The sequence below is a fragment of the Heterodontus francisci genome, unplaced genomic scaffold (assembly GCF_036365525.1).
Source record: "Heterodontus francisci isolate sHetFra1 unplaced genomic scaffold, sHetFra1.hap1 HAP1_SCAFFOLD_237, whole genome shotgun sequence".
Lineage (NCBI taxonomy): Eukaryota > Metazoa > Chordata > Chondrichthyes > Heterodontiformes > Heterodontidae > Heterodontus > Heterodontus francisci.
This window is the reverse complement of record NW_027141318.1, coordinates 290,838-435,016: the sequence shown is the minus strand read 5'-3', so window position 1 is coordinate 435,016 and position 144,179 is coordinate 290,838. Positions and strand designations below refer to the sequence as shown.

General features: G+C 48.9%; 1 pseudogene; it reads left to right on the top strand.

The window, feature by feature from the left end:
* The first annotated feature begins 28,890 nt into the window (after window positions 1–28,890).
* On the top strand, window positions 28,891–122,282 carry LOC137362772 (mitochondrial-processing peptidase subunit beta-like; annotated as a pseudogene).
* Window positions 122,283–144,179: the final 21,897 nt, after the last annotated feature.

The following is a 144,179-nucleotide window of genomic DNA, read 5'->3' as shown; positions in this document are numbered from 1 at the left end:
TGCAGACCGTAACCCAACAGGGGGAGAGTATGCTCCCAATGTTGCACAGACCGTAACCCAACAGGACGAGAGTTTTCTCTCAATATTGTTTAGATCGTAACCAACAGGGGGAGAGTTCACTCTTCATGTTCTGCACAATTTAACCTAACAGGACGAGAGTGTGTCCGTCAATGTTGTACAGAGTATTACAGCGGCAGAAAGGACGTTTGAGGACTCGTCTACTGAGGTAATATGGGCTGAGGTTAGAAACAGGAGAGGAAGGTCACCCTGTTGGGAGTTTTCTATAGGCCTCCGAATAGTTCCAGAGATGTAGAGGAAAGGATTGCGAAGATGATTCTCGACAGGAGCGAGAGTAACAGGGTAGTGATTATGGGGACTTTAACTTTCCAAATATTGACTGGAAATACTATAGTTCGAGTACTTTAGATGGGTCTGTTTTTGTCCAGTGTGTGCAGGAGGGTTTTCTGACACAGTATGTGGACAGGCCAACCAGGGGCGATGCCACATTGGATTTGGAACTGGGTAATGAACCCGGCCAGGTGTTCGATTTAGATGTCGGTGAGCACTTTGGCGATAGTTATCACAATTCGGTTAGGTTTACCTTAGCGATGGGCAGGGACAGGTATATACCGCAGGGCAAGAATTATAGCTGGGGGAAAGGAAATTATGACGCAATTAGGCAAGATTTAGGATGGGGAGGGAAACGGCAGGGGATGGGCACAAACGAAATGTGGAGCTTATTCAAGGAGCAGCTAATGCGTGTCCTTGATAAGTATGTACCTGTCAGGCAGGGAGGAAGTTGTCGAGCGAGGGAGCCGTGGTTTACTAAAGAAGTTGAAGCGCTTGTCAAGAGGAAGAGGGCGGCTGATGTTAGGATGAGACGTGAAGGCTCAGTTAGGGCGCTTGAGAGTTACAAGCTAGCCAGGAAGGATCTAAAGGGAGGGCTAAGAAGAGCAAGGAGAGGACACGAGAAGTCATTGGCGGATAGGATCAAAGAAAACCCTAAGTCTTTCTATAGGTATATCAGGAATAAACGAATGATAAGTGTTAGAACAGGGCCAATCAAGGATAGTAGTGGGAAGTTGTGTGTGGAATCAGAGGAGATAGGGGAAGCGTTAAATGAATATTTTTCGTCAGTATTTACAGTAGAAAAAGAAAATGTTGCCGAGGAGATTACTGAGCCCTCCTAGGCTAGATGGGATTGAGATTCACAAGGAGGAGGTGTTAGCAATTTTGGAAAGAGTGAAAATAGATAAGTCCCCTGGGCCAGATGGGATTGATCCGAGGATTCTCTGGGAAGCCAGGGCGGAGATTGCAGAGCCGTTGTTGTTGATCTTTATGTCGTCATTGTCGGCAGGAGTAGTGCTGGAGGACTGGAGGATAGCAAATGTTGTCCCCTTGTTCAAGAAGGGCAGTAGAGACAGCCCTGGTAATTATAGACCTGTGAGCCTTACTTCGGTTGTGGGTAAAATGTTGGAAAAGGTTATAAGAGATAGGATTTATAATCATCTTGAAAAGAATAAGTTCATTTGCGATAGTCAGCACGGTTTAGTGAAAGGTAGGTCGTGCCTCACAAACCTTATTGAGTTTTTCGAGAATGTGACCAAACAGGTGGATGAGGGTAAAGCCGTGGATGTGGTGTATATGGATTTCAGTAAGGCGTTTGATAAGGTTCCCCACGGTAGGCTATTGCAGAAAATACGGAAGTATGGCGTTGAAGGTGATTTAGAGCTTTGGATCAGAAATTGGCTAGCTGAAAGAAGACAGAGGGTGGTGGTTGATGGCAAATGTTCATCCTGGAGTTTAGTTACTAGTGGTGTACCGCAAGGTTCTGTTTTGGGGCCACTGCTGTTTGTCATTTTTATAAACGACCTGGATGAGGGTGTAGAAGGGTGGGTTAGTAAATTTGCGGATGACACGAAGGTCGGTGGAGTTGTGGATAGTGTCGAAGGGTGTTGTAGGGTACAGAGGGACATAGATAGGCTGCAGAGCTGGGCTGAGAGATGGTAAATGGAGTTTAATGCGGAGAAGTGTGAGGTGATTCACTTTGGAAGGAGTAACAGCAATGCAGAGTACTGGGCTAATGGGAAGATTCTTGGTAGTGTAGATGAGCAGAGATTTCTTGGTATCCAGGTACATAAATCCCTGAAAGTTGCTACCCAGGTTAATAGGGCTGTTAAGAAGGCATATGGTGTGTTAGCTTTTATTAGTAGGGGGATCGAGTTTCGGAGCCACGAGGTCATGATGCAGCTGTACAAAACTCTGGTGAGGCCGCACCTTGAGTATTGCGTGCAGTTCTGGTCACCACATTATAGGAAGGATGTGGAAGCTTTGGAAAGGGTGCAGAGGAGATTTACTCGGATGTTGCCTGGTATGGAAGGAAGGTCTTCAGAGGAAAGGCTGAGGGACTTGGGGTTGTTTTCGTTAGAGAGAAGGAGGAGGAGAGGTGACTTAATAGAGACATGCAAGACAATCAGAGGGTTAGATAGGGTGGATAGTGAGAGTCTTTTTCCTCGGATGAGGATGGCAAACACGAGGGGACATAGCTTTAAGTTGAGGGGTGAAAGATATAGGACAGATGTCAGAGGCAGTTTCTTTACGCAGAGAGTAGTAGGGGCGTGGAACGCCCTGCCTGCAACAGTAGTAGACTCGCCAACTTTAAGGGCATTTAAGTGGTCATTGGATAGACATATGGATGTAAATGGAATAGTGTAGGTCAGATGATCGGTGCAACATCGAGGGCCGAAAGGCCTGTACTGCGCTGTAATATTCTAATTCTAATTCTAAGACCGTAACCTAACAGCTCGAGAGCATGCTCTCCATGTTGCACAGAAAATAACCCAACAGCGGGAGAGTGCACTCTCCATGTTGTACAGACGAAAGCCCAAAAAGGGGAGAGTACAATCTCCATGTTGTACAGCCTATAAAACAACAGGGTGAGAGTGTGCTCTCCAATTTGTACAGACCATCACGCAACAGGATGAGAGTGTACTCTCCAAGTTGTGCAGACCATAACCCAACAAGGGTACATTCTCCATGTTGCACAGACGACAGCCGGACAGGATGAGAGTGCGCTCTCGATGTTGTACGGACCGCAACCCAACAGGACGAGAGTGTGGTCTGCATGTTTTACAGACCATAACCTAACAGAAAGAGAGTGTGTTCTCCATGTTGGACAGACGATAACCCAACAGGATGAGAGTCTGCTTTCCATGTTGTACAGACCAGAACACAACAGGAAGAGAGTGTGATCTCCATGTTGTACAGACCGTAACCCAACAGCGGATGAGTGTGCTCTCCATGTTGTACGGACAGCAACCCAACAGGATGAGAGTGCACTCTCCATGTTGGACAGACCGTAACCCAAGAGCATGAGAGTGCACTCTCCATGTTGTACAGACCGTAACCCAACAGGATGAGAGTGCTCTCTCCATGTTGTGCAGACTGGAACCCAACTAGCCGAGAGAGCACTCTCCATGTTATGCAAATCGTTACCCAACAGGGGGAGAGAGTGCTCACCATGTTGCACAGACCCCAACCTGACAGGACGAGAGTGTGCTCTCCATGTTGTACACAACGTAACCCAACAGGACGAGCGTGTGCTCTCCATGTTGCACAGACCGTAACACAACAGGGTGAGAGTGTGCTCTCCATGTTGTGCAGACCATAACCCAACAGGGGGAGAGAGTGCTCACCATGTTGTTCAGACCAGAACCGAACAGGACGAGAGTGTGCTCTCCATGTTGTACAGACCGTAACCCAACTGGAAGAGAGTGTGCTCTCCATGTTGCACAGACCATAACCTAACAGGAAGAGAGAGTGCTCTCCATGTCGTACAGACTATAACCCAAAAGGATGAGAGTCTGCTCTCCATGTTGTGCAGACCAGAACCCAAAAGGAAGAGTGTGTGCTCTCAATGTTGTTCAGACCGTAACCCAACACGGGGAGAGTGCACTCTCCATGTTGTGCAGACTATAAACTAACAGGACGAAAGTGTGCTCTCCATGTTGTACAGACTATAACCCAACAGGATGAGAGGCTGCTCAGCATGTTGTGCAGACAGTTACCCAACAGTGGGAGAGAGTGCGCACCATGTTGTCCAGACCGTAACCCAACAGGACGAGAGTGGGCTCTCCATGTTGTACAGACCGTGACCTAACAGGGAGAGAGCGCACTCTCCATTTTCTACAGAATATAAGCCAGCAGGGGGAGAGTGCAATCTCCATTTTGTGCAGACCACAACCTAACAGGAAGAGAGTGTGCTCTCCATGTTGGACAGAACGTAATCCAAAAGGATGATAGTGCACTCGCCAGGTTGTGCAGACCGCAACCCAACTGGGCGAGAGTGCACTCTCCATGTTGTACAGACCATAACCTAACAGAACGATAGTGTGCTCTCCATGTTGTACAGACCGTAACCCAACAGGATGAGAGCGCGCTCTCCATGTTGCACAGACCGTAACCCAACTGGACGAGAGTGTGCTCTCCATGTTGTACAGACCGTTACACAACAGGGGGAGAGAGCGCTCACCATGTTGGACAGACCATAACCTAACAGGACGAGAGTGTGCTCTCCATTTTTACAGACCATAACCCAACAGGACGAGAGTGTGCTCTCCATGTTGTACAGACCGTAACCCAACAGGACGACAGTGTGCTCTCCATGTTGTACAGACCGTAACCCAACAGGATGAGAGTGCGCTCTCCATGTTGCACAGACCGTAACCCAACTGGACGAGAGTGTGCTCTTCATGTTGTACAGACCGTTACACAACAGGGGGAGGGAGCGCTCACCATGTTGGACAGACCACAACCTAATAGGACGAGAGTGTGATCTCCATGTTTTACAGACCATAACCCAACAGGATGAGAGTGTGCTCTCCAGGTTGTACAGACTATAACCCAACTGGACGAGAGTGTGCTTTTCATGTTGTGCAGACCGGAACCCAACTGGCGGAGAGTGGGCTCTTCATGTTGTACAGGCCGTAACCCAACAGGAGGAGAGTTCAATCTCCATGTTGTGCAGCCGAGAACCCAACAAGGTGAGAGTGTGCTCTCCGTGATGTGCAGACGATAACCCAACAGTATGAGAGTGCATTCTCCACGTTGAACAGACCATAACCGAACAGGGGGAGAGTGCCCTCTCCATGTTGTGCAGACTATAACCTAACAGGACGAGAGTGTGATCTCTATGCTGCACAAACTATAACCTAACAGGACGTGAGTGTGATATCCATGTTGCACAGACCATAACATAACAGGACGAGACTGCACTCTCCATTTTGCACAGAATATAACCCAACAGGGGGTGAGAGCACTCTCCAAATTGTGTTGACTACAACCTAACAGGACGAGAGTGTGCTCTCCATGTTGTACAGACCGTAATCCAACAGGCTGTGAGTGCGCTGTCCATCTTGTACGGACCGTAACACAAGAGGATGAGAGTGCACTCTCAATGTTGTACACACCGTGACCCAACAGGACGAGAGTGCAGTCACCATGTTGTACAGACCGTAACCCAACTGGGCGAGAGTGCACTCCCCATGTTGTACAGACCATAACCTAACAGGACGACAGTGTGCTCTCCATGTTGTACAGACCGTAACCCAGCAGGATGAGAGTGTGCTCTCCATGTTGCACAGACTATAACCGAACAGGGAGAGACTTTGCTCTCCATGTTGTACAGACCATAACCAAACAGGATGAGAGTGTGCTCTCCATGTTGTACAGACCATAACCCAACAGGGGGAGAGTGTGCTCTCCATGTTGTGCAGACCACAACCCAACAGGATGAGAGTTTTCTCTCAATGTTGTTCAGAACGTATCCCAACAAGGGGAAAGTGCACGCTTCATGTTGTACGGAGGAAAACCCAACATGGGGAGAGTGCTCTCTCCATGTTGTGCAGACTATAACCGAACAGGACGAGAGTTTGCTCTCCATGCTGCACAAACTAAAACCATACAGGACGAGAGTGTTCTCTCCATGTTGTACAGACTATAACCCATCAGGACGAGAGTGGGCTCGCCATGTTGGACAGACGATAACCCAACAGGATGAGAGTGTGCTCTCCATGTTGTCTAGACAGTAACCTAACATGGGGAGAGTGCACTCTCCATTTTGTACAGAATTTAACCCAACAGGAAGAAGAGTGCACTCTCCATTTTGTACAGACTAAAACCTAACAGGACGAGAGTGTGCTCTCCATGTTGTACAGAATGTAATTCAACTGGATGACAGTGTGTTCTCCATGTTGTATGGACTGTAATCCAACAGAATGAGAGTGCACTCGCCATGTTGCACAGACCGTAACCTAACTGGACGAGAGTGCACTCTCCATGTTGCACAGACCATAACCTAACAGTACGACAGTGTGCTCTCCATGTTGCACAGACCGTAACCCAACAGGATGAGAGTGTGCTCTCCATGTTGTCCAAACTATTACCTGACAGGGCGAGAGTGTGCTCTCCATGTTGTACAGACCGTAACCCAAAAGGAAGAGAGTGCGCTCTCCATGTCGTTCAGACCGGAACCCAACAGGGTGAGATTGCACTCTCCATGTTGTACAGACAGTTACCCAACAGGGGGAAAGAGGGCTCACCATGTTGTGCAGACCAAAACCTAACAGGACGAGAGTGTGATCTCCATGTTATCCAGACCGTAACCCAACACGGGGAGAGTGCACACTTCATGTTGTGCAGACGAAAACCCAACAGGGGGAGAGCGCACTCACCATGTTGTACAGCCTAATGCCCAACAGGGGGAGAGAGCAATCTCCATGTTCGACAGCCGACAACCCAACAGGGGAAGAGTGCTCTCTCCATGTTGTACAGACTTTAACCTAACAGGACGAGAGTGCGCTCTCCATGCTGTACAAACTATCACCTAACAGGACGAGAGTCTGCTCTCCATGTTGTACAGACTATAACATAACAGGAAGAGAGTGTGCTCTCCATGTTGTGCAGACTATAAAACAACAGGATGAGAGTGCGCTTTCCATGTTTTACGGACCGTAACCCAAGCGGATGAGAGTGCAATCTCAATGTTGTACAGACCGTAACCCCACAGGACGAGAGTGCACTCACATGTTGTACAAACAGTAACCCAACTGGGCGAGAGTGCACTCTCCATGTTGTGCAGACCGCAACCCAACAGGACGAGAGTTTGCTCTCAATGTTGTTCAGACCGTAACCCAACAGGGGGAGAGAGCGCTCTCCATGTTGCATAGACGAAAACCAAACATGGGGAGAGTGCACTCTCCATGTTGCACAGACGGAAGCCCAATAGGGGGAGAGTGCAATCTCCATGTTGTCCAGCCAAAAACCCAACAGAATGAGAGTGCATTCTCCATGTTGTACAGACCATCACCCAACAGGGGGAGAGAGCACTCTCCATGTTGCACAAACTCTAACCGAACAGGACGAGAGTCTGCTCTCCATTTTGTACAGACTAAAACCTAACAGGGCGAGATTGTGCTCTCCATGTTGTACAGAATGTAATTCAACTGGATGAGAGTGTGCTCTCTATGTTGTACGGACCGTAACCAACAAGATGAGAGTGCACTCTCCATGTTGCACAGACCGTAACCCAAGAGGATGTGACTGCACTCCGCATGTTGTACAGACCGGAACCCAACTGGGCGAGAGTGCACTCTCCATGTTGTACAGACCATAACCTAAAAGGACGACAGTGTGCTCTCCATGTTATACAGAATGTAACCAAAACAGGATGAGAGTGTGCACTCCATGTTGTAGAAAGTATAACCTAACACGGCGAGAGCGTGCTCTCCATTTTGTACAGACCGTAACCCAACAGGAGGAGAGAACGCTCTCCATGTTGTGCAGACCGTTACCCAACAGGGGGAAAGAGCGCTCACCATGTTGTACAGACCATAACCTAACAGGACGACAGTGTGCTCTCCATGTTGTACAGACCGTAACCCAACAGCATGAGAGTGTACTCTCCCTGTTGCTCAAACTACAACTTAACAGGACGACAGTGTGCTCTCCATGTTGTACAGACCATAACACAACAGGATGAGAGTGTGCTCACCATGTTGTTCAGACCGCAACCCAACAGGGTGAGAGTGCACGCACCATGTTGTACAGACCGCAACCCAACTGGGGGCGAGTGCACTCTCCATGTTGTACAGACCATAACCTAACAGGACGACAGTGTGCTCTCCATGTTGTACAGACCATAACCCAACAGCATGAGAGTGTGCTCTCCATGTTGCACAAACAATAACTTAACAGGACGACAGTGTGCTCTCCATGTTGTGCAGACCATAACACAACAGGATGAGAGTGTTTTCACCATGTTGTCCAGACCATAACCTAACAGGACGTGAGTGTGCTCTCCATGTTGTACAGACCGTTACCCAACAGAGGGAGAGAGCGCTCTCCATGGTGTTCAGACCATAACCGAACAGGACGAGAGTGTGCTCTCCATGTTGCACAGACCGTAACCCAACAGGGTGAGAGAGCGCTCCGCATGTTGCACAGAATGTAACCTAACAGGACGAGAGGGTGCTCTACATGTTCTACAGACCGTAACCCAACAGGACGAGAGTGTGCTCTCCATGTTGTACAAACTATAACCTAACAGGGCGAGAGTGTGCTCTCCATGTTGTACAGACCGTAACCCAACAGGATGAGAGTGCGCTCTCGATTTTGTACAGACCATAACCGAGCAGGACGAGAGTGTGCTCCCCATGTTGTGCAGACCGTAACCCAACTGGACGAGAGTGTGCTCTCCATGTTGTACAGACCATTAACCAACAGGGGGAGAGAGCGCTCTCCATGTTGTCCAGACCTTAACCTAACAGGACGAGACTGTGCCCTCCATGTTGCACAGACCGTAAAACAACAGGACGAGAGTGTGCTCTCCATGTTGTACAGACCGTAACCCAACAGGCGGAGAGTGTGCTCTCCATGTTGGACAGACCGCAACCCAACAGAACGAGAGTGTGCTCTCCATGTTGTGCAGACGATAACCGAACAGGACGAGAGTGTGCTCTGCATGTTGTACAGACCGTTAACCAACAGGGGGAGAGAGCGCTCTCCATGTTGTCCAGACCTTAACCTAACAGGAAGAGAGTGTGTTCTCCATGTTGTACAGACCGGTGCCCAACTGGACGAGAGTGTGCTCTCCATGTTGTCCAGACCTTAACCTAACAGGAAGAGAGTGTGCTCTCCATGTTGTACAGACCGTAACCCAACAGGGGGAGAGAGTGCTCTCCATGTTGTGCAGACCGTAACTCAAAAGAACGAGAGTGTGCTCTCCATGTTGTGCAGACGAAAACCCAACAGGGGGAGAGTGTGCTCTGCATGTTGTACAGACCGTGACACAACAGGGGGAATGAGTGCTCTCCATGTTGTTCAGACCGCAACCCAACAGGACGAGAGTGTGCTCTCCATGTTGGACAGACCAGAACCCAACTGGAAGAGAGTGTGCTCTCCATGTTGTACAGACCGATACCCAACAGGGGGAGAGAGCGCTCTGCATGTTGTACAGACCAAAACCAAACAGGACGAGAGTGTGCTCCCCATGTTGTACAGAATATAACCCAACAGGTTGAAGAGCGCACTCTCCATTTTGTACAGACTACAAGCTAACAGCACGAGAGTGTGCTCTCCATGTTGTACAGACCGTAACCCAACAGCATGAAAGTGTGCACTCCATGTAGCACAAACTATAACTTAACAGGACGACAGTGCGCTTTCCATGTTCTACGGACCGTAACCCAACAGGATGAGAGTGCACGCACCATGTTGTACAGATCACAACCCAACTTGGCGAGAGTGCACTCTCCATGTTGTACAGACCATAACCTAACAGGACGACAGTGTGCACTCCATGTTGTACAGACCGTAACCCAACAGCATGAAAGTGTGCACTCCATGTAGCACAAACTATAACTTAACAGGACGACAGTGTGCTCTCCATGTTGTGCAGAACGTAACCCAACAGGATGAGAGTGTGCTCACCATGTTGGACAGACTATAACCTAACAGGACGAGAATGTGCTCTCCATGTTGTGCAGACCGTAACGCAACTGGACGAGAGTGTGCTCTCCATGTTGTACAGACCGTTACCCAACAGGACGAGAGTGTGCTCTCCATGTTGCACAGACCGTAACCCAGCAGGACGAGAGTGTGCTCTCCATGTTGTACAGACCGTAACCCAACAGGGGGAGAGTGTGCTCTCCATGTTGGACAGACCGCAACCCAACAGGACGAGAGTGTGCTCTGCATGTTGTACAGACGATAACCCAACAGGACGAGAGTGTGCTCTGCATGTTGTACAGACCATAACCTAACAGGAAGAGAGTATGTTCTCCATGTTGAACAGAGCGGAACCCAACTGGACGAGAGTGTGCTCTCCATGTTGTACAGACTGTAACCCAACAGGGGGAGAGTGTGCTCTCCATGTTGTGCAGACCGTAACCCAACAGGGGGAGCGTGCACACTCCATGTTGTGCAGACGAAAACCCAACAGGGGGAGAGTGCGCACTCCATGTTGTACAGACGAATGCCCAACAGGGTGAGACTGAGCTCTCCATGTTGGACAGACGATAACCCAACAGGATGAGAATGCATTCTCCATGTTGAACAGACCATAACCCAACAGGGGGAGAGTGCACTCTCCATGTTCTACAGAATATAACATGACAGGACGAGAGTGTGCTCTACATGTTGTACAGACCGTAATTCAACAGGATGAGAGTGTGATCTCCATGTTGTCCGGACCGTAACCCAAAAGGATGAGAGTGCACGCACCATGTTGTACAGACCGCAACCCAACTGGGCGAGAGTGCACTCTCCATGTTGTGCAGACCATAACCTAACAGGGCGAGAGTGTTCTTACCATGTTGTACAAACTATAACCTAACAGGGCGAGAGTGTTCTTACCATGTTATACAGACCGTAACCCAACAGGACGAGAGTGTGCTCTCCATGTTGTGCAGACCGTCACCCAACTGGACGAGAGTGTGCTCTCCATGTTGGACAGACCGTTAGCCAACAGGGGGAGAGAGCGCTCTCCATGTTGCACAGACCATAACCTAACAGGACGAGAGTGTGCTCTCCATGTTGTGCAGACCATAACCCAACAGGGTGAGAGAGTGCTCTCCATGTTGTGCAGATCATAACCTAACAGGACGAGAGTGTGCTCTCCATGTTCGACACACAGAAACCCAACAGGACGAGAGTGTGCTCTCCATGTTGTACAGACCGTAACCCAACAAGGGGAGAGTGTGCTCTCCATGTTGTACAGACCACAACCCAACAGGTCGACATTGTGCTCTCCTTGTTGTTCAGACCGTAACCCAACAGGGGCAGAGTGTGCTGTCCAGGTTGTACAGACTATATCCCAAAAGGATGAGAGTCTGCTCTCCATGTTCTACAGACCGTAAACCAACAGGAGGAGAGTGCACACACAATGTTGTGCAGACGAAAACCCAACAGGGGGAGAGTGCAATCTCCATGTTGTACAGCCGATAACCCAACAGGTTGAGAGTGTGCTCTCCATGTTGTACAGACCAAAACCCAACAGGGGGAGAGTGCATTCTCCATGTTGTACAGACTATAACCCAACAGTATTAGAGAGTGCTCTCCATGTTGTACGTACTGTAACCTAACAGGGGGAGAGTGCACTCTCCATGTTCTACAGAATATAACCCAACAGGTTGAAGAGTGCACTCTCCATTTTGTACAGACTACAACCTATCAGGACGAGAGTGTGCTCTCCATGTTGTACAGACCGTAATTCAACAGGATGAGAGTGCGCTCTCCATGTTGTTCGGACTGTAACCCAACAGGATGAGAGTGCACGCGACCTTGTTGTACAGACCGCAACCCAATTGGGCGAGAGTGCACTCTCCATGTTTTACAGACCATAACCTAACAGGACGGCAGTGTGCTCTCCATGTTGTCCAGACCGTTACCCAACAGGATGAGAGTGTGCTCTCCATGATGTGCAAACTGTAACCGAACAGGGCGAGAGTGCGCTCTCCATGTTGTACAGACCGTAACCCAACAGGATGAGAGTGCGCTCTCCATGTTGTACAGAACATAACCTAACAGGACGAGAGTGTGCTCTCCATGTTGTCCAGACCGTAACCCAACTGGACGAGATTGCGCTCTCCATGTTGTACAGACCGTTGCCCAACAGGGGGAGAGAGTGATCACAATGTTGTCCAGACCATAACCTAAGAGGACGAGAGTGTGCTCTCCATGTTGTACAGATCGGAACCCAACAGGTTGAGAGAGCGCTCTCCATGTTGTACAGGCCATAACCTAACAGGACGAGAGTGTGCTCTCCATGTTCGACAGACCGTAACCCAACAGGACCAGAGTGTGCTCTCCATGTTGTGCAGACCATAACCCGAAAGGGGGAGAGTGTGCTCTCCATGTTGTGCAGACGAGAACCCAACAGGACGAGAGTGTGTTCTCCATGTTGTACAGACCGTAACTGAACAGGAGGAAGAGTGTACTCTCCATGTTGTGCAGACCGTAAACCAACAGGGGAAGAGTGTGCTCTCAATGTTGAACGGACCATAACCCAACAGGGGGAGATTGCACTCTCCATGTTGTACAGATGACTGCCCAACAGGGGGAAAGTGCATCTCCATGTTGTACAGCCTGTAACACAACAGGGTGAGAATGCATTCTCCATGTTGAACAGACCATAACCCAACAGGGGGAGAGTGCACTCTCCATGTTGTACTGACTATAACCTAACAGGACGAGAGTGTGCTCTCCATGTTGAACAGACCGTAATTCAACAGTGTGAGAGTGCACTCTCCATGTTGTACAGACCGTTACCCAACAGAGGGAAAGAGTGCTCACCATGTTGTCCAGACCATAACCTAACAGGACGAGAGTGTGCACTCCATGTTGGATAGATCGTAACCCAACTGGACGAGAATGTGCTCTCCATGTTGTACAGACCGTTACCCAACAGGGGAAGAGAGCGCTCTCCATGTTGTCCCGACAATAACCAAACAGGACGAGAGTGTGCTCTCCATGTTGAACATACTGTAACCCAACAGGATGAGAGCCTGCTCTCCATCTTGTTCAGACAGGAACCAAACAGGACGAGAGTGTGCTCTCCATGTTGAACAGACCGTAACACAACAGGGGGAGAGTGTGCTATCCATGTTGCACAGACCAAACCCAACAGGGGGAGAGTCTGCTCTCCATGTTGTACAGACCGTAACCCAACAGGGGGAGAGTATGCTCCCAATGTTGCACAGACCGTAGCCCAACAGGACGAGAGTTTGCTCTCAATGTTGTTGAGATCGTAACCCAACAGGACGAGAGTGCGCTCTCCATGCTGTGCAAACTATAACGTAACAGAACCAGAGAGTGCTCTCCATGTTGTACGGACCATAACCCAACAGGAGGAAGAGTGTACTCTCCATGTTGTACAGATTGTAACCCAACAGGAGGAGAGTATGCTCCCAATGTTGCACAGACCGGAACTCAAGAGGACGAGAATTTGCTCTCAATGTTGTTCAGACCGTAACCCAACAGGGGGAGAGTGCACTCTCCATGTCGTGCACAATATAACCTAACAGGACGAGAGTGTTTCCGTCCATGTTGTACAGACCGTAACCGAAAAGCTCGAGAGTGTGCTCTCCATGTTGTACAGACTATAACCGAACAGGACGAGAGTGTTCTCTCCATGTTGTCCGGACCGTAACCCAATAGGATGAGAGTGCATTCTCCATGTTGTCCAGACCGTAACCCAAGAAGATGAGAGGGCACTCTGCATGTTGTTCAGACCGAAACCCAACAGGATGAGAGTGCACTCTCCATGTTGTCCAGACTGTAACCCAACTGGCCGAGAGGACACTCTCCATGTTTTACAGATCTTTACCCAACAGGGGGAGAGAGTGCTCACCAGTTTGTGCGGAACATAACTCAACAGGACGAGAGTGTGCTCTCCATGTCGTACAGACCGTAACCCAACAGGACGAGAGTGTGCTCTCCATGTTGTACAGACCTTAACCCAACAGGGTGAGAGTGTGCTCTCCATGTTGGACAGTCTATAACCCAACAGGATGAGAGTCTGCACTCCATGTTGTCCAGACCGTAACCCAAAAGGGGGAGAGTATGCTCCCAATGTTGCACAGACAGGACGAGAGTTTGCTCTCCATGTTGTTCACACCGTAACCCAACAGGGGGGGAGTGCACTCTCCATGTTGTGCACAACAGAACCGAACTGGACGAGAGTGTTTCCGTCCATGTTGTGCAGACCGCAACCTAAAAGCTCGAGAGTGTGCTCTCCATGCTGTACAGAATGTAACCCAAAAGGGGGAGAGTGCAGTCTCCATGTTGAACAGACGAAAGCCCAACAGGGGGAGATTGCAATCTCCATGATGTACAGCCAGAAAACAACAGGGTAAGAGTCTGCTCTCCATGTTGTGCAGACCATCAACCAACAGGATGAGAGTGCACTCTCCATGTTGTCCAGACTGCAACCTAACAGGACGAGAATGGGCTCTCCATGCTGGACAGACCGTAATTCAACAGGATGAGAGAGCGCTCTCCATGTTGTACGGCCCGTAACCCAACAGGATGAGAGTACACTCTCCATGTTGTACAGACCGTAACCCAAGAGGATGAGAGAACACTCGCCATGTTGTACAGACCGTAATCCAACTGGGCGAGAGGGCACTCTCCATGTTGTACAGACCATAACCTAACTGGATGAGAGTGCTCTCTTCATGTTGGACAGACTATAACCTAACGGGATGAGAGTGTGCTGTCCATGTTGTACAGACCGTAACCCAACAGGATGAGAGTGTGCTCTCCATGTTGTACAATCTATAAACTAAAAGGGCGACAGTGTGCCTTCCATGTTGATCAGACCGGAACCCAACAGGGTGAGTGTTCACTCTCCATGTTGCACAGACTGTTACCCAACAGGGGGAAAGAGTGTTCACCATGTTGTGCAGACCATAACCTGACAGGGGGAGAGTGTGCTCTCCATGTTGTACAGACCTTAACCCAACTGGGGGCAAGTGTGCTCGCCATGTTGGACAGACTATAACCCAACAGGGCGAGAGTTTTCTCTCAATGTTGTTCAGACCGTAACCCAACACGGGGAGAGTGCACTCTCTTTGTTGTGCAGAATATAACCTCACAGAACGAGAGTGTGCTCTCCTTGTTGTCCAGACCGTAACCGAACAGCTCGAGAGTGTGCTCTCCCTGTTGTTCAGACCGTAACCCAACTGGTCGAGATTGTGCTCTCCATGTTGTACAGACCGTTACCCAACAGGTGGAGATAGCGCTCTCCATGTTGTACAGACCATAACCTAACAGGGTGAGAGAGTGCTTTCCATGTTGTACATACCTTAACCTAACAGGACTAGAGAGTGCTCTCCATGTTGTGCAGACCATAACCCAACGGGTGAGAGAGCGCTCTCCATGTTGTACAGACCATAACCTAACAGGACGAGAGTGTCCTCTCCATGCTGTGCAGACCGTAACCCAACAGGGGTAGAGTGTGGTCTCCATGTTGTCCAGACCGCAATCCAACAGGACGAGAGTGTGCTCTCCATGTTGTCCAGACTGGAACCCAACAGGATGAGAGTCTGCTCTCCATGTTGTACAGACCGCAACCCAACAGGGGGCAAGTGTGCTCGCCATGTTGGACAGACTATAACCCAACAGGGCGAGAGTTTTCTCTCAATGTTGTTCAGACCGTAACCCAACACGGGGAGAGTGCACTCTCTTTTTTGCGCAGAATATAACCTCACAGAACGAGAGTGTGCTCTCCTTGTTGTACAGACCGTAACCGAACAGCTCGAGAGTGTGCTCTCCATGTTGTACAGACCGTAACCCAACTGGTCGAGATTGTGCTCTCCATGTTGTACAGACCGTTGCCCAACAGGGGGAGAGAGCGCTCTCCATGTTGTACATACCTTAACCTAACAGGACTAGAGTGTGCTCTCCATGTTGTGCAGACCATAACCTAACAGGACGAGAGTGTGCTCTCCATGTTCCACAGACCGTAACCCAACAGGACGACAGTGTCCTCTCCATGCTGAACAGACCGTAACCCAACAGGGGTAGAGTGTGTTCTCCATGTTGTCCAGACCGCAAGCCAACAGGACGAGAGTGTGCTCTCCATGTTGTGCAGACTATAACCCAACAGGACGAGAGCGTGCTCTGCCTGTTGTACAGACCATAACCTAATAGGAAGAGAGTGTGCTCTCCATGTTGCACAGACTGGAACCCAACAGGATTAGAGTCTGCTCTCCATGTTGTACAGACCGTAACCCAACAGGGGGAGAGTGTGCTCTCCATGTTGCACAGACCGTAAACCAACAGTGTGAGAGTCTGCTCTCCATGTTGTACAGACCGTAACCCAACAGGGGGAGAGTGTGCTCTCCATGTTGCACAGACCGTAAACCAACAGGGGGAGAATGTGCTCTCCATGTTGTCCAGACTGGAACCCAACAGTGTGAGAGACTGCTCTCCATGTTGTACAAACCGTAACCCAACAGGGGGAGAGTGTGTTCTTCATGTTGCACAGACCGTAACCCAACAGGTCGAGAGTGTGCTCTCCATGTTGTACAGACTATAACCCAACAGGACGAGAGTCTGCTCTCCATATTGCACAGACCGTAACCCAACAGGGGGAGAGTGTGCTCTCCATGTTGTACAGACCGTAACCCAACAGGGGGAGAGTATGCTCCCAATGTTGCACAGACCGTAAACCAAAAGGGGGAGAGTGTGCTCTCCATGATGTCCTGACTGGAACCCAACAGCATGAGAGTCTGCTCTCCATGTTGTACAGACTGTAACCCAACAGGGGGAGAGTGTGCTCTTCATGTTGCACAGACCGTAACCCAACAGGAGGAGAGTGTGCTCTCCATGTTGCACAGACCGGAACACAACAGGGGGAGAGTGTGCTCATCATGTTGCACAGACCGTAACCCAACAGGGGGAGAGTGTGCTCTCCATGTTGTACGGACCGTCACCCAACAGGGGGAGAGTATGCTCCCAATGTTGCACAGTCCATAACCCAACAGGGGGAGAGTGCACTCTCCATGTTGTGCACAGTATAACCTAACAGGACGAGAGTGTTTCAGTCCATGTTGTGCAGACCGTAACCTAACAGCTCGAGAGTGTGCTCTCCATGCTGTACAGAAAATAACCAAACAGCGGGAGAGTGCACTCTCCATGTTGTTCAGACGATACCCCAACAGGGTGAGAGTGCAATCTCCATGTTGCACAGCCTATAAAACAACAGGGTGAGAGTGTGCTCTCCATGTTGTACAGACCATCACCCAACAGGATGAGAGTGCACACTCGATGTTGTACAGACCATAACCCAATAGCGGGTGAGTGCATTCTCCATGTTGTTCAGACTATAACCTAACAGGACGAGAGTGCGCTCTCCATGCTGCACAAACTATAACGTAACAGAACCAGAGAGTGCTCTCCATGTTGTACGGACCATAACCCAACAGGATGAGAGTGCACTCTCCATGTTGCACAGACCGTAACGCAGCAGGTGGAGAGTGTGCTCTCCATGTTGTATGGATCGTACCCCAACAGGACGAGAGTTTGCTCTCAATGTTGTTCAGACCGTAACCCAACAGGGGGAGAGTGCACTCTCCATGTCGTGCACAGTGTCACCTAACAGGACGTGAGTGTTTCCGTCCATGTTGTACAGACCGTAACCTAACAGCTCGAGAGTGTGCTCTCCATGTTGTACAGACTATAACCTAACAGGACGAGAGTGTTCTCTCCATGTTGTCCGGACTGTAACCCAACAGGATGAGAGTGCATTCTCCATGTTGTCCAGACCGTAACCCAAGAAGATGAGAGGGCACTCTGCATGTTGTTCAGACCGCAACCCAACAGGATGAGAGTGCACTCTCCAAGTTGCCCAGACTGCAACCCAACTGGCCGAGAGGGCACTCTCCATGTTGTACAGATCGTTACCCAACAGGGGGAGAGAGTGCTCACCATTTTGTACGGACCATCACCTCACAGGACGAGAGCGTGCTCTCCATGTAGTACAGACCATAACCCAACAGGACGAGAGAGTGCTCTCCATGTTGTACAGACCTTAACCCAACAGGGTGAGATTGTGCACTCCATGTTGTCCAGACCGTAACCCAACAGGACTAGAGTGTGCTCTCCATGTTGTACAGACCGTAACCCAACAGGAGGAGAATGTGCTCTCCATGTTGTGCAGACGAAAACCCAACAGGATGAGACTGTGCTCTCCATCTAGTACAGACCGTAGCCCAACAGGCCGAGAGAGAGCTCTCCATGTTGCACAGACCTTAACACAACAGGGTGAGAGTGTGCTCTCCATGTTGTCCAGACCGTAATCCAACAGGACGAGAGTGCACTCTCCATGTTGTGCAGACCATCACCCAACAGGGAGAGAGTGCACTCTCCATGTTGTACAGAATATAAACTAACAGGACGAGAGTGTGCTCTCCATGTAGTACAGACTATAACCCAACAGGATGAGAAAGTGCTCTCCATGTTGCACAGACCGTAACCTAACAGGGGTAGAGTGCACTCTCCATTTTCTACAAAATATAACACAACAGGGGCAAGAATGCACTCTCCATTTTGTACAGACGACAACCTAACAGGACGAGAGTGTGCTCTCCATGTTGTACAGACCGTAATGCAACAGTGTGAGAGTGCACTCTCCATGTTGTACAGACCGTTACCCAACAGAGGGAAAGAGTGCTCACCATGTTGTCCAGACCATAGCCTAACAGGACGAGAGTGTGCTCTCCATGTTGGACAGACCGGAACCCAACTGGACGAGAGTATGCTCCCAATGTTGCACAGACCGTAACCCAACAGGACGAGAGTTTGCTCTCAATGTTGTTGAGATCGTAACCCAACAGGACGAGATTGTGCTCTCCATGTTGCACAGACTACAACCGAACAGGATGAGAGTACGCTCTCGATGTTGTACGGACTGCAACCCAACAGGATGAGAGTGCACTCTCCATGTTGGACAGACCGTAACCCAAGAGGATGAGAGTGCTCTCTCCATGTTGGACAGACCGTAACCCAAGAGGATGAGAGTGCTCTCTCCATGTTGTGCAGGCTGTAACCCAACTGGCCGAGAGAGCACTCTCCATGTTGTACAAATCGTTACCCAACAGGTGGAGAGAGTGCTCACCATGTTTCACAGACCACAACCTGACAGGACGAGAGTGTGCTCTCCATGTTGTACACAACGTAACCCAACAATACGAGAGTGTGCTCTCCATGTTGCACAGACCGTAACACAAAAGGTGAGAGTGTGCTCTCCATGTTGTTCAGACCAGAAGCGAACAGAACGAGAGTGGGCTCTCCATGTTGTACAGACCGTAACCCAACTGGAAGAGAGTGTGCTCTCCATGTTGCACAGACCATAACCTAACAGGAAGCGAGAGTGCTCTCCATGTCGGCAGACTATAACCCAAAAGGATGAGAGTCTGCTCTTCATGTTGTACAGACCAGAACCTAAAAGGAAGAGTGTGTGCTCTCAATGTTGTTCAGACCGTACCCCAACACGGGGAGAGTGCACTCTCCATGTTGTGCAGAATATAACCTAACAGGACGAGAGTGTGCTCTCCATGATGTACAGACATTAACCAAACAGCTGGAGAGTGCACTCTCCATGTTGCACAGACGAAAGCCCAACAGTGGGAGCGTGCATCTCCATGCTGCAAAGCCTATAACCCAACAGGGTGAGAGTGTGCTCTCCATGTTGTCCAGACCATCACACAACAGGATGATGGTGCACTCTCCATGTTGTACTAACCATATCCCAACAGGGGGAATGTGCATTTTCCATGTTGTACAGACGATAACCTAACAGGTCAACAGTGTGCTATCCATGTTGTACAAACTGTAACCTAACAGGACGAGAGTGTGCTCCCCATGTTGTACAGACGATAAACTAACAGGATGAGAGGGTGCTCTCCATGTTGTGCAGACAGTTACCCAACAGTGGGAGAGATTGCGCACCATGTTGTCTAGTCCATAACCTGACAGACGAGAGTGTGCTCTCCATGTTGTACAGACCGTAACCTAACAGGACCAGAGTGGGCTCTCCATGTTGTACAGACCGTGACCTAACAGTGAGAGAGCGCACTCTCCATTTTCTACAGAATATAAGCCAGTAGGGGGAGAGTGCAATCTCCATGTTGTCCAGACCGCAATCCAACAGGACGAGAGTGTGCTCTCCATGCTGTACAAACTATAACCTAACAGGACGAGAGTGTGCTCTCTATGTTGTACGGACCGTAACCCAACAGGATGAGAGTGCATTCTCCATGTTGTGCAGTCGAAAGCCCAACAGGGGGAGAGTGCAATCTCCGTGTTGTGCAGACGAAAGCCCAACAGGGGGAGAGTGCAATCTCCGTGTTGGACAGACCATCACCCAACAGAGGGAGAGTGCATTCTCCATGTTGTACAGACGATAACCTAACAGGACGAGATTGCGCTCTCCATGCTGCACAAACTATAACCTAACAGGACGAGAGTGTGCTCTCTATGTTGTACGGACCGTAACCCAACAGGATGAGAGTGCATTCTCCATGTTGTACAGACCGTAACCCAAGAAGATGAGAGGGCACTCTCCATGTTGTACAGACCGTAACACAACAGGATGAGAGTGCACACTCCATGTTGTCCAGAATGTAACCCAACTGGCCGAGAGTGAATTCTCCATGTTGTACAGGTCGTTACACAACAGGACGAGAGTGTGCTCTCCATGTTGCAGAGACAGTAACCCAACAGGACGAGAGTGTGCGCTCCATGTTGTACAGACCGTAACCCAACAGAGGGAAGAATGTGCTCTCCATGTGGTACAGACCGTAACCCAAAAGTGGGAGTTTGTGCTCTCCATGTTGTGCAGACCGCAACCCAACAGGACGAGAGTTTGCTTTCAATGTTGTTCAGACCGTAACCCAACAGGGGGATATTGCACTCTCTATGTTGTGCAGAATATAACCTAACAGGACGAGAATGTTTCCTTCCATGTTCTGCAGACCGGAACATGACAACTCGAAAGTGTGCTCTCCATGTTGTACAGAATATAACCCAACAGGCGGGGAGTGCAATCCCCATGTTGTGCAGACGAAAACACAACAGGGGGAGAGTGCACTCTCCATGTTGTACAGACCGTAACCCAAGAGGATGAGAGTGCACTCTCCTTGTTGTGCAGACTGGAACCCAACTGGCCGAGAGTGCACTCTCCATGTTGTACAGACCGTTACCCAAGAGGGGGAGAGAGTGCTCACCATGTTGTGCAAACTATAACCTAACAGGACGAGAGTGTGCTCTCTATGTTGTACAGACCGTAACCTATCAGGGAGAGAGTGCACTCTCCATTTTGAGCAGAATATAACCCAGCAGGGTGAAGAGTGCACTCTGCATTTTGTACAGACTACAGCCCAACAGGACGAGAGTGTGCTCTCCATGTTGTACAGACGGTAACCCAACAGGGGGAGAGTGTGCTCTCCATGTTGCACAGACCACAACGCAACAGGGGGAGAGTGCTTTCTCCATGTTGTACAGACTATCACCGAACAGCACGAGAGTGTGCTCTCCATGCTGTCCAAACTATAACCGAAGATGACGAGAGTCTGCTCTCCATGTTGTCCAGACTATAACCCAAAAGGATGAGAGTCTGCTCTCCATGCTGTGCAAACTATAACCTAACAGGACGAGACTGTGCTCTCTATGTTGTTCAGACCGTAACCTATCAGGGAGAGAGTGCACTCTCCATTTTGAGCAGAATATAACCCAACAGGGTGAAGAGTGCACTCTGCATTTTGTACAGACTACAGCCTAACAGGACGACAGTGTGCTCTCCATGTTGTACAGACCTTAACCCAACAGGATGAGAGTGCGCTCTCCATGTTGTAGAAACTAAAACCGAACAGGGCGAGAGTGCACTCTCCATGTTGTACAGACCGTTACCCAACAGGGGGAAAGAGTGTTCACCATGTTGTACAGACCAGAACCTAACAGGACGAGAGTGTGCTCTCCATGTTGTCCAGACGGTAACCCAACTGGACGAGATTGTGCTCTCCATGCTGGACAGACCGAAACCCAACAAGGGGAGAGTGTGCTCTCCATGTTGTGCTGAACGTAACCCCACAAGGGGAGAGTGTGCTCTCCATGCTGCACAAACTATAACCTAACAGAACGAGTGTGTGCCCTCCATCTTGTACAGACTATAACCTAACAGGATGAGAGTGTACTCTCCATGTTGCACAGACCGTAACCTGACAGGATGAGAGTGCGCTCTCCATGTTGGATGGACCGTAAACCAACAGGATGAGAGTGCACTCTCCATGTTGTACAGACGATAAACTAACCGGACGAGAGTGTGCTCACCATGTTGTACAGACTATAACCTAACAGAATGAGAGTGTGCTCTCCATGTTGTGCAGACCGTAACTTAACAGGACGAGAGTGTGCTCTCCATGCTGTACAGACCGTAATCCAACAGGATGAGAGTGCGCTCTCCATGTTGTACTGACCGTTACCCAACAGGATGAAAGTGCACTCTCCATGTTGCACAGACCGGAACCCAACAGGGGGAGAGTGTGCTCTCCATGTTGTACAGACCGTAACCAAACAGGGGGAGATTATGCTCCCAATGTTGCACAGATGGTAACCCAACAGGACGAGAGTTTGCTCTCAATGTTGTTCAGACCGTAACCCAACAGGTGGAGAGTGCACTCTCCATTTCGTGCACAATATAACCTAACAGGACGAGAGTGTTTCCGCCCATGTTGTACAGACCGTAACCCAGCAGCTCGAGTGTGTGCTCTCCATGTTGTACAGACTACAACCTAACAGGACGAGAGTGCGCTCTCCATGCCGTACAAACTATAACCTAACAGGACCAGACTGTGCTCTCCATGTTGTACAGACGATAACCTAACAGGACGAGAGTGTGCTCTCCATGTTGTACAGACTATAAAACAACAGTGTGAGAGTGTGCTCTCCATGTGGTACAGACCATCACCCAACAGGATGAGAGTGTCCTCTCCATGTTGTACATACCATAACCCAACAGGGGGAGAGTGCATTCTCCATGTTGTACAGACGATAACCTAACAGGACGAGAGTGCGCTCTCCATGCCGTACAAACTATAACCTAACAGGACCAGAGTGTGCTCTCCATGTTGGACAGACAATAACCCAACAGGATGAGAGTGTGCTCTCCATGTTGTACAGACCGTAATCAAACAGGGGAGAGTGCACTCTCCATTTTCTACAGAATATAAGCCAACAGGGGGAGAGTGCACTCTCCATTTTGTACAGACTTCACCCTAACAGGACGAGAATGTGCTCTCCATGTTTTACAGACCGTAATCCAACAGGATGAGAGTGCGCTCTCGATGTTGTACGGACCGGAACCCAACAGGATGAGAGTGCACTCTCCATGTTGTGCAGACCGTAACCCAAGAGGATGAGATTGCACTCTCCATGTTGCACAGACCGTAACCCAACAGGATGAGAGTGCACTCTCCATGTTGCGCAGACCGTCACCCAACTGCCCGTGAGTACACTCTCCATGTTGTACAAACCGTTAAACAACAGGGGGAGAGAGTGATCACCATGTTGTCCAGACCAGAACCTAACAGGACGAGAATGTGCTCTCCATGTTGTACAAACCATAACCTAACAGGACGAGACTGTGCTCTCCATGTTCTGCAGACCGTAACCCAACAGGACGAGAGTGTGCTCTCCATGCTGTACAGACCGTAACCCAACAGGGGGAGAGTGTGCTCTCCATGTTGTCCAGACCGCAATCCAACAGGACGAGAGTGTGCTCTCCATGTTGTCCAGACCGCAATCCAACAGGACGAGAGTGTGCTCTCCATGTTGTGCAGACCGTAACCCAACAGGGTGAGAGAGCGCTCTCCATGTTGGACAGACCATAACCTAACAGGACGAGAATGTGCTCTCCATGTTGGGCAGACCTTAACCCAACAGGGTGAGAGAGCGCTCTCCATGTTGGACAGACCATAACCTAACAGGACGAGAGTGTGCTCTCCATGTTCTGCAGACCGTAACCCAACAGGACGAGAGTGTGCTCTCCATGCTGTACAGACCGTTACCCAAGAGGGGGAGAGAGTGCTCACCATGTTGCACAGACCACAACGCAACAGGGGGAGAGTGCTTTCTCCATGTTGTACAGACTATCACCGAACAGCACGAGAGTGTGCTCTCCATGCTGTCCAAACTATAACCGAAGATGACGAGAGTGTGCTCTCCATGTTGTCCAGACTATAACCTAACAGGACGAGAGTCTGCTCTCCATGTTGTCCAGACTATAACCCAAAAGGATGAGAGAGTGCTCTCCATGCTGTACTAACTATAACCTAACAGGACGAGACTGTGCTCTCTATGTTGTACAGACCATAACCTATCAGGGGGAGAGTGACTCTCCATTCTGTGCAGAATATAACCCAACAGGGTGAAGAGTGCACTCTGCATTTTGTACAGACTACAGCCTAACAGGACGACAGTGTGCTCTCCATGTTGTACAGACCTTAACCCAACAGGATGAGAGTGCGCTCTCCATGTTGTAGAAACTAAAACCGAACAGGGCGAGAGTGCACTCTCCATGTTGTCCAGACCGTTACCCAACTGGACGAGATTGTGCTCTCCATGCTGTACAGACCGAAACCCAACAGGGGGAGAGTGTGTTCTCCATGTTGTGCTGACCGGAACCCCACAAGGGGAGAGTGTGCTTTCTATGTTGTCCAGACCGTAAACCAACAGGGGGAGACTGCAAGCTCCATGTTGTAAAGCCGATAACCCAACATGGTGAGAGTGGGCTCTCCATGTTGTGCAGACAATCACCCAACAGGATGAGAGTGCACTCTTCATGTTGGAAAGACAAAAACCCAACAAGGTGGAGAGTGCATTCTCCATGTTGTGCAGATCATAACCTAACAGGAATAGAGTGTGCTCTCCATGCGGCACAAACTATAACCTAACAGAACGAGAGTGTGCCCTCCATCTTGTACAGACAATAACGTAACAGGATGAGAGTGGACTCTCCATGTTGTACAGACCGCAACCTAACAGGGAGAGAGTGCACTCTCCATTTTCTACAGAATATAAGCCAACAGGGGGTAAGTGCACTCTCCATTTTGTACAGACTACAACCGAACAGGACGAGAGTGTGCTCTCCATGTTGTACAGACCGTAATCCAACAGGATGAGAGTGCTCTCTCCATGTTGGATGGACCGTAAACCAACAGGATGAGAGTGCACTCTCCATGTTGTACAGACGATAACCTAACCGGATGAGAGTGTGCTCTCCATGTTGTGCAGACCGTAACCCAACAGGATGAAAGTGCACTCTCCATGTTGCACAGACCGGAACCCAACAGGGGGAGAGAGTGCTCACCATGTTGTACAGACCATAACCTAACAGGACGAGAGTGTGCTCTCCATGTTGTACGGACCGTAACCCAACAGGAGGAAATTGCACTCTCCATGTTGCACAAACCGGAACCCAACAGGGGTAGAGTGTTCTCTCCATGTTGTACAGACCATAACCTAACAGGACGTGAGTGTGCTCTCCATGTTGTACGGACCGTAACCCAACAGGAGGAAATTGCACTCTCCATGTTGCACAAACCGTAACCCAACAGGGGGAGAGTATGCTCCCAATGTTGCACAGATGGTAACCCAACAGGACGAGAGTTTGCTCTCAATATTGTTCAGACCGTAACCCAACAGGTGGAGAGTGCACTCTCCATGTCGTGCACAACATAACCTAACAGGACGAGAGTGTTTCCGCCCATGTTGTACAGACCGTAACCCAGCAGCTCGAGAGTGTGCTCTCCATGTTGTACAGACGATAACCTAACAGGACGAGAGTGCGCTCTCCATGCCGTACAAACTATAACCTAACAGGACCAGACTGTGCTCTCCATGTTGTACAGACGATAACCTAACAGGACGAGAGTGTGCTCTCCATGTTGTACAGACTATAAAACAACAGTGTGAGAGTGTGCTCTCCATGTTGTACAGACCATCACCCAACAGGATGAGAGTGTACTCTCCATGTTGGACAGACCATAACCCAACAGGGCGAGAGTGCATTCTCCATGTTGTACAGACTATAACCTAACAGGACGAGAGTGCGCTCTCCATGCCGTACAAACTATAACCTAACAGGACCAGAGTGAGCTCTCCATGTTGGACAGACAATAACCTAACAGGACGAGAGTGCGCTCTCCATGCCGTACAAACTATAACCTAACAGGACCAGAGTGAGCTCTCCATGTTGTACAGACTATAACCTAACAGGACGAGAGTGCGCTCTCCATGCCGTACAAACTATAACCTAACAGGACCAGAGTGAGCTCTCCATGTTGGACAGACAATAACCTAACAGGATGAGAGTGTGCTCTCCATGTAGTACAGACCGTAATCTAACAGGGGGAGAGTGCACTCACCATTTTCTACAGAATATAAGCCAACAGGGGGGGAGTGCACTCTCCATTTTGTACAGACTTCAACCTAACAGGACGAGAGTTTGCTCTCCATGTTTTACAGACCGTAATCCAACAGGATGAGAGTGCGCTCTCGATGTTGTACGGACCGAAACCCAACAGGATGAGAGTGCACTCTCCATGTTGTACAGACCGTAACCCAACAGGTTGAGAGTGGGCTCTCCATGTTGGACAGAGCGTAACCCAACAGGACGAGATTGTGCTCTCCATGTTGTACAGACTATAACCAAACAGGACGAGAGTGTGCTCTGCATGTTGTACAGACCATAACCCAACAGGGGGAGAGTGCATTCTCCATGTTGTACAGACTATCACCTAACAGGACGAGAGTGCGCTCTCCATGCCGTACAAACTATAACCTAACAGGACCAGAGTGAGCTCTCCATGTTTTACAGACCGGAACCCAACAGGGGCAGCGTGTGCTCTCCATGTTGTACAGACCGTAACCCAACAGGGGGCAAGTGTGCTCTCCATGTTGGACAGACCGGAACCAAACAGGACGAGACTTTGCTCTCAATGTTGTTCAGACCGTAACCCAACACGGGGAGAGTGCACTCTCCATGTTGTGCAGAATATAACCTCACAGGACGAGAGTGAGCTCTCCATGTTGTCCAGACCGTTACCTGACAGCTCGAGAGTGTGCTCTCCATGTTGCACAGAATATAGCCCAACAGGGGGAGATTGCACTCTCCATGTTGTACAGACGAAAACCCAACAGGGGGAGAGTGCATTCTCCATGTTGTACAGCCGAAAGCCCAACAAAGGGAGAGTGCAATCTCCATGCTGAACAGCCGATAACCCAACAGGGTGTGAGTGTGCTCTCCATGTTGTTCAGAACATCACCCAACAGGATGATGTTGCCATCTCCATGTCGTACAGACTATAACCTAACAGGACGAGAGTGTGCTCTCCATGTTGTACAAAATATAAGCTAACAGGACGAGAGTGTGCTCTCCATGTTGTTCAGAGTATAACCTATCAGGACGAGCGTGTGCTCTCCATGTTGCACAGACCGTAACGCAACAGGATGAGAGTATGCTCACCATGTTGTACAGACTGTTACGCAACAGGATGAGAGTCTGCTCTCCATGTTGTACAGACTATAACCCAAAAGGATGAGAGTCTGCTCTCCATGTTGTACAGACCGGAACACAATTGGAAGAGAGTGTGATCTCCATGTTGTACAGACCGTAGCCCAACAGGGGGTGAGTGTGCTCTCCATGTTGTGCAGACCAAAACCCAAAATGGGGAGAGTGCACTCTCCATGTTGTGCAGAATATAACCCAACAGGGGGAGACTTCACTCTCCATTTTGTACAGATGAAAACCCAACAGGGGGCGAGTGCACTCTCCGTGTTGTGCAGACGAAAGCCCAACAGGGGGAGCGTGCAATCTCCATGCTGTACAGCCTGTAGCCCAACAGGGTGAGAGTGTGCTCTCCATGTTGTGCAGACCGCAACCCAACAGCTCGAGAGTATGCTCTCCATGTTGTACAGAATATAACCCAACAGGGGGAGAGCTCACTCTCCATTTTGTACAGATGAAAACCCAACAGGGGGCGAGTGCACTCTCCGTGTTGTGCAGACGAAAGCCCAACAGGGGGAGCGTGCAATCTCCATGCTGTACAGCCTGAAGCCCAACAGGGTGAGAGTGTGCTCTCCATGTTGTGCAGACCATCACCCAACAGGATGATGGTGCACTCTCCATGTTGTGCAGACCATAACCCAACAGGGGCAGAGTGCATTATCCATGTTGTACAGACTATAACCTAACAAGTCGAGAGTGTGCTATCCATGCTGTTCAAAATATAACCCAACAGGACGAGAGTGTGCTCTCCATGTTGTACAGACTATAAACTAACAGGACGAAAGTGTACTCTACATGTTGTACAGACTATAACCCAACAGGATGAGACTGTGCTCACCATGTTGGTCAGACCGTTACCCAACAGGAAGAGAGTGTGATCTCCATGTTGTGCAGTCTATAACCCAACAGGGCGACAGTGTGCTCTCCATGTTGTACAGAACTTAACCCAACAGGATGAGAGTGTGTTCTTCATGTTGCACAGACTATAACCTAACAGGGAGAGACTTTGCTCTTCTGTTGTACAGACCATAACCCAACAGAACGAGAGTTTGCTCTCAATGTTGTTCAGACCGTAACCCAACTGGGCGTGAGTGCGCTCTCCATGTTGGACAGACGAAAACCCAACATGGGGAGAGTGGAATCTCCATGTTGCACAGCCTATAACCCAACAGGGTGAGAGTGTGCTCTCCATATTGTATAGACAATAACCTAAAAGGACGAGAGTGTGCTCTCCATGCTGTACAAACTATAACTTAACAGGACGAATGTGTGCTCTCAATGTTGTGCAGACTGTAACCCAACAGGATGAGAGTGTGCAGAGCGTAACCTAACAGGGCGAGAGTGCACTCGCCATGTTGTACAGACCGCAAACCAACTGGGCGAGAGTGCACTCTCCATGTTGTACAGACCATAACCTAACAGATCGATAGTGTGCTCTCCATGTTGTACAGACCGTAACCCAACAGGATGAGAGTGTGCTCTCCATGTTGTACAAACTATAACCTAACAGGGCGAGAGTGTGCTCTCCATGTTGTACAGACCGGAACCCAACAGGATGAGAGTGCGCTCTCCATGTTGCATAGACCATAACCCAACTGGACGAGATTGTGCTCTCCATGTTGTACAGACCGTTACACAACAGGGGGAGACAGCGCTCACCCTGTTGGACAGACCATAACCCAACAGAACGAGAGTGTGCTTTTCATGTTGTACAGACCATAACCTAAATTGAAGAGAATGTGCTCTCCATGATGTGCAGACTATAACCCAACAGGATGTGAGTCTGCTCTCCATGTTGTACAGACCAGAACCCAACAAGACGAGAGTGTGCTCTCCGTGTTGTGCAGACCGGAACCCAACTGGCGGAGAGTGGGCTCTCCATGTTGTACAGGCCATAACCCAACAGGAGGAGCGTGCACACTCCGTGTTGTGCAGCCGAGAACCCAACAAGGTGAGAGTGTGCTCTCCGTGATGTGCAGACGATAACCCAACAGGATGAGAGTGCATTCTCCATGTTGAACAGACCATAACCCAACAGGGGAAGAGTGCCCTCTCCATGTTGTACAGACTATAACCTAACAGGACGAGAGTGTGATCTCCATGCTGTACAAACTATAACCTAACAGGACGAGAGTGTGCTCTCCATGTTGCACAGACCATAACATAACAGGACGAGAGTGCACTCTCCATTTTGTACAGAATATAACCCAACAGGGGTGAGAGCACTCTCCAATTTGTACTGACTACAACCTAACAGGACGAGAGTGTTCTCTCCATGTTGTACAGACCGTAATCCAACAGGCTGTGAGTGCGCTGTCCATGTTGTACGGACCGTAACCCAAGAGGATGAGAGTGCACTCTCAATGTTGTCCAGACCGTGACCCAACAGGACGAGAGTGCACTCTCCATGTTGTACAGACCGTAACCAAACTGGGCGAGAGTGCACTCCCCATGTTGTACAGACCATAACCTAACAGGACGACAGTGTGCTCTGCATGTTGTACAGACCAAAACCAAACAGGATGAGAGTTTGCTCTCCATGTTGCACAGACCATAACCCAACAGGGGGAGAGTGTGCTCTCCATGTTGTGCAGACCGCAACCCAACAGGATGAGAGTTTTCTCTCAATGTTGTTCAGAACGTATCCCAACAGGGGGAAAGTGCACGCTCCATGTTGTACGGAGGAAAACCCAACATGGGGAGAGTGCTCTCTCCAAGTTGTGCAGACAGTATCCGAACAGGACGAGAGTGTGCTCTCCATGTTGTACAGACTATAACCCATCAGGACGAGAGTGGGCTCGCCATGTTGGACAGACGATAACCCAACAGGATGAGAGTGTGCTCTCCATGTTGTATAGACAGTAACCTAACATGGGGAGAGTGCACTCTCCATTTTGTACAGAATATAACCCAACAGGAGGAAGAGTGCACTCTCCATTTTGTACAGACTAAAACCTAACAGGACGAGAGTGTGTTCTCCATGTTGTACAGAATGTAATTCAACTGGATGACAGTGTGTTCTCCTTGTTGTATGGACTGTAATCCAACAGAATGAGAGTGCACTCGCCATGTTGCACAGAACGTAACCTAACTGGGCGAGAGTGCAGTCTCCATGTTGCACAGACCATAACCTAACAGTACGACAGTGTGCTCTCCATGTTGTACAGACCGTAACCCAACAGGCTGAGAGTGTGCTCTCCATGTTGTCCAAACTATAACCTGACAGGGCGAGAGTGTGCTCTCCATGTTGTTCAGACCATAACCCAACAGGGTGAGAGTGCACTCTCCATGTTGTACAGACCGTTACCCAACAGGGGGAAAGAGGGCTCACCATGTTGTGCAGACCAAAACCTAACAGGACGAGAGTGTGATCTCCATGTTATCCAGACAGCAACCCAACAGGGGGAGAGTGCACGCTTCATGTTCTGCAGACGAAAACCCAACAGGGGGAGAGCGCACTCTCCATGTTGCACAGCCGAATGCCCAACAGGGGGAGAGAGCAATCTCCATGTTCGACAGCCGACAACCCAACAGGGTGAGACTGCATTCTCCATGTTGAACAGACCATAACACAACAGGGGAAGAGTGCACTCTCCATGTTGTACAGACTTTAACCTAACAGGACGAGAGTGCGCTCTCCATGCTGTACAAACTATCACCAAACAGGACGAGGGTCTGCTCTCCATGTTGCACAGACTATGACATAACAGGAAGAGAGTGTGCTCTCCATGTTGTACAGACTATAAAACAACAGGATGAGAGTGCGCTCTCCATGTTTTACGGACCGTAACCCAAGAGGATGATAGTGCAATCTCAATGTTCTACAGACCGTAACCCCACAGGAGGAGAGTGCACTCACATGTTGTACAAACAGTAACCCAACTGGGCGAGAGTGCACTCTCCATGTTGCACAGACTATAACCGAACAGGGAGAGACTTTTCTCTCCATGTTGTGCAGACCATAACCCAACAGGATGAGAGTGTGCTCTGAATGTTGTTCAGACCGTAACCCAACAGGGGGAGAGTGCGCTCTCCATGTTGCATAGACGAAATCCCAACATGGGGAGAGTGCACTCTCCATGTTGCACAGACGAAAACCCAACAGGGGGAGAGTGCAATCTCCATGTTGTATAGACAATAACCTAAAAGGACGAGAGTGTGCTCTCCATGCTGTACAAACTATAACCTAACAGGACGAATGTGTGCTCTCCATGTTGTGCAGACTGTAACCCAACAGGATGAGAGTGTGCTCTCCATGTTGTACAGAGCGTAACCTAACATGGCGAGAGTGCACTCGCCATGTTGTACAGACCGCAACCCAACTGGGCGAGAGTGCACTCTCCATGTTGTACAGACCATAAGCTAACAGATCGATAGTGTGCTCTCCATGTTGTACAGACCGTAACCCAACAGGATGAGAGTGTGCTCTCCATGTTGTACAAACTATAACCTAACAGGGCGAGAGTGTGCTCTCCATGTTGTATGGACCGGAACCCATCAGGATGAGAGTGCGCTCTCCATGTTGCACAGACCATAACCCAACTGGACGAGAGTGTGCTCTCCATGTTGTACAGACCGGAACCCAACAGGACGAGAGTGTGCTCTCCGTGTTGTGCAGACCGGAACCCAACTGGCGGAGAGTGGGCTCTCCATGTTGTACAGGCCATAACCCAACAGGGGGAGCGTGCACACTCCATTTGTGCAGCCGAGAACCCAACAAGGTGAGAGTGTGCTCTCCGTGATGTGCAGACGCTAACCCAACAGGATGAGAGTGCATTCTCCATGTTGAACAGACCATAACCCAACAGGGGGAGAGTGCCCTCTCCATGTTGTACAGACTATAACCTAACAGGACGAGAGTGTGATCTCTATGCTGCACAAACTATAACCTAACAGGACGAGAGTGTGCTCTCCATGTTGCACAGAACATAACATAACAGGACGAGAGTGTGATCTCCATGCTGCTCAAACTATAACCTAACAGGACGAGAGTGTGCTCTCCATGTTGCACAGACCATAACCCAACAGGGGGAGAGTGTGCTCTCCATGTTGTGCAGACCGCAACCCAACAGGATGAGAGTTTTCTCTCAATGTTGTTCAGAACGTATCCCAACAGGGGGAAAGTGCACGCTCCATGTTGTACGGAGGAAAACCCAACATGGGGAGAGTGCTCTCTCCAAGTTGTGCAGACTGTATCCGAACAGGACGAGAGTGTGCTCTCCATGCTGCACAAACTAAAACCATTCAGGACGAGAGTGTTCTCTCCATGTTGTACAGACTATAACCCATCAGGACGAGAGTGGGCTCGCCATGTTGGACAGACGATAACCCAACAGGATGAGAGTGTGCTCTCCATGTTGTATAGACAGTAACCTAACATGGGGAGAGTGCACTCTCCATTTTGTACAGAATATAACCCAACAGGAGGAAGAGTGCACTCTCCATCTTGTACAGACTAAAACCTAACAGGACGAGAGTGTGTTCTCCATGTTGTACAGAATGTAATTCAACTGGATGACAGTGTGTTCTCCATGTTGTATGGACTGTAATCCAACAGAATGAGAGTGCACTCGCCATGTTGCACAGAACGTAACCCAACTGGGCGAGAGTGCAGTCTCCATGTTGTCCAAACTATAACCTGACAGGGCGAGAGTGTGCTCTCCATGTTGTTCAGACCATAACCCAACAGGGTGAGAGTGCACTCTCCATGTTGTACAGACAGTTACCCAACAGGGGGAAAGAGGGCTCACCATGTTGTGCAGACCAAAACCGAACAGGACGAGAGTGTGATCTCCATGTTATCCAGACAGCAACCCAACAGGGGGAGAGTGCACACTTCATGTTGTGCAGACGAAAACCCAACAGGGGGAGAGCGCACTCTCCATGTTGCACAGCCGAATGCCCAACAGGGGGAGAGAGCAATCTCCATGTTCGACAGCCGACAACCCAACAGGGTGAGACTGCATTCTCCATGTTGAACAGACCATAACACAACAGGGGAAGAGTGCACTCTCCATGTTGTACAGACTTTAACCTAACAGGACGAGAGTGCGCTCTCCATGCTGTACAAACTATCACCAAACAGGACGAGGGTCTGCTCTCCATGTTGCACAGACTATGACATAACAGGAAGAGAGTGTGCTCTCCATGTTGTACAGACTATAAAACAACAGGATGAGAGTGCGCTCTCCATGTTTTACGGACCGTAACCCAAGAGGATGATAGTGCAATCTCAATGTTCTACAGACCGTAACCCCACAGGACGAGAGTGCACTCACATGTTGTACAAACAGTAACCCAACTGGGCGAGAGTGCACTCTCCATGTTGCACAGACTATAACCGAACAGGGAGAGACTTTTCTCTCCATGTTGTGCAGACCATAACCCAACAGGATGAGAGTGTGCTCTCCATGTTGTACAGACCGTAACTCAACAGGGGGAGAGTGTGCTCTCCATGTTGTGCAGACCGCAACCCAACAGGACGAGAGTTTGCTCTGAATGTTGTTCAGACCGTAACCCAACAGGGGGAGAGTGCGCTCTCCATGTTGCATAGACGAAATCCCAACATGGGGAGAGTGCACTCTCCATGTTGCACAGACGAAAGCCCAACAGGGGGAGAGTGCAATCTCCATGTTGTATAGACAATAACCTGAAAGGACGAGAGTGTGCTCTCCATGCTGTACAAACTATAACCTAACAGGACGAATGTGTGCTCTCCATGTTGTGCAGACTGTAACCCAACAGGATGAGAGTGTGCTCTCCATGTTGTCCAAACTATAACCTGACAGGGCGAGAGTGTGCTCTCCATGTTGTTCAGACCATAACCCAACAGGGTGAGAGTGCAATCTCCATGTTGTGCAGACAGTTACCCAACAGGGGGAAAGAGGGCTCACCATATTGTGCAGACCAAAACCTAACAGGACGAGAGTGTGATCTCCAAGGTATCCAGACAGCAACCCAACAGGGGGAGAGTGCACACTTCATGTTGTGCAGACGAAAACCCAACAGGGGGAGAGCGCACTCTCCATGTTGCACAGCCGAATGCCCAACAGGGGGAGAGAGCAATCTCCATGTTCGACAGCCGACAACCCAACAGGGTGAGACTGCATTCTCCATGTTGAACAGACCATAACACAACAGGGGAAAAGTGCACTCTCCATGTTGTACAGACTTTAACCTAACAGGACGAGAGTGCGCTCTCCATGCTGTACAAACTATCACCTAACAGGACGTGAGTCTGATCTCCATGTTGTACAGACTATGACATAACAGGAAGAGAGTGTGCACTCCATGTTGTACAGACTATAAAACAACAGGATGAGAGTGCGCTCTCCATGTTTTACGGACCGTAACCCAAGAGGATGATAGTGCAATCTCAATGTTCTACAGACCGTAACCCCACAGGACGAGAGTGCACTCACATGTTGTACAAACAGTAACCCAACTGGGCGAGAGTGCACTCTCCATGTTGCACAGACTATAACCGAACAGGGAGAGACTTTGCTCTCCATGTTGTGCAGACCATAACCCAACAGGATGAGAGTGTGCTCTCCATGTTGTACAGACCGTAACTCAACAGGGGGAGAGTGTGCTCTCCATGTTGTGCAGACCGCAACCCAACAGGACGAGAGTTTGCTCTGAATGTTGTTCAGACCGTAACCCAACAGGGGGAGAGTGCGCTCTCCATGTTGCATAGACGAAAACCCAACATGGGGAGAGTGCACTCTCCATGTTGTACAGCCTCTAACCCAACAGGGTGAGAGTGCACTCTCCATGTTGTACAGACCATCACCCAACAGGGGGAGAGAGCACTCTCCATGTTGCACAAACTATAACCGAACATGACGAGAGTCTGCTCTCCATGTTGTACAGACTATAACCTAACAGGACGAGAGTGTGCTCTCCATTTTGTACAGAATATAACCCAACAGGGGGAAGAGTGCACTCTCCATTTTGTACTGACTAAATCCTAACAGGGCGAGATTGTGCTCTCCATGTTGTACAGAAGGTAATTCAACTGGATGAGAGTGCGCTCTCTATGTTGTACGGACCGGAACCAACAAGATGAGAGTGTGCACTCCATGTTGTACAAAGTATAACCTAACACGGCGAGAGTGTGCTCTCCATGTTGTTCAGACCGTAACCCAACAGGGTGAGAGTGCACTCTCCATGTTGTGCAGACCGTTACCCAACAAGGGGAAAGAGCGCTCACCATGTTGGACAGACCATAACCTAACAGGACGAGAGTGTGCTCTCGATGTTGTCCAGACCGCAATCCAACTGGATGAGAGTGTGCTCTCCATGTTCTACAGACCGTTATCCAACAGGTGGAGAGAGCATTCTCTATGTTGTACAGACCATAACCTAACAGGACGGGAGTGTGCTCTCCATGTCGTACAGGCCGTAACCCAACAGGGTGAGAGTGCGCTCTCCATGTTGTACAGACCATAACCTAACAGGACGAGAGTGTGCTCTCCAAGTTCGACAGAGCTTGACCCAACAGGACGAGAGTGTGCTCTCCATGCTGTACAGACCGTAACCCAACAGGGGGAGAGTGTGCTCTCCATGTTGTCCAGACCGCAACCCAACAGGACGAGAGTGTGCTCTCCATTTCGCACAGACCATAACCCAACAGGATGAGAGTCTGCACTCCATGCAGCACAGACCGGAACCCAAAAGGAAGAGAGAGTGCTCTCCATGTTGTAAGACCGTAGCCCAACAGGGGGAGAATGTGCTCTCCGTGTTGTACAAACCGTAAACCAACAGGGGGAGAGTGTGCTCTCCGTGTTGCACAGACCGTAACCCAACAGGGGGAGAGTGTGCTCTCCATTGTGTGCAGAATATAACCCAACAGTGGGAAGAGCGCACTCTCTTTTTTTGTGCAGATTATAACCCAACAGGGGGAAGAGTGCACTTTCCATTTTGTACAGACGAAAACCCAACATGGGGAGAGTGCAATCTCCATATTGTACAGACTATAACCTAACAGGAAGAGAGAGTGCTCTCCATGCTGTACACACAATAACCTAACAGGAGGAGAGTGTGCTCTCCATGTTGTGCAGACTATAACCTAACAGGACGAGAGTGTTCTCTCCATTTTGAACAGAATATAATCCATCAGTGGGAAGAGTGCACTCTCCATTTTGTACAGACTACAACCTAACAGGACGAGAGTGCGCTGTCCATGTTGTACAGACCGTAATTCAACAGGATGAGAGTGCACTCTCCATGTTGTACGTACCGTAACCCAACAGGATAAGAGTGCACTCTCCATGTTGTACGGACCGTAACCCTGGAGGATGAGAGTGCACGCGCCATGTTGTACAGACCGCAACCCAACTGGGGGCGAGTGCACTCTCCATGTTGTACAGACCATAACCTAACAGGACGACAGTGTGCTCTCCATGTTGTACATACCGTAACCCAACAGGAAGAGAGTGTGCTCTCCATTTTGTACAAACCATAACCTGACAGGGCGAGAGTGTGCTCTCCATGTTGTACAGACAGTAACCCAACAGGACGAGAGGGTGCTCTCCATGTTGTACAGATCTTAAACCAACTGGACCAGAGTGTGCTCTCCATGTTGTACAGACCATCACCCAACAGGGTGAGAGAGCACTCTCCATGTTGTGCAGACGAGAACCTAACAGGACGAGAGTGTGCTCTCCATGCTGCACAAGCTATAACCAAACAGGACGAGAGTGGGCTCTCCATGTTGTACAGACTATAACCCAACAGGATGAGAGCGTGCTTTCCATGTTGTACAGACCGGAACCAAACAGGGGGAGAGTGCACACTCCATGTTGTGCAGACGAATACCCAACAGGGTGAGAGTGTGCTCTCCATGTTGTGCAGACGATAACCCAACAGGATGAGAGTGCATTCTCCATGTTGAACAGACCACAACCCAACTGGGGGAGAGTGCACTCTCCATGTTGTACAGACTATAACCCAACAGGATGAGAGAGTGTTCTCCATGTTGTACAGACCGTAACCTAACAGGGGGAGAGTGCACTCTCCATTTTGTACAGAATATAACCCAACAGGTTCAAAAGTGCACTCTCCATTTTGTGCAGACTACAACCTAACAGGACGAGAGTGTTCTCTCCATGTTGTACAGACCGTAATTCAACAGAATGAGAGTGCGCTCTCCATGTTGTTCGGACCGTAACCCAACAGGATGAGAGTGCACTCTCCATGATATACAGACCATCACCCAACAGGGGGAGAGAGCACTCTCCTTGTTGGACAGACGATAACCTAACAGGACGAGAGTGTGCTCTCCATGCTGCACAAACTAGAACCAAACCGAACGAGAGTGTGCTGTCCATGTTGTAAAGACTATAACGTAACAGGACGAGAGTGCGCTCTCCATGTTGTACAGACCGTAACCCAACAGGATGAGAGTGTGCTCTCCATGTTGTACAGACTATAACCCAACAGGATGAGAGTGTACTCTCCATGTTGTACAGACGGTAACCGAACAGGGAGAGAGTGCACTCTCCATTTTCTACAGAATTTAAGCCAACAGGGGGAGAGTGCACTCCCGATTTTGTACAGACGACAACCTAACAGGGCGAGAGTGTGCTTTCCATGTTGTCCAGACCGTAATCCAACAGGATGAGAGTGCGCTCTCCATGTTGTACGGACCGTAACCCAACAGGATGAGAGTGCATTCTCCATGTTGTACAGACCGTAACTAAAGAGGATGAAATTGAACTCTCCATGTTGGACAGACCGTAACCCAACAGGAAGGAGTGCACTCTCCTTGTTCTGCAGACTGTAACCCAACTGGCCGTGAGTGCACTCTGCATGTTGAACAGACCGTTACCCAACAGGGGGAGAGAGTACTCACTATGTTGTACAGAATATAACCCAACAGGGGGAGAGTGCACTCTCCATGTTGCACAGATGAAAACCCAACAGCTCGAGAGTGTGCTCTCCAAGTTGTACAGAATATAACCCAACAGGGGGAGAGTGCACTCTCCATGTTGCACAGATGAAAACCCAACAGGGGGAGAGTGCACTCTCCATGTTGTGCAGACGAAAGCCCAACAGGGAGAGCGTGCATCTCCATGCTGTACAGCCTATAACCCAACAGGGTGAGAGTGTGCTCTCCATGTTGTGCAGACCATCACCCAACAGGATGATGGTGCACTCTCCATGTTCTACAGAACATAACCCAACAGGGTGAGAGTGCATTTTCCATGTTGTACAGACGAAAGCCCAACAGGGGGAGAGTGCAATCTCCATGTTGTACAGACGGTAACCCAGCAGGGGGAAGAGTATGCTCTCCATGTTGCACAGATGAAAACCCAACAGGGGGAGAGTTCACTCTCCATGTTGTTCATTCGAAAGCCCAACAGTGGGAGATTGCAATCTCCATGTTGTAGAGCCTATAACCCAACAGGGTGAGAGTGTGCTTTTCATGTTGTACAGACCATCACCCAACAGGATGAGAGTGCACTCTCCATGTTGTACAGACCATAACACAACATGGGGAGGGTGCATTCTCCATGTTGTGCAGACCATAACCTAACAGGATGAGAGTGTGCTCTCCATGTTGTACAGACTATAACCCAACAGGATGACAGTATACTCTCCATGTTGTACAGACGGTAACCGAACAGGGAGAGAGTGCACTGTCCATTTTCTACAGAATATAAGCCAACAGGGGGAGAGTGCACTCCCGATTTTGTGCAGACGACAACCGAACAGGGCGAGAGTGTGCTTTCCATGTTGTACAGACCGTAATCCAACAGGATGAGAGTGCACTCTCCATGTTGTACGGACCGTAACCCAACAGGATGAGAGTGCACTCTCCATGTTGTACAGACCGTAACTAAAGAGGATGAAATTGAACTCTCCATGTTGGACAGACCGGAACCCAACAGGAAGGAGTGCACTCTCCTTGTTCTGCAGACTGTAACCCAACTGGCCGTGAGTGCACTCTGCATGTTGAACAGACCGTTACCCAACAGGGGGAGAGAGTGCTCACCATGTTGTACAGAATATAACCCAACAGGGGGAGAGTGCACTCTCCATGTTGCACAGATGAAAACCCAACAGCTCGAGAGTGTGCTCTCCAAGTTGTACAGAATATAACCCAACAGGGGGAGAGTGCACTCTCCATGTTGCACAGATGAAAACCCAACAGGGGGAGAGTGCACTCTCCATGTTGTGCAGACGAAAGCCCAACAGGGAGAGCGTGCATCTCCATGCTGTACAGCCTATAACCCAACAGGGTGAGAGTGTGCTCTCCATGTTGTACAGACCATCACCCAACAGGATGATGGTGCACTCTCCATGTTGCACAGAACATAACCCAACAGGGTGAGAGTGCATTTTCCATGCTGTACAGACGAAAGCCCAACAGGGGGAGAGTGCAATCTCCATGTTGTACAGACGGTAACCCAGCAGGGGGAGAGTATGCTCTCCATGTTGCACAGATGAAAACCCAACAGGGGGAGAGTGCACTCTCCATGTTGTTCATTCGAAAGCCCAACAGTGGGAGATTGCAATCTCCATGTTGTAGAGCCTATAACCCAACAGGGTGAGAGTGTGCTTTTCATGTTGTACAGACCATCACCCAACAGGATGAGAGTGCACTCTCCATGTTGTACAGACCATAACCCAACATGGGGAGGGTGCATTCTCCATGTTGTGCAGACCATAACCTAACAGGATGAGAGTGTGCTCTCCATGTTGTACAGAATATAACCCAACAGGGGGAGAGTGCACTCTCCATGTTGCACAGATGAAAACCCAACAGCTCGAGAGTGTGCTCTCCAAGTTGTACAGAATATAACCCAACAGGGGGAGAGTGCACTCTCCATGTTGCACAGATGAAAACCCAACAGGGGGAGAGTGCACTCTCCATGTTGTGCAGACGAAAGCCCAACAGGGAGAGCGTGCATCTCCATGCTGTACAGCCTATAACCCAACAGGGTGAGAGTGTGCTCTCCATGTTGTGCAGACCATCACCCAACAGGATGATGGTGCACTCTCCATGTTGCACAGAACATAACCCAACAGGGTGAGAGTGCATTTTCCATGCTGTACAGACGAAAGCCCAACAGGGGGAGAGTGCAATCTCCATGTTGTACAGACGGTAACCCAGCAGGGGGAGAGTATGCTCTCCATGTTGCACAGATGAAAACCCAACAGGGGGAGAGTGCACTCTCCATGTTGTTCATTCGAAAGCCCAACAGTGGGAGATTGCAATCTCCATGTTGTAGAGCCTATAACCCAACGGGGTGAGAGTGTGCTTTTCATGTTGTACAGACCATCACCCAACAGGATGAGAGTGCACTCTCCATGTTGTACAGACCATAACCCAACATGGGGAGGGTGCATTCTCCATGTTGTGCAGACCATAACCTAACAGGATGAGAGAGTGCTCTCCATGTTGTACAGACTATAACCCAACAGGATGACCGTATACTCTCCATGTTGTACAGACGGTAACCGAACAGGGAGAGAGTGCACTGTCCATTTTCTACAGAATTTAAGCCAACAGGGGGAGAGTGCACTCCCGATTTTGTGCAGACGACAACCTAACAGGGCGAGAGTGTGCTTTCCATGTTGTACAGACCGTAATCCAACAGGATGAGAGTGCGCTCTCCATGTTGTACGGACCGTAACCCAACAGGATGAGAGTGCACTCTCCATGTTGTACAGACCGTAACTAAAGAGGATGAAATTGAACTCTCCATGTTGGACAGACCGGAACCCAACAGGAAGGAGTGCACTCTCCTTGTTCTGCAGACTGTAACCCAACTGGCCGTGAGTGCACTCTGCATGTTGAACAGACCGTTACCCAACAGGGGGAGAGAGTGCTCACCATGTTGTACAGAATATAACCCAACAGGGGGAGAGTGCACTCTCCATGTTGCACAGATGAAAACCCAACAGCTCGAGAGTGTGCTCTCCAAGTTGTACAGAATATAACCCAACAGGGGGAGAGTGCACTCTCCATGTTGCACAGATGAAAACCCAACAGGGGGAGAGTGCACTCTCCATGTTGCACAGACGAAAGCCCAACAGGGAGAGCGTGCATCTCCATGCTGTACAGCCTATAACCCAACAGGGTGAGAGTGTGCTCTCCATGTTGTGCAGACCATCACCCAACAGGATGATGGTGCACTCTCCATGTTCTACAGAACATAACCCAACAGGGGGAGAGTGCATTCTCCATGTTGTACAGACGATAACCTAACAGGTCTACAGTGTGCTATCCATGCTGTACAAACGGTAACCTAAAAGGACGCGAGTGTGCTCTCCATGCTGTACAGACTATAACCGAACAGCATGAGAGGGTGCTCACCATGTTGTACGCAAATTTACCCAACAGGGGGAGAGAGTGCGCACTATGTTGTCCAGACCGTAACCGAACAGGACGAGAGTGTGCTCTCCATGTTGTGCAGACCGCAACCCAACAGGACGAGAGTGTGCTCTCCATGTTGTACAGACCGTGACCTAACAGGGAGAGAGTGCACTCTCCATTTTGTACAGACTACAACCTAACAGTTCGAGAGAGTGCTCTCCATGTTTTACAGACCGTAATCCAACAGGATGAGAGTGCACTCTCTTTGTTTTGCAGACTGTAACACAACTGGGCGAGTGTGCACTCTCCATGTTGTACAGACAGTAACCCAACAGGACGAGAATGTGCTCTCCATATTGTACAGACCGTAACCCAACAGGGTGAGAGTGTGCTCTCCATGTTGTACTGACCGTAACCCAGCAGGACGAGAGTGTGCTCTCCATGTTTTACAGACGGTAACCCAACAGGCGGAGAGTATGCTCTCCATGTTGTGCAGACCGCAAACGAACAGGACGACAGTTTGCTCTCCATGTTGTACAGACTATAACCCAACAGGACAAGATTGTGGTCTGCATGTTGTACAGACCATAAACTAACAGGAAGAAAGTGTGCTCTCCATGTTGTACAGACTATAACCCAATAGGATGAGAGTCTGCTCTCCATGTTGTGCAGACCGCAACACAACAGGAAGAGAGTGTGATCTCCATGTTGTACAGACCGTAACCCAACAGGGGGAGAGTGTGCTCTCCATGTTGTACAGATCGTAACCCAACAGGGGGAGTTTGTGCTCTCCATGTTGCACAGACCATAACACAACATGGGGAGAGTGTGCTCTCCATGTTGCCCAGAACGTAACCCAACAGGACGAGAGCTTGCTTTCAATGTTGTTCAGACCGTAACCCAACACGGAGAGAGTGCACTCTCCATGTTGTGCAGAATATAACCTTACAAGACGAGAGTGTGCTCTCCATGTTATACAGACCGGAACCTAAAAGCAAGAGAGTGTGCTCTCCATGTTGTACAGAATATAACACAACAGGGGGAGAGTGCACTCTCCATGTTGCACAGATGAAAACCCAACAGGGGGAGAGTGCACTCTCCGAGTTGGACAGACGACAGCCCAAGAGGGTGAGCGTGCAATCTCCATGCTCTACAGCCTATAACCCAACAGGGTGAGGGTGTGCTCTCCATGTTGTACAGACCATCAGCCAACAGGATGATGGTGCACTCTCCATGTTGTACAGACGATAACCCAACAGGGGGAGAGTGTATTCTCCATGTTGCACAGACTATAACCTAACAGGTCGAGAGTGTGCTATCCATGCTGTACAAACTATAACCTAAAAGGACGAGAGTGTGCACTACATCTTGTACAGACGATAAACTAACTGGACGAGAGTGTGCTCTCCATGTTGCACATACCAAACCTAACAGGAAGAGAGAGCACTCTCCATGTCGTACAGACTATTACCCAACAGGATGAGAGTCTGCTCTTCATGTTGTGGAGACCAGAACCCAACAGGGGGAGAGTGTGCTCTCCATGTTGTACAGACCGTGCCCCAACAGGGGGAAAAGTGTGCTCTCCATGTTGTACAGACCTTAACCCAACAGGGGGAGTGTGTGCTCTCCATGTTGTACAGGCCGTAACCCAACAGGGCGAGTGTATGCACTCCATGTGGCACAGACCGGAACCCAACAGGACGAGAGTTTGCTCTCAATGATGTTCAGACTGTAACCCAACAGGGGGATATTGCACTCTCCATGTTGTTCAGAATATAACCTAACAGGACGTGAGTGTTTCCTTCCATGTTGGACAGACCATAACCGAACAGCTCGAGAGTGTGCTCTCCATGTTGTACAGAATATAACCCAACAGGATGAGAGTATAGTCTCCATGTTGTTCAGACGGTAACCGAACAGGGAGAGAGTGCACTCTCCATTTTCTACAGAATTTAAGCCAACAGGGGGAGAGTGCACTCCCAATTTTGTACAGACGACAACCTAACATTGCGAGAGTGTGCTTTCCATGTTGGACACACCGTAACTAAAGAGGATGAAATTGAACTCTCCATGTTGTACAGACCGTAACCCAACAGGAAGAAGTGCACTCTCCTTGTTCTGCAGACTGTAACCCAACTGGCCGTGAGTGCACTCTGCATGTTCTACAGACCGTTACCCAACCGGGGGAGAGAGTGCTCACCATGTTGGACAGACCGTAACCTAACAGGACGAGAGTGTGCTCTCCATGTTGCACAGACCGTAACCCAACAGGGGGAAGAGTTTGCTCGCCATGTTGCACAGACCGTAACGCAACAGGGGAAGAGTGTGCTCTCTATGTTGTACAGACCTTAAACCCACAGGACGAAAGTGTGCTCTCCATGTTGTACAGACCGTAACCCAACAGGACGAGAGTGTGCTCTCCATGATGTGCAGACAGTAACACAACAGGGGGTGTGTGTGCTCTCCAGGTTGGACAGACCGCAACCGAACAGGAGGAGAGTGTGCTCTCCATGCTGCACAGACCGTAACCCAACAGGACGAGAGTGTGCTCTCCATGTTGTACAGAATATAACCGAACAGGGGGAGAGTGTGATCTCCATGTTGGACAGACCATAACCCAACAGGACGAGAGTGTGCTATCCATGCTGCACAGACCGTAACCTAACAGGACGAGAGTGTGCACTACATGTTGTACAGACGATAAACTAACTGGACGAGAGTGTGCTCTCCATGTTGTACAGACCATAACCTAACAGGAAGAGAGAGCACTCTCCATGTCGTACAGACTATTACCCAAAAGGAAGCGAGTGTGCTCTTCATGTTGCCCAGACCGTAACCCAACAGGACGAGAGTTTGCTCTCAATGATGTTCAGACCGTAACCCAACAGGGGGATATTGCACTCTCCATGTTGTTCAGAATATAACCTAACAGGACGTGAGTGTTTCCTTCCATGTTGGACAGACCATAACCTGACAGCTCGAGAGTGTGCTCTCCATGTTGCACAGAATATAACACAACAGGGGGAGTGTGCACTCTCCATGTTGTACATTCGAAAGCCCAACAGGGGGAGATTGCAATCTCCATGTAGTACAGCCTGTAACCCAACAGGGTGAGAGTGTGCTCTTCATGTTGAACAGACCATTACCCAACAGGATGAGAGTGCACTCTCCATGTTGTACAGACCATAACCCAACATGGGGAGAGTGCATTCTCCATGTTGTACAGACGATAACCTAACAGGACGAGAGTGTGCTCTCCATGCTGTACAAACTATAACCTAACAGGACCAGAGTGTGCTCCCCATGTTGTGCAGACTATAACCTAACAGGACGAGAGTGTGCTCTCCATGTTGTACAGACTATAACCCAACAGGATGAGATTCTGCTCTTCATGTTGTCCAGACCAGAAGCCAAAAGGAAGCGATTGTGCTCTCCATGTTGTACAGACCATAGCCCAACAGGGGGAAGAGTGTGCTCTCCATGTTGTACAGACCGTAACCCAACAGGGGGAAGAGTGTGCTCTCCATGTTGGACATACCGTAACCCAACAGGGGGAGAGTGTGCTCTCCATGTTGTATAGGCCGTAACCCAACAGGGGGAGTGTATGCACTCCATGTGGCACAGACCGGAACCCGACAGAACGAGAGTTTGCTCTCAATGATGTTCAGACCGTAACCCAACAAGGGGATATTGCACTCTCCATGTTGTTCAGAATATAACCTAACAGGACGTGAGTGTTTCCTTCCATGTTGGACAGACCATAACCTAACAGCTCGAGAGTGTGCTCTCCATGTTGCACTAGATATAACACAACTGGGGGAGAGTGCACTCTCCATGTTGTACATTCGAAAGCCCAACAGTGGGAGATTGCAATCTCCATGCAGTACAGCCTATAACCCAACAGGGTGAGAGTGTGCTCTTCATGTTGTACAGACCATCACCCAACAGGATGAGAGTGCACTCTCCATGTTGTACAGACCATTACCCAACATGGGGAGAGTGCATTCCCCATGTTGTACTGACGATAACCTAACAGGACGAGAGTGTGCTCTCCATGCTGTACAAACTATAACCGAACAGGACCAGAGTGTGCTCCCCATGTTGTGCAGACTATAACCTAACAGTACGAGTGTGTGCTCTCCATGTTGTGCAGACTATAACCCAACAGGATGAGAGTGTGCTCTGCATGTTGTACAGACTATAACCCAACAGGAAGAGAGTGTACTCTCCATGTTGTACAGATGGTAACCGAACAGGGAGAGAGTGCACGCTCCATTTTCTACAGAATATAAGCCAACAGGGGGAGAGTGCACTCTCCATTTTGTACAGACTACAACCTAAATGGGCAAGAGTGTGCTCTCCATGTTGGACAGACCGTTACCCAGCAAGACTAGAGTTTGCTCTCAATGTTGCACAGCCGATAACCCAACAGGGGGAGAGTGCATTCTCCATGTTGTGCAGAATATCACCTCACAGGACGAGAGTGTCCTCTCCATGTTGCAAAGACCGGAACCGACCAGCTTGAGATTGTGCTCTCCATGTTGTTCAGAATATAGCCCAACAGGGGGAGATTGCACTCTCCATGTTGTACTGACGAAAGCCCAACAGGGGGAGACTGCACTCTCCATGTTGTGCAGACGAAAGCCCAAAAGGGGGAGAGTGCAATCTCCATGCTGTACAGCCTGTAACCCAACAGGGTGAGAGTGTGCTCTCCATGTTGTACAGACCATCACCCAACAGGCTAATGGTGCACTCTCCATGTTGTACAGACCATAACCCAAAAGGGGGAGAGTGCATTCTCCATGTTGTACAGACTATAACCAAACAGGACGGGAGTGTGCTCTCCATGCTGTACAAACTATAACCTAACAGGACGAGAGTGTGCTCTCCATGTTGCACAGACTATAACCTAACAGGACGAGAGTGTGCTCTCCATGTTGTACAGACGATAACCCAACAGGATGAGAGTATGCTCACCATGTTGGACAAACCGTTACCCAACAGGGGGAGAGAGTGCTCACCATGTTGGACAGACCATAACCTAACAGGGCGAGAGTGTGCTCTCCATGTTGTGCAGACCGTAACCCAACAGGAGGAGAGTGTGCGCTCTGTGTTGTACAGATCTTAACCCAACAGGGGGTAGAGTGTGCTCTCCATGTTGTGCACACCGTAACCCAGCAGGGGGAGAGTGTGCTCTCCATGTTGTACGGACTGCAACCCAACAGGGGGAGAGTATGCTCTCCATGTTGCACAGACCGGAACCCAACAGGACGAGAGTTTGCTCTCAATGTTGTTCAGACCGTAACACAACATGGGGATATTGCACTCTCCATGTTGCTCAGAATATATCCTAACAGGACGAGAGTATTTCCTTCCATGTTGTACAGACCGTAACCGAACAGCTCAAGAGTGTGCTCTCCATGTTGTACCGAATATAACCCAACATGGGGAGAGTGCACTCTCCATGTTGTACAGAGGAAGCCCAACAGGGGGAGAGTGCAATCTCCATGTTGTCCAGCCGATAACCCAAAAGGGTGAGAGTGTGCTCTCCATGTTGTACAGACCAGAAACCAACAGTGGGAGAGTGCATTCTCCATGTTGCACAGACTATAAACTAACAGGACGAGAGTTTGCTCTCCATGCTGTACAAACAATAACCTAACAGGACCAGAGTGTGCTCTCCATGTTGCACAGACTATAACCTAACAGGACGAGAGTGTGCTCTCCATGTTGTACAGACTATAACCCAACAGGACGAGAGTGTACTCTCCATATTGTACAGACCATAACCTCAGAGGGAGAGAGTGCGCTCTCCATTTTCTACAGAATATAGGCAACAGGGGGAGAGTGCACTCTCCATTTTGTACAGACGACAATCGAACAGGACGAGAGTGTGCTCTCCATGTTGTCCAGACCGTAATCCAACAGGATGAGAGTGCGCTCTCCATGTTGGAAGGACCGTAACCCAACAGGATGAGAGTGCATTCTCCATGTTGTGCAGACAGTAACCAAAGAGAATGAAAGTACACTTTCATTGTTGTGGAGACTGTAACCCAACTGGCCGAGAATGCACTCTGCATGTTGTACATACCGTCTCCCAACAGGGGGAGAGATTGCTCACCATGTTGCACAGACCATAAACTAACAGGACGAGAGTGTGCTCTCCATGTTGTACTGACTCTAACCCAACAGGGGGAGAGTGTGCGCTCCATGTTGCACAGACCAGAACCGAACAGGGGGAGAGTGCACTCTCCATTTTCTACAGAATATAAGCCAAGAGGGGGAGAGTGCACTCTCCATGTTGGACAGACTACAACCGAACAAGACGAGAGTGTGCTCGCCACGTTGTACAGACCGTAGCCTAACAGCTCGAGAGTGTGCTCTCCATGTTGTGCAAAGTATAACCCAACAAGTGGAAAGTTCACTCTCCATGTTGTACAGATGGAAGCCCAACAAGGGAAGAGTGCAATCTTCATGTTGTACAGCCTATAACCCAACAGGGTGAAAGTGTGCTCTCCATGCCGTTCAGACCATCACCCAACAGGATGAGTATGCTCTCTGCATGTTGTACAGACCATAACCTAATAGGACGAGAGTCTGCTCTCAATGTTGTCCAGACTATAACCCAACAGGATGAGAGTGCACTCTCCATGTTTTGCAGACTGTAACGCAACTGGCCGAGATTGCAGTCTCCATGTTGTGCAGACGAAAGCCCAACAGGGGGAGAGTGCAATCTCGATGCTGTACAGACTGTAACCCAACAGGATGAGAGTGTGCTCTCCATGTTGTGCAGACCATCACCCAACAGGATGATGGTGCACTCTCCATGTTGGACAGACCATAACCCAAAAGGGGGAGAGTGCATTCTCCGTGTTGTACAGACTATAACCGAACAGGACGAGAGTGTGCTCTCCATGCTGTGTAGACTGTAACCAAACTGGCCGAGAGTGCACTCTCCATGTTGCACAGACCGTTACCCAACAGAGGGAGAGAGTGCACACCATGTTGTCCAGACCACAACCTAACAGGACGAGAGTGTGCTCTCCATGTTGTACAGACTATAACCTAACAGGACGAGAGTGTGTTCTCCATGTTGTGCTGACCATAACCCAACAGGATGAGAGAGTGCTCTCCATGTTGTACAGACCGTAACCTAACAGGGGGAGAGTGCACTCTCCATTTTCTGCAGAATATAAGCCAACAGGGGGAAGGGTGCACTCTCCGTTTTGTACAGACTGCAAACTATAACCTAAAATGATGAGAGCGTGCTTTCCATGTTGTACAGACAATAACCTAACAGGACGAGAGTGTGTTCTCCATGTTGTGCTGACCATAACCAAACAGGATGAGAGAGTGCTCTCCATGCTGCACAGACCGTAACCTAACAGGGGGAGAGTGCACTCTCCATTTTCTGCAGAATATAAGCCAACAGGGGGAAGGGTGCACTCTCCTTTTGTACAGACTGCAACCTAACAGGACGAGAGTGTGCTCTCTATGTTGTGTAGACTGTAACCAAACTGGCCGAGAGTGCACTCTCATGTTGCACAGACCGTAACCCAACAGAGGGAGAGAGTGCACACCATGTTGTACAGACCACAAGCTAACAGGAAGAGAGTGTGCTCTCCATGTTGTACAGACCGTAACCCAACAGGACGAGAGTGTGCTCTCCATGTTGTACGGACCGTAACCCAACAGGGTGAGAGTGTGCTCTCCATGTTGCACAGACCGTAACCCAACAGGCCGAGAGTGTGCTCTCCATGTTGCACAGACCGTAACCCAACAGGATGAGAGAGTGCTCTCCATGTTGTGCTGATCACAACCCAACAGGATGAGAGAGTGCTCTCCATGTTGTACAGACCGTAACCTAACAGGGGGAGAGTGCACTCTCCATTTTCTACAGAATATAAGCCAACAGGGGGAAGGGTGCACTCTCCGTTTTGTACAGACTACAACCTAACAGGACGAGAGTGTGCACGCCATGTTGTACAGACCGTAATCCAACAGGATGAGAGTGCGCTCTCCATGTTGTACGGACCGTAACCCAACAGGATGAGAGTGCACTCTCCATGTTGTGTAGACTGTAACCCAACTGGCCGAGAGTGCACTCTCCATGTTGCACAGACCGTTACCCAACAGAGGGAAAGAGTGCACACCATGTTGTCCAGACCACAACCGAACAGGACAAGAGTGTGGCTCCATGTTGCACAGACCGTAACCCAACAGGACGAGAGTGTGCTCTCCATGTTGTACAGACTGTAACCCAACAGCGGGAGAGTGTGCTCTCCATGTTGCACATACCGCAACCGAACAGGACGAGAGTGTGCTCTCCATGTTGTACAGACTATAACCCAAAAGGACGAGAGTGTGCTCTGCATGTTGTCCAGACGAGAACACAACAGGAAGAGAGTGTGATCTCCATTTTGCACAGACCGCAACCCAACAGGACGAGAGTTTCCTTTCAATGTTGTTCAGACCGTAACCCAACAGGGGGGCAGTGCACTCTCCATGTTGTGCAGTAGATAACCCAACGGGACGAGAGTGTGATCTCCATGTTGTACAGACCGCAACCGAACATGACGAGAGTGTGCTCTCCATGTTGTACAGACTATAACCCAACAGGACGAAAGTGTGCGCTGAATGTTGTACAGACCATAACCTAACAGGAAGAGGGTGTGTCCTCCATGTTGTACAGACTATAACCCAACAGGATGAGAGTCTGCTCTCCATGTTGTACAGACCGGAACACAACAGGAAGAGAGTGTGACCTCCATGTTGTACTGACCGGAACCCAACAGGGGGAGAGTGTGCTCTCAATGTTGTGCAGACTGTAACGAAAATGGCCGTGAGTACACTCTCCATGTTGTGCAGACGAAAGCCCAACGGGAGGAGAGTGCAATCTCGATGCTGTACAGCCTATAACCCAACAGGATGAGAGTGTGCTGTCCATGTTGTACAGACCGTAAACCAACAGGACGAGAGTTTGCTCTCAATGTTGTTCAGACCGAAACCCAACACGGGAGAGTGCACTCTCCTTCTTGTGCAGAATATAACCTAACAGGACGAGAGTGTGCTCTCCATGTTGTACAGACCGTAACCAAACAGTTCGAGAGTGTGCTCTCCAGGTTTCACAGAATTAACCCAACAGGGGGAGAGTGTGCTCTCCATGCTGTACAAACTAGAACCTAACAGGACGAGAGTGTGCGCTCCATGTTGTACAAACTGTAACCCAACAGGATGAGAGTGTGCTCACCACGTTGCACAGACCGTAACCTAACAGGGGAGAGTGCACTCTCCATTTTCTACAGAATATAAACCAACAGGGGGAGAGTGCACTCTCCATTTTGTACATACTGCAACCTAACAGGACGAGAATGTGCTCTCCATGTTGTCCAGACCGTAATCCAACAGGATGAATGTGCACTCTCCATGTTGTACAGACCGTAACCCAACAGGATGAGTGTGCACTCTCCATGCTGGACAGACCATAACCCAAGAGGATGAGAGAGCACTCTCCATGTTGTGCAGTCTGTAACGCAAATGGCCGTGAGTACACTCTCCATGTTGTACAGACGAAAGCCCAACAGGGGGAGAATGCAATCTCGATGCTGTACAGCCAGTCACCCAACAGGATGAGAGTGTGCTGTCCATGTTGTACAGACCATCACCCAACAGGATGATGGTGCACTCTCCATGTTGTACAGACCATAACCCAAAAGGGGGAGAGTGCATTCTCCATATTGTACAGACTATAACCTAACAGGACGAGAGTGTGCTCTCCATGCTGTACAAACTATAACCTAAAAGGACGAGAGTGTGCTCTCCATGTTGTTCAGACTATAACCCAGCAGGACGAGAGTGTATTCTCCTTGTTGTGCTGACCATAAGCCAACAGGATGAGAGTGTGCGCACCATGTTGTGCAGACCGTTACCCAACAGGGGGAGAGAGTGCTCACCATGTTGTCCAGACCACAAGCAAACAGGACGAGACTGTGCTCTCAAATGTTGTAGAAAGCGTAACCCAACTGGACGAGAGTGTGCTCTCCATGTTGCACAGACCGTAACCCAACACGGTGAGTAGGTGCTCTCCATGTTGGACAGACCGTCAAATAACAGGACGAGAGTGTGCTCTCCATGTTGTACAGACCGTAACCCAACAGGGGGAGAGTGTGCTCTCCATGTTGTACAGACCACAACCCAACAGGTGGGTAGTGCACTCTCCATGTTGTGCAATATATAACCTGACAGGACGAGAGTGTTTCCTTCCATGTGGTCCAGACCGCAACCTAACACTTCGAGAGTGTGCTCTCCATGTTGTACAGAATATATACCAACAGGGAGAGAGTGCACTCTCCATGTTGTGCAGACGAAAACCCAACAGGGGGAGAGTGCATTCTCAATGTTGGACAGAGAAAGCCCAGCAGTGGGAGAGTGCAATCTCCATGTTGCAAAGACCGTAACCTAACAGGGGGAGAGTGCACTCTCCATTTTCCACAGAATATATGCCAACAGCGGGAAGAGTGCACTCTCCATTTTGTGCAGACTACAACCTAACAGGACGAAATTGTGCTCTCCATGTTGTCCAGACCGTAATCCAACAGGATGAGAGTCCGCTCTCCAATTTGTACGGACCGTAACCCAACAGGATGAGAGTGCACTCTCCATATTGAGTAGACTGTAACCCAACAGGCCTAGAGTGCACTCTCCATGTTGCACAGACGGTTACCCAACAAAGGGAGAGACTGCACACCATGTTGTACAGACCACAAGCTAACAGGACGAGAGTGTACTATCCATGTTGTGCAGACCGTAACCCTACAGGACGAGAGTGTGCTCTCCATGTTGTGTAGACCGTAACCCAACAGGGTGAGAGTGTGCTCTCCATGTTGTACAGACCATAACCCCACAGGACGAGAGTGGGCTCTCCATGTGCTACAGACCGCAACCGTACAGGACGAGAGCGTGCTCTCCATGTTGTGCAGACTATCACCCAACAGGACGAGAGTGTGCTCTGCATGTTGTACAGACCATATCCTAACAGGAAGACAGTGTGCTCTCCATGTTGTTCAGACTATAACCCAACAGGATGAGAGTCTGCTCTCCATGTTGTCCAGACCGGAACACAACAGGAAGAGAGTGTGACCTCCATGTTGTACTGACCGTAACCCAACAGGGGGAGAATGTGCTCTCCATGTTGTACAGACCATAACCCAACAGGGGGAGACTGTGCTGTCCATGTTGGACAGACCGCAACCCAACAGGACGAGAGTTTGCTCTCCATGTTGTCCAGACCGTAACCGAACAGTTCGAGAGTGTGCTCTCCATGTTGCACAGAATATAACCCAACAGGGGGAGACTATGCTGTCCATGTTGGACAGACCGTAACCCAACAGGACGAGAGTTTGCTCTCAATGCTGTTCAGACCGTAACCCAACACGGGGAGAGTGCACTCTCCTTCTTGTGCAGAATATAACCTAACAGGACGAGAGTGTGCTCTCCATGTTGTCCAGACCGTAACCGAACAGTTCGAGAGTGTGCTCTCCATGTTGCACAGAATATAACCCAACAGGGGGAGAGTGTGCTCTCCATGTTGTACAGACCATAACCCAACAGGGGGCGAGAGTTCTCTCCATGATGCACAAACTAGAACCGAACAGGACGAGAGTGTGCACTCCATGTTGTGCAGACCATAACCTAACAGGACGAGAGTCTGCTCTCCATGTTGTACAGACTGTAACCCAACAGGATGAGAGTGTGCTTACCATGTTGTACAGACCGTAACCTAACAGGGGAGAGTGCACTCTCCATTTTCTACAGAATAGAAACCAACAAGGGGAGAGTGCACTCTCCATTTTGTACATACTACAACCTAACAGGACGAGAGTGTGCTCTCCATGTTGTACAGACCGTAATCCAACAGGATGAATGTGCGCTCTCCATGTTGTACAGACCGTTATCCAACAGGATGAGAGTGCACTCTCCATGCTGGACAGACCGTAACCCAAGAGGATGAGTTTGCACTCTCCGTGTTGTACAGACCGTAACCCAACAGGATGAATGTGCGCTCTCCCTGTTGTACAGTCCGTAACCCAAGAGGATGAGAGTGCACTCTCCATGCTGGACAGACCGTAACCCAAGAGGATGAGACTGCACTCGCCATGTTGTGCAGACTGTAACGCAAATGGCCGAGAGTGCACTCTCCATGTTGTACAGACGAAAGACCAACAGGCTGAGAGTGCAATCTCGATGCTGTACAGCCTATAACCCAACAGGATGAGAGTGTGCTCTCCATGTTGTACAGACCAACACCCAACAGGATGATCGTGCACTCTCCATGTTGTACAGACCATAACCCAAAAGGGGGAGAGTGCATTCTCCATGTTGTACAGATGAGAACCTAACAGGACGAGAGTGTGCTCTCCATGCTGTACAAACTATAACCTAAAAGGACGAGAGTCTGCTCTCCATGTTGTACAGACTATAACCTAACAGGACGAGAGTGCATTCTCCATGTTGTGCTGGCCTTTCGCTAACAGGATGAGAGTGTGCGCGCCATGTTGTACAGACCGCTACCCAACAGGGGGAGAGAGTGCTCACCATGTTGCACAGACCACAAGCAAAGAGGACGAGAGTGTGCTCTCCATGTTGTACAAACCGTAATCCAACTGGACGAGAGTGTGCTCTCCATGTTGTACAGACCGTAACCCAACAGGGTGAGAGTGTGCTCTCCATGTTGGACAGACCGTAACCCAACAGACGAGAGTTACAGCATATACAGCAAACAAACAAGACCGGGGAGAGAGGACAGCCCTGTCTGACTCCAGATTTGATCGGGAAACCTTCCAATTCCCACCCGTTGATTGAGACTGCGCTACTGATGTTTGTGTAGAGCAGTTGGATCCAATTGCAGATTCCCTCCCCAAACCCCATTTTGGAAAGCACGTCCATCATGTAGGTGTGCGATATCCTGTCAAAAGCCTTCCCTTGGTCCAGGCTGATGAGGCAGGTGGCCACCCTCCTGTCCCGTACGTAGGCGATCGTATCCCTGAGTAGCACGAGACTATCAGAGATCTTCCTGCCGGGTACAGTACAGGTCTGATCGGGGTGAATCACCAACTCCAGAGCAGACTTGACTCGACTGGCTATGACTTTGGACAGAATCTTGTAATCAACATTAAGCAGTGAGATGGGCCGCCAATTTCTGATTTCCGCCCTCTCCCCCTTCTGCTTGTAAATGAGGGTGATGATGCTTTTCCTCATGGATTCTGACATGCTGCCGGCCAGGAGCATCCTCTCGTATACTTCCAGCAGGTCCGGGCCGATCCAGTCCCACAGGGCCGAGGACAACTCGACCGGTAAGCCATCGCTCCCGGGAGTTTTACTCGTCTCGAAAGACTCGACGGCCTTTGTCAGCTCCTCCAGAGTTAGCGGCTTGTCCAGACGCTCCCTCCTGCTGTCATCTAAGACCTCTGTGATAGATGACAGGAAGGACTGGGAGGCTCTGCTGTCTGTGGGCTTCGCGTCATGCAGCCCACCATAAAAGGATTTGCTGATCCTTCGTATGTCGGACTGTGAAGACGTTACCGAGCCATCTTCTTCCTTCAGGCTGCTGATAACAGAGCTCTCCCTGTGTACCTTTTGGAAGAAGCAACGCGAGCACATCTCATCATGCTCGATGGAGCGGACTCTGGACCGGAAGATGATCTTGGAGGCCTCCTTGGCAAACAGCGAGGCCTGCTGGCTCTTCACCTCTTGGAGGTCCTCCTTGACCTCGACCCCCATTGACTGCAACCGGAGTAGATTTTGCATAATTTTCTGGAGTCGGGACAGTTCCCTCTGTCTCTCTCTCGTCTTCTGAACACCTTTGTGGATGAAGAACCTCTTGATGTTCTCCTTAATCGCTTCCCACCAGTGAACTGGAGACTCAAAGAGGGGTTTCACGGTCCTCCAACCATTGTAATCCCTTTTGAGTTCCTCAACGTTCTCTGGGGTCAGCAGTGTCGCATTGAGCTTCCACGTCCCTCTGCCAACCCGCTGGTCGTCCTGTAAGTGACAGTCGGCCAGTAAGAGGCAGTGGTCGGAGAAGAACACCGGCTTGACGTCGGTGGATCCGACCGTGACAGCACGGGACACAAACAGGAAGTCAATCCTGGAACGGGCAGACCCGTCCGATCTTGACCATGTGTATCTGCGCTGCGCTCCGTCTGCAGGTTTGCTGAAGACGTCGTGCAGTTTGGCATCTTTAACTGTTTCTATTAGGAATCTGGACGTAGCGTCCAGTTTGCTGTCGTCACTGCCGGATCGTCCAGCCGCATCGATGATGCAGTTGAAGTCACCGCCTAGGATGACCGGCCTGGACGTCGCCAGCAGCAGTGGGAGCTGCTGGAAGACGGTCAGCCGCTCGCTGCGTTGTACCGGGGCGTACACGTTGATCAACCGGAGCGGAGCGTTGTTGTACATCACGTCTGCTACGAGGAGGCGGCCGCCCACCACCTCCTTAACTTCGGAGATGGTGAAGTTACCTCCCCGCAGCAGACTACCCAGGCCGGAGGAACGGCAGTCATTACTCCCCGACCAGATCGATGGCCCGTGGGACCACCATCGCGACCACTGCCTGTAGGTGCTGAGGTGTGGTATTCCACACTCCTGCAGAAACAGTAGGTCAGCTTTGACCTTGGCAAGGTAATCCAAGGTTGAAACACATCGCGTAGTAGATTTAATGCTGCACACATTAATGGAAGCAATTCTTACACCCATTTTTTACTAAAAATTAGTTGTTGCTTCCCATACCATTTGTCCTCGCTAGTCCCAGTCCTTCCCCTTCGGGATGTTCCTGCATACCCATCGTGTGCGCAAGCAGTTTCACGTTGGTTGGGCTCAGAAACCCCTCCTGATTTTTCATGCAGGGCTTGTGACGCTCGGGTGACATCGGGGGGATCTTGTAGGCAGAGAGGATTGGGTTGTCCTCAGCTGCTTCCATCTGTTCCTCCTCGAAAACATCACAGCTCCCGGTCTCCCGGAGCTCAGGTGCGCCAGACGTGTCTTTGCACCCGGTGTCCCGGAGCTGAGATGCGTTGGCCACGTCGTTACATGTGGGGCATTGGGGTTGGGGCACGCCAGGCCCATCACAGCTTCCAGTGCCCGGGGGCTGGGATGCTTTATCATCCATCTCGGAGTTCTGCCGCCTCTTTTGAAGGGGCTGTCGTTCCAGCATTTCCCCGTCCAGTGAAGAGGAGTTGTTGCAGTCTGATTCAGAAGAGAGCCTCCTCTTGCCACTGGTTTGGGTGGTGGCTTTGGGATGTTTTTTCTTTGTGGTTTTCCTCTGGACCACTTGCCACTGACCTGTTTGTCCATCTGCTGCCTCCTCCTCCATTGATTCTGTCTGTGGAGGAGGGGTATCCGGGCGCTGGGTAGGTGCTGGGTCATTGGTTTCAGCTGCCTCCCCTTCCTTCTCAGGTTGAAGTTCCTCACTGCGGAGAAGATTGCTGGTCTCCTTTCGAACAGCGGACGCCTTCGTTGAACCTTCTCCCGGCCTTTCCTTGGACCTTGCCGCCTGAGCATAGCTGAGGAAACGTTTGGGGCAGGTCTTGTAAAGATGGCCTGCCGCACCGCACAAGTTGCAACACTTAGTCTGCTTACAGTCCTTGCTCTGATGGCCTTCCTCCTTGCAGTTCTTGCAAACAACCGTGCTGCAGCTGGCTGCCATGTGACCAGATTTGCCACAGGTGCGGCAAACTCTGGGCTGCCCAGCGTAGACCAAGAAGCCTCGACTTCCCCCGATAGCGAAGCTGGAGGGAGGGTGGATGATGGCTCCCCTGGGATCTACCTTCAAGGTCACCTTCACCTGCCGCTTGCTGGTCCAGATCCCAAAGGGGTCCTTGACATCAGTGCTGCTGCCGGCCAACTCGACGTACCTGGCGAGAAAGGTGAGTACATCCACCACCGGAACATGGGGGTTGTAGAGGTGAATCGTCACCACCCGGTCCCGTTGTGACGGAAGCGTGAAGAGCGGCTCCGCTGTGAGGATCGACAGTGGCGCCCGGTCCCCTTTCTCCTTGAACGCCTTCAGGAACTTGATGCATCCCGCCACGTTCCGGAACGTCACGTCGAAGTATCCACTGCTGGGGAAATCCTGCAGGGAGAAGACGTCCGTCGCTTGAAATCCGCAGCAATCGAAGAGAATTTTCATGATGAAGAAGGTGCGATCGACCGGCGCATCTCCTTCTTGTCCTTCACGACCACCCGAACGGTGTTGCGCACTCCCTGGCCCGAAGCTCGAAAATTGGTTCGAGCCATTTTACTCAAAGCTTCCCCAGGATCAAAAGGCAATGATCATGGTCTCTTCTCAATCAAATAAGCACTGATAAGAACAGATACTACACTTGATCTTAGCCAAAAGACCGTAACCCAACAGGGTGAGAGTGTGCTCTCCATGTTGCACAGACCGTAACCCAACAGGACGAGAGTGTGCTCTACATGTTGCACAGACCGTAACCCAACAGGGGGAGAGTGTGCTCTCCATGTTGTACAGACCGCAACCGAACAGGACGAGAGTGTGCTCTCCATGTTGTACAGACCATAACCTAACAGGAAGAGAGTGTGCTCTCCATGTTGTACAGACTATAACCCAAAAGGATGAGAGTCTGCTCTCCATGTTGCACAGACCATAACCCAACTGGAAGAGATGGTGCTCTCCATGTTGTACAGACCGGAACCCAACAGGGGGAGAGTGTGCTCTCCATGTTGTACAGACCATAACCCAACAGGGGGAGAGTGTGCTCTCCATGTTGCACAGACCAGAACCCTCCAGGACGAGAGTTAACTCTCAATGTTGTTCAGACCGTAACCCAACAGGGGGAGAGTGCACTCTCCATGTTGTGCAGAATATAACCTAACAGGACGAGAGAGTGCTCTCCATGCTGCACAAACTATAACCTAACAGGACGAGAGTGTGCTCCCCATATTGTACAGACTATAACCGAACAGGACGAGAGTGTGCTCTCCATGTTGTACAGACTATAACCCATCAGGATGAGAGTGTACTCTTCATGTTGCACAAGGCGTAACCTAACAGGGGGAGAGTGCACTCTCCATTTTCTACAGAATATAAGCCAAGTGGGGGAGAGTGCACTCTCCATGTTGTACAGACTACAACCTAACAGGACGAGAGTGTGCTCTCCATGTTGTACAGAACGTAAACCAACAGGATAAGAGTGCTCTCTCCATGTTTTATGGCCCATAACCCAACAGGATGAGAGTGCACTCTCCATGTTGTGCAGACAGTAACCCAACTGGCCGAGAGTGTGCTCTCCATGTTGCACAGACCGTTACCCAACAGAGAGAGAGTGTCCTCTCCATGCTGTACAGACCCTAACCCAACAGGGGGAGAGTGTGCTCTCCATGTTGTAAAGACTGCAACCCAACAGGACTGGAGTTTGATCTCAATGTTGTTCAGACCGTAACTCAACAGGGGGAGAGTGCACTCTCCATGTTGTGCAGAATATAACCTAACAGAACGAGAGTGTGATCTCCATGCTGTACAGACTATAACCTGACAGGACGAGAGTGTGCTCTCCATGTTATCCAGACCACAACCCAACAGGATGAGAGTGTGCTCTCCATGTTGTACAGACCGTAACCCAACAGCATGAGAGTGCACTCTCCATGTTGTACAGACCGTAAACCAACACGGCGAGAGTGCACTCTCCATGTCGTACAGACCAGATCCTAACAGGACGAGAGTGTGCTCTCCATAATGTACAGACCATAACACAACAGGGGGAGAGAGTGCTCTCCATGTTGTTCAGACGAAAACAGACCGTTACCCAACAGGGGGAGAGTGCACTCTCCATGTCGTACAGACCAGATCCTAACAGGACGAGTGTGTGCTCTCCATATTGTACAGACCGTAACCCAAGAGGATGAGAGGGTGCTCTCCATGTTGTACAGACCATAACACAACAGGATGAGAGTGTGCTCTCCATGTTGTACAGACCATATCCCAACAGGACGAGAGTGCGCTCTCCATGTTGTACAGACCGCAACCAAACTGGATGAAAGTGCTCTCTCCATGTTGTACAGACTATAACCTAAAGGGATGAGAGTGCGCTCTCCATGTTGTACAGACCGCAACCTAAGAGAATGAGAGTGCTCTCTCCATGTTGTACAGACCGTAAACCAACAGGGCGAGAGTGCACTCGCCATGTTGTACAGACAATAAACTGACAGGACGAGAGTGTGCTCTCCATGTTGTACAGCCCGTAACCCAAGAGGATGAGAGTGCACTCTCCATGTTGTACAGACAGTAAATCAAAAGGGCGAGAGTGCATTCTCCATGTTGTACAGACCATAACATAACAGGACGAGAGTGTGCTCTCCATGTTGTACAGACCATATCCCAACAGGACAAGAGTGTGCTCTCCATGTTGTACAGACCGCAACCAAACTGGATGAAAGCGCTCTCTCCATGTTGTACGGACTATAACCTAACGGGATGAGAGTGCGCTCTCCATGTTGTACAGACCGCAACCTAAGAGAATGAGAGTGCACTCTCCATGTTGCACAGACCGTAAACCAACAGGGCGAGAGTGAACTCGCCATGTTGTACAGACCATAACCTGACAGGACGAGAGTGTGCTCTCCATGTTGTACAGCCCGTAACCCAAGAGGATGAGAGTGCACTCTCCATGTTGTCCAGACCGTAAATCAACAGGGCGAGAGTGCATTCTCCATGTTGTACAGACCACAACCTAACAGGACGAGAGTGTGCTCTCCATTTTGCACAGACCGTTATCGAAGAGGATGAGAGTGTGCTCTCCTTGTTGTACAGAAATTAGCACAACAGGATGAGAGTGCACTCTCCATGTTGTACAGACTATAACCTAACAGGTCAAGAGTGTGCTCTCCATGTAGTACAGACCGTAACCCAACAGAGAAAGATTGTGCTCTCCATGTTGCACAGACTGTAACACAACAGGACGAGAGTTTGCTCTCAATGTTGATCAGACCGTAACCCAACACGGGGAGAGTGCACTCTCCATGTTGTGCAGAATATAACCTAACAGGACGAGATTGTGCTCTCCATGTTGTACAGACCATAACCCAACAGGATGAGAGAGCGCTCTCCATGTTGTTCAGACCATTACCCAACAGGGTGAGAGTGCACCCTCCATGTTGTACAGACCTTTACCCAACAGGGGGAGAGAGTGCTCTCCATGTTGTACAGACAGTAACCCAAAAGGGGGATAGTGTGCTCTCCATGTTGTACAGACAGCAACCCAACAGGAAGAGAGTGTGCTCTCCATGTTGTACTGACCATATCCCAACAGGACGAGAGTGTGCTCTCCATGTTGTACAGACCGCAACCAAACTGGATGAGAGCGCTGTCTCCATGTTGGACAGACTATAACCTTACGGGATGAGAGAGCGCTCTCCATGTTGTACAGACCGCAATCTAACAGGATGAGAGTGTGCTCTCCATGTTGTACAGACCGTTACCCAACAGTAGGAGAGAGTGCTCTCCATGTTGGACAGACCATAACCTAACAGGACGAGAGTGTGCACTCCATGTTGTACAGACAGTAACCCAACAGGATGAGAGTGCGCTCCACATGTTGTTCAGACCATAACCCAACAGGGTGAGAATGCACTCTCCATGTTGTACAGACCATTACCCAACAGGGGGAGAGAGTGCTCTCCATGTTGTACAGACCATAACCTAACAGGACGAGAGTGTGCTCTCCATGTTGTACAGACAGCAACCCAACAGGACGACAGTGTGCACTCCATGTTGTACAGACAGTAACCCAACTGGATGAGATTGTGCTCTCCATGTTGTCCAGACGATAACCTAACAGGGCAAGAGTGTGCTCTCTATGCTATACAGATCGTCACCCAACAGGATGAGAGTGCGCTCCACATGTTGTTCAGACCATAACCCAACAGGGTGAGAATGCACACTCCATGTTGTACAGACCATTACCCAACAGGGGGAGAGAATGCTCTCCATGCTGTACAGACCACAACCGAACAGGACGAGAGTGTGCTCTTCATTTCGTACAGACCGTAACCCAACAGGACGAGAGTGTGCTCTCCATGTTGTACAGACCACAACCCAACAGGACGAGAGAGTGCTCTCCATGTTGTACAGACAACAACCCAACAGGACGAGAGTGTGCTCTGCATGTTGTGCAGTCCATAATCGAACAGGACGAGAGTGTGCTCTCCATGTTTTACAGACCATAACCTAACAGGACGAGAGTGTGCTCTCCATGTTTTACAGACCATAACCTAACAGGAAGAGAGTGTGCTCTCCATGTTGTACAGACTATAACCCAACAGGATGAGAGTGTGCTCTCCATGTTGTACAGACCGTAACCCAACAGGACGAGAGTGCACTCTCCATGCTGTACAGACCGTAACCCAACAGGGGGAGAGTGTGCTCTCCATTTTGTACAGGCTGCAACCCAGCAAGACGAGAGTTTGCTCTCAATGTTGTTCAGACCATAACTCAACAGGGGGAGAGAGCACTCTCCATGTTGTGCAGAATATAACCTAACAGGACGAGAGTGTGCTCTTCATGTTATACAGACCACAACCCAACAGGATGAGAGTGTGCTCTCCATGTTGTACAGACCGCAACCCAACAGGTGGAGAGTGTGCTCTCCATGTTGTGGAGTCCGTAACCCAACAGGATGAAAGAGCGCTCTCCTTGTTGTACAGTCCGTAAACCAACACGGCGAGAGTGCACTCTCCATGTTGTACAGACCATAACCTAACAGGACGAGAGTGTGCTCTCCACATTGTACAGACCGAAACCCAACAGGATGAGAATGTGCTCTCTATGCTTTACAGACTATAGCCTAACAGAGCGAGAGTGTGCTCTCCATGTTGTGCAGACCGCAACCAAACTGGATGAGAGTGTGCTCTCCATGTTGTACAGACCCTTACCCAACAGGGGGAGAGAGTGTTCTCCATGTTGGACAGACCATAACCCAACAGGCCGAGAGTGTGCTCTCCATGCTGTACAGACCGTAACCCAACAGGGGGAGAGTGTGCTCTCCATGTCGGAGAGACTGCAACCCAACAGGACGAGAGTTTGCTCTCAATGTTGTTCAGACCGGAACACAACTGGGGGAGAGTGCACTCTCCATGTTGTGCAGAAGATAACCTAACAGGACGAGAGTGTGCTCTCCATGTTGTACAGACTATAACCTGACAGGACGAGAGTGTGCTCTCCATGTTATACAGACCACAACCCAACAGGATGAGAGTGTGCTCTCCATGTTGTACAGACCGCAACCCAACAGGTGGTGAGTGTGCTCTCCATGCTGCACAGACCGTAACCCAACAGGATGAGAGAGCATTCTCCATGTTGTCCAGACCGTAAACCAACAGGGCAAGAGTGCACTCTCCATGTTGCACAGACCATAAACTAACAGGACGAGTGTGTGCTCTCCATATTGTACAGACCATAACTCAACAGGATGAGAGTGTGCTCTCTATGCTTTACAGACTATAACCTAACAGAGCGAGCGTGTGCTCTCCATGTTGTACAGACCATAACACAACAGGATGAGAGGGTGCTCTCCATGTTGTCCAGACCATATCCCAACAGGACGAGAGTGTGCTCTCCATGTTGTACAGACCGCAACCAAACTGGATGAAAGTGCTCTCTCCATGTTGTACAGACTATAACCTAACGGGATGAGAGTGCGCTCCCCATGTTGTACAGACCGCAACCGAACAGGATGAGAGTGTGCTCTCCATGTTGTACAGACCATATCCCAACAGGACGAGAGTGTGCTCTCCATGTTGTACAGACCGCAACCAAACTGGATTAAAGTGCTCTCTCCATGTTGTCCAGACTATAACCTAACGGGATGAGAGTGTGCTCCCCATGTTGTACAGACCGCAACCGAACAGGATGAGAGTGCACTCGCCATGTTGTACAGACCGTAAACCAACAGGGCGAGAGTGCACTCGCCATGTTGTACAGACCATAACCTAACAGAGCAAGAGTGTGCTCTCCATGTTATACAGACCATATCCCAACAGGACGAGAGTGTGCTCTCCATGTTGGACAGACCGCAACCAAACTGGATGAGAGTGCTCTCTCCATGTTGTACAGACTATTAACTAACGGAATGAGAGTGCGCTCTCCATGTTGTACAGACCTTAAACCAACAGGGCGAGAGTGCACTCTCCATGTTGTACAGACCATAACCTAACAGGACGAGAGTGTGCTCTCCATATTGTACAGACCGCAACCCAACAGGATGAGAGTGTGCTCTCTATGCTTTACAGACTATAACCTAACAGGACGAGAGTGTGCTCTCCATGTTGTACAGACCATAACGCAACAGGATGAGAGTGTGCTCTCCATGTTGTACAGACCATATCCCAACAGGACGAGAGTGTGCTCTCCAAGTTGTACAGACCGCAACAAAACTGAATGAGAGTGCTCTCTCCATGTTGTACAGACTATAACCTAATGGTATGAGGGTGCACTCTCCATGTTGCACAGACCGCAACAGAACAGGATGAGAGTGTGCTCTCCATGTTGTACAGACCGTTACCCAACAGGGGGAGAGAGTGCTCTCCATGTTGCATAGACGAAAACCTAACAGGACGAGAGTGTGCTCTCCATGTTGTACAGACAGTAACCCAACAGAATGAGATTGTGCTCTCCATGTTGTGCAGAACAGAACCTAACAGGGCAAGACTGTGCTCTCCATGTTACACAGACCATAACCCAACATAATGAGAGTGTGCTCTCCATGTTGTTCAGACCATAACACAAAAAGGTGACAGTGCACTCTCCATGTTGTACAGACCATTACCCAACAGGGGGAGAGAGTGCTCTCCATGTTGGACAGACCGTAACCCAGCAGGACGAGAGAGAGCTCCCCATGTTGGACAGACCACAACCCAACAGGACGAGGCTGTGCTCTCCATGTTGTACAGACTACAACGCAACAGGACGAGAGTGTGCTCTCCATGTTGGACTGAACACAACCCAACAGGACGAGAGTGTGCTCTCCATGTTGTACAGACTGCATCCCAACAGGACGAGAGTGTGCTCTCCATGTTGTACAGACCACAACCCAACAGGACGAGAGTGTGCTCTCCAAGTTGTACAGACCACAACCCAACAGGACGAGAGTGTGCTCTCCATGTTGTACAGACTATAACCTAACGGGATGAGGGTGCACTCTCCATGTTGGCCAGACCACAACCGAACAGGATGAGAGTGTGCTCTCCATGTTGTACAGACCGTTACCCAACAGGGGGAGAGAGTGCTCTCCATGTTGTTCAGACGAAAACCTAACAGGACGAGAGTGTGCTTTCCATGTTGTACAGACAGTAACCCAACAGAATGAGATTGTGCTCTTGATGTTGTACAGAACAGAACCTAACAGGGCAAGAGTGTGCTCTCCATGTTATACAGACCGTAACCCCACATAATGAGAGTGCGCTCTCCATTTTGTTCAGACCATAACCCAAAAAGGTGAGCGTGCAGTCTCCATGTTGTACAGATCATTACCCAACAGGGGGAGAGAGTGCTCTCCATGTTGGACAGACCGGAACCCAACAGGACGAGAGAGTGCTCCCCATGTTGGACAGACCACAACCCAACAGGACGAGAGTGTGCTCTCCATGTTGTACAGACTACAACCCAACAGGACGAGAGTGTGCTCTCCATGTTGTACTGACCACAACCCAACAGGACGAGAGTGTGCTCTCCATGTTGCACAGACTACATCCCAACAGGACGAGAGTGTGCTCTGCATGTTGTACAGACCGTAACCCAACAGGACGAGAGTGTGCTCTCCATGTTGTACAGACCACAAACCAACAGGACGAGAGTGTGCTCTCCAAGTTGCACAGACCACAACCCACAGGACGAGAGTGTGCTCTCCATGTTGTACAGACGACAACCCAACAGGACGAGAGTGTGCTCTCCATGTTGTACAGACGACAACCTAACAGGACGAGCGTGTGCTCTCCATGTTGTACAGACTATAATTTGACAGGACGAGTGTGGGGGTTCCATGTTATACAGACCACAGCCCAACAGGATGAGAGTGTGCTCTCCATGTTGTACAGACCGCAACTCAACAGGGGGAGAGTGCACACTCCATGTTGTGCAGAATATAACCTATCAGGACGAGAGTGTGCTCTCCATGTTGTATAGACTATAACCTGACAGGACGAGAGTGTGCTCTCCATGTTGTACAGACCACAAGCCAACAGGACGAGAGTGTGCTCTCCATGTTGTACAGACTACATCCCAACAGGACGAGAGTGTGCTCTCCATGTTGTACAGACCAAAACCCAACAGGACGAGAGTGCACTCTCCACTTTGCACAGACCACAACCCAACAGGACGAGAGTGTGCTCTCCATGTTGTACAGACAACAACCTAACGGGATGAGAGTGCGCTCTCCATGTTGTACAGACCGCAACCTAACAGGATGAGAGTGTGCTCTCCATGTTGTGCAGACCGTTACCCAACAGGGGGAGAGAGTGCTCTCCATATTGTACAGACCGTAACCCAACAGGATGAGACTGTGATCTCGATGCTCTCCAGACTATAACCTAACAGAGCGAGAGTGTGCTCCCCATGTTGAACAGACCATAAAACAACAGGATGAGAATGCGCTCTCCATGATGTACAGACCATATCCCAGCAGGACGAGAGTGTGCTGTCCATGTTGTGCAGACCGCAACCAAACTGGATGAGAGTGCTCTCTCCATGTTGTACAGATTATAACCTAACGGGATGAGAGTGCACTCTCCATGTTGAACAGAGCATAACCTAACAGGACGAGAATGTGCTCTCCATACTGTACAGACTATAACCTAACAGAGCGAGAGTGTGCTCTCCATGTTGTGCAGACCATAACACAACAGGATGAGAGTGTGCTCTCCATGTTGTACAGACCGCAACCAAACTGGATGAGAGTGCTCTCTCCATGTTGTACAGACTATAACCTAACGGGATGAGAGTGTGCTCTCCATGTTGTGCAGACCGTTACCCAACAGTGGGAGCGAGTGCTCTCCATGTAGTGCAGACCATAACCGAACATGACGAGAGTGTGCTCTCCATGTTGTACAGACCGTTACCCAACAGTGGGAACGAGTGCTCTCCATGTAGTGCAGACCATAACCGAACATGACGAGAGTGAGCTCTCCATGTTGTACAGACCGCAACCAAACTGGATGAGAGTGCTCTCTCCATGTTGTGCAGACTATAACCTAACGGGATGAGAGTGTGCTCTCCATGTTGTACAGACCGTTACCCAACAGTGGGAGCGAGTGCTCTCCATGTAGTGCAGACCATAACCGAACATGACGAGAGTGTGCTCTCCATGTTGTACAGACCGTTACCCAACAGTGGGAGCGAGTGCTCTCCATGTAGTGCAGACCATAACCGAACATGACGAGAGTGTGCTCTCCATGTTGTACAGACCGCAACCAAACTGGATGAGAGTGCTCTCTCCATGTTGTGCAGACTATAACCTAACGGTATGAGAGTGCGCTCTCCATGTTGTACAGACCGTTACCCAACAGTGGGAGCGAGTGCTCTCCATGTAGTGCAGACCATAACCGAACATGACGAGAGTGTGCTATCCATGTTGGACAGACCGTCACCCAACAGAGCGAGAGTGTGCTCTCCATGTTGTACAGACCATAACACAACAGGATGAGATTGTGCTCTCCATGTTGTACAGACTATAACCTAACAGGACGAGAGTGTGCTCTCCATGTTATGCAGACCGTAACCCAACGGGATGAGAATGTGCTCTCCATGTTATACAGACCGGAACCCAACAGGACGAGAGTGCGCTCTCCATGCAGTTAAGACCGTAACGAAACAGGGGGAGCGTGTGCTCTCCATGTAATACAGACCACAACCCAACAGGACGAGAGTGTGCTCTCCATGTTGTGCAGACCATAAGCGAACAGGAAGAGAGTGTGCTCCCAATGTTGTTCAGGCCGGAACTCAACAGGGGGAGAGTGCACTCTCCATGTTTTGCAGAATATAACCTAACAGGACGAGAGTGTGCTCTCCATGTGATACAGACCACAACCCAACAGGATGAGAGTGTGCTCTCCATGTTGTACTGACCACAACCCAACAGTTGGAGAGTGTGCTCTCCATGTTGTATAGACCGTAACCCAACAGGATGATAGTGCACGCTGCATGTTGTACAGACCGTTAACCAACAGGGCGCGAGTGCACTCTCCATGTAGTGCAGACCGTAACCCAACAGGACGGGAGTGTGCTCTCTATGCTTTACAGACGACAACCTAACAGAGCGAGAGTGTGCTCTCCATGTTGTACCGACCATAACACAACAGGATGAGAGTGTGCTCTCCATGTTGCACAGACCATATCCCAACAGGACGAGAGTGTGCTTTCCATGTTGTACAGACCACAACCTAACAGGATGAGAGTGCTCTCCAAATGTTGTACAGACTATAACCGAACGGGATGAGAGTGCGCTCTCCATGTTGTACAGACCGCAACCTAACAGGATGAGAGTGCACTCTCCATGTTGCACAGACCATAAACTAACAGGACGAGAGAGTGCTCTCCATGTTGGACAGTCCATAACGCAACAGGATGAAAGTGTGCTCTCCATGTTGTACAGACCATATCCCAACAAGATGAGAGTGTGCTCTACAAGTTGTACAGACCGCAACCAAACTGGATGAGAGTGCTCTCTCCATGTTGCACAGACTATAACCTAACGGGATGAGAGTGCGCTCTCCATGTTGTACAGACCGAAACCTAACAGGATGAGAGTGTGCACCTCATGTTGTACAGACCGTTACCCAACAGGACGAGAGTGTGCTCTCCATGTTGTACAGACCGGAACCCAATAGGGGGATTGTGTGCTCTCCATGTTGTACAGACAGCAACCCAACAGGACGAAAGTGTGCACTCCATGTTGTACAGACAGTAACCCAACAGGATGAGATTGTGCTCTCCATGTTGTACAGACTATAACCTAACAGGGCAAGATTGTGCTCTCCATGTTATACAGACCGTTACCCAACAGGATGAGTGTGCGCTCTCCATGTTGTTCAGACCATAACCCAACAGGGTGAGAGTGCACTCTCCATGTTGTACAGACCATTACCCAACAGGGGGAGAGAATGCTCTCCATGTTGCACAGACCGGAACGCAACAGGATGAGATTGTGCTCTCCATGTTGTACAGACCACAACCCAACAGGACGAGAGTGTGCTCTCCATGTTGTGAAGACTACAACCCAACAGGACGAAAGTGTGCTCTGCTTGTTGTACAGACCGTAACCCAACAGGAAGAGAGTGTGCTCTCCATGTTGTACAGACAACAACCCAACAGGACGAGAGAGTGCTCTCCATGCTGTGCAGACTCCAACCCATCAGGACGAGAGTGTGCTCTGCATTTTGTACAGAATATAACCCAACAGGACGGGAGTTCACTCTCCATGTTGTACAGACCATAACCTAACAGGATGAGTGTGCACTCTCCATGTTTTTCAGACCATAACCTAACAGGACTAGAGTGTGCTCTCCATATTGTACAGACCGCAACCAAACTGGATGAGACAGCTCTCTCCATTTTGTCCAGACTATAACCTAACGGGATGAGAGTGCGATCTCCATGTTGTACAGAACGCAACCTAACAGGATGAGAGTGCACTCTCCATGTTGGACAGACCATAACCTAACAGGACGAGAGTGGGCTCTCCATATTGTACAGACCGGAACCCAACAGGATGAGAGTGTTCGCTCTATGCTTTACAGACTATAACCTAACAGAGCGAGAGTGTGCTCTCCATGTTGCACAGACCATAACACAACAGGATGAGAGTATGCTCTATATCTTGTACAGACCGCATCCAAACTGGATGAGACAGCTTTCTCCATGTTGTCCAGACTATAACCTAACGGGATGAGAGTGTGCTCTCCATGTTGTACAGAACGCAACCGAACAGGATGAGAGTGCACTCTCCATGTTGGACAGACCATAACCTAACAGGACGAGAGTGGGCTCTCCATATTGGACAGACCGTAACCCAACAGGATGAGAGTGTTCTCTCTATGCTGTACAGACTATAACCTAACAGAGCGAGAGAGTGCTTTCCATGTTGCACAGACCATAACACAACAGGATGAGAGTGTACTCTCCATGTTGTGCTGACCGCAACCAAACTGGATGAGAGTGCTCTCTCCATGTTGTACAGACTATAACCTAACGGGATGAGAGTGCGCTCTCCATGTTGTACAGACCGTAACCGAACAGGATGAGAGTGAGCTCTCCACGTTGTACAGACCGTTACCCAACAGGGGAAGAGAGTGCTCTCCATGTTGTACAGACCGTAACCCAATAGGGGGATTGTGTGCTCTCCATGTTGTACAGACAGCAACCCAACAGGACGAAAGTGTGCACTCTATGTTGTGCAGACAGTAACCCAACAGGATGAGATTTTGCTCTCCAAGTTGTACAGACTATAACCTAACGGGATGAGAGTGCGCTCTCCATGTTGGACAGACCATAACCTAACAGGACGAGAGTGGGCTCTCCATATTGTACAGACAGCAACCCAACAGGACGAAAGTGTGCTCTCCATGTTATGCAGACCGTAACCCAACAGGATGAGAGTGCGCTCTCCATGTTGTTCAGAACATATCCCAACAGGGTGAGAGTGTACTCTCCATGTTGTACAGACCACTACCCAACATGGGGAGAGAGTGCTCTCCATGTTGGATAAACCGTAACACAACAGGATGAGAATGTGCTCTCCATGTTGTACAGACCACAACCCAACAGGACGAGAGTGTGCTCTGCTTGTTGTCCAGACCGGAACCCAAAAGGACGAGAGTGTGCTCTCCATGTTGGACAGACCACAACCCAACAGTACGAGAGAGTGCTCTCCATGTTGTGCAGACTACAACCCAACAGGACGAGAGTGTGCTCTGCATTTTGTACAGAACATAACCCAACAGGACGAGAGTGCACTCTCCATGTTGTACAGACCATAACCTAACAGGATGAGAGAGCACTCTCCATGTTGTACAGACCATAACCTAACAGGACGAGAGTGTGCTCTCCATATTGTACAGACCATAACCCAACAGGATGAGAGGGTGCTCTATATCTTGTACGGACCGCAACCAAACTGGATGAGACAGCTCACTCCATGTTGTCCAGACGATAACCTAACAGGACGAGAGTGGGCTCTCCATATTGTACAGACCGTAACCCAACAGGATGAGAGTGTTCTCTCTATGCTTTACAGTATATAACCTAACAGAGCGAGAGTGTGCTCTCCATGTTGCACAGACCATAACACAACAGGATGAGAGTGTGCTCTCCATGTTGTACAGACCATAACCCAACAGGACGAGGGTGTATTCTCCATGTTGTACAGACAGTAACCCAACAGGATGAGATTGTGCTCTCCATGTTGCACAGACTATGACCTAACGGGATGAGAGTGCGATCTCCATGTTGTACAGAACGCAACCTAACAGGATGAGAGTGCACTCTCCATGTTGGACAGACCATAACCTAACAGGACGAGAGTGGGCTCTCCATATTGTACAGACCGGAACCCAACAGGATGAGAGTGTTCGCTCTATGCTTTACAGACTATAACCTAACAGAGCGAGAGTGTGCTCTCCATGTTGCACAGACCATAACACAACAGGATGAGAGTATGCTCTATATCTTGTACAGACCGCATCCAAACTGGATGAGACAGCTCTCTCCATGTTGTCCAGACTATAACCTAACGGGATGAGAGTGTGCTCTCCATGTTGTACAGAACGCAACCTAACAGGATGAGAGTGCACTCTCCATGTTGGACAGACCATAACCTAACAGGACGAGAGTGGGCTCTCCATATTGTACAGACCGTAACCCAACAGGATGAGAGTATGCTCTATATCTTGGACGGACCGCAACCAAACTGGATGAGACAGCTCACTCCATGTTGTCCAGACGATAACCTAACGGGATGAGAGTGCGCTCTCCATGTTGTACAGAACGCAACCTAACAGGATGAGAGTGCACTCTCCATGTTGGACAGACCATAACCTAACAGGACGAGAGTGGGCTCTCCATATTGTACAGACCATAACCCAACAGGATGAGAGTGTTCTCTCTATGCTTTACAGTATATAACCTAACAGAGCGAGAGTGTGCTCTCCATGTTGCACACACCATAACACAACAGGATGAGAGTGTGCTCTCCATGTTGTACTGACCGCAACCAAACTGGATGAGAGTGCTCTCTCCATGTTGTGCAGACTATAACCCAACGGGATGAGAGTGCGCTCTGCATGTTGTGCAGACCGAAACCGAACAGGATGAGAGTGAGCTCTCCACGTTGTACAGACCGTTACCCAACAGGGGGTGAGAGTGCTCTCCATGTTGTACAGACCATAACCCAACAGGACGAGGGTGTATTCTCCATGTTGTACAGACAGTAACCCAACAGGATGAGATTGTGCTCTCCATGTTGCACAGACTATGACCTAACAGGGCAAGATTGTGCCCTCCATGTTATTCAGTCCGTAACCTAACAGGATGAGAGTGCACTCTCCATGTTGTACAGACCATTACCCAACAGGGGGAGAGAGTGCTCTCCATGTTGGACAGACCATAACCTAACAGGACGAGAGTGTGCTCTCCATGTTGCACAGACTACAACCCAACAGGACGAGAGTGTGCTCTGCCTGTTGTACAGACCATAACCCAACAGGACGGGAGTGTGCTCTCTCTGCTTTACAGACTATAACTTAACAGAGCGAAAGTGTGCTCTCCATGTTGTACAGATCATAACACAACAGGATGGGAGTGCACTCTCCATGTTGTACAGACCTTAAAGCAACAGGGCGAGAGTGCACTCTCCATGTTGTAAAGACCATAACCGAACAGGACGAAAGTGTGCTCTCCATGTTGTAGGGACCATATCCCAACAGGACGAGAGTGTGCTCTCCATGTTGTAGGGACCATATCCCAACAGGACGAGAGTGTGCTCTCCATGTTGTACAGACCACAACCAAACTGGATGAGAGTGCTCTCCAAATGTTGTACAGACTATAACCTAACAGGATGAAAGTGCACTTTCCATGTTGTACAGACCGTAAACCAACAGGGCGAGAGTGAGCTAACGGGATGAGAGTGCGCTCTCCATGTTGTCCAGACCATAACCTAATAGGACGAGAGCGTGCTCTCCATGTTGTACAGACCATAACCTAATAGGACGAGATCGTGCTCTCCATGTTGTACAGACCGTAACCCAACAGGGGGATAGTGTGCCCTCCATGTTGTTCAGACCATAACCCAGCAGGGTGAGAGTGCACTCACCATGTTGTACAGACCAGTACCCAACAGGGGGGAGAGAGCGCTCTCCATATCGTACAGACCGTAACCCAACAGGATGAGAGTGTGATCTCGATGCTATGCAGACTATAACCTAACTGAGCGAGAGTGTGCTCTGCATGTTGCACAGACCGTTACCCAACAGGGAGAGAGAGTGCTCTCCATGTTGTGCAGACCATAACCTAACAGGACGAGAGCGTGCTCTCCATGTTGTACAGACCGTAACCCAACAGGGTGAGAGTTCAATCTCCATGTTGTACAGACAATTACCCAACAGGGGGATGGAATGCTCTCTATGTTGTACAGACCAAAACCCAACAGGACGAGAGTATACTCTCCATGTTGCACAGACCACAACCCAACAGGACGAGAGTGTGCTCTCCATGTTGTGCAGACAGCAAACTAACAGGATGAGAGTGCTCTCTTGATGTTGTACAGACTATAACCGAACGGGATTAGAGTGCGCTCTCCATGTTGTCCAGACCGCAACCTAACAGGATGACAGTGTGCTCTTCATTTTTTACAGACCGTTACCCAACAGGGGGAGAGAGTGCTCTCCATATTGGACAGACCGTAAACCAACAGGATGAGACTGTGATCTCGATGCTCTCCAGACTATAACCTAACAGAGCGAGAGTGTGCTCCCCATGTTGTACAGACCATAAAACAACAGGATGAGAGTGTGCTCTCCATGATGTACAGACCATATCCCAACAGGACGAGAGTGTGCTCTCCATGTTGTGCAGACCGCAACCAAACTGGATGAGAGTGCTCTTTCCATGTTGTACAGACTATAACCTAACGGGATGAGAGTGCACTCTCCATGTTGTACAGACCATAACCTAACAGGACGAGAATGTGCTCTCCATATTGTACAGACGGTAACCCAACAGGGGGAGAGTGTGCTCTCTATGCTTTACAGACTATAACCTAACAGAGCGAGAGTGTGCTCTCCATGTTGTACAGACCATAACACAACAGGATGAGATTGTGCTCTCCATGTTGTACAGACGGTAACCCAACAGGGGGAGAGTGTGCTCTCTATGCTTTACAGACTAGAACCTAACAGAGCGAGAGTGTGCTTTTCATGTTGTACAGACCGCAACCAAACTGGATGAGAGTGCTCTCTCCATGTTGTGCAGACTATAACCTAACGGGATGAGAGTGCGCTCTCCATGTTGTACAGACCGTTACCCAACAGTGGGAGAGAGTGCTCTCTCCATGTAGTGCAGACCATAACCGAACATGACGAGCGTGTGCTATCCATGTTGTACAGACCGTCACCCAACAGGATTAGATTGTGCTCTCCATGTTGTACAGACTATAACCTAACAGGGCAAGAGTGTGCTCTCCATGTTATGCAGAACGTAACCCAACAGGATGAGAGTGCTCTCTCCATGTTGTACAGACCATAACCCAACGGGATGAGAGTGTGCTCTCCATGTTGTACAGACCTCAACCTAACAGGATGAGAGTGTGCTCCCCATGTTGTACTGACCACAACCCAACGGTTGGAGAGTGTGCTCTCCATGTTGTACAGACCGTAACCCAACAGGATGATAGTGCACTCTGTATGTTGCACTGACCGTCAGCTAACAGGAAGAGAGTGCGCTCTCCATGTTGTCCAGACGATAACCCAACGGGATCAGAATGTGCTCTCCATGTTGTACATACCGGAACCCAATAGGACGACAGTGTGCTCTCCATGCTGTACAGACCGTAACTCAACAGGGGGAGCATGTGCTCTCCATGTAACACAGACCACAACCCAACAGGATGAGAGTGTGCTCTCCATGTTGTACAGATCATAACCCAACAGGACGAGAGTGTGCTCTCCATGTTGTACAGACCATAAGCGAACAGGAAGAGAGTGTGCTCTCAATGTTGTTCAGGCCGTAACTCAACAGGGGGAGAGTGCACTCTCCATGTTTTGCAGAATATAACCTAACAGGACGAGAGTGTGCTCTCCATGTTGTTCAGACCATAACCCAGCAGGGTGAGAGTGCACTCACCATGTTGTACAGACCAGTACCCAACAGGGGGGAGAGAGCGCTCTCCATATCGTACAGACCGTAACCCAACAGGATGAGAGTGTGATCTCGATGCTATGCAGACTATAACCTAACTGAGCGAGAGTGTGCTCTGCATGTTGCACAGACCGTTACCCAACAGGGAGAGAGAGTACTCTCCATGTTGTGCAGACCATAACCTAACAGGACGAGAGCGTGCTCTCCATGTTGTACAGACCGTAACCCAACAGGGGGATAGTGTGCCCTCCATGTTGTTCAGACCAGAACCCAACAGGGTGAGAGTTCAATCTCCATGTTGTACAGACAATTACCCAACAGGGGGATGGAATGCTCTCTATGTTGTACAGACCAAAACCCAACAGGACGAGAGTGTACTCTCCATGTTGCACAGACCACAACCCAACAGGACGAGAGTGTGCTCTCCATGTTGTGCAGACAGCAAACTAACAGGATGAGAGTGCTCTCTTGATGTTGTACAGACTATAACCGAACGGGATTAGAGTGCGCTCTCCATGTTGTACAGACCGCAACCTAACAGGATGACAGTGTGCTCTTCATTGTTTACAGACCGTTACCCAACAGGGGGAGAGAGTGCTCTCCATATTGGACAGACCGTAACCCAACAGGATGAGACTGTGATCTCGATGCTCTCCAGACTATAACCTAACAGAGCGAGAGTGTGCTCCCCATGTTGTACAGACCATAAAACAACAGAATGAGAGTGTGCTCTCCATGATGTACAGACCATATCCCAACAGGACGAGAGTGTGCTCTCCATGTTGTGCAGACCGCAACCAAACTGGATGAGAGTGCTCTTTCCATGTTGTACAGACTATAACCTAACGGGATGAGAGTGCACTCTCCATGTTGTACAGACCGTAAACCAACAGGGCGAGAGTGCACTCTCCATGTTGAACAGACCATAACCTAACAGGACGAGAATGTGCTCTCCATATTGTACAGACGGTAACCCAACAGGAGGAGAGTGTGCTCTCTATGCTTTACAGACTATAACCTAACAGAGCGAGAGTGTGCTCTCCATGTTGTACAGACCATAACACAACAGGATGAGATTGTGCTCTGCATGTTGTTCAGACCATATCCCATCAGGACGAGATTGTGCTCTCCATGTTGTACAGACCGCAACCAAACTGGATGAGAGTGCTCTCTCCATGTTGTGCAGACGATAACCTAACGGGATGAGAGTGTGCTATCCATGTTGTACAGACCGTTACCCAACAGGGGGAGAGAGTGCTCTCCATGTTGTGCAGACCATAACCTAATAGGACGAGAGCGTGCTCTCCATGTTGTACAGACCGTAACCCAACAAGGGGATAGTGTGCTCTCCATGTTGTTCAGACCATAACCCAGCAGGGTGAGAGTGCACTCACCATGTTGTACAGACCAGTACCCAACAGGGGGGAGAGAGCGCTCTCCATATCGTACAGACCGTAACCCAACAGGATGAGAGTGTGATCTCGATGCTATGCAGACTATAACCTAACTGAGCGAGAGTGTGCTCTGCATGTTGCACAGACCGTTACCCAACAGGGGGAGAGAGTGCTCTCCATGTTGTGCAGACCATAACCTAACAGGACGAGAGCGTGCTCTCCATGTTGTACAGACCGTAACCCAACAGGGGGATAGTGTGCCCTCCATGTTGTTCAGACCAGAACCCAACAGGGTGAGAGTTCAATCTCCATGTTGTACAGACAATTACCCAACAGGGGGATGGAATGCTCTCTATGTTGTACAGACCAAAACCCAACAGGACGAGAGTGTACTCTCCATGTTGCACAGACCACAACCCAACAGGACGAGAGTGTGCTCTCCATGTTGTGCAGACAGCAAACGAACAGGATGAGAGTGCTCTCTTTATGTTGTACAGACTATAACCGAACGGGATTAGAGTGCGCTCTCCATGTTGTACAGACCGCAACTGAACAGGATGACAGTGTGCTCTTCATTTTTTACAGACCGTTACCCAACAGGGGGAGAGAGTGCTCTCCATATTGGACAGACCGTAACCCAACAGGATGAGAGTGTGCTCTCCATGATGTACAGACCATATCCCAGCAGGACGAGAGTGTGCTCTCCATGTTGTGCAGACCGCAACCAAACTGGATGAGAGTGCTCTTTCCATGTTGTACAGACTATAACCTAACGGGATGAGAGTGCACTCTCCATGTTGTACAGACCGTAAACCAACAGGGCGAGAGTGCACTCTCCATGTTGAACAGACCATAACCTAACAGGACGAGAATGTGCTCTCCATATTGTACAGACGGTAACCCAACAGGAGGAGAGTGTGCTCTCTATGCTCTCCAGACTATAACCTAACAGAGCGAGAGTGTGCTCCCCATGTTGTACAGACCATAAAACAACAGGATGAGAGTGTGCTCTCCATGATGTACAGACCATATCCCAGCAGGACGAGAGTGTGCTCTCCATGTTGTGCAGACCGCAACCAAACTGGATGAGAGTGCTCTTTCCATGTTGTACAGACTATAACCTAACGGGATGAGAGTGCACTCTCCATGTTGTACAGACCGTAAACCAACAGGGCGAGAGTGCAGTCTCCATGTCGAACAGACCATAACCTAACAGGACGAGAATGTGCTCTCCATATTGTACAGACGGTAACCCAACAGGAGGAGAGTGTGCTCTCTATGCTTTACAGACTATAACCTAACAGAGCGAGAGTGTGCTCTCCATGTTGTACAGACCATAACACAACAGGATGAGATTGTGCTCTCCATGTTGTACAGACTATAACCTAACAGGGCAAGAGTGTGCTCTCCATGTTATGCAGAACGTAACCCAACAGGATGAGATTGTGCTCTCCATGTTGTACAGACCATAACCCAACAGGATGAGATTGTGCTTTCCATGTTGTGCAGACCATCAGCTAACAGGAAGAGAGTGCGCTCTCCATGTTGTCCAGACTATAACCCAACGGGATGAGAGTGCGCTCTCCATGTTGTACAGACTATAACCCAACGGGATGAGAGTGTGCTCTCCATGTTGTACAGACCTCAACCTAACAGGATGAGAGTGTGCTCTCCATGTTGTACTGACCGCAACCCAACGGTTGGAGAGTGTGCTCTCCATGTTGTACAGACAGTAACCCAACAGGATGATAGTGCACTCTGCATGTTGCACTGACCGTCAGCTAACAGGAAGAGAGTGCACTCTCCATGTTGTCCTGACGATAAACCAACGGGATCAGAATGTGCTCTCCATGTTGTACATACCGGAACCCAATAGGACGACAGTGCACTCTCCATGCTGTACAGACCGTAACTCAACAGGGGGAGCATGTGCTCTCCATGTAACACAGACCACAACCCAACAGGATGAGAGTGTGCTCTCCATGTTGTACAGATCATAACCCAACAGGACGAGAGTGTGCTCTCCATGTTGTACAGACCATAAGCGAACAGGAAGAGAGTGTGCTCTCAATGTTGTTCAGGCCGTAACTCAACAGGGGGAGAGTGCACTCTCCATGTTTTGCAGAATATAACCTAACAGGACGAGAGTGTGCTCTCCATGTTGTGCAGACTATAACCTGACAGGACGAGAGACTGCTCTCCATGTTATACAGACCACAACCCAACAGGATGAGAGTGTGCTCTCCATGTTGCACTGACTGCAAGCCAACAGTTGGAGAGTGTGCTCTCCATGTTGTACAGACCGTAACCCAACAGGATGATAGTGCACCCTGCATGTTGTTCAGACCATAAACCAACAGGGCGCGAGTGCACTCTCCATGTTGTACAGACCGTAACCCAACAGGATGACAGTGTGCTCTCTATGCTTGATAGACTATAACATAACAGAGCGAGAGTGTGCTCTCCATGTTGTACACACCATAACACAACAGGATGAGAGTGTGCTCTCCATGTTGTACAGACCATATCCCAACAGGACGAGAGTGTGCTCTCCATGCTGTACAGACCGCAAGCAAACTGGATGAGAGTGCTCTCTCCATGTTGTACAGACAATAACCGAACAGGACGAGAGCGTGCTATCCATGTTGCACAGACCGTCACCCAACAGGGGCATAGTGTGCTCTCCATGTTGTGCAGGCAGCAACCCAACAGGGGGTAGTGTGCTCTCCATGTTGCACAGACGAGAACCCAACAGGACGAGAGTGTGCTCTGCATGTTGTACAGACCATAACCCAACAGGACGAGAGTGTGCTCTCCATGTTGTACAGACCATAACCTAACAGGAAGAGAGTGTGCTCTCCATGTTGGACAGACCGTAACCCAACAGGACGAGAGTGTGCTCTCCATGCTGTGCAGACCGTAACCCAACAGGGGGAGAGTTTGATCTCAATGTTGTTCAGAACGTAACTCAACAGGGGGAGAGTGCACTCTCCATGTTGTGCAGAATGTAACCTAACAGGACGAGCGTGTGCTCTCCATGTTGTACAGACCGTAACCAAACAGTTCGAGAGTGTGCTCTCCATGTTGTACAGACCACAACCCAACAGGATGAGAGTGTGCTCTCCATGTTGTACAGACCGCAACCCAACAGGATGAGAGTGTGATCCCTATGCTTTACAGACCATAACACAACAGGATGAGAGTGTGCTCTCCATGTTCTACAGACCGCAACCAAACTGGATGAGTGTGCTCTCTCCATGTTGTACATACTATAACCTAACGGGATGAGAGTGCGCTCTCCATGTTGCACAGACCGAAACCGAACAGGATGAGAGTGAGCTCTCCACGTTGTACAGACCGTTACCCAACAGGGGAGAGAGTGCTCTCCATGTTGTACAGACCATAACCGAACAGAACGAGAGCGTGCTATCTATGTTGTGCAGACCGTCAGCCAACAGGGGGATAGTGTGCTCTCCATGTTGCACAGACAGTAACCCAACAGGACGAGGGTGTGGTCTCCATGTTGTACAGACAGTAACCCAACAGGATGAGATTGTACTCTCCATGTTGCACAGACTATAACCTAACAGGCAAGATTGTGCACTCCATGTTATTCTGACCGTATCCTAACAGGATGAAAGTGCGCTCTCCTTGTTGTTCACACCATAACCCAACAGGGTGAGAGTGCACTCTCCATGTTGTACAGACCATTACCCAACAGGGGGAGAGAGTGCTCTCCATGTTGGACAGACCATAACCTAACAGGACGAGAGTGTGCTCTCCATGTTGTACAGACCGTAACCCAACAGGACGAGAGTGTGCTCTCCATGTTGCACAGACCACAACCCAACTGGACGAGAGCGTGCTCTCCATGTTGCACAGACTACAACCGAACAGGACGAGAGTGTGCTCTGCCTGTTGTGCAGACCATAACCCAACAGGACGAGAGTGTGGTCTCCATGTTGTCCAGACCGTCACCAAACAGGACGAGAATGTGCTCTCCACGGTTTTACAGACGGTAACCCAACAGGGGGAGAGTGTGCTCTCCATGTTGTACAGACAGAAACACAACAGGACGAGGGTTTGCTCTCAATGTTGTTCAGACCGTAACTCAACAGGGGCAGAGTGTGCTCTCCATGTTGTGCAGAATATAACCTAACGGGATGAGAGCGTGCTCTCCATGTTGCACAGACTACAACCGAACAGGACGAGAGAGTGCTCTCCATGTTGGACAGACTATAACCTAACAGGATGAGAGTGTGCTCTCCATGTTGTACAGACCGCAACACAACAGGTGGTGAGTGTGCTCTCCATGTTGTCCAGACCGTAACCCAACAGGATGAGAGTGCACTCTCCATGTTGTACAGACCGTAAACCAACAGGGCGAGAGTACACTCTCCATGTTGTACAGACCATAACTTAACAGGACGAGAGTGTGCTCTCCATGTTGTACAGACAATAACCTAACGGGATGAGAGTGCGCTCTCCATGTTGCACAGAGCGCAACCGAACAGGATGAGTGTGCTCTCCATGTTGGAATGACCGTTACCCAACAGGATGAGAGTGCACTCTCCATGTTGTACAGACCATAAACCAACAGGGCGAGAGTACACTCTCCATGTTGTACAGACCATAACCTAACAGGACGAGAGTGTGCTCTCCATGTAGTGCAGACCGTAACCCAACAGGACGGGAGTGTGCTCTCTATGCTTTACAGACTATAACCTAACAGAGCGAGAGTGTGCTCTCCATGTTGCACAGACCATAAAACAACAGGATGAGAGTGTGCTCTCCATGTTGCACAGACCATATCCCAACAGGACGAGAGTGTGCTCTCCATGCTGTACAGACCGCAACCAAACTGGATGAGAGTGCTCTCTCCATGTTGTACAGACAATAACCTAACGGGATGAGAGTGCGCTCTCCATGTTGCACAGAGCACAACCGAACAGGATGAGAGTGTGCTCTCCATGTTGTACTGACCGTTACCCAACAGGATGAGAGTGTGCTCTGCATGTTATACAGACCATAACCCAACAGGACGTGAGTGTGCTCTCCATGTTGTACAGACCATAACCTGACAGGACGTGATTGTGCTCTCCATGTTATACAGACAGTAACCCAACATGACGAGAGTGTGCTCACGATTCTGTACAGACTGTAACCCAACAGGGTGAGAGTGTGCTCTCCATGTTATATAGACCGCAACCCAACAGGACGAGAGTTTGCTCTCAATGTTGTTCAGACCGTAACCCAACAGGGGGAATGTGCACTCTCCATGTTGTGCAGAATATAACCTAACAGGACGAGCGTGTGCTCTCCATTTTGTACAGACCACAACCCAACAGGATGAGAGTGTGCTTTCCATGTTGTACAGACCGCAAGCCAACAGGTGGAGAGTGTGCTTTCCATGTTGTACAGACCGTTACCCAGCAGGATGAGAGTGTGCTCTCCATGTTGTGCAGACCGTAACACAACAGGACGAGAGAGTGCTCTCCATGTTGTACAGTTCGCAACCCAACAGGACGAGATTGTGCTCTCCATGTTGTCCAGACCGCAACCCAACAGAAGTAGATTGCGCTCTCCATGTTGCACAGACCATAACCCAACAGAATGAGAGTGCGCTCTCCATGTTGTACAGACCTTACCCCCACAGGACGAGAGTGTGCTCTCCATGTTGGACAGACCATAACCCGACAGGACGAGCGTGCGCTCTCCATGTTGTACAGACCGTTACCAGCAGGATGAGAGTGTGCTCTCCATGTTGTACAGACCATAACCCAACAGGATGAGAGTGTGCTCTCCATGTTGTGCAGAGCGTAAGCCAACAGGATGAGAGTGTGCTCTCCATGTTGTGCAGACCATATCCCTGCAGGACGAGATTGTGCTCTCCATGTCGTACAGACTGCAATCCAACAGAACTGGAGTGTGCTTTCCATGTTGTACAGACCATAACCCAACAGGACGAGTGTGTGCTCTCCATGTTGTACAGACCATAACGTAACAGGAATGAGAGTGTGCTCTCCGTGTTGCACAAACTGTAACCCAACAGGACGAGAGTGTGCTCTCCATGTTGTACAGACCATAACACAACAGGATGACAGTGTGCTCTCCATGTTGTACAGACCGCAACCAAACTGGATGAGAGTGCTCTCTTCATGTTGGACAGACTATAACCTAACGGGATGAGAGTGTGCTCTCCATGTTGCACAGACTGTAACCCAACAGGACGAGAGTGTGCTCTCCATGTTGTCCAGACCGCAACCCAACAGAAGTAGATTGCGTTCTCCATGTTGCACAGACCATAACCCAACAGAATGAGAGTGCGCTCTCCATGTTGTGCAGACCTTACCCCCACAGGACGAGAGTGTGCTCTCCATGTTGGACAGACCATAACCCGACAGGACGAGCGTGCGCTCTCCATGTTGTACAGACCGTTACCAGCAGGATGAGAGTGTGCTCTCCATGTTGTACAGACCATAACCCAACAGGATGAGAGTGTGCTCTCCATGTTGTGCAGAGCGTAACCCAACAGGATGAGAGTGTGCTCTCCATGTTGTGCAGACCATAACCCAACAAGATGAGAGTGTGCTCTCCATGTTGTACTGACCATATCCCTGCAGGACGAGAGTGTGCTCTCCATGTCGTACAGACTGTAATCCAACAGAACGGGAGTGTGCTTTCCATGTTGTACAGACCATAACCCAACAGGACGAGTGTGTGCTCTCCATGTTGTACAGACCATAACGTAACAGGAATGAGAGTGTGCTCTCCGTGTTGCACAGACTGTAACCCAACAGGACGAGAGTGTGCTATCCATTTTGTATTAACCGTAACTCAACAGGATGAGAGAGTGCTCTCCATGTTGTGGAGACCGGAACCCAACAGCATGAGAGTGCGCTCTCCATGTTGTACAAACCGTAACCCAACAGGGTGAGAGTGCATTCTCCATGTTGTACAGACCGTTTCCCAACAGGGGGAGAGTGCATTCTCCATGTTGTACATACTATCACATAACAGGACGAGAGTGTGCCCTCCATGCTGTACAAACAATAAACTAACAGGACGAGAGTGTGCTCTCCATGCTGTCCAGACCGCAACCAAACTGGATGAGAGTGCCCTCTCCATGTTGTCCAGACAATAACCTAACGGGATGAGAGTGCGCTCTCCATGTTGCACAGAGCGCAACCGAACAGGATGAGAGTGTGCTCTCCATGTTGTACTGACCGTTACCCAACAGGATGAGAGTGTGCTCTGCATGTTATACAGACCATAACCCAACAGGACGTGAGTGTGCTCTCCATGTTGTACAGACCATAACCCAACAGGGGAGAGTGCACTCTCCATGTTGTGCAGAATATAACCTAACAGGACGAGATTGTGCTCTCCATGTTATACAGACAGTAACCCAATAGGGGGAGAGTGTGCTCTGCATGTTGTCCAGACCGCAAGCCAACAGGACGAGAGTTTGCTCTCAATGTTGTTCAGACCGTAACCCAACAGGGGGAGAGTGCACTCTCCATGTTGTGCAGAATATAACCTAACAGGACGAGATTGTGCTCTCCATGTTATACAGACAGTAACCCAATAGGGGGAGAGTGTGCTCTGCATGTTGTCCAGACCGCAAGCCAACAGGACGAGAGTTTGCTCTCAATGTTGTTCAGACCGTAACCCAACAGGGGGAGAGTGCACTCTCCATGTTGTGCAGAATATAACCTAACAGGACGATCGTGTGCTCTCCATGTTGTGCAGACTATAACCTAACAGGACGAGATTGTGCTCTCCATGTTATACAGACAGTAACCCAACAGGATGAGAGTGCACTCTCCATGTTGAACAGTCGGTAACCCAACATGACGAGAGAGTGCTCACGATTCTGTACAGACTGTAACCCAACAGGGTGAGAGTGTGCTCTCCATGTTGTATAGACCACAACCCAACAGGACGAGAGTTTGCTCTCAATGTTGTACAGACCGTAAACCAACAGGGCGAGAGTGCACTCTCCATGTTGTACGGACCATAACCTAACAGGACGAGAGTGTGCTCTCCATATTGTACAGACCGCAACCCAACAGGATGAGAGCGTGCTCTCCATGTTGTACAGACTATAACCTAACAGGACGAGCGAGTGCTCTCCATGTTGTACAGTTCGCAACCCAACAAGACGAGAGTGTGCTCTCCATGTTGTCCAGACCGCAACACAACAGAAGTAGATTGCGCTCTCCATGTTGCACAGACCATAACCCAACAGAATGAGAGTGCGCTCTCCATGTTGTACAGACCTTACCCCCACAGGACGAGAGTGTGCTCTCCATGTTGGACAGACCATAACCCGACAGGACGAGCGTGCGCTCTCCATGTTGTTCAGACCGTTACCAGCAGGATGAGAGTGTGCTCTCCATGTTGTACAGACCGTAACCCAACAGGATGACAGTGTGCTCTCCATGTTGTGCAGAGCGTAACCCAACAGGATGAGAGTGTGCTCTCCATGTTGTGCAGACCATAACCCAACAAGATGAGAGTGTGCTCTCCATGTTGTGCTGACCATATCCCTGCAGGACGAGAGTGTGCTCTCTATGTCGTACAGACTGTAATCCAACAGGACGGGAGTGTGCTTTCCATGTTGTACAGACCATAACCCAACAGGACGAGTGTGTGCTCTCCATGTTGTACAGACCATAACGTAACAGGAATGAGAGTGTGCTCTCCGTGTTGCACAGACTGTAACCCAACAGGACGAGAGAGTGCTCTCCATGTTGTAGAGACCGGAACCCAACAGGATGAGAGAGTGCTCTCCATGTTGTAGAGACCGGAACCCAACAGCATGAGAGTGCGCTCTCCATGTTGTACAGACCGTTTCCCAACAGGGGGAGAGTGCATTCTCCATGTTGTACAGACTATCACATAACAGGACGAGAGTGTGCCCTCCATGCTGCACAAACAATAAACTAACAGGACGAGAGTGTGCTCTCCATGTTGTACAGAATACAACCCAACAGGATGAGAGTGTGCTTACCATGTTGTGCAGACCGTAACCTAACAGGGGGAGAGTGCACTCTCCATTTTCTACAGACTAAAACCTAACAGGACGAGAGTGTGCTCTCCATGTTGTGCAGACCGGAACCCAACAGGATGAGAGTGCGCTCTCCATGTTGTTCAGACCGTAACCCAACAGGGTGAGAGTGCACTCTCCATGTTGTCCAGACCAATTCCCAACAGGGGGAGAGTGTGCTCTCCATGTTGCACAGACCATAACCCCACAGTACGAGTTTGTGCTCTCCATGTTGTACAGACCATATCCCAAGAGGGGGAGAGTGCGCTCTCCATGTTGTGCAGACCATAACCTAACAGGAAGAGAGTGTGCTCCCCATGTTGTGCAGACCGTAACCCAACAGGATGAGAGTGCGCTCTCCATGTTGTTCAGACCGTCACCCAACAGGGTGAGAGTGCACTCTCCATGTTGTCCAGACCAATTCCCAACAGGGGGAGAGTGTGCTCTCCATGTTGCACAGACCATAACCCCACAGTACGAGTTTGTGCTCTCCATGTTGTACAGACCATATCCCAAGAGGGGGAGAGTGCGCTCTCCATGTTGTGCAGACCATAACCTAACAGGAAGAGAGTGTGCTCCCCATGTTGTACAGACCGGAACCCAACAGGATGAGAGTGTGCTCTCCATGTTGGACAGACCATAACCCAACAGGGGGAGAGTGCACTCTCCATGTTGTACAGACTATCACCGAACAGGACGAGAGTGCGCTCTCCATGTTGTACAGACTGTAACGTAACAGGACGAGAGTGTGCTCTCCATGTTGTACAGACCGCAACCCATCAGGATGAGAGTGTGCTCTCCATGTTGTACAGACTGCAAACCAGCAGGACGAGAGTGTGCTCTCCATGTTGTGCAGGACATAACCCAACAGGTCGAGAGAGTGCTCTCCATGTTGTACTGACCGCAACCCATCAGGATGAGAGTGTGCTCTCCATGTTGTACAGACTGCAAACCAGCAGGACGAGAGTGTGCTCTCCATGTTGTGCAGGACATAACCCAACAGGTCGAGAGAGTGCTCTCCATGTTGTGCAGACTGCAAACCAACAGGACGAGAGTGTGCTCTCCATGTTGTACAGACTGCAAACCAGCAGGACGAGAGTGTGCTCTCCATGTTGTACAGACCGGAAGCCAACAGGATGAGATTGTGCTCTCCATGTTGGACAGACCACAACCCAACAGGAAAAGCTTGTGCTCTCCATGTTGTTCAGATCATAACCCAACAATTCGAGATTGTGCTCTCCATGTTGTACAGACCGTAACACAACAGGATGAGAGTGTGCTCTCCATGTTGAACAGACTATAAGCTAACAGGATGAGATCGTGCTCTCCATGTTGTACAGACCATAACCCAACAGGATGAGAGTGTGCTCTTCATGTTGTACAGACCATAACCCAACAAGTCGCGAGTCTGTTCCCCATGTTGTCACGACCATAACCCAATAGGATGAGAGTGTGCTCTCCATGTTATACAGACCATAACCCGACAGGACGGGAGTGTGCTCCGCATGTTGTACAGACCATAACCTAACAGGATGAGTGTGTGCTCTCCATGTTGTACAGACCAGAACCCAACGGAATGAGAATGTGCTCTCTTTGTTGTGCAGATCATAACACAACAGGATGAGAGTGTGCTCTCCATGTTGTCCAGACCATAACCCAACAGGACGAGACTGTGCTCTCCATGTTGTACAGACCGCAACCAAACTGGATGAGAGTGCTCTCCTCATGTTGTACAGACTATAACCTAACGGGATGAGAGTGTTCTCTCCATGTTGCACAGACTGTAACACAACAGGACGAGAGTGTGCTCGCCATTTTGTGCAGACCGTAACACAACAGGACGAGAGAGTGCTCTCCATGTTGTCCAGACCGCAACACAACATGACGAGAGTTGGCTCTCCATGTTGTGCAGACCGCAACCCAACAGACGTAGAGTGCGCTCTCCATGTGGTACAGACCATAACCCAACAGGACGAGAGTGTGCTCTCCATGTTGTACAGACCGCAACCAAACTGGATGAGAGTGCTCTCTTCATGTTGTACAGACTATAACCTAACGGGATGAGAGTGTGCTCTCCATGTTGCACAGACTGTCACCCAACAGGACGAGAGTGTGCTCGCCATTTTGTACAGACCGTACCCCCACAGGACGAGAGTGTGCTCTCCATGTTGTACAGACTATAAACCTGCAGGACGAGTGTGCGCTCTCCATGTTGTACAGACCGTTACCCAGCAGGATGAGAGTGTGCTCTCCATGTTGTACAGACCATAACCCAACAGGATGAGAGTGTGCTCTCCATGCTGTGCAGACCACAACCAAACTGGATGAGAGTGCTCTCTTCATGTTGTACAGACTATAACCTAACGGGATGAGAGTGTGCTCTCCATGTTGCACAGACTGTAACCCAACAGGACGAGAGTGTGCTCTCCAGGTTGTACAGACCATAACCCAACAAGATGAGAGTGTGCTCTCCATGTTATACAGACAATAACCCAACAGGACGGTAGTGTGCTCCGCATGTTGTACAGACCATAACCCAACAGGATGAGTGTGTGCTCTCCATGTTGTACTGACCATAACCCAACGGGATGAGAATGTGCTCTCTATGTTGTACAGATCATAACACAACAGGATGAGAGTGTGCTCTCCATGTTGTCCAGACCATAATCCAACAGGACGAGAGTGTGCTCTCCATGTTGTACAGACCGCAACCAAACTGGATGAGAGTGCTCTCTTCATGTTGCACAGACGATAACCTAACGGGATGAGAGTGTGCTCTCCATTTTTCACAGACTGTAACCTAAAAGGACGAGAGTGTGCTCTCCATGTTGTACAGACCTTAACACAACAGGACGAGAGAGAGCTCTCCATGTTGTTCAGATGGCAACCCAACATGACGAGAGTGTGCTCTCCATGTTGTGCTGACCGCAACCCAACAGAAGTACAGTGCTCTCTCCATATTGTACAGACCATAACCCAACAGGATGAGAGTGTGCTCTCCATGTTGTACAGACCATAAAACTACAGGACGAGAGTGCGCTCTCCATGTTGTACAGACAGTTACCCAGCAGGATGAGAGTGCGCTCTCCATGTTGTACAGACCATAACCCAACAGGATGAGAGTGTGCTCTCCATGCTGTACAAACTATAACCTAACAGGACGAGAGTGTGCTCTCCATGTTGTACAGACTATAACCCAACAGGATGAGAGTGTGCTCACCATGTTGTACAGACTACAACCTAACAGGACTAGATTGTGCTCTCCATGTTGTACAGACTATAACCCAACAGAATGAGAGTGTGCTCACCATGTTGTACAGACCGTAACCTAACAGGGGGAGAGTGCACTCTCCATTTTCTACAGACTAAAAGCTAACAGGACAAGAGCGTGCTCTCCATGCTGTACAGAATATAACCAAAGAGGGCGAGAGTGTGCTCTCCATGTTGTCCAGACCGGAACCCAACAGGATGAGAGTGCGCTCTCCATGTTGTACAGACCGATTCCCAACAGGGGGAGAGTGTGCTCTCCATGTTGTCCAGACCATAACCCCACAGTGCGAGTTTGTGCTCTAAATGTTGTACAGACCGTAACCCAAGAGGGGGAGTGTGCGCTCTCCATGTTGTACAGACCGTAACCCAACAGGATGAGAGTGTGCTCTCCATGTTGTACAGAACGCAACCCAACAGGAAAAGCTTGTGCTCTCCATGTTGTACAGACCATAACCCAACAATTCGAGATTGTGCTCTCCATGTTGTACAGACCGCAACACAACAGGATGAGATTGTGCTCTCCATGTTGAACAGACTATAAGCTAACAGGATGAGACTGTGCTCTCCATATTGTACAGACCATAACCCAACAGGATGAGAGTGTGCTCTCCATGTTGTGCAGACCATAACGTAACAGGAGGACAGTGTGCTCTCCATGTTGCACAGACTGAAACCCAACAGGGTGAGAGTGCACTCTCCATGTTGTACAGACCGTTTCCCAACAGGGGGAGAGTGCATTCGCCATGTTGTACAGACTATAACCTAACAGGACGAGAGTGTGCTCTCCATGTTGTACAGACTACAACCTAACAGGACTAGAGTGTGCTCTCCATGCTGTACAGACTATAACCCAACAGGATGAGAGTGTGCTCACCATGTTATACAGACCGTAACCTAACAGGGGGAGAGTGCACTCTCCATTTTCTACAGACTAAAACCTAACAGGGCGAGAGTGTGCTCTCCATGTTGTACAGACCGGAACCCAACAGGATGAGAGTGCGCTCTCCATGTTGTTCAGACCGTCACCCAACAGGGTGAGAGTGCACTCTCCATGTTGAACAGACCGATTCCCAACAGGGGGAGAGTGTGCTCTCCATGTTGTACAGACCATAACCCAAGAGGGGGAGAGTGCGCTCTCCATGTTGTACAGACCATAACCTAACAGGAAGAGAGTGTGCTCCCCATGTTGCACAGACCGTAACCCAACAGGATGAGAGTGTGCTCTCCATTTTGTACAGACCAGAACCCAACAGGGTGAGAGTGCACTCTCCATTTTGTCCAGACTATAACCAAACAGGAGGAGAGTGCGCTCTCCATGTTGTACAGACTGTAACCGAACAGGAGGAGAGTGTGCTCTCCATGTTGTACAGACCGCAACCCAACAGGTCGAGAGAGTGCTCTCCATGTTGTACAGACGGTAACACAACAGGACGAGACTGTGCTCTCCATGTTGTACAGAATGCAAACCAACGGGACGAGAGTGCGCTCTCCATGTTGTGCAGACCGCAACCTAACAGGATGAGAGTGTGCTCTCCATGTTGTACAGACCACAACCCAACAGGAAAAGCGTGTGCTCTCCATGTTGTCCAGACCATAAACCAACAGGGGGAGAGTGCACTCTCCATGTTGTACAGACTGCAAACCAACAGGACGAGAGTGTGCTCTCCATGTTGTACAGACCGCAACCCAACAGGATGAGAGTGTGCTCTCCATGTTGTACAGAACGCAACCCAACAGGAAAAGCTTGTGCTCTCCATGTTGTACAGACCATAAGCCAACAATTCGTGATTGTTCTCTCCATGTTGTACAGACCGCAACACAACAGGATGAGATTGTGCTCTCCATGTTGAACAGACTATAAGCTAACAGGATGAGACTGTGCTCTCCATGTTGTACAGAACATAACCCAACAGGATGAGAGTGTGCTCTTCATGTTGCACAGACCATAACCCAACAAGTCGCGAGTGTGCTCTCCATGTTATACAGACCATAACCCAACAGGACGGGAGTGTGCTCCGCATGTTGGACAGATCATAACCTAACAGGATGAGTGTGTGCTCTCCATGTTGTACAGACCATAACCCAACGGGATGAGAATGTGCTCTCTATGTTGGACAGATCATAACACAACAGGATGAGAGTGTGCTCTCCATGTTGTACAGACCGGAACCAAACTGGATGAGAGTGCTCTCTTCATGTTGCACAGACGATAACCTAACAGGACGAGAGTGCGCTCTCCATGTTGCACAGACTGTAACCTAAAAGGACGAGCGTGTGCTCTCCATGTTGTGCAGACCGCAACCCAACAGAAGTAGAGTGCGCTCTCCATGTTGTACAGACCATAACCCAACAGGATGACAGTGTGCTCTCCATGATGTGCAGACCTTACCCCCACAGGACGAGAGTGTGCTTTCCATGTTGTACAGACCATAAACCTACAGGACGAGAGTGCGCTCTCCATGTTGTACAGACCGTTACCCAGCAGGATGAGAGTGTGCTCTCCATGTTGCACAGACCATAACCCAACAGGATGAGAGTGTCCTCTCCATGTTGTACACACCGCAACCAAACTGGATGAGAGTGCTCTCTCCATGTTGTACAGAGCATAACCCAACAGGATGAGAGTGTGCTCTCCATGTTGTACAGAGCGTAACCCAACAGGATGAGAATGTGCTCTCCATGTTGTGCAGACCATAACCCAACAGGATGAGAGTGTGCTCTCCATGTTGTACTGACCATAACCCTTCAGGACGAGAATGTGCTCTCCATGTCGTAGAGACTGTAATCCAACAGGACGGGAGTGTGCTCTCCATGTTGTACAGACCATAACCCAACAGGACGAGAGTGTGCTCTCCATGTTGTGCAGACCATAACGTAACAGGATGACAGTGTGCTCTCCATGTTGTACTAACCATAACCCAACAGGATGAGAGTGTGCTATCCATGTTGTACTAACCGTAACCCAACAGGATGAGAGTGTGCTCTCCATGTTGTGCAGACTGGAACCCAACAGCATGAGAGTGCGCTCTCCATGTTGTTCAGACCGGAACACAACAGGGTGAGAGTGCACTCTCCATGTTGTACAGACCGTTTCCCAACAGGGGGAGAGTGCATTCTCCATGTTGTACAGACTATAACCTAACAGGATGAGAGTGTGCTCTCCATGTTGTACAGACTGGAACCTAACAGGACTAGAGTGTGCTCTCCATGCTGTACAGACTATAACCCAACAGGATGAGAGTGTGCTCACCATGTTGTACAGACCGTAACCTAACAGGGGGAGAGTGCACTCTCCATTTTCTACAGACTAAAACCTAACAGGGCGAGAGAGTGCTCTCCATGTTGTACAGACCGGAACCCAACAGGATGAGAGTGCGCTCTCCATGTTGTTCAGACCGTCACCCAACAGGGTGAGAGTGCACTCTCCATGTTGTACAGACCGATTCCCAACAGGGGGAGAGTGTGCTCTCCATGTTGTGCAGACCATAACCCAAGAGGGGGAGAGTGCGCTCTCCATGTTGTACAGACCATAACCTAACAGGAAGAGAGTGTGCTCCCCATGTTGCACAGACCGTAAACCAACAGGATGAGAGTGTGCTCTCCATTTTGTACAGACCATAACCCAACAGGGGGAGAGTGCACTCTCCATTTTGTACAGACTATAACCAAACAGGAGGAGAGTGCGCTCTCCATGTTGTACAGACTGTAACCGAACAGGAGGAGAGTGTGCTCTCCATGTTGTACAGACCGCAACCCAACAGGTCGAGAGAGTGCTCTCCATGTTCTACAGTCGGTAACACAACAGGACGAGACTGTGCTCTCCATGTTGTACAGACTGCAAACCAACGGGACGAGAGTGCGCTCTCCATGTTGTACAGACTGCAAACCAACAGGACGAGAGGGTGCTCTCCATGTTGTATAGACCGCAACCCAACAGGATGAGAGTGTGCTCTCCATGTTGTGCAGACCGCAACCGAACAGGAAAAGCGTGTGCTCTCCATGTTGTCCAGACCATAACCCAACAATTCGAGATTGTGCTCTCCATGTTGTACAGACCGCAACACAACAGGATGAGAGTGTGCTCTCCATTTTGAACAGACTAAAAGCTAACAAGATGAGACTGTGCTCTCCATGTTGTACAGACCGTAACCCAAGAGGGGGAGAGTTTGCTCTCCATGTTGTACAGACCGCAACCCAACAGAATGAGAGTGTGCTCCCCATGATGTTCCGACCGGAACCCAACAGGGGGAAGGTGCACTCTCCATGTTGTACAGACTATAACCTTGGAGGACGAGAATGTGCTCTCCATGTTGTACAGGCTATAACCTAACAGGGTGAGAGTGTGCTCTCCATGTTCTACAGTCCGCAAACCAGCAGGATGAGAGTGTGCTCGCCATGTTGCACTGACCGCAACGCAACAGGATGAGAGTGTGCTCTCCATGTTGTTCTGACCATAACCTAACAGGAAGAGAGTGCGCTCTCCATGTTGTCCAGACCATAACCCAACAGGATGAGAGTGTGCTCTCCATGTTGAACAGACCATAACCCAACAGGATGAGAGTGTGCTATCCATGTTGCACAGACCAGAACCCAACACCGCGAGAGTGCGCTTTCCATGTTGTTCAGACCGTAACCCAACAGGGTGAGAGTGCTCTCTCCATGTTGCACAGACCGATTCCCAACAGGGGGAGAGTGTGCTCTCCATGTTGTAGAAACTATAACCTAACAGGACGAGAGTGTGCTCTCCATGTTGTACAGACGACAACTCACAAGGCGAGAGTGTGCTCTCCATGTTGTACAGACTATAACCCAACAGGATGAGAGTGTGCTCACCATGCTGTACAGACCGTAACCTAACAGGGGGAGAGTGCACTCTCCATTTTCTACAGACTAAAACCTATCAGGACGGGAGTGTGCTCTCCATGTTGAACAGACTATAACCGAACAGGGCGGGAGTGTGCTCTCCATGTTGAACAGACCGGACCCCAACAGGATGAGAGTGCGCTCTCCATGTTGTTCAGACCGTAACCCAACAGGGTGAGAGTGCACTTTCCATGTTGTCCAGACCGATTCCCAACAGGGGGAGAGCGTGCTCTCCATGTTGTACAGACCATAACCCACAGTACGGGTTTGTGCTCTCCATGTTGTACAGACCATAACCCACAGTACGGGTTTGTGCTCTCCATGTTGTACAGACCATAACCCAAGAGGGGGAGAGTGCTCTCTCCATGTTGTACAGACCATACCCCCACAGGATGAGAGTGTGCTCTCCATGTTGTACAGACCATAACCCTACAGGACGGGAGTGCGCTCTGCATCTTGTACAGAGCGTTACCCAGCAGGATGAGAGTGTGCTCTCCATGTTGTACAGACCATAACCTAACAGGAAGAGAGTGCGCTCTCCATGTTGTACAGACCGTAACCCAACAGGATGAGAGTGTGCTCTCCATGTTGTACAGACCATAACCCAACAGGATGAGAGTGTGCTCTCCATCTTGCACAGACCGGAACCCAACACCATGAGAGTGCGCTTTCCATGTTGTTCAGACCGTAACCCAACAGGGTGAGAGTGCTCTCTCCATGTTGTACAGACCAGAACCCACAGTACGGGTTTGTGCTCTCCATGTTGTACAGACCATAACCCACAGTACGGGTTTGTGCTCTCCATGTTGTACAGGCCATAACCCACAGTACGAGTTTGTGCTCTCCATGTTGTACAGACCATAACCCAAGAGGGGGAGAGTGCGCTCTCCATGTTGTACAGACCATACCCCCATAGGATGAGAGTGTGCTCTCCATGTTGTACAGACCATAACCCTACAGGACGGGAGTGCGCTCTCCATGTTGTGCAGAGCGTTACCCAGCAGGATGAGAGTGTGCTCTCCATGTTGTACAGACCATAACCTAACAGGAAGAGAGTGCGCTCTCCATGTTGTACAGACTATAACCTAACGGGATGAGAGTGTGCTCTCCATGTTGCACAGACAGTAACCCAACAGGACGAGAGTGTGCTCTCCATGATGTACAGACCGTAACACAACAGGACGAGATACTGCTCTCCATGTTGTACAGACCGCAACCCAACAGGATGTAAGTGTGTTCTCCATGTTGTGCAGACCGCAACCCAACAGAAGTAGAGTGTTCCTTACATGTTGTACAGACCATAACACAACAGGATGAGAGTGTGCTCTCCATGTTGTACAAACCTTACCCCCACAGGACGAGAGTGCGCTATCCATGTTGTACAGACCGTAACCCAAGAGGGGGAGAGTTTGCTCTCCATGTTGCACAGTCCGCAACCCAACAGGATGAGAGTGTGCTCCCCATGATGTTCCGACCGTAACCCAACAGGGGGAGGGTGCACTCTCCATGTTGTACAGACGATAAAAAAACAGGACGAGAGTGTGCTCTCCATGTTCTGCAGTCCGCAACCCAGCAGGATGAGAGTGTGCTCGCCATGTTGTACTGACCGCAACGCAACAGGATGAGAGTGTGCTCTCCATGTTGTTCAGACCATAACCTAACAGGAAGAGAGTGTGCTCTCCATGTTGTGCAGACCGTAACCCAACAGGATGAGAGTGTGCTCTCCATGTTGTACAGACAATAACCCAACAGGATGAGAGTTTGCTCTCCATGTTGTTCCGACCGTAACCCAAAAGGGGGAGAGTGCACTCTCCATGTTGTACAGGCTATAACCTAACAGGACGAGAGTGTGCTCTCCATGTTGTACAGGCTATAACCTAACAGGACGAGAGTGTGCTCTCCATGTTCTACAGTCCGCAACCCAGCAGGATGAGAGTGTGCTCGCCATGTTGTACTGACCGCAACGCAACAGGATGAGAGTGTGCTCTCCATGTTGTTCAGACCATAACCTAACAGGAAGAGAGTGTGCTCTCCATGTTGTACAGACCATAACCCAACAGGATGAGAGTGTGCTCTCCATGTTGTACAGACAATAACCCAACAGGATGAGAGTTTGCTCTCCATGTTGTTCCGACCGTAACACAAAAGGGGGAGAGTGCACTCTCCATGTTGTGCAGACTATAACCGAACAGGACGAGAGTGCGCTCTCCATGTTGTACAGACTGTAACCTAACAGGACGAGAGTGCTTTCTGCATGTTGTACAGACCACAACCCAACAGGATGAGAGTGTGCTCTCCATGTTGTACAGACCGTATCCCAACAGGATAAGAATGTGCTCTCCATGTTGTGCAGAACATAACCCAACAGGTCGAGAGTGTGCTCTCCATGTTGTACAGACTGTAAACCAAAAGGACGAGAGTGTGCTCTCCATGTTGTACAGACTGTAAACCAAAAGGACGAGAGTGTGCTCTCCATGTTGTACAGAACATTGGATTTGGTACTGGGAAATGAACCCGGCCAGGTGTTAAATTTAGATGTAGGTGAGCACTTTGGTGATAGTGATCACAATTCGGTTAGGTTTACCTTAGCGATGGGCAGGGACAGGTATATACTGCAGGGCAAGAATTATAGCTGGGGGAAAAGAAATTATGATGCGATTAGGCAAGATTTAGGATGCGTAGGATGGGGAAGGAAACTGCAGGGGATGGGAACAATCGAAATGTGGAGCTTATTCAAGGAGCAGCTACTGTGTGTCCTTGATAATTATGTACCTGTGAGGCAGGGAGGAAGTTGTCGAGCAAGGGAGCCGTCGTTTACTAAAGAAGTTGAAGCACTTGTCAAGAGGAAGAAGAAGGCTTATGTAAGGATGAGACGTGAAGGCTCAGTTAGGGCGCGTGAGAGCTACAAGCTAGCCAGGAAGGATCTAAAGGGAGAGCTAAGAAGAGCAAGGAGAGGACACGAGAAGTCATTGGTGGATAGGATCAGGGAAAACCCTAAGGCTTTCTATAGGTATATCAGGAATAAAAGAATGACTGGAGTTAGATTAGGGCCAATCAAGGATAGTAGTGGGAAGTTGTATGTGGAATCAGAGGAGATAGGGGAAGTGTTAAATGAATATTTTGCATCAGTATTTACAGTAGAGAAAGAAAATGTTGTTGAGAATACTGAGATTCAGGCTACTAGGCTAGATGGGATTGAGGTTCACAAGGAGGAGGTGTTATCAATTATGGAAAGTGTGAAAATAGATAAGTCCCCTGGGCCAGATGGGATTTATCCTAGGATTCTCTGGGAAGCTAGGGAGGAGATGGCAGAGCCTTTGTCCTTGATCTTTATGTCGTCATTGTCGACAGGTATAGTGCCAGAAGATTGGAGGATAGCAAATGTTGTCCCCTTGTTCAAGAAGGGGAGTAGAGACAGCCCTGGTAATTATAGACCTGTGAGCCTTACTTCAGTTGTGGGTAAAATGTTGGAAAAGGTTATAAGAGACAGGATTTATAATCATCTTGAAAAGAATAAGTTCATTAGCGATAGTCAGCACGGTTTTGTGACGGGTAGGTCGTGCCTCACAAACCTTATTGAGTTTTTCGAGAAGGTGACCAAACAGGTGGATGAGGGTAAAGCAGTGGATGTGGTGTATATGGATTTCAGTAAGGCATTTGATAAGGTTCCCCACGGTAGGCTATTGCAGAAAATACGGAAGTATGGGGTTGAAGGTGATTTCGAGCTTTGGATCAGAAATTGGCTAGCTGAAAGAAGACAGAGGGTGGTGGTTGATGGCAAATGTTCATCCTGGAGTTTAGTTACTAGTGGTGTACCGCAAGGATCTGTTTTGGGGCCACTGCTGTTTGTCATTTTTATAGATGACCTGGATGAGTGTGTAGAAGGGTGGGTTAGTAAATTTGCAGATGACACTAAGGTCGGTGGAGTTGTGGATAGTGCCGAAGGATGTTGTAGGGTACAGAGGGACATAGATAGGCTGCAGAGCTGGGCTGAGAGATGGCAAATGGAGTTTAATGCGGAAAAGTGTGAGGTGATTCACTTTGGAAGGAGTAACAGGAATGCAGAGTCCTGGGCTAATGGGAAGATTCTTGGTAGTGTAGATGAACAGAGAGATCTTGGTGTCCAGGTGCATAAATCCCTGAAGGTTGCTACCCAGGTTAATAGGGCTGTTAAGAAGGCACATGGTGTGTTAGCTTTTATTAGTAGGGGGGATCGAGTTTCGGAGCCACGAGGTCATGCTGCAGCTGTACAAAACTCTGGTGAGACCGCACCTGGAGTATTGCGTGCATTTCTGGTCACCGCATTATGGGAAGGATGTGGAAGCTATGGAAAGGGTGCAGAGGAGATTTACCAGGATGTTGCCTGGTATGGAGGGAAGGTCTTACGAGGAGAGGCTGAGGGACATGAGGTTGTTTTCGTTGGAGAGAAGGAGGAGGAGAGGTGACTTAATAGAGACATATAAGATAATCAGAGGGTTAGATAGGGTGGATAGTGAGCGTCTTTTTCCTCGGATGGTGATGGCAAACACGAGGGGACATAGCTTCAAGTTGAGGGGTGATAGATATCGGACAGATGTGAGAGGTAGTTTCTTTACTCAGAGAGTAGTAAGGGCGTGGAAAGCCCAGCCTGCAGCAGTAGTAGATTCGCCAACTTTAAGGGCATTTAAGTGGTCATTGGATAGACATATGGATGAAAATGGAAAACTGTAGGTCAGATGGTTTCACAGGTTGGCGCAACATCGAGGGCCGAAGGGCCTGTACTGCGCTGTAATGTTCTAATTCTAATTCGAACATAACCCAACAGGACGCGAGTGTACTCTCCATGTTGTACAGACTGTCACCCAACAGGATGAGAGTGCACTTTCCATGTTGTACAGACCGTAACCCAACAAGGGGAGAGTGTGCTCTCCATGTTGTACAGAACACAACATTTGCGTGGAGCAGCTTTGACAGAACGAGGTGCGGAGCGAACATACAGCTGAGCGGTCAATTTCACTTTGTCAGAACGAGGTGCGGAGCGAACTTACAGCTGAGCGGTCAATTTCAGTAAGTTACAAGTTAATCCCCTTTTGTTTCGGAGGACCAGGGGACTGCTGGGTAAGGGAAAACGATTTATGTGGGCAGTGGCGGTACCCGAGACACTACACGTGTAGTATCTCCCACCCACCCTCCTCCTCTAACCAAAAAAAAGGACTCTGGTGTGTTGATGAGGTAAGCTTTTTATTTAAAAAGTTCAGTCCGTCGGATTGCTAAGCGAACAAGTTTTGACTTTTTTTTTTTCGTTTGGTTTTTCAGTAGATTTGTTGGGAAACTAGAATAGTGGGAATGGAGGTAAAGGCAGTTGTATGTTCCTCCTGCAGAATGTGGGAGGCAGGGGTCGCCAAGAGTGTCCCTGCTGACTGCATCTGCGGGAAGTGCACCCAACTCCAGCTCCTCGCAGACCGCGTTAGGGAACTGGAGCTGGAGCTGGATGAACTTCGGATCATTCGGGAGACGGAGGGGATTATTGACAGGAGTTATAGGGAGGTAGTCACACCTCAGGTAAAAGAAGTAGGTAGATGGGTTACCGTCAGGGGAAGGAAAGGGAACCAGCAGGCAGTGCAGGGATCCCTGTGGCCGTTTCCCTCAACAACAGGTATACCGTTTTGGATACTGTTGGGGGGGACGACATACCAGGGGTAAGCAATGGGGTGCAGGTCTCTGGCACAGAGTCTGTCCCTGTTGCTCAGAAGGGAAAGGGGAAGAGGAGCAGAGCATTAGTCATTGGGGACTCCATAGTTAGGGGAACAGATAGGAGATTCTGTGGGAACGAGAGAGACTCACGGTTGGTGTGTTGCCTCCCATGTGCCAGGGTACGTGGTGTCTCTGATCGTGTCTCTGATCGTGTTTTTGGGATCCTTAAGGGGGAGGGGGAGCACCCCCAAGTCGTGGTCCACATAGGCACCAACGACATAGGTAGGAAGAGAGATGGGGATTTAAGGCAGAAATTCAGGGAGCTAGGGTGGAAGCTTAGAGCGAGAACAACCAGAGTTGTTAACTCTGGGTTGTTGCCCGTGCCACATGCTAGCGAAGAGAGGAATAGGGAGAGAGAGGAGTTGAACACGTGGCTGCAGGGATGGTGTAGGAGGGAGGGTGTTGGTTTCCTGGATAATTGGGGCTCTTTCTGGGGTAGGTGGGACCTCTACAAACAGGATGGTCTTCACCTGAACCAGAGAGGTACCAATATCCTGGGGGGGAGATTTGTTAGTGCTCTTAGGGGGGGGGGGGGGTTTAAACTAAGTCAGCAGGGGAATGGGAACCTAAATTGTAGTTCCAGTGCACAGGCTGTTGAGAGTAGTGAGGTAGGGGATAAGGTTACAGGGACGCAAGAGGGCACTGGCAAGCAAGAACTTGGTTTAAAGTGTGTCTACTTCAACGCCAGGGGCATCCGGAATAAGGTGGGTGAGCTTGCAGCATGGGTTGATACCTGGGATCCTGATGTTGCGGCCATTTCAGAGACATGGGTAGAGCAGGGGCAGGACTGGATGTTGCAGGTTCCGGGATTTACATGTTTCAGTAAGAACAGAGAAGAGGGTAAAAGAGGGGGGGGGGGTGTGGCATTGTTGATCAAGGAAAGTATTACAGCGGCAGAAAGGACGTTTGAGGACTCGTCTACTGAGGTAGTATGGGCCGAGGTTAGAAACAGGAGAGGAGAGGTCACCCTGTTGTGAGTTTTCTATAGACCTCCGAATAGTTCCAGAGATGTAGAGGAAAGGAGAGCGAAGATGATTCCCGACAGGAGCGAGAGTAACAGGGTAATGGTTTTGGGGGACTTTAACTTTCCAAATATTGACTGGAAATACTATAGTTCGAGTACTTTAGATGGGTCAGTTTTTGTCCAGTGTGTGCAGGAGGGTTTTCTGACACAGTATGTGGACAGGCCAACCAGGGGCGATGCCACATTGGATTTGGTACTGGGTAATGAACCCGGCCAGGTGTTAGATTTGGATGTAGGTGAGCACTTTGGCGATAGTGATCACAATTCGGTTAGGTTCACCTTAGCGATGGGCAGGAACAGCTATATACCGCAGGGCAAGAATTATAGCTGGGAAAAAGGAAATTATGACGCGATTAGGCAAGATTTAGGATGTGTAGGATGGGGAAGGAAACTGCAGGGGATGGGCACAAACAAAATGTGGAGCTTATTCAAGGAGCAGCTTTTGCGTGTCCTTGATAAGTATGTACCTGTCAGGCAGGGAGGAAGTTGTCGAGCGAGGGAGCCGTGGTTTACTCAAGAAGTTGAAGCGCTTGTCAAGAGGAAGAGGGCGGCTTATGTTAGGATGAGACGTGAAGGCTCAGTTAGGGCGCTCGAGAGTTACAAGCTAGCCAGGAAGGATCTAAAGGGAGGGCGAAGAAGAGCAAGGAGAGGACACGAGAAGTCATTGGCGGATAGGATCAAAGAAAACCCTAAGGCTTTCTATAGGTATATCAGGAATAAAAGAATGATAAGAGTTAGAACAGGGCCAATCAAGGATAGTAGTGGGAAGTTGTGTGCGGAATCAGAGGAGATAGGGGAAGCGTTAAATGAATATTTTTCGTCAGTATTTACAGTAGAGAAAGAAAATGTTGTCGAGGAGATTACTGAGATACAGCCTACTAGGCGAGATGGGATTGAGATTCACAAGGAGGAGGTGTTAGCAATTTTGGAAAGTGTGAAAATAGATAAGTCCCCTGGGCCAGATGGGATTTATCCTAGGATTCTCTGGGAAGCCAGGGAGGAGATTGCAGAGCCGTTTTTGTTGATCTTTTTGTCGTCATTGTCGACAGGAATAGTGCCGGAGGACTGGAGGATAGCAAATGTTGTCCCCTTGTTCAAGAAGGGGAGTAGAGACAGCCCTGGTAATTATCGACCTGTGAGCCTTACTTCGGTTGTGGGTAAAATGTTGGAAAGGGTTATAAGAGATAGGATTTATAATCATCTTGAAAAGAATAAGTTCATTTGCGATAGTCAGCACGGTTTTGTGAAAGGTAGGTCGTGCCTCACAAACCTCATTGAGTTTTTCGAGAAGGTGACCAAACAGGTGGATGAGGGTAAAGCCGTGGTTGTGGTGTATATGGATTTCAGTAAGGCGTTTGATAAGGTTCCCCACGGTAGGCTATTGCAGAATATACGGAAGTATGGGGTTGAAGGTCATTTAGAGCTTTGGATCAGAAATTGGCTAGCTGAAAGAAGACCGAGGGTGGTGGTTGATGGCAAATGTTCATCCTGGAGTTAAGTTACTAGTGGTATACCGCAAGGTTCTGTTTTGGGGCCACTGCTATTTGTCATTTTTATAAATGACCTGGATGAGAGTGTAGAAGGGTGGGTTAGTAAATTTGCGGATGACACGAAGGTCGGTGGAGTTGTGGATAGTGTCGAAGGGTGTTGCAGGGTACAGAGGGACATAGATAGGCTGCAGAGCTGGGCTGAGAGATGGCAAATGGAGTTTAATGCGGAGAAGTGTGAGGTGATTCACTTTGTAAGGAGTAACAGCAATGCAGAGTATTGGGCTAATGGGAAGATTCTTGGTAGTGTAGATGAGCAGAGAGATCTTGGTGTCCAGGTACATAAATCCCTGAAAGTTGCTACCCAGGTTAATAGGGCTGTTAAAAAGGCATATGGTGTGTTAGCTTTTATTAGTAGGAGGATCGAGTTTCGGAGCCACGAGGTCATGCTGCAGCTGTACAAAACTCTGGTGAGGCCACACCTTGAGTATTGCGTGCAGTTCTGGTCACCGCATTATAGGAAGGATGTGGAAGCTTTGGAAAGGGTGCAGAGGAGATTTACGAAGAAGTTGCCTGGTATGGAAGGAAGGTCTTACGAGGAAAGGCTGAGGGACTTTTGGTTGTTTTCGTTTGAGAGAAGGAGGAGGAGAGGTGACTTAATAGAGACATACAAGATAATCAGAGGGTTAGATAGGGTGGATAGTGAGAGTCTTTTTCCTCGGATGATGATGGCAAACACGAGGGGACATAGCTTTAAGTTGAGGGCTGAAAGATATAGGACAGATGTCAGAGGTAGTTTCTTTACGCAGAGAGTAGTGGGGGCGTGGAACGCCCTGCCTGCAACAGTAGTAGACTCGCTAACTTTAAGGGCATTTAAGTGGTCATTGGATAGACATATGGATGAAAATGGAATAGTGTATGTCAGATGATCGGCGCAACATCGAGGGCCGAAGGGCCTGTACTGCGCTTCCATGTTCTAATCTAATCTAATCTAATAATTCTATGACCACTTCCCTGGTGATTGTAATTTTCTTGAGTTCCTCCCTCCTTTCCATTTCCTGACTTACAGCTAATACTGGGATGTTACTTGTATCCTCAATAGTGAAGACCGATGCAAAATATCTGTTCAATTCATCTGCCATCTCCTTGTTATCCATTATTAATTTTCCAGACTCACTTTTTATAGAACAAATGCTCACTTTGATAACTGTTCTTTTTTCAAAATCTATAGAAACTCTCACTATCTGTCTTTATAATTCTAGCTAGCTTTCCCTAGTAATCGAATTTTACCTTCCTTTCTCTCCCGCTCCCTCTGCCTGTCTGTCTCTCTCCCTCCTTCTGTCTCACTCCCTCACCCTCCCTCCCTCTCTCTGTCTCCACTTCTGATCATCCACTTCAATGACTTTTCCCCACATTATCCTCATGTCCCCTTATGTCATTGGTATTTAGAAATCTGTCAATCTCTGCTTCAAACATACTCAGTGACTGAGCTTCCACAGCCCTCTGGGGTAGAGAATTCCAAAGATACACAACCCACTGAGTAAAGAAATTTCTCCTCATCTCTGTTTTAAGTGGCTTCCCCCTTATTTTGAAATTGTGTCCCCTGGTTCTGAACTCCCCAACCAGGGGAAACATCTTAGCTGCATCTACCCTGTCTATCCCTTTAAGTATTTTGTAATTTTCAATCAGATCATCGCTCATTCTTTGAAACTCTCGAGAACACAGGCCCAGTTTCCCCAATCTCTCGTCATCGGAGACTCCCGCCATCCCAGGATCAAGTCTGCTGAACCTTTGTAGCACTCCCTGTATGGCAATAATATCCTTCCTAAGATAAGCGAAACAAAACTGCACACAGTACTCCAAGTGCAGTCTAACCAAGATTCTAAACAATTGAAGCAAGACGTCACTATTCCAGTACTCAAAACTTCTTGTCATAAAGGCTAACATACCATTAACCTTCCGAATTGCTTGCTTCATCTGTCAGTGACTTATTGACAAGGACATTCAGGTCCCTTTTTACATCTACACTTTTTAATCTCTTACCATTTAAGAAATACTCTGCACATCTTTTCCTCCTATCAAAGTGGATAAGCTCATATTTTTCCACATTATATTCCATCTGCCACGTTCTTGCCCACTCAGTCTTCCCAAATCCCAAATCATGAAGCCGCTTTGCATCTTTCTCAGAACACACATTCCCATCTAGTTTTGTGTCATCCGTGAACTCGTAAAAACTACATTTGGCCCCCACATCCAAATCATTGATAGAGATCATGAATAGGGGCAGCACAGTGGTGCAGTGGTTAGCACTGCAGCCTCACAGCTCCAGCGACCAAGGTTCGGTTCTGGGCACTGCCTGTGCGGAGTTTACAAGTTCTCCCTGTGACCGCGTGGGTTTCCTCCGGGTGCTCCGGTTTCCTCCCACAGCCAAAGACTTGCAGGTTGATAGGTAAATTGGCCATTGTAAATTGCCCCTAGTGTAGGTAGGTGGTAGGAGAATTGAGGGAATGATGTAAGGGAATGTGGGATTAATGTAGGATTAGAGTAAATGGGTGGTTGTTAGTCAGCACAGACTCGGTGGGCCGAAGAGCCTGTTTCAGTGCTTTATGACTCTATGACAGCTGGGGCCCAAACACTGATCCCTGTGGTGCACCACTCGTCACAGCCTGCCAATGCAAGAATAATTCATTTATTCCGATTCTCTGCTTTCTCCATGTTAAACACTCCTTAATCCACACCAGTATATTACCTCCCATCCCATGTGCTTTAATTTTGCTAACCAACCTCCTGCGGGGGACTTTATCAAAAGCCTTCTGAAAGTCCAAATATATAACATCCACCAACTCCCGTTTATCAACTCCTCAAAAAACTCCAACAGGTTCATCAAACATGATTTCCTATTTATAAATCCACGTTGACTGTGCCCAATCAGATCATTATGATCCAAGTGTCCATTTATTATAGCCTTTAGAATAAATGAGAGCATTTTCCCAACGACTGATGTAAGACTAACAGGTCTGTAATTTCCTGTTTTCTCTCTCCCTCCCTTCTTAAATAGTGGGGTGACATTTGCAACTTTCCAATCTGCACGAACTGCTCCAGAATCTATAGAATTTTGGAAGATGATCATCAATGTATCCACTATCTCCGCAGCTACCTCTTTCAACACTCTGAGATGTAGAATATCAGGTTCCAGGGACTTAGCGACCTTCAGCCTTATTAATTTCTCCAATACAACCTTCTTACTAATACTAATTTCCTTCAATTCCTCATTCTCCCTAATCCCTTGGATTGCTAATTCTGGGAGATTTCTTGTATCTTCCTCAGTGAAGACAGACACAAAGTAATCATTTAGCTTCTCTGCCATTTCTCTATCTCCCATTATAAATTCTCCTGACTCTGCCTGCAATGGACCCACATTTGTTTTAGCCAAACATTTCCTTTTTATGCCCCTATCGAAGCTTTTACAGTCTGCTTTTTTATTTTTGTTAGCTTACATTCATATTCTATTCTCCCTTTCTTCATCAGTTTCTTCGTCCACCTTTGCTGTATTATAAAATCGTCCCAATCCTCAGATTTACTACTATTTCTGGCAACTTTATAGACCTTTCCTTTTAATCCGATACAATATTTAAGTTCCTTTGTTATCCACCATTGACTGCCTTTACTTCTGGGGTTTTTGTGCCTTGAAGGAAGGTGTATTTGCTGTAAACTAAGTAATATTTCTTTAAAGACTATCCATTGCTTGCTGACTGACAGGCTCACAGTCAAGCAATGCCTTGATTTTCACATTCTCATTCCTCTTTGCAAATCCCTCCATAACCTCACTCCTCCCTATCTCTGTCATCCCCTCCAGCCCCATAACCCTTGGAGATATCTGAAATGATCTAATTCTGGCCATAAGGAGAAGAGCTCAGTGATGTTGGATGCTCAGCACTGCAGTGATGACATAAAACAGCACCATTCAGCCCAGCTGGACCTCTCCTATCCTTTGAAAGGTGGAGAGCTGGGACATTGTCTTAAAACATAGCCCATTCATTCTGAGAATATCAGGAAAAGGGACAAGACCCAGACTGTGGAACACGATCAATGCGGCAGGGATGGGGGCTGTGGGGTAAAGAGGAAGTGAGTTGGTGTAGTGTGGGAGATGAGGCAGGGGATTGCAAATTTCCAGGGGAAGATCAGACAAAGTGCTTTGATTGGTGGGTCCAGCAGTGAGCTTTAAACAAAAACAGTGGGAACAAATAAAGATCCAGGCCAAGGGAACATGCTTGCCTTCATCGGTTGGGGCATAGGGTATAAAAATTGGCAAGTCATGCCAGAACTTCAGTTATGCCACACTTGGAATATTGCATACAATTCCGGTCGCCACACGACCAGAAGGATGTGGAGGCTTTAGAGAGGGTTATGAAGAGGTTTACCAGGATGTTGCCTGGTCTGGAGGGTATTAGCTATGAGGAGAGGTTGGATAAACTCGGATTGTTTTCACTGGAACGACAGAGGTGGAGGGACGACATGATAGTGGTTGACAAAGTTATGAGTGGCATGGACAGAGTGGATAGTCAGAAGCTTTTTCCCAGGGTGGAAGAGTCAGTTACTAGGGGACATAGGTTAAAGGTGCAAAGGGCAAAGTTTAGAGGGGATGTGCGAGGCAAGCTATTTACACTGAGGGTAGTGAGTGCCTGGAACTTGCTGCCAGGGGAGGTGGTGGAAGCAGGTACGATAGCGACGTTTAAGAGGCATCTTGACAAATACACGAATAGGATGGGAATGGAGGGATACGGACCCCGGAAGTGCAGAAGGTTTTAGTTTAGACAGGCGTCAAGATCGGCGCAGGCTTGGGGGCCGAATGGCCTGTTCCTGTGCTGTACTGTTCTTTGTTCTTTGTTTCCTAACTTTTCTAAGCTCCCTCTACACTGACACATCAGACATTCCCAGGCAGGTACAGCAGGTTGAGGCAGGGCCAGGGGGCTGGTGCAAAATAAATCTCTTTCGACAATGCACCTCTCCTCCCCTGCAGGTGTTAAGTATGGCTGGGTTCAGAACTACGCTCACTGGTTCCCCTCCCTTGATGGTGCTGACTCTGACTGGGTTCAGTTCTACGCTCACTGGTTCCCCTCCCTCGATGGTGCTGACTCTGACTGGGTTCGGTTCTACGCTCACTGGTTCCCCTCCCTTGATGGTGCTGACTCTGACTTGGTTCAGTTCTACGCTCGCTGGTTCCCCTCCCTTGATGGTGCTGACTCTGACTGGGTTCAGTTCTACGCTCACTGGTTCCCCTCTCTCTCCTGCCTTGAAGGTGTTGACTCTGGCTGGGTTCAGTTCTACACTCACGCACAGCCCTGCTTGATGCTAATCCGGATACAAAGGCATGGTCTCCAATCCATTGCAAAGGACATTTGCTGTCATACCATCATGCAGCAGTCACAAGGGAATGTTTGATGGGACAGTGTAGACGGAGCTTTACACTGTATCTAACCCATGATGTACCTGCTGTGGGAGTGTTTGATCGGACAGTGTACAGGGAGCTTTACTTTGCGTCTAACCCATGGTCTACCTGCCCTGGGAGTGTTTTCCACATGACAAAAGTTGCTTTGAATACGCTGAGGAAAATTCTTCAACTTTTCGCAGCAGCTGACACACGACCAGTACACTCTCCCACAGACTGGAGATCCCACAGATATTAATACTGTGATACTGGATAACCCACATACATTAACAGTGTCAGACTTAGTAACCCACAGATATTAACACTGTCAGAGAGGATAACCCACAGATATTAACACTGTCAGACTGGATATCCCAAAGATATTAACAGTGTCAGACTGGATATCCCACAGATATTAACAGTGTCAGAGAGGATAACCCACAGATATTAACACTGTCAGCGAGGATAACCCACAGATATTAACAGTGTCAGACTGGATATCCCACAGATATTAACACTGTCAGAGAGGATAACCCACAGATATTAACACTGTCAGGGAGGATAACCCACAGATATTAACAGTGTCAGACTGGATATCCCACAGATATTAACACTGTCAGAGAGGATAACCCACAGATATTAACAGTGTCAGACTGGATATCCCACAGATATTAACAGTGTCAGACTGGATATCCCACAGATATTAACAGTGTCAGACTGGATATCCCACAGATATTAACAGTGTCAGAGAGGATAACCCACAGATATTAACACTGTCAGCGAGGATAACCCACAGATATTAACAGTGTCAGACTGGATATCCCACAGATATTAACACTGTCAGAGAGGATAACCCACAGATATTAACACTGTCAGGGAGGATAACCCACAGATATTAACAGTGTCAGACTGGATATCCCACAGATATTAACACTGTCAGAGAGGATAACCCACAGATATTAACAGTGTCAGACTGGATATCCCACAGATATTAACAGTGTCAGACTGGATATCCCACAGATATTAACAGTGTCAGACTGGATATCCCACAGATATTAATAGTTTCAGACTGGATAACCCACAAATATTAATACTGTGATACTGGATAACCCACATACATTAAGAGTGTCAGACTGGATATCCCACAGATATTAACTCTGTCAGACTGGATATCCCAAACATATTAGCAGTGTCCAACTGGAAATTCCATAAATATTAACAACATCAGACTGGATAAAACAAAGATATTAATAGTGCCAGACTGGATGACCCACAGATATTAACAGTGTCAGAGTGGATTACCCACAGTAACATTGGTAATACCAGCCATGTGCGTGCTATAAGTTTTTCAGTCAAATCTTGAAGGGGTGTGTACTGGAGGGCCAGCAGTCGGAGGAAGGGTCAAAGTTGGTCATATTGACTCAGGACCTACAATCAACATGGGGACGGACCGACCGTGTGGGTGATTCTTTTCCAGGAACACAGGCATTGCGAGCGAGGAGTGAACAGCTGGGAAGTCAATTTCATCGGGAGTTTCGGTGGAGCAGTTTGGGCTGTTTCTGAACCCGAGACACTACTCTTGTAGTGTCTCCCACCCGCCCTCCTCCTCTTACCAAAAAAAAGGACTCGGTTGTGTGTAGGTAAGGTAAGGCTTTTTCTATTTCACTTCTTGTTTTATCGTGTGATTGGTTAAAAACTTGGGAAGTTAGAATAGTGGGAATGGAGGTTAAGGTAGTTGAATGTTCCTCCTGCAGAATGTGGGAGGTAAGGGTCGCCATGGGTGTCCCTGCTGACTGCATTTGCGGGAAGTGCACCCAGCTCCAGCTCCTCGAGGACCGCGTTAGGGAACTGGAGCTGGAGCTGGAGGAACTTCGGATCATTCGAGAGGCGGAGGGGATTATTGAGAGGAGTTATCGGGAGGCAGTCACACCTCAGGTAAAAGAAGAAGGTAGATGGGTTACCGTCAGGGGAAGGAGAGGGAACCAGCAGGCAGTGCAGGGATCCCCTGTGGCCGTTTCTCTCAACAACAGGTATACCGTTTTGGATACTGTTGGGGGAGACGACTTACCAGGGGTAGGCAATGGGATACAGGTCTCTGGCGCAGAGTCTGTCCCTGTTGCTCAGAAGGGAAGGGGGAAGAGGAGCAGAGCATTAGTCATTGGGGACTCCAAAGTTAGGGGAACAGATAGGAGGTTTTGTGGGAACGAGAGAGACTCACGGTTGGTGTGTTGCCTCCCAGGTGCCAGGGTACGTGATTTCTCGGATCGTGTTTTTGGGATCCTCAAGGGGAGGGGGAGCACCCCCAAGTCGTGGTACACATAGGCACCAACGACATAGGTAGGAAGACAGATGGGGATTTAAGGCAGAAATTCAGGGAGCTAGGGTGGAAGCTTAGAGCGAGAACAAACAGAGTTGTTATCTCTGGGTTGTTGCCCGTGCCACGTGCTAGCGAAGAGAGGAATAGGGAGAGAGAGGAGTTGAACACGTGTCTGCAGGAATGGTGTAGGAGGGAGGGTTTTGGTTTCTTGGATAGTTGGGGCTCTTTTTGGGGTAGGTGGGACCTCTACAAACAGGATGGTCTTCACCTGAACCAGAGGGGTACAAATATCCTGGGGGGGGGGGAGATTTGCTAGTGCTCTTCGGTGGGATTTAAACTAATTCAGCCGGGGGTTGGGAATCTAAATTGTAATTCCAGTGTGCAGGCTGTTGAGAGTAGTGAGGTAGGGGATAAGGTTCCAGGGACGCAAGAGGGCACTGGCAAGCAAGAGCTTTGTTTAAAACGTGTCTACTTCAACGCCAGGAGCATCGGGAATAAGGTGGGTGAGCTTGCAGCATGGGTTGGTACCTGGGATCTCGACGTTGTGGCCATTTCAGAGACATGGGTAGAGCAGGGACAGGAATGGATGTTGCGGGTTCCGGGATTTAGATGTTTCACTAAGAACAGAGAAGATGGTAAAAAAAGGGGGGGGGGGGTGTGGCATTGTTAATCAAGGAAAGTATTACAGTGGCAGAAAGGACGTTTGAGGACTCGTCTACTGAGGTAGTCTGGGCCGAGGTTAGAAACAGGAGAGGTGAGGTCACCCTGTTGGGAGTTTTCTATAGACCTCCAAATAGTTCCAGAGATGTAGAGGAAAGGATAGCAAAGATGATTCTTGACAGGAGCGAGAGGAACAGGGTAGAGGTTATGGGGGACTTTAACTTTCCAAATATTGCATGGAAATACTATAGTTCGAGTACTTTAGAAGGGTCTGTTTTTGTCCATTGTGTGCAGGAGGGTTTTCTGACACAGTATGCAGACAGGCCAACCAGGGGCGATGCCACATTGGATTTGGTACTGGGTAATGAACCCGGCCAGGTGTTAGATTTAGAAGTTGGTGAGCACTTTGGTGATAGTGATCACAATTCGGTTAGGTTTACCTTAGCGATGGGCAGGGACAGGTATATACCGCAGGGCAAGAATTATAGCTGGGTGAAAGGAAATTATGATGCGATTAGGCAAGATTTAGGATGTGTAGGATGGGGAAGGAAACTGCAGGGGATGGGCACAATCGAAATGTGGAGCTTATTCAAGGAGCAGCTACTGCGTGTCCTTGATAAGTATGTACCTGTCAGGTAGGGAGGAAGTTGTCGAGCGAGGGAGCTGTGGTTTACTAAAGAAGTTGAAGAGCTTGTCAAGAGGAAGAAGAAGGCTTATGTTAGGATGAGACGTGAAGGCTCAGTTAGGGCGCTTGAGAGTTCGAAGCGAGCCAGGAAGGATCTAAAGGGAGAGATAAGAAGAGCAAGGAGAGGACACGAGAAGTCATTGGCGGATAGGATCAAAGAAAAACCTAAGGCTTTCTATAGGTATATCAGGAATAAAAGAATGACGAGAGATAGGTTAGGGACAATCAAGGATAGTCGTGGGAAGTTGTGTGTGGAATACGAGGAGATAGGGGAAGTATTAAATGAATATTTTTCGTCATCATTTACAGTGGAGAAAGAGAATGTTGTCTAGGAGAATAGTGAGATACAGACTACTAGGCTAGATGGGATTGAGTTTCACAAGGAGGAGGTGTTAGCAATTTTGGAAAGTGTGAAAATAGATAAGTCCCCTGGGCCAGATGAGATTTATCCTAGGATTCTCTGGGAAGCCAGGGAGGAGATTGCAGAGCCTTTGTCCTTGATTTTTATGTCGTCATTGTCGACAGGAATAGTGCCGGAAGACTGGAGGATAGCAAATGTTGTCCCCTTGTTCAAGAAGGGGAGTAGAGACAGCCCTGGTAATTATAGACCTGTGAGCCTTACTTCGGTTGTGGGTAAAATTTTGGAAAAGGTTATAAGAGATAGGATTTATAATCATCTTGAAAAGAATAAGTTCATTCGAGATAGTCAGCACGGTTTTGTGAAGGGTAGGTCGTGCCTCACAAACCTTATTGAGTTTTTTGACAAGGTGACCAAACAGGTGGATGAGGGTAAAGCTGTGGATGTGGTCTGTATGGATTTCAGTAAGGCGTTTGATAAAGTTCCCCACGGTAGGCTGTTGCAGAAAATACAGAGGTATGGGATTGAAGGTGAATTAGTGCTTTGGATCAGAAATTGGCTAGCTGAAAGAAGACAGAGGGTGGTGGTTGATGGCAAATGTTCATCCTGGAGTATAGTTTCTAGTGGTGTACCGCAAGGATCTGTTTTGGAGCCACTGCTGTTTGTCATTTTTATAAATGACCTGGATGAGGGTGTAGAAGGGTGTGTTAGTAAATTTGTGGATGACACGAAGGTCGGTGGAGTTTTGGATAGTGCCGAAGGATGTTGTCATTTACAGAGGGACATAGATAGGCTGCAGAGCTGGGCTGAGAGATGGCAAATGGAGTTTAATGCGGAAAAGTGTGAGGTGATTCACTTCGGAAGGAGTAACAGGATTGCAGAATACTGGGCTAATGGGAAGATTCTTGGTAGTGCAGATGAACAGAGAGATCTTGGTATCCAGGTACATAAATCCCTGAAAGTTGCCACCCAGGTTAATAGAGCTGTTAAGAAGGCAGATGGTGTGTTAACTTTTATTAGTAGGGGGATCGAGTTTAGGAGCCACGAGGTCATGCTGCAGCTGTACAGAACTCTGGTGCCGCCGCACCTGGAGTATTGCGTGCAGTTCTGTTCACCGCATGAGAGGAAGGATGTGGAAGCTTTGGAAAAGGTGCAGAGGAGATTTCCTAGGATGTTGCCTGGTATGGAGGGAAGGTCTTACGAGGAAAGTTTGAGACTTGAGGTTGTTTTCGTTAGAGAGAAGGAGGAGAAGAGGTGACTTAATAGAGACATACAAGATAATCAGAGTGTTAGATAGGGTGGATAGTGAGAGCCTTTTTCCTCGGATGGTGATGGCAAACACGAGGGGACATAGCTTTAAGTTGAGGGGTGATAGATATAGGACAGATGTCAGAGGTAGTTTCTTTACACAGAGAGTAGTAGGGGCGTGGAACGCCCTGCCTGCAACCGTAGTAGACTCGCTAACTTTAAGGGCATTTAAGTGGTCATTGGATAGACATATGGATGAAAATGGAATAGTGTCGGTCAGATGGTTTCACAGGTCGGTGCAACATCGAGAGCTGAAGGGCCTGTACTGCGCTGTAATGTTCTATGTTCTATGTTCCATGTTATTAACAGTGTCAGACTTAATAACCCACTAATATTAACTCTGTCAGACTGGATATCCCAAACATACTAGCAGTGTCCAACTGGAAATTCCATAAATATTACCAACATCAGACTGGATAAAACAAAGATATTAATAGTGTCAGACTGGATGACCCACAGATATTAGCAGTGTCAGAGTGGATTACCCACAGATATTAACAGTCTCAGCCTGGTGTATCCCACAGATATTAACAGTGTCAGACTGGATAACCCACAGATATTAACAGAGTCAGACTGGATAACCCACAGATATTAACAGAGTCAGACTGGATAAACCCACAGATATTAACAGAGTCAGACTGGATAACCCACAGATATTAACATTGTCAGACTGGATAAACCACAGATATTAACATTGTCAGACTGGATAACCCACAGATATTAACATTGTCAGACTGGATAACCCACAGATATTAACATTGTCAGACTGGATAAACCACAGATATTAACATTGTCAGACTGGATAAACCACAGATATTAACAGAGTCAGACTGGATATCCCACAGATATTAACATTGTCAGACTGGATAAACCACAGATATTAACAGAGTCAGACTGGATAAACCACAGATATTAACAGAGTCAGACTGGATAACCCACAGATATTAACAGAGTCAGACTGGATAAACCACAGATATTAACATTGTCAGACTGGATAAACCACAGATATTAACAGAGTCAGACTGGATAAACCACAGATATTAACATTGTCAGACTGGATAAACCACAGATATTAACAGAGTCAGACTGGATAAACCACAGATATTAACATTGTCAGACTGGATAAACCACAGATATTAACAGAGTCAGACTGGATAACCCACAGATATTAACAGAGTCAGACTGGATAAACCACAGATATTAACAGAGTCAGACTGGATAAACCACAGATATTAACATTGTCAGACTGGATAAACCACAGATATTAACAGAGTCAGACTGGATAAACCACAGATATTAACATTGTCAGACTGGATAAACCACAGATATTAACAGAGTCAGACTGGATAAACCACAGATATTAACATTGTCAGACTGGATAAACCACAGATATTAACAGAGTCAGACTGGATAAACCACAGATATTAACATTGTCAGAGTGGATAAACCACAGATATTAACAGAGTCAGACTGGATAACCCACAGATATTAACAGAGTCAGACTGGATAAATCACAGATATTAACATTGTCAGACTGGATAAACCACAGATATTAACAGAGTCAGACTGGATAAACCACAGATATTAACATTGTCAGACTGGATAAACCACAGATATTAACAGAGTCAGACTGGATAAACCACAGATATTAACATTGTCAGACTGGATAAACCACAGATATTAACAGAGTCAGACTGGATAACCCACAGATATTAACAGAGTCAGACTGGATAAACCACAGATATTAACAGAGTCAGACTGGATAAACCACAGATATTAACATTGTCAGACTGGATAAACCACAGATATTAACAGAGTCAGACTGGATAAACCACAGATATTAACATTGTCAGACTGGATAAACCACAGATATTAACAGAGTCAGACTGGATAAACCACAGATATTAACATTGTCAGACTGGATAAACCACAGATATTAACAGAGTCAGACTGGATAAACCACAGATATTAACATTGTCAGAGTGGATAAACCACAGATATTAACAGAGTCAGACTGGATAAACCACAGATATTAACATTGTCAGACTGGATAAACCACAGATATTAACAGAGTCAGACTGGATAACCCACAGATATTAATAGAGTCAGACTGGATAAACCACAGATATTAACATTGTCAGAGTGGATAAACCACAGATATTAACATTGTCAGACTGGATAAACCACAGATATTAACATTGTCAGACTGGATAAACCACAGATATTAACATTGTCAGACTGGATAAACCACAGATATTAACAGAGTCAGACTGGATAAACCACAGATATTAACATTGTCAGACTGGATAAACCACAGATATTAACAGAGTCAGACTGGATAAACCACAGATATTAACATTGTCAGACTGGATAAACCACAGATATTAACAGAGTCAGACTGGATAAACCACAGATATTAACATTGTCAGACTGGATAAACCACAGATATTAACAGAGTCAGACTGGATAAACCCACAGATATTAACATTGTCAGACTGGATAAACCACAGATATTAACATTGTCAGACTGGATAAACCACAGATATTAACAGAGTCAGACTGGATAAACCACAGATATTAACAGAGTCAGACTGGATAAACCACAGATATTAACATTGTCAGACTGGATAAACCACAGATATTAACAGAGTCAGACTGGATAAACCACAGATATTAACATTGTCAGACTGGATAAACCACTGATATTAACATTGTCAGACTGGATAAACCACAGATATTAACAGAGTCAGACTGGATAAACCACAGATATTAACAGAGTCAGACTGGATAACCCACAGATATTAACAGAGTCAGACTGGATAAACCACAGATATTAACATTGTCAGACTGGATAAACCACAGATATTAACAGAGTCAGACTGGATAAACCACAGATATTAACATTGTCAGACTGGATAAACCACAGATATTAACATAGTCAGACTGGATAAACCACAGATATTAACAGAGTCAGACTGGATAAACCACAGATATTAACATAGTCAGACTGGATAAACCACAGATATTAACAGAGTCAGACTGGATAACCCACAGATATTAACAGAGTCAGACTGGATAACCCACAGATATTAACAGAGTCAGACTGGATAAACCACAGATATTAACATTGTCAGACTGGATAAACCACAGATATTAACAGAGTCAGACTGGATAACCCACAGATATTAACAGAGTCAGACTGGATAAACCACAGATATTAACATTGTCAGACTGGATAAACCACAGATATTAACAGAGTCAGACTGGATAACCCACAGATATTAACAGAGTCAGACTGGATAACCCACAGATATTAACAGAGTCAGACTGGATAAACCACAGATATTAACATTGTCAGACTGGATAAACCACAGATATTAACATTGTCAGACTGGATAAACCACAGATATTAACATTGTCAGAGTGGATAAACCAGACATATTAACTGTGTCCGACTGGAAATCCCACAAATATTAACAGTATCATACCTCATAACCCAAAGATATTAATAGTATTGGACGAGATGACCCACCGATGTTAACAGTGTCAGACTGGATACCCACAGATAATAACAGTGTCATACTAGATATCCCACAGATATTAACAGTGTCAGACTGGTTAAACCACAAATATTCCGAATGTCAGACTGGATAACCCACAGATAACAACAGTGTCAGACTGGACAACCCACAGACATTAACTGTGTTGGATTGGAGGACTCCCCAATATTAACAATATCAGACTTGTGAAATGACAGATATTAACAGTGTCAGACTGGATAACCCACAGGTACTGACAGTGTCAGACTGGATAACCGACAGCTATTATGAATGTCAGACTGGAAACGCTCAGCTATTAACCGGGTCAGACTAGAGATCCCTCAGATATTCACAGTGTGAGAGTTGATAAGCCACAGATATTAAAAGTGTCAGACTAAATAACCAAAGGATATTAACAGTGTCCAAGTGGAAATCCCACAAATATTAACATCAGACTGGATAACCCACAGATATTAATAGTTCCAGACTGGATAACCAACAAATAATTGCAGATTCAGACTGGATAATCCAGAGATATCAATATCAGACTGATAAACCAAAGGTATTAATAGTGTCAGATTGGATGACCCACAAATATTAACAGTATCAGACTGGAGAACCCACAGCTATTCACAGTGTCAGGCTGGATGACCCTCAGATTTTACCACAGTGAGAATGTATATCCAACAGATAATAAACTTGTGAGACAGCATAACCCACAGTTATAAACAGTGTCAGACTGGATAACACACAAATAATAGAAGTTTCAGACTGGATAATCCAGAGATATTAACACTGCCAGACTGGAAAACCCACAGATATTAACAGAGTCAGACTGGAAATCCCCCAAATATTAATAACATCAGACTGGATAATACAAAGATATTAATAGTGGCAGATTGGAGTATCCCCCGATATTAACAGTGTCAGTCTTGTTCAACGACAGATGTTAACAGTGTCAGACTGAATAACCCAAAGGTATTAACAGTGTCCGACTGGAATTTCGACGACTATTAACATCAGAATGCATAACCCACAGATATATCCTCTAACAAAAAAAAGGACTCTTGTGTGGAAGGTTTGGTTCGGGAAGGTTTTCCTTTATTATTTTTTTTAAATCTCTTTTGTCAATTTGGTGCGGAGGGGATGGAAGGTAGGGCAGTTGCCTGCTCCTCTTGCAGGATGTGGGAGGTGAGGGTCATCACTTGTGTCCCTGCTGACTTCACCTGTGAAAAGTGCACCCAACTCCAGCTCCTCGCAGACCGTGTTAGGGAACTGGAGCTGGAGCTGGATGAACTTCGGTTCATTCAGGATGCTGAGGGGGTGATAGAGTGCAGTTATAGGGAAGTAGTGACACCTAAGTTACAGGATAAAGGTAGCTGGGTGACCATCAGGGGAGGGAAAGGGAATAGGCGCAGTGCTGGGATCCCCTGTGGCCGTTCCCCTCAATAATAAAAATACCGTTTTGGATACGGTTGGGGGGGATGACCTACCAGGGGAAAGCCACAGTGGCCAGGTCTCTGGCACTGAGCCTGGCTCTGTGGCTCAGAAGGGAAGTGGGGAGAATAGGAGAGCAATAGTGATAGGAGATTCAATGGTTAGAGGAACAGACAGGAGATTCTGTGGTCGGGAACGAGACTCCCGGATGGTATGTTGCCTCCCGGGTGCCAGGGTCAGGGATGTCTCGGATCGAGTCCACAGGATTCTTAAGGGGGAGGGGGAGCAGCCAGAAGTCGTGGTAAACATCGGTACCAATGACATAGCTAGGAAAAGGGATGAGGACCTGAAAATCGAACATAGGGAATTAGGTTGGAAGCTAAAAGGCAGGACGAGCAGAGTAGTAATCTCAGGATTGATACCGGTGCCACGTGCTAGTGAGGCTAGAAACAGAGAGCGAGTGCAGCTGAACACGTGGCTACAGAGCTGGTGTAGGAGGGAGGGCTTCAGATATGTGGATCATTGGGATAGCTTCTGGGGAATGTGGGACCTGTACAAAAAGGACGGGTTGCATCTGAACTGGAGGGGCACCAATATCCTGGGCGGGAGGTTTGCTAGAGCTCTTCGGGAGGGTTTAAACTAGTTTGGCAGGGGGACGGGAACTGGAGCTACGGATCAGTGGATGGGGTATCTGTTGAACAGGCAGATACAGAGTGTAAAGAGTCTGTGAGGAAGGTTAGACAGTTGACAGGGCAAAGTTGCAGCCAATATGATGGGTTGAAGTGTGTCTATTTTAATGCAAGAAGTGCCAGGAATAAGGGTGATGAACTTAGAGCATGGATCAGTACTTGGAGCTACGATGTTGTGGCCATTACGGAGACTTGGATATCACAGGGGCAGGAATGGATGTTGGATGTTCCGGGGTTTAGATGTTTCAAAAGGAATAGGGAGGGAGGTAAAAGAGGTGGGGGAGTGGCATTGCTAATCAGGGATAGTATCACAGCTGCAGAAAGGGAGGTCGTCGAGGAGGGTTTGTCTACTGAGTCATTATGGGTGGAAGTCAGAAACAGGAAAGGAGCAGTCACTTTATTGGGAGTTTTCTATAGACCCCCCAATAGCAACAGAGACACAGAGGAACAGATTGGGAGGCAGATTTTGGAAAGGTGCAGAAGTAACAGGGTTGTTGTCATGGGTGGCTTCAACTTCCCTAATATTGATTGGAACCTCCTTAGTGCAAATAGTTTGGATGGAGCAGATTTTGTCAGGTGTGTCCTGGAAGGTATCCTGACTCAATATGTAGATAGGCCGACTAGAGGGGAGGCTATGTTGGATTTGGTGCTTGGCAATGAACCAGGCCATGTGGCAGATCTCTTACTGGGAGAGCATTTCGGTGATAGTGATCACAACTCCCTGACCTTTACTATAGTCATGGAGAGGGATAGGAGCAGACGGGATGGGAAAATATTTAATTGGTGGAGGGGGAATTACAATGCTATTAGGCAGGAACTGGGGAGCTTAAATTGGGAACAGATGTTCTCATGGAAATGCATGACAGAAATGTGGAGGTTGTTTAGGGAGCACTTGCTGTGACTGCTGGATAGGTTTGTCCCAATGAGGCAAGGAAGGGATGGTAGGGTGAAGGAACCTTGGATGACAAGAGATGTGGAACAGCTAGTCAAGAGGAAGAAGGAAGCTTACTTAAGGTTGAGGAAGCAAGGATCAGACAGGGCTCTAGAGGGTTACAAGGTAGCCAGGAAGGAACTGAAGAATGGACTTAGGAGAGCTAGAAGGGGACATGAAAAAGTCTTGGCGGTTAGGATTAAGGAAAATCCCAAGGCGTTCTGCACTTCCGTGAGGAACAAGAGGATGGCCGATCATGGATAGTGGAGGGAACGTGTGCCTGGAGTCGGAGGAGGTAGGGGAGGTCCTAAATGAATGCTTTGCTTCAGTATTTACGAGTGAGAGGGACCTTGTCGTTTTTGAGGACAGCGTGAAACAGGCTGATATGCTTGAACAGGTTGATGTTAAGAAGGAGGATGTGCTGGAAATTTTGAAAGACATGATGATAGATAAGTTCCCAGGGCCAGACGGGATATACCCAAGGTTATTACGGGAAGCGAGGAAGAGATTTCCGCGCCTTTGGCGATGATCTTTGCGTCCTCACTGTCCACTGGAGTAGTACCAGATGATTGGAGGGTGGCAAATGTTATTCCCTTGTTCAAGAAAGGGAATAGGGATAACTCTGGGAATTACAGACCAGTCAGTCTTACGTCGGTAGTGGGCAAATTATTGGAGAGGATTCTGAGAGACAGGATTTATGATTATTTGGAAAAGCATAGTTTGATTAGAAATAGTCAGCATGGCTTTGTGAGGGGCAGGTCATGCCTCACAAGCCTTATTGAATTCTTTGAAGATATGACAAAACACATTGATGAAGGAAGAGCAGTGGATGTGGTGTATATGGATTTTAGCAAGGCGTTTGATCAGATTCCCCATGGTAGGCTCATTCAGAAACTAAGGAGGCATGGGATACACGGAAATTTGGCTGTCTGGATACAGACTTGGCTGGCCCATAGAAGACAGAGGGTGGTAGTAGATGGAAAGTATTCAGCATGGAGCTCGGTGACCAGTGGTGTTCCGCAGGGATCTGTTCTGGGACCTCTGCTCTTTGTGATTTTTATAAATGACTTGGATGAGGAAGTGGAAGGCTGCGTTAGTAAGATTGCTGATGACACAAAGGTTGCTGGAGTTGTGGATAGTGTGGAAGGCTGTTGGTGGTTGCAACGGGACATTGACAGAATGCAGAGCTGGGCTGAGAAGTGACAGATGGAGTTCAACCTGGAAAAGTGTGAAGTGATTCATTTTGGAAGGTCGAATTTGAATGCAGGATTCTTGGCAGTGTGGAGGAACAGAGGGATCTTGGGGTCCACGTCCATAGATCCCTCAAAGTTGCCACCCAAGTTGATAGGGGTGTTAAGAAGGCGTATGGGGTGTTGGCTTTCATTAACAGGGGGATTGAGTTTAAGAGCCACGAGATTATGCTGCAGCTCTATAGAGCCCTGGTTAGATCACACTTGTAATATTGTGTTCAGTTCTGGTCGCCTCATTATAGGAAGGATGTGGAAGCTTTCGAGAGGGTGCAGAGGAGATTTACCAGGATGCTGCCTGGACTGGAGGGCATGTCTTATGAAGAAAGGTTGAGGGAGCTAGGGCTTTTCTCATTGGAGCGAAGAAGGATGAGAGATGACTTGATAGAGGTGTACATGATGATGAGAGGCATAGATAGAGTGGATAGCCAGAGACTTTTTCCCAGGGGGCATAATTTTAAGGTGATTGGATGAAGGTTTAGGGGAGATGTCAGAGGTAGGTTCTTTACACAGAGAGTGGTGAGTGCATGGAATGCACTGCCAGCGGTGGTAGTAGAAGCAGATACATTAGGGACATTTAAGCGACTCTTGGATAGGTACATGGATGATAGTAGAATGAAGGGTATGTAGGTAGTTTGATCTTAGAGTAGGTTAAAGGGTCGGCACAACATCGTGGGCCGAAGGGCCTGTACTGTGCTGTACTGTTCTATGTTCTATGTTCTATAAACAGTGTCAGACTGGAGAGCCCACAGATAATAACAATGTCAGACTTTATAACTAACAGATATTAACAGTGTCAGACTGGCTAATCAACTGATATTAACAGTGTCAGACTGGATATGTAGCCCATCCGATACAACTGGAGCCGATTCCAGGCCACCCAAGCAACACCTGCACTCGTTATTCTGAATATTCCAGAAGCAAATGTTACTGTTCTGTAAAATGGACTCCGAGTGACGTCTGAAGACTCTGTAGAGTTGGACTGTGGATTGATGCAGGGAGCCGCTATGAAAATGAGAAGAGCAATGGAACAGCTCATTTCTTGGAGCACGTGGCTTTCAAAGGCACAAAGAAAAGCTCTCAGCTAGACTTGTAACTTGAAATCGAGAGCATGGGAGCCCATTTAAATGCATACACATCTAGAGAACAAACAGTGTATTATGCTAAAGCATTTTCTAAAGATCTACCCAGGGCTGTAGAAATCCTTGCAGATATTATCCAGAACAGCACCTTGGGAGCAGTTGAGATTGAACGTGAGCGCGGAGTTATTCGAAGGGAAATGCAAAATGTTGAAACCAATCTTCAGGAAGTAGTCTTTGATTATCTGCATGCAACAGCTTATCAGACCACGGCATTAGGCCGCCCCATCCTGGGACCTACGGAAAACATCAAAACTATAACTCGGAATGACCTGATGGAATATATTACAGCACACTGCAATGGACCAAGGATGGTATTAGCTGCTGCTGGAGTAATTTTCAAAACTTTTCTGTAGGAGACCACCTGTCAAAACAGAACTCCTGTCCTAATGTCCATAAACTCGGGGTCAGGTACCCAAAGTTCATTTCGATGAAACAACGAAACTAATGTGCTGGTAAATCAACAATTACAAAATTTCTGACAGCTTCACAGGCTCGAGTTCAGGGACTCCCAATTTAAAAATCTGTGTTGTAATATGACTGTGTTCGGGGAGCCCGTCCGACGACCTTGAGGGCCACATACACTCCAGGAAGCCAGATTTATTGGTGAACGACTGAAAGATGAAGGAGTGAGGTCGCTGCTCCCGAGCCGGCGGGAAACTCAGTTGTCCATCCAGAGTGTCGAGAATGAAGGGCAGCGCGGCCATGCCGGGCTCCAGGGAGGAGGCCGCTCTGAGTGTGTGAGGATCACCAGTGGACAATGGTGGGAGATGATGAAATGTTTTATTCCCTGCACCCCCTTCCCCCACCCACTCCCCCCCGCACCCCTCTCCCACCCACTTAACAACACCCCCCGCACCCCCTTTCCCCCTCCTCCTCCCACCAGCATCCACTTATCCCTGTGCAGGGACCCTAACAACCCCACTGCCTTGTGGGCATTTCGGGAGAGACCAAGGCTAAGGGAGTAATCGCAAACAGAAAATCTGGAGCGGAACCCCGTAGGCAGTCATGTGTCAGCATTGGCATGTTTCCGGCAGTTCCTGCAGCTATACCGGTGCCAAATGTCGTGCTCTGAACTCCTTTGGACCCCACCAGGATGGCCGAGAGAGGGGTTTTGACGTTTGGGCAACTCACAACATCCATACATCCGCCCAGGCATGCGAAATGGAGAGGTCATTCCATAGTCGTCTCACAGCGACTGACACAACACGGAAGACAGCAGTTACGGGTTATAGGTCCAGCTCAATTGGCCTAGAGATTGGGCGCCATGGGTTACCTTTGTTGGTGGGAGAGGTCATCGCATCTCACTGGACTGCTACCGCCAGCCTCAAAGCGGGCAGCCCTCGGTCAGGATGATTCTGTCCCTCCACAGTCCACCTGCTTCAATGGGTGCTTGGACCTCAGGGTCATTGCCCGACAAGTGGACTGTAACACCGCACCAAACAGCACGACAAAAAAAGGAAAGAAGGTACCAGCCCTTCGTTTTGCAAGTTGGAACGTCAGAACTGTGTGTCCTGGCCTGTCGGAAGACCTTACACAAATCAACGATTCTCGGAAGACCGCCATCATTAACAACGAGCTCAGTAGACTCAATGTAGACATTGCAGCACTTCAGGAGACTCGCCTCCTTGCAAGTGAATCTCTAAGAGAGCAAGACTATACCTGCTTCTAGCAGGGTAGGGATCCTGAAGAACCAAGACAGCATGGAGTGGGCTTAGCCATCAGAAACTCTTTGCTGAGCATGATAGAGCCACCCTCAAATGGCTCGGAACGCATACTGTCCATCCGACTGCTCACTGCCTCTGGTCCAGTACACCTACTCAGAATCTATGCTCCAACATTCCGCTCCCCACCTGAAGCTAAAGACCAGTTCTACGAAGAACGCCACAATATCATGAGCAGCATCCCCAATACCGAACACCTGTTCCTGCTGGGGGACTTTAATGCCAGGGTTGGGGCCGACCATGACTCATGGCCCTCCTGCCTTGGGCGCTATGGCATTGGAAGGATGAATGAGAATGGACAGAGACTGCTTGAGTTGTGTACCTTTCATAACCTCTGCATCACCAACTCATTCTTTCACACTAAATCCTGTCACCCGGTTTCTTGGAGGCACCCAAGATCACGTCGTTGGTACCAGCTGGACCTCATCGTCACAAGGCGAGCCGCTTTAAACAGTGTTCAAATCACACGCAGCTTCCACAGTGTGGACTGCGACACCGACCACTCCCTGGTGTGCATCAAGGTTAGACTCAAACCAAAGAAGCTGCATCACTCCAAGCAGAAGGGCCGCCCGCGCATCAACACTAGTAGAATTTCTCATCCACAGCTGTTAAATAAGTTTCTAAATTCACTTGAAAAAGCCCTTCAAAACACTCCTACAGGGGATGCGGAGACCAAGTGGGCCCACATCAGAGACGCCATCTATGACTCAGCAATGACCACTTATGGCAAACGTGTGAAGCAGAAAGCAGACTTGTTTCAATCTCACCTTGAAGAGCTGGAACCTGTCATAGCCGCTAAGCACATTGCACTGCTGAAATACAAGAAAGCCCCCAGCGAGTTAACATCCGTAGCACTTAAAGCTGCACAAAGAACAGCCAGGCGCTGCGCAAATGACTACTGGCAACACCTATGCAGTCATATTCAGCTGGCCTCCAACACCAGAATAATCAGAGGAATGTATGATGGCATTAAGAGAGATTTTGGGCCAACCATCAAGAAGATTGCCCCCCTCAAATCTAAATTAGGGGACACAATCACTGACCAACGCAAGCAAATGGACCGCTGGGTGGAACACTACCGAGAACTGTACTTCAGGGAAAATGTTGTCACTGAGATCGCCCTCAATGCAGCCCAGTCTCTGCCAGTCATGGATGAGCTGGACGTACAGCCAACAAAATCGGTACTCTGTGATGCCATTGATTCTCTAGCCAGCGGAAAAGCCCCTGGGAAGGACGGCATTACCCCTGAAATAATCAAGAGTGCCAAGCCTGCTACACTTTCAGCACTGTACGAACTGCTTTGCCTGTGCTGGCATGAGGGAGCAGTACCACAGGACATGTGCGATGCCAATATCATCACCCTTGATAAGAACAAGGGTGACCACGGTGACTGCAACAACTACCGTGGAATCTCCCTGCTCTGCATAGTGCGTAAAGTCTTCGCTTGAGTCGCTATAAACAGGCTGCAGAAGCTGGATGAGCGTGTCTACCCTGAGGCACAGTGCAGCTTTCGAGCAGAGAGATCCACCATTGACACCCTTCACCAGCTACAGGAGAAATGCCGCGAACAACAGCTGCCCCTCGATGTTGCTTTCATTGGTCTCACCAAAGCCTTTGACCTCGTCAGCAGACATGGTCTCTTCAGACTACTAGAAAAGATCGGATATCCACCAAAGCTAATAAGTATCATCACCTTATTCCATGACAATATGAAAGGCACAATACAGCATAGCGGCGTCTCATCAGACCCCTTTCCTATCCTGAGTGGCGTGAAACAGGGCCGTTTTCTCGCAACCACACTGTTTGGGATCTTCTTCTCCCTGCTGCTCTCACATGTGTTCAACTCTTCAGAAGAAGGAATTTTCCTCCACACAGGATCAGGTGGCAGGTTGCCCGTCTAAGAGCGAAGACCAAAGTACGGAAAGTCCTCATCAGGGAACTCCTCTTTGCTGACGATGCTCCATTAACATCTCACATTGAAGAGTGTCTGCAGAGACTCATCGACAGGATTCTGGCTGCCTGCAACGAATTTGGCTGAACCATCAGCCTCAAGAAAACGAAGATCATGGGACAGGACGTCAGAAATACTCCATCCATCAATATCGGTGACCACGCTCTGGAAGTGGTTCAAGGGTTCACCTACCTAGGCTCAGCTATCACCAGTAACCTGTCTCGCGATGCAGAAATCAACAAGCGCATGGGAAAGGCTTCCACTGTTATGTCCAGACTGGCCAAGAGAGTGTGGGAAAATGGCCCACTGGCACGGAACACAAAAGTCCGAGTGTATCAAGCCTGTGTCCTCAGTACCTTGCTCCACAGCAGCGAGGCCTGGACAACATATGTCAGCCAAGAGCGACGTCGCAATTCATACCATTTTCGCTGCCTCCGGAGAATCCTTGGCATCAGGTGGCAGGACCGTATCTCCAACACAGTAGTCCTCGAGGCGGCCAACCTCCCCAGCATGTACACCCCACTGAGCCAGCGGCGCTTGAGATGGCTTGGCCATGTGAGCCGCATGGAAGTCGGCAGGATCCGCAAGGACACACTGTACACATTAGTTGGAGACTTGGGCGGAGAAATGGCAGATGGAGTTGAATCCGGACAAATGTGAGGTAATGCATTTTGGAAGGTCTAATGCAGGTGGGAAGTATACAGTAAATGGCAGAACCCTTAGGAGTATTGACAGGCAGAGAGATCTGGGCGTACAGGTCCACAGGTCACTGAAAGTGGCAACGCAGGTGGATAAGGCAGTCAAGAAGGCATACGGCATGCTTGCCTTCATCGGTCGGGGCATAGAGTATAAAAATTGGCAAGTCATGCTGCAGCTGTACAGAACTTTAGTGAGGTCACACTTAGAATATTGTGTGCAATTCTGGTCGCCACACTACCAGAAGGATGTGGAGACTTTGGAGAGGGTACAGAAGAGGTTTACCAGGATGTTGCCTGGTCTGGAGGGAATTAGCTATGACTAGAGGTTGGATAAACTCAGATTGTTTTCACTGGAACGACGGAGGTGGAGGGGGTGACATGATAGAGGTGTACAAAGTTATGAGCAGCATGGACAGAGTGGATAGTCAGAAGCTTTTTCCCAGGGTGGAAGAGTCAGTTACCAGGGGACATAGGTTTAAGGTGAGAGGGGCAAAGTTTAGAGGGGATGTGCGAGGCAAGTTCTTTACACAGAGGGTGGTGAGTGTCTGGAACTTGCTGCCAGGGGAGGTGGTGGAAGCAGGTGCGATAGCGACGTTTAAGAGGCATCTTGACAAATACATGAATAGGATGGGAATAGAGGGATACGGTCCCCGGAAGTGCAGATGGTTTTAGTTTAGGCAGGCATCAAGATCGCCGCAGGCTTGGAGGGCCGAATGGCCTGTTCCTGTGCTGTACTGTTCTTTGCTCTTTGTTCTTTGTACAGCGAGCTCGCCACTGGTATCAGACCCACCGGCCGTCCATTTCTCCGCTTTAAAATGTCTGCAAATGCGACATGAAGTCCTGTGACATTGATCACAAGTCGTGGGAGTCAGTTGCCAACGATCGCCAGAGCTGGCGGGCAGCCATAAAGGCGGGGCTAAAGTGTGGCGAGTCGAAGAGACTTAGCAGTTGGCAGGAAAAAAGACAGAAGCGCAAGGGGAGAGCCAACTGTGTAACAGCCCCGACAACCAATTTTATCTGTCGCACCTGTGGAAGATTCTGTCACTCGAGAATTGGCCTTTCTAGCCACTCCAGGTGCTTCTTCACAAACCACTGACCACCTCCAGCTGCTTACCCATTGTCTTTCGAGACAAGGAGGCCAAAGAAGAAGAGGAGACTGGATAACCCACAGATAATAACATTGTCAGACTGGATAACCCGCAGATATTTACCATGTCAGACTGGATAACCCACAGATATTAACAGTGTCAGACTGGATCACGCACAGCTTTAACAGTGTCAAACTGTATAACCCACAGTAATCAATAGTGTCAGACTGGATTACCCACTGATTTAATAGTGTCAGTCTGCAAAACCAACAGATATTAATACTGTCAGATTGGATAATCCACAGATAATAACATTGTCAGAATGGAGAACCCAAAGATATTTATTGTGTCTGATTCGTAAACCCCCAGATATTAACACTGTCAGACTGGATAACCCACAGGTATTAACAGTATCAGACTGGATAACTGACAGCTATAATGAGTGTCAGACTGGATAAGCCACGGATATTAGTTTTTAGTTTTAGTTTTAGAGATACAGCACTGAAACAGGCCCTTCAGCCCACCGAGTCTGTGCCGACCATCAACCACCCATTTATACTAATCCTACATGAATTCCATATTCCTACCACATCCCCACCTGTCCCTATATTTTCCCTACCATCGACCTGTACTAGGGGCAATTTATAATGGCCAATTTACCTATCAACCTGCAAGTCTTTGGCATGTGGGAGGAAACCAGAGCACCCGGAGGAAACCCACGGAGACACAGGGAGAACTTGCAAACTCTACACAGGCAGTACCCGGAATTGAACCCGGGTCGCTGGAGCTGTGAGGCTGCGGTGCTAACCACTGCGCCACTGTGACGCCCAGTGTCAGACTGGAAACCCCACAGATATTAACAGTCTCGGACTGCATAAATCACAGATATTAACAGTTTCAGACTGGAGAACCCATAGCTTTAAACAGTGTTGGACTTTTTTTTATTCATGCATGGGATGTGGGCATCGCTGGCCAGGCCAGCATTTATTGCCCATCCCTCATCGCCCTTGAGAAAGTGGTGGTGAGCTGCCTTCTTGAACCGCTGCAGTCCATGTGAGGTAGGTACATCAACAGTGCTGTTCGGAAGGGAGTGCCAGGATTTTGACCCAGTGACAGTGAAGGAACGGCAATATAGTTGCAGGTCAGGATGGTGTGTGACTTGGAGGGGAACTTGCAGGTTGTGGTGTTCCCATGCATTTGCTGCCCTTCGCCTTCTAGTTGGTAGAGGTCACGGGTTTGGAAGGTGCTGTCTGAGGAGCCTTGGTGCGTTGCTGCAGTGCATCTTGTAGATGGTACACACAGTTGCCACTGTGCGTTGGTGGTGGAGGGAGTGAATGTTTGTGTCTGGGGTGCCAATCAAATGGGCTGCTTTGTCCTGGATGGTGTCGAGCTTCTTGAGTGTTGTTGGAGCTGCACCCACCCAGGCAAGTGGAGAGTATTCCATCACACTCCTGGCATGTGCCTTGTAGATGGTGGACAGGCTTTGGGGAGTCAGGAGGTGAGTTACTTGCCGCAGGATTCCTAGCTTCTGACCTGCTCTTGTAGCCACGGTATTTATATGGCTACTCCAGTTCAGCTTCTGGTCAATGGTAGCCCCTAGGATGTTGATAGTGGGGGATTCAGCGATGGTAATGTCATTGAATGTCAAGGGGAGATGGTTAGATTCTCTCTTGTTGGAGATGGTTATTGCCTGGCACTTTTGTGGCATGAATGTTACTTGCCACTTATCAGCCCAAGCCTGGATATTGTCCAGGTCTTGCTGCATTTCTACACGGACTGCTTCAGTACCTTAGGAGTCATGAATGGTGCTGAACATTGTGCAATCATCAGCGAACATCCCCACTTCTGACCTTCTGATTGAAGGAAGGTCATTGATGAAGCAGCTGAAAATGGTTGGGCCTAGGACACTACCCTGAGGAACTCCTGCAGTGGTGTCCTGGAGCTCAGATGACTGACCTCCAACAAACACAACCGTCCTCCTTTGCGCGAGGTATGACTCCAACCAGCGGAGGGTTTTCCCCCTGATTCCCATTGACCTCAGTTTTGCTAGGGCTCCTTGATGTCATACGCGGTCAAATGCTGCCTTGATGTCAAGGGCAGTCACTCTCACATCACCTCTTGAGTTCAGTGCCTGTCAGGCTGTCTGGTCATTCTCACCCACTCTTCCTCAGGGAGATATCAGTACAGTGTCTGGTGTCTCTCAGTCTCACTGTCAGGGATCTATCTGTTCACTGACTGGTGTGTCTCTTCCCCTGACTCACGAGAGATCTGTACACTGACTGGTGTCTCCCAGTCTCTCACTCTCAGGGAGATATCTGTACACTATCTGGTGCCTCTCAGTACCTCAGTGCAGTTGATATCAGTACAGTGACTGATGTCTCTCAGTCTCACTCTCAGGGAGATAGTGGTACAGTGTCTGGTGTCTCTCGTTTCACTCTCAGTGAGGTATCTCTGCACTGACTGGTTTCTCTCACTCGCTCACACTCAGGGAGATATCCTTCACTGACTGGAGTCGCTCAGTCCCTCTCCCTCAGGGGGATATCGGTACAGTATCTGGTGTCTCTGAGTCTCACTCTCAGGGAGATATCTTTATAGCACAGGCCTTTCTGAGTCACCTCTGTCTCAGGGAGATATCCGTACACTGACTGGTGTCTCTCAGTCCCTCTCCCTCAGGGAGATATCGGTACAGTGTCTGGTGTCTCAGTCTCACTCTCAGGGGGATATCTTTATAGTACAGGCCTTTCTGAGTCACCTCTGTCTCAGGGAGATATCCGTACACTGACTGGTGTCTCTCAGTCCCTCTCCCTCAGGGAGATATCGGTACAGTGTCTGGTGTCTCAGTCTCACTCTCAGGGGGATATCTTTATAGTACAGGCCTTTCTGAGTCACCTCTGTCTCAGGGAGATATCTGTACAGTGATTGGTGTCTCTCAGTTACTCTCAGGGAGATATCGGTACAGTATCTGGTGTCTCTCAGTCTTACTTTCAGGGAGATATCGGTACAGTGTCTGATGTCTCTTACTTTCACTCTCAGGGAGATATCTGTACACTGACTGGTGTCTCTCAGACCCTCTCCCTCAAGAGATATCAGTACAGAGTCTGGTATCTCTCAGTCTCACTTTCAGGGGGATATCGGTACTGTGTCTGATATCTCTCAGACTCTCATTCTCAGGGAGATATCTGTACACTGACTGGTGTCTCTCAGTCTCACTCTCAGGGAGATATCTGTACACTGACTGGTGTCTCTCAGTCTCACTCTCAGGGAGATGTCTGTACACAGACTGGTGTCTCTCAGTCCCTCGCTCTCAGGGTGACAACTGTACAGTGACTAGTGTCAGTTAGCCTCACTCTCGGAGATATCGGTACAGTGTCTCGTGTCTCTCAGTCTCACTCTCAGAGAGATATCGGTACAGTGTCTGGTGTCTCTAAGACTCACTCTCAGGGAGATATCTTTCCATTTACTGGTAACTCTCTGTCCCTTTCTCTCTGGGTCACATCTGTAAAGTGACTGGTGTCTCTCAGTCTCACTCTCAAGGGGATATCCGTACCGTGTCTGGTTTCTTTCATTTTCACCCTCAGGGAGCTATTTGTACACTGACTGCTGTCTCTCATTCTCTCACTCTCAGGGAGATATCTGTACACTGACTGGTGGCTCTCAGTCCCTCTCCCACAGTGCGATATCTGTACACTGACGGGTGTCTCTCAGTCTCTCACTCTCAGGTGGATATCTGTACACTGATGGGTGTCTCCTAGACTCTCGGTCTCAGCAAGATATCGCTACGGTGTCTGGTGTCACTTTGTCTCCCTCTCAGAGATATCGATACGATCTGGTGTCTCTCAGCCTCTCATTCTCAGGGAGATATCGGTACAGTGTCTGGTGCCTATCAGTCTCACTCTCGGGGTGATATCTGTACACAGACTGGTGTCTCTCAGTCCCTCTCTCTCAGGGTCACATCTGTACAGTGACTAGTGTCAGTCTCACTTTCGGAAATATCGGTATAGTGTCTCGTGAATCTAAGACTCACTCTCAGGGAGATATCTGTCCACTTACAGGTGTCTCTCAGTCCCACTCCCACAGTGAGATATCTGTACAGTGTCTGGTATCTCTCAGTCTCACTCTCAGGGGGATATCTGTACAGTGACGGGTGTCTCTCAGTCTCTCACTTGCTGAGAGATATCAGTATAGCGTCTGGTGTCTCTCAGACTCTCACTCTCAGGGAAATATCTGTATAGTACAGGCCTTTCTGAGACCTTTCTGTCTCAGGGAGATATCTTTACACTGACAGGTGTCTCTCAGTCCCTCTCTCTCAGGGAGATATCCGTACACAGACTGTTGTCTCGCAGTCTCTCACTCTCAGGGACATATCGGTACGGTGTCTGGTGTCTCTCAGTCCTCTGTCAGGGAGGTATGTCTATAGTGTCTGGTGTCTCTCGTTTCACATCTCAGGGAGGTATCTCGGCATTGACTGGTTTCTCTCACTCGCTCACTCTCAGGGAGATACCTGTACACTTACTGGTATCTCTCAGTCCTTCTTCACCAGGGAGATATCTGTACACTGAATGGTGTCTCTCAGTCCTCCTCTCTCCGAGTCACATCTGTACAGTGACTGGTGTCACTCAGTTACTCACTCTCAGGGAGATAGCGGTACAGTGTCTGGTGTCTCTCAGTTACTCACTCTCAGGGAGATAGCGGTACAGTGTCTGGTGTCTCTCGTTTCACTCTCAGGGAGGTATCTCGACACTGACTGGTTTCTCTCACTTGCTGACTCTCAGGGAGATATCCATACACTGACTGGTGTCTCTCAGTCCCTCTCTTGAGAGAGAGTGATGGAGACAGAGAGTGAGAGAGAGGGAGAGAGAGAGTAAGAGAGAGAGAGAGGGAGACAGAGAAAGAGGGAGTCAGAGAAGAACAGAACTAGAGGGACAGACAGAGAGTGTCAGAGAGAGAGAGACAGCGAGACTGACAGAGAGAGAGAGACAGGCAGACAGAAAGGGAGAGACAGAGAGGGGAAGAGGGAGAATGAGAGAGAGAGAGAGAAGAGAGAGACAGAGAGAGAGAGGGAGAGAGACAGAGAGGGAGAGGGAGAGAGGAAGAGGCAGGAAGAGACACAGAGAGAGAGTGAGACGAGAGAGAGACAGAGAGAGAGAGAGACAGACAGAAAGACAGAGAGACAGAAGGAGAGACAGGCAGAGAGTGTCAGAGGGAGACAGCACAAATGTCACAGAGAGAGAGAGAGAGAGACTGAGAGTCAGACAGACAGAAAGGGGGAGACGGAGAGGGAGAGACAGAGAGTGAGAGGAGAGAGACAGAAGGAGAGACAGAGCGAGGGAGATAGAGACAGAGAGAGACAGACAGAGAGAGAGTGATTGAGAAACAGAGAGAGTGACAGAAAGAGACACAGACAGAGAGAGACAGAGAGAGAGAGAGAGAGAGAGACAGAGAGAGAGTGAGAATGACAGAGAGACAGAGAGGGAGTGACAGAGAGAGATAGAGAAAGAGAGACAGAGAGAGAGAGAGAGAGAGGGAGACAGAGAGAGAGAGAGTAAGAGAGAGAGAGGGAGACAGAGAGGGAGGGAGTCAGAGAGGAACAGAACTAGAGGGACAGAAGGAGGGACAGACAGAGAGTGTCAGAGAGAGAGAGAGACAGCGAGACTGACAGAGAGAGAGAGAGAGACAGGCAGACAGAAAGGGAGAGACAGAGAGGGGAAGAGGGAGAATGAGAGAGAGAGAGAGAAGAGAGAGACAGGGAGAGAGAGTAAGAGACAGAGAGGAAGAGGCAGGAAGAGACAGAGAGAGAAAGAGTGAGACGAGAGAGAGACAGAGAGAGAGAGAGAGAGACAGACAGACAGAGGAAGAGACAGAGAGAGACAGAAGAAGAGACAGGCAGAGAGTGTCAGAGGGAGACAGCACAAATGTCAGAGAGAGAGAGAGAGACAGACTGAGAGTCAGACAGACAGAAAGGGGGAGACGGAGAGGAAGAGACAGAGAGTGAGAAGGGAGAGACAGAAGGAGAGACAGAGAGAGGGAGATAGAGACAGAGAGAGAGACAGAGAGAGAGTGATTGAGAAACAGAGAGAGTGACAGAAAGAGAGACACAGAGAGAGAGAGAGACAGAGAGAGAGAGAGACAGAGAGAGAGTGAGAATGACAGAGAGACAGAGAGGGAGTGACAGAGAGAGATAGAGAAAGAGAGACAGAGAGAGAGAGAGAGGGAGACAGAGAGAGAGGGAGTCAGAGAGGAACAGAACTAGAGGGACAGAAGGAGGGACAGACAGAGTGTCAGAGAGAGAGAGACAGCGAGACTGACAGAGAGAGAGAGAGACAGAGAGAGAGTGACAGAGTGACAGAGAGACAGAGAGACAGAGAGACAGACAGAGATGGAGAGACAGAAGGAGAGAGACAGAGAAAGAGAGAGAGAGAGGCAGACAGGGAGACAAAGGGAATGAGTGACAGAGAGAGACAGAAGGAGAGGGAAAGATGGAGAGATAGATAGAGAGTGTCAAAGAGAGACAGCGTGAATGGCAGAGAGAGAGAGAGACAGACATACAGAGAGGAAGATACAGAGAGCTAGAGGAGAGATACAGAAGGAGAGAGACAGAGAGAGGGAGATAGGGGCAGAGAGAGAGACAGGGAGGGAGGGAGAGAGAGACAGAGAGAGAGAGATCGTGAGTGACAGAGAGATAGTGACATAGAGAGAGAGAGAGAGTGGCACAGGCAGAGAGTGAGAGTGAGTGAGAGAGAGAGAGAAAGGGAGAGAGAGAGAGTGAAAGAGAGAGAGAGACAGAGAGGCAGACAGAGACAAAGAGAGTGAGAGAAGGGAGAGACAGAGCAAGAGAGAGTAACAGAGAGCCAGAGAGAGAATGACAGAGAAAGAGAGAGTGAGATAGAGGGAGACGGAAAGAGAGAGTAAGAGAGAGGGGGAGAGAGGAGACAGAGGGAGAGTGACAGGGGGAGAGAGGGACAGACAGAGACAGAGGGAGAGAGAGTGAGACAGAGAGAGAAAAAGAAGGGGCAGACAGAGAGAGAGAGACAGAAGGAGAGGGGCAGAAGGAGAGACATACAGAGAGTGTCAGAGAGAGACAGCGAGAATGACATAAACAGAGAGAGACAGACAGAGAGGCAGACAGAGACAAAGAGAGAGACGGAAAGAGAGAGAAGGGAGAGACGGAGAGAGAGTGATGGAGAGAGAGTGCCAGAATGAGAGCGAGTGAGAGAGAGATAAAGAGACAGAGAGAGAAGAAGAAGAGGCAGACAGAGAGAGAGAGAGAGACAGAAGGCGAGGGCAGAAGGAGAGACAGTCAGTGAGTGTCAGAGAGAGACAGCGAGAATGATAGAAACAGAGAGAGACAGAGAGACAGAGGGAGAGGCAGACAGAGACAAAGAGAGAGACAGAAAGAGAGAGAAGGGAGAGAGGGAGAGACAGAGGGAGACAGAGAGAGAGGAGAGAGACAGAAGAACAGAGACAGAAGGAGAGAAGCAGAGAGAGACAGAGAGATGGGGAAGGAGAGAGAAAGAGGGAGGGAGAGAGACAGAGAGATTGAAAGAGAGTGAGAGAGACAGAGAGAGATTGAGGTAGAGAGAGAGACAGAGAGATTGAAAGAGAGAGTGACAGAGAGAGAGAGGGACAAAGAGAGAGAGCAAGAGAGAGATAGAGATAGAGAGAGGGAGACAGAGATAGACAGCGACAGAGGGAGAGAGGGACAGAGAGCGAGAGAGAAAGAGAGAGAGACAGACATACAGAGAAGAAGAAGATGGAGACAGAGAGAGACAGACAGAACTAGAGGGACAGAAAGACAGACAGACAGAGCGTGTCAGAGAGAGAGACAGCGAGAATGACAGAGAGAGCGGGAGACAGGCAGACAGAAAGAGACAGAGGGAGAGGCAGAGAGACTGACAGAGAGATTGAGAGAGAGAGAGAGACAGACAGACAGACAGGGAGGGAGACAGAGAGAGAGAGACAGGGAGAGAGAGGGAGGCAGAGAGAGACATCGACAGAGAGAGATAGGGACAGAAAGAGAGACAGACAGAGAGACAGAAGAAGAGGGACAGAAGGGACACAGACAGAGAGTGTCAGAGAGAGTGAGGCACAGCGGGAGTGACAGAGAGGGAGAGACTCACAGAGAGAGACAGACAGACAGAAAGCGAGAGACAGAGAGGGAGGGACAGAGAGTGAGATGAGAGAGACAGAAGAAGAGAGGCAGGAGAGAGACAAAGATAGAAAGAGAGATGGATAAGGCGACACAGAGAGAATGTGTGTGAGAGAGAAGAAGTGGGAGGGAGAGAGAGAGAGACAGAGAGATTGAAAGAGAGCTTCACAGAGAGAGACAGACTGAGAGACAGAGACAGTGACAGAGCGAGAGTGGCAGAGAGACAGAGAGAGAGAATAGCAGAGATACTGAGAGAGAGAGACAGGGGGGAGAGACAGAGAGACACAGAGAGAGAGAGGGAAAGGAAGAAAGATAGAGTGAGAGAGAAAGAGAGAGAGTGACAGAGAGAGGGGAGACAGAGAGGGGAGACAGAGAGGGGAGACAGAGAGGGCGAGACAGAGAGGGTGAGACAGAGAGGGCGAGACAGAGAGAGAGCGACAGAGAGAGAGCGACAGAGAGAGAGAGGCAGAGAGAGAGAGTGACAGAGAGATAGTGACAGAGAGAGTGAGACAGAGAGAAAGAGAAGGATTGGGACAGAGGGGAGACAGACAGAGAATGTCAGAGAAAGAGAGAGAGAGACAGAGAGAGACAGACAGACAGAAAGGGAGAGACAAAGAGGGAGAGACAGAGAGTGAGAGGAGAGAGACAGAAGGAGAGACAGTCAAAGAGTGTCAGAGAGAGACAGAACAAATGAAAGAGAGAGAGAGAGACAGACAGAAAGGGAGAGACAGAGAGGGAGACGAGAGAGACTGAAGGACAGCGACAGAGAGAGAGTGTAAGAGAGAGAGAGATAGAGACAGAGAGGGACAGAGAGCTAGAGAGATAGACTGAGAAAGAGAGAGAGGGGCAGTGAGAGAAAGAGAGATAGACAGAGTGAGAGAGCAGAGTGAGAGAGACAAAGAGACAGAGACAGAGACAGAGAGAGAGAGTGACAGAGAGAGAGAGACAGAGAGAGAGAGAGAAGGATTGGGACAGAGGGGAGACAGACAGAGAATGTCAGAGAAAGAGAGAGAGACAGACAGACAGAAAGGGAGAGACAAAGAGGGAGAGACAGAGAGTGAGAGAAGCGAGACAGAAGGAGAGTCAGTCAAAGAATGTCAGAGAGAGACAGCACAAATGAAAGAGAGAGAGACAGACAGAAAGCGAGAGACAGAGAGGGAGAGGAGCGAGACAGACGAAGAGAGACAGAAGGAGAAAGACAGAGAGTGTAAGAGAGAAAGAGATAGAGACAGAGAGAGACATAGAGAGGGAGACAGAGAGAGACATAGAGAGGGAGATAGAGAGGGACAGAGAGCTAGAGAGAGAGAGACTGAGAAAGAGTGAGAGAGACAAAGAGAGAGAGAGAGAGAGAAACAGCGAGAGATAGACAGAGATAGAGTCAGAGAGAGACAGAAAGAGAGAGAGAGAAGGAGTGCGAGAGAGAGAGGGAGAGAAAGAAAGTGTAAGAGATAGAGAGAGATGAGACAGAGAGAGACAGAGAGAGGGAGAAAGAGAGCGAGAGAGAGATAGAGAGAAAAAGAGACGGACAGAGAGATACAGAGAGAGAAGGGGAGCCAGAGAGAGTGACAGATCGAGCGAGAAACATAGAGAGAGAGAGTGACAGAGAGACAGAGAGTGACAGAGTGACGGAGAGTGAGTGACAGGCAGAGAGCGAGAGAGAGACAAAGAGGGAGAGACAGAGAAGGAGAGAGACAGACAGAGAGAGAGAGACTGATCGGGATGGGGGTGGGGCAGAGAGAGAGACACACACAAAGAGAGAGACCGACAGAAAGAGAGAGTGTGAGAGAGAGAGAGTGAGACAGAGAGAGACCGAAGGAGAGACCGACAGAAGGAGTGGCAGAGAGAGAGAACGTGACAGAGAGAGAGTGACTGCCAGTGTGACAGAGAGATAGACAGAGAGAGAGAGAGAGAGATACAGACAGAGAGGGACAGGGTGACAGAGATTTAGAGACACAAAGAGAGAGAGGGAGACCAAGAGAGAGAGAGAGTGTGACAAAGAGTGAGAGAGAGAGGCAGAGAGTGACAGAAAGGGAGAGATAGAGACAGAGAGACAGAGAGTGAGAGACGCACACACACAGAGACAGAGAGAGAGAGACCGAGAGAGAGAGAGAGAGACAGATAGACAGAGAGATCAGAGAGAGAGAGAGAGAACACATAGAGATACAGGAGTGAGACAAAAGGAGAGAGAGAGAGAGAGACAGAGAGAGCAGGATACAGAGAGCTAAATAGAGAGTGAGACAGAGAGAGAGAGGGACAGAGAGACAAAGAGACAGTGACAGAGATAGAGAAAAGAGAGAGACTGGCAGAGAGACAGAGAGGGAGAGACAGAGAGAGAGACAGAGAGATGGAGAGAGAGAGAGGGAGAGGGAGAAAGGGAGAGGGAGAGGAAAAAAGGGAGAGAGACAGAGAGAGAGAGAAGAGAGAGACAGAGAGAGAGTCAGAGACAGAGAGAGAGTCAGAGACAGAGGGAGAGACAGAGAGGGAGAGATAGGGAGGGCGAGACAGAGAGGGCGAGACAGAGAGGGCGAGACAGATAGAGAGAGTGACAGAGAGAGTGAGACAGAGAGAAAGAGAAGGACTGGGACAGAGGGGAGACAGCCAGAGAATGGCAGAGAGAGACAGCGATAGTGACAGAGAGAGAGAGAGACAGACAGAAAGTGCGAGGCAGAGAGGGAAAGACAGAGTGAGAGGAGATAGAAGGAGAGACAGACAGAGAGTGTCAGAGAGAGACAGCACTAATGAAAGAGAGAGACAGACAGACAGATAGGGAGAGACAGAGGGAGAGACACAGAGCAAGAGGAGAGTGACAAAGAGAGTGTGTGTGTGAGAGAGAGAGATAGAGACAGAGAGAGACATAGAGAGGGAGACAGAGAGAGGTAGACAGAGAGGGACAGAGATCTGGATACAGAGAGCCAGAGAGAGAGACAGAGAAAGAGAGAGACAGAGAGAGGGAGAAAGAGAGTGATAAAGAGACAAAGAGAGGGACAGAGAGACACATAGCGAGAAGGGGAGCCAGGGATAGTGACAGATGGAGAGAAGAAACATAGAGAGAGAGAGTGAGAGTCAGAGAGACAGAGGGAGAGAGAGAGTGACAGAGTGACAGAGAGAGAGAGAGACAAAGAGGGAGAGACAGAGTGGGAGGAAAGAGAGGGAGAGACAGAGAGAGACAGACCAGAGATATAGAGGAAAGAGAGACAGAAGGAGAGAGACAGAGAGAGGGAGAGAGGGAGAGACAGATAGAGGAGGGGGGCTGAGAGAGAGAGAGAGAGAGAGACAGCTAGAGAGACAGACAGAAAGACAGCGAGAGAGAGTGAGACAGAGAGAGACCGAAGGAGATGGACAGAAGCAGAGAGAGACAGAGAGAGAGAGAGAGACAGAGAGAGAGTGACTGCCAGTGTGACAGAGTGTGACAGAGAGAGATATAGAGACAGAGAGAGACAGAGTAACAGAGATTTAGAGCGACAGAGATTTAGAGATGGAGAGAGAGAGAGAGAGAGAGCGAGATGGGGGCGGGGGGGTCAGAGAGACAGAGAGAGACAGAGACAGAGATCGAGAGACAGAAGGAGAGGGACAGAAGGAGAGACAGAGAGAGAGAGTGACATAGAGAGGGAGAGACCGAGAGGGAGAGACAGAGAGGCAGAGGCAGAGAGAGAGAGTGACATAGAGAGACAGAGACAGAGAGGGAGAGACAGAGAGGCAGAGGCAGAGAGAGAGAGAGAAGAGAGAGTGACACAGAGAGAGAGAAGGAGGGAGAGAGAGGGAGGAAAGAGAGGGAGAGACGGAGAGGGAGAGACAGAGAGAGAGATGGACCAGAGAGAGAGACAGACCAGAGATATAGAGGAGAGAGACAGAAGAAAAGAGACAGAGAGAGAGAAAGAACCGACAGGCAGAGAGAGCAAGAGAGATAGAGACAGACAGACAGAGAGAGAGAGACAGAAAGACAGAGAGAGTGAGTGAGAGAGAGACAGTGACAGAGAGAGTGAGAGAGAGATAGAGAGAGGGAGACAGAGAGAGACAGTGACAGAGGGAGAGAGGGACAGAGAGAGACATACAGACAGAGAGGGAAGAAGAGGGAGTCAGAGAGAGAGACAGAGAGAGACAGAACTAGAGGGACAGAAGGAGAGATAGACAGAGAGTGTCAGAGAGAGACAGCGAGAATGAGAGAGAGACAGCGAGAGACAGGCAGAAAGAAAGGGAGAGACAGAGAGGGGAAGAGAGAGAGAGAGACAGAGAACAAAGAACAAAGAACAGTACAGCACAGGAACAGGCCATTCGGCCCTCCAAGCCTGCGCCTATCTTGATGCCTGCTGATACTAAAACCTTCTGCACCTCCGGGGTCCATATCCCTCTATTCCCATCCTATTCATGTATTTGTCAAGATGCCTCTTAAACGTCTCTATGGTACCTGCTTCCACCACCTCCCCCGGCAACAAGTTCCATGCACTCACCACCCTCTGTGTAAAGAACTTGCCTCGCACATCCCCTCTAAACTTTGCCCCTCTCACCTTAAACCTATGTCCCCTAGTAACTGACTCTTCCACCCTGGGAAAAAGCTTCTGACTATCCACTCTGTCCAAACTGCTCATAACTTTGTAAACCTCTATCATGTCGCCCCTCCACCTCCGTCGTTCCAGTGAAAACAATCCGAGTTTATCCAACCTCTCCCCATAGCTAATGCCCTCCAGACCAGGCAACATCCTGGTAAACCTCTTCTGTACCCTCTTCAAAGCCTCCACATCCTTCTGGTAGTGTGGCGACCAGAATTGCACGCAATATTCTAAGTGTGGCCTAACTAAAGTTCTGTACAGCTGCAGCATGACTTGCCTATTTTTATACCCTATGCCCCAACCGATGAAGGCATGCATGCCATATGCCTTCTTGACTACCTTATCCACCTGCGTTGCCACTTTCAGTGACCTAAGGGTTCTGCCATTTACTGTATACTTCCCACCTGCATTAGACCTTCCAAAATGCATTACCTCACATTTGTCTGAATTAAACTCCATCTGCCATTTCTCCGCCCAAGTCACCGACCGATCTATATCCTGCTGTATCCTCTGACAATCCTCATCACTATCCGCAACTCCACCAACCTTTGTGTCATCCGCAAACTTACTAATCAGACCAGCTACATTTTCCTCTAAATCATTTATGTATACGACAAACAGCAAAGGTCCCAGCACTGATCCCTGCGGAACACCACTAGTCACATCCCTCCATTCAGAAAAGCACCCTTCCACTGCTACCCTCTGTCTTCTATGACCGAGCCAGTTCTGTATCCATATTGCCAGCTCCCCTCTGATCCCATGTGACTTCATCTTTTGTACCAGTCTTCCATGAGGGACCTTGTCAAAGCCTTTACTGAAGTCCATATAGATAACATCCACTGCCCTTCCTTTATCAATCATCTTTGTCACTTCCTCAAAAAACTCAATCAAATTAGTGAGACACGACCTCCCCTTCACAAAACCATGCTGCCTCTCACTAATATGTCCATTTGTTTCCAAATGGGAGTAAATCCTGTCCCGAAGAATCCTCTCTAATAATTTCCCTACCACTGACGTAAGGCTCACCGGCCTATAGTTTCCTGGATTATCCTTGCTACCCTTCTTAAACAAAGGAACAATATTGGCTATTCTCCAGTCCTCTGGGACCTCACCTGTAGCCAATGAGGATGCAAAGATTTCTGTCAAGGCTCCAGCAATTTCTTCCCTTGCCTCCCTCAGTCTTCTGGGGTAGATCCCATCAGGCCCTGGGGACTTATCTACCTTAATGCTTTGCAAGACACCCAACACCTCCTCCTTTTTGATAATGAGATGACTGAGACTATCTACACTCCCTTCCCTAGGCTCATCATCCAGCAAATCCTTCTCCTTGGTGAATATTGATGCAAAGTACTCATTTAGTACCTCGCCCATTTCCTCTGGCTCCACACATAGATTCCCTTCTCTGTCCTTGAGTGGGCCAACCCTTTCCATCGTTACCCTCTCGCTCTTTATATATGTATAAAAAGCCTTGGGATTATCCTTAATCCTGTTTGCCAATGACTTTTCATGACCCCTTTTAGCCCTCCTGACTCCTTGCTTAAGTTCCTTTCTACTGTCTTTATATTCCTCAAGGGATTCGTCTGTTCCTAGCCTTCCAGCCCTTATGAATGCTTCCTTTTTCTTTTTGACGAGGCTCACAATAACCCGCGTTATCCAAGGTTCCCGAAATTTGCCAAACTTATCCTTCTTCCTCACAGGAACATGCTGGTCCTGGATTCTAATCAACTGACGTTTGAAAGACTCCCACATGTCAGATGTTGATTTGCCCTCAAACAGCCGTCCCCAATGTAAGTTCTTCAGTTCCTGCCTAATATTGTTATAATTAGCCTTCCCCCAATTTAGCACCTTCACCCGAGGACTACTCTTATCCTTATCCACAAGTACCTTAAAACTTATGGAATTATGGTCACTGTTCCCGAAATGCTCCCCGACTAAAACTTCGACCACCTGGCCGGGCTCATTCCCCAATACCAGGTCCAGTACGGCCCCTTCCCTAGTTGGCCTATCTACATATTGTTTCAAGAAGCCCTCCTGGATGCTCCTTACAAATTCTGCCCCATCCAAGCCCCTAGCACTGTGAGTCCCAGTCAATATGGGGGAAGTTAAAATCACCCACCACAACAACCCTGTTTCCTTGACATCTTTCCAAAATCTGTCTACATATCTGCTGCTCTACCTCCCGCTTGCTGTTTGGAGGCCTGTAGTAAACCCTCAACATCGTGACTGCACCCTTCCTATTCCTGAGCTCCACCCATATTGCCTCACTGCATGACCCCTCCGAGGTGTCCTCCCACAGTACAGCTGTGATATTCTCCTTAACCAGTAATGCAACCCCCCCACCCCTTTTACATCCCCCTCTATCCCGCCTGAAGCTTCTAAATCCTGGAACATTTAGCTGCCAATCATGTCCTTCCCTCAACCAAGTCTCTGTAATAGCAACAACATCATAGTTCCAAGTCCTAATCCAAGCTCTAAGTTCATCTGCCTTACCTGTTATACTTCTCGCATTGAAACAAATGCACTTCAGACCACCAGTCCTACTGTGCTCAGCAACATTTCCCTGCCTGCTCTTCCTCTTAGTCTTACTGGCCTTATTTACTATGTCCTCCTCATTTACTTCACTAGCTGTCCCACTGCTCTGGTTCACACCCCCCTGCCACACTAGTTTAAACCCTCCCGAGTGACGCCAGCAAACCTCACAGCCAGGATATTTGTGCCCCTCCAGTTTAGTTGCAACCCGTCCTTCTTGTACAGGTCCCATCTGTCCCTCAAAAGATCCCAATGGTCCAGATATCTGAAACCCTCCCTTCTACACCAGCTGTTCAGCCACGTTTTTGGCTGTACTATTTTCCTATTTCTAACCTCACTGGCACGTGTCACAGGGAGTAATCCAGAGATTACAATCCTAAAGGTCCTGTTTTTTAACTTTCTACCTAACACCCTAAACTCCCCCTGCAGGACCTCATCACTCTTCCTGCCTATGTCGTTGGTACCGATGTGTACCACGTCTGGCTGTTCACCCTTATCCTTCAGAATGCCCTCTGTCCGTTCAGAGACATCCTTGACCCTGGCACCAGGGAGGCAACATCCCATCTTGGAGACTCTTTCACGTCCACAGAAGCGCCTATCTGTGCCCCTGACTATACAGTCCCCTATAACTATTGCTCTTCTGCGCTTTGTCCCTCACTGCTGAACAACAGTGCCAGCCGTGTGCCACTGCTGTGGCTGCTGTTGTTTTCCCCTGATAGGCCATCCCCCCCAACAGTATCCAAAACGGTATACTTGTTAGAGAGGGGGATAGCCACAGGGGATTCCTGTACTGACTGCCTGCCCCTTCTAGCGGTCACCCATCTATCTGCCTGCACTTTGGGTGTAACCACTTCTCTAAAACTCCTGTCTATGACACTCTCTGCCACCTGCATGCTCCTAAGTGCAACCAGTTGCCGCTCCAACTGATCCATGCGGTCTGTGAGGAGCTGCAACTGGGTACACTTCCTGCTGATGTAGTCGTCCGGAACGCTGGAAGCGTCACGGACCTCCCACATCTCATAGGTGAAGCACTTCACCCCTCTAACTGACATTTCCAGCACTAATTAGTTAATTAATATAAATAATATTAATAATTAATATAAAAGAAATATAAAAGAGAGAGAGAGAAGAAAGAGGCAGAGAGAGAGGCAGAGAGAGTGACAGAGAGACAGACAGAGAGAGTGACAGAGAGAGAGACAGGGAGACAGAGAGGGAGAGACAGGGAGAGACATCGACAGAGAGGGACAGAGAGAGACAGAAGAAGAGGGACAGAAGGGTCACAGACAGAGAGTGTCAGAGAGAGAGACAGCGGGAGTGACAGAGAGGGAGAGACTCACAGAGAGAGACAGACAAACAGAAAGCGAGAGACAGAGAGGGAGGGACAGAGAGTGAGATGAGAGAGACAGAAGAAGAGAGACAGAAGGAGAGAGACAGAGAGAGACAGAGAGATGGATAAGGCAACACGGAGAGAGTGTGTGAGGGAGAGAGAGAGAGACAGAGGGAGAGAGACAGAGAGAGAAGAGAGACTGAGGGAGAGACAGATAGAGAGAGTGAGAGATAGAGAGAGAGA